The sequence below is a fragment of the Zingiber officinale genome, chromosome 4A, assembly GCF_018446385.1.
Source record: "Zingiber officinale cultivar Zhangliang chromosome 4A, Zo_v1.1, whole genome shotgun sequence".
In the NCBI taxonomy this organism is placed as follows: Eukaryota; Viridiplantae; Streptophyta; class Magnoliopsida; order Zingiberales; family Zingiberaceae; genus Zingiber; species Zingiber officinale.
The window spans coordinates 130,309,375-130,450,369 of record NC_055992.1 but is presented as its reverse complement, the minus strand read 5'-3'; the positions used below and the strand labels follow the sequence as shown (position 1 = coordinate 130,450,369).

Below are 140,995 nucleotides of genomic sequence, written 5' to 3'. Positions count from 1 at the left end.
GAAATGATATTACTTATAGTGTGTGTTATTGATTATAGAAGAAAACTGTGTCCTAGTAATTTAGGTTGAGAATGTCCCCAAGAGCAGCTCATAAGGATTGTCATGTTAAACCTTGCAGGTGGATTTAGTCCGACATGACGATAAGGTTGAGTGGTACTACTCTTGGACTAAGACATTAATTAAAGTGAGTTGTCAGTAACTCAATTAAATTAATGGATATTCGATATCTTAAACACAGGGAGACTAACACACTCATGATAAGAAGGAGCCCATAATGTAATTTGGGGTTGGTGTGGTAGTGCAATAATAACTCTCTAGTGGAATGAGTTATTATTGATGAACTTGAGTTGTGTGTTCGGGGCGAACACGGGATACTCAAGCTCGTCGGAAGGCCAAAACCAATTTCACCTCTAGGTCCCTGTCGTAGCCTCATTAATACTTCAAATCCACTCAATGAAACTCCATCTTGGTGTCCAAAAAGGGTCGGCCCAAGGCTTGGTGACCAAGCCAAGGGTCGGCTATAAATTTCTTCAAGGTGGCCGGCCTTTGCTTTGTGCAAGGGGGTCGACCACATAATTCAAAGTTAAGGGGTGTTTTTGAAAATCTTCTCTTTGTAGATATCTACAAGTTTTAAAAGATAGATTTTAAAATTATAAAACTTTTCTTATTTGAATTAGGCCACATGGTTTAAAAGAGAGTTTTAAAAGTTTTTAAAACTTTCCTTTTTTGTAACCATCCTCATGGTTTTAAAAGAAAGTTTTAAATTTAAAATTTTTCTTTTTTGTAACCATGTTAAAAAGGGATTCTATAAAAGAAAGTTTTTAAATTTTAAAACTTGATTTTAATTTTTAAAACTTTCCTTTTTTGTCATCCACATTAGGAAATTAATAGAGAGCTTGTAAAATTTTATAAGAGCTTTCCTTTTTGCTTATAAAATTTTATAAGAAATTTTTCTTCATGATAAGGGGTCGGCCACCCTTGCTTGGTGACCAAGAAAGGGGCCGACCATAAGAGGAAAATTAGAGGAATCAAGGGATGATTAAAAGGAAGATTTTAATTCATTGGAAAAATCTTTTCTTAATTGTCATGGCCAAGAATTATAAAAGAAGGGGAGGTGTTGCCTCAAGAGCTAATTAATTCTTTTCTCTCTTCTCTCTAGCTTCCTCCTTAGGGTCGGGTCCTTGCCTTTCATCATGCTAGGGCCGGCCATATTTTTTGTGGTTGCTTTGTGTGGCCGGATACAAAAAGAGAAGGAGAATAAGAGAAGAAGAAGTCACCTTATCCAATCTATTCCTCTTGCTTTGTCCTTGCTTGGCGGTCGGCCCTTGTTTTCCCTCTCTTCTCTTTATTTTCTCTTAGGTGGTGGCCGAAACTCTCATGGAGTTTCTTCCCTTTTGGTGGTGGCCCGAAGTTCATAGTAGGAGTCATCGAAGATTTCAAACCAAGTAACCGATTGTGTACTTCTATTTTTCTATTTATGTTTTATTTTATTCCACTATGTACTCCTCTTTATAAAACCAAGAAAAAATCAAGATTTTTAAACCACATGATTCACCCCCCCCCTCTTCTCACATTTAGTAATCGTACATGATCGTCCATAATAATGCAACATGCAATCTAAAATTAGTTTTACTTGCAACATCATAAGTGACCGATCTTATATTCCATAATTCATTCAACTAGATAATCAAAGGTTGTAAAAAACATCTATCTTCTCTTTGGGATTGGTTGGACTAAGAATAAGTATAAAAAGGAACATAAATGTATCTTTCATGCACATCTATAGAGGTAAATTGCACAGTGTTAATATAACTAATAAAGATGAATATTTCTGTTCCGATTGACCAAATAGCTGAAATCCATCTACGGAAAGTTTCAATCTCACATTACGTAGTTCCATTACAAATGAGAGAAATATAGTATCAAGATATTTCTATGCAGGGGAATCATAATGATGACACATAATCTCCTTCGTACTCATGTTCATGATGTCACATCATATGACAAGTTGTAGCTGCAGCTATATACAAGCGTTGAAGTCTAGCAGTTAAAAGAAAGTAATGCATCATTTTCCAAGTAATATTTTTTCTTCTTCTTCCCTGGTATGCGAGTATGATGCCTATAATAAGGGTGAGTACAGGTCTTGCATTCACTTAGATCATTGTCTTTATTCCAAAATATCATGCAGTTGTTTATACAACAATTAATTCTCTCTACAGGCAAACCTAAACCTCTAACTAATTTTTTTTACTTTAAAAACTATTAGTCATTATGTTATTAGTAGAAAGTAACTTTGACATCAATTGACATATGTTATTGTAATATCTTTTTGAAAAATGATGTTATGCTTTCATTTTAAATAACCTTACAGTAGCTGATAGTTGGGAATTACTAGATGGAATGTCTTCCCACACTTTTCTTTCACTAGCCTTAACATTTCAAATAGTTACTGATATTCAGGTGTTGATATCTCATCTATATTGGAATAATCAACTGTAGCATTCATCACATCGTGAATCATGTTGGTTGCTACTTGGAATATCGTACCAATTCCCTTGTACAAAAATTTTGTACAAGTCTTGAACCTTTCCTAACAACCTATTGTGTTCTTTAGAAATTAAATTTGGAATCGCAAACAGAACTTAACATTATTGATTCCAAATTCAACTTATCTGTTCTTAGAAGTTTAGACTTGGATCGCAAACGATGCTTAACATTATTAATCCAAATCCACCTATGTTACAAATTCGATTAAATATTTATTTCAGAGATCGGCTTCCAGGTTAAACATGGCGAGACACTAGGCCTTCTTGGGTATGGGATCATCCACCACTTCCTAGAAAAAGTCTTTCAATGAAATTCAATATTTAATCTCCTTATAGTAACCCTAGGTTTAACCACTAAGAACAATCGAATCACAAGATCGAAAAACCAAAAGAAACACAAAGTCAAATCATAAATCTAAAACCTAGAATCATTAGCCTATTGTGTTTAGTATTTCAAGATCTAAACAAAAGAATAAACTACTTATGATGCGGAAACTAATAACTAGTTATACCTTTTGTAGCTTATAGACCTCATGATTTTCTATCGTATTCCTCTTCTTATCTCGGACGTCGTGTGGGCGACGATCTACCGAGACGAGAATCTACCCAAGACTCATTCTTCTCCTTGCAAGTTTCGGCCACCAACAATCTCCTAGAGATGAAGAACTTCGGCCACCAACCAAGCTCCAAGGGATGCTAAGAAACAAAGTCCCCTTTCTCTACTTCTTCTCCAAGCTAAATCCGGCCACCAAAATCTCCTTGAGAGTTGATGCCGCCAGCCACCAAAGAAGAATAAAAGGAGAAGAGGAAGAAGATGAGGGCCGACCACCACCAAGGAAGAGAGGAGAGGAATAATAGTTGTGTTATTATGTGAGGCACCTTTACCCTCTCTTTTATATTCTTTGGTCTTGGCAAATAAGGAAAGTTTTAATTAAAACTTCCTTAATTTTCTTGCCAATGAAAGGAAATTTTAATAAAAAAAAAAATCCTTTTATTCTATTAATGGTCGGCCACCTCAAATCCTCAAACAAGGAAAGTTTTAAATACTAAATTAAAACTTCCTAATTTGTTTCCGGAAATTTTTAAAATAAAAATTTCTCTTTTAAAAATTCTCTTCATGGTTGGTTATAAAAGGAAATTTTTATAAATTAAAATCTCTCTATTAAAACATATGGATGATTACAAAAAGGAAAGTTTTCTCTAAAATTAAAATCTTCCTTTTAACTACAAATAAGGAAAGATATCAAATATTTCTCTTAATCTTTTACAAAAAGCTATAAAAGGAAAGATTTAAATTTTAAAACTCTCTTTTAAAATCATGAGGATGGTTACTAAAAAGGAAAGTTTTATCAAAAATTAAAATCTTCCTTTTAACTACAAATAAGGAAAGATATCAAACCTTTCTCTTAATCTTTTGTAGAAAGCTATAAAAGGAAAGATTTAAATTTTAAATTCTCTTTTAAAACCATAGCTTCCACATAAGGAAAAATTTTAAAATAAACTCCCTTTTATTTTTTATGTGGCCGGCCACCTAAGCTTGGGCTCCAAGTTAGGGTCGACCACAACTTGACCCATTATGCCTTGGTTTGGCCGACCCTAGCTTGGGCTCCAAGCTAGGCTTGGCCGACCACCTTAAGGTGGGTAAGAAGTTGGGTATAAGACTTTATAAATAAGAGGCTACGACAGGGACCAAGAGGAGGAATTGGTTTTGGTCTCCCGATGAACTTGAGCTTCCCGTGTTTGCCCCGAACACCCAACTCGAGTTCATCAATAATATCTCATTCCACTAAAGAGTTATTATTGCACTACCATACAATCCCATATTACTATATAGGCTCCTTCTTATCATGAGTGTGTTAATCTCCCTGTGTTTAAGATATAGAATGTCCACTAATTAAATGAGTTACTGACAACTCACTTAATTAATATCTAGCTCCAAGAGTAGTACCACTCAACCTTATCGTCATGTCGGACTAAGTCCACCTGCAGGGTTTACATGACAATCCTTATAAGCTTCTCAAGAGGGCATCATCAACCTAGATTACTAGGACACAGTTTATTCTATAATTAACAACACACATATAAATAATATCATTTCCCAACTTATCGGGTCTATTGATTTAACGAGCTAAATCACACCCTTTGATAAATTAAAGAAATAAGTATTAAGTATATGTACTTGTTATTATATCATGATTAAGAGTACACACTTTCATAATAACAGAGGCATTGTTCTTTTATATAGTCAATATAAAAAAAACTACCTCAAATGATCCTGCTCAATACACTCATAGTGTACTAGTATAATTTATTAGTCAAGATAAATTAATACTTAATTACACTACAACCACTCCTATGGTTTGTCTCATTCCATCTTGGTTGTGAGCAACTGTTTATAATTTATAAGGAACTGATAATATGATCTTCTGTGTGTGACACCACACATCATGTTATCTACAATATAAATTAATTGAACAACTACACTTAGCATAAATGTAGACATTTGACCAATGTGATTCTTATAACAAGGGTGAGTACAGGTCTTGCATGTAGGTGCAGCGGAGGTCGGTAAGAGGGGGTGAATTGCCTGACAATTTAAAGTGCACCCTCCTCGGATCTTTCAACTCAAAATAAATAGCAACAATAAAATCTAAAATAGCAGAAAAAAAGAAGACTAGAAGTTTAACTTGGTTACAACCCAGGGGGTTGTTAATCCAAGGCAGTCGAACAACTCTACTAGAAAAATCTCCTTCACTGTAGGCAGAGAAGCCTTTTTTACATACTAAGAACGCTTATAAGTGGCTAGGAATTGATCACTGAGTTGAATGATTATTTCCTAGCTCCAGGAGCCTTTATATAGCTCCTGGAAACTCTATCCCGAGTGTTGAAGGCGCCTCCAAGAGGGTTCAAGGCGTCTCCATAAGGTTTGACTGGATAAAACTCTATCCGGTTGCAAACGACACTTTGGCTGGGTCCGAAGCGCCTCAAACAACCTTGGAGGCGCCTCGGACTGGGTCTGAGGCGCCTCCAAGCTATCTGAGGCGCCTCAGACAGTGGAGGCAACTGAGGCGCCTTCAGCATTGGTCTGAGGTGCCTCTAGCTAGCTTCTTCAGCTCCTTTTGGCTTCCTTTCTCCTTCTGAAGCTCCAATTGATTGGGTGATTGTGGCCAATCGAAATAGGGCTCACCTGAATCCAATTTTTGGCCATTTCCTTGAGCAGCCTTCCTCCCCGGCTTAACGTCCCTCGAACGCCACGCACGTGTTGGTGCGGGTAGCACTAACGGTCTAACCCAGGTTTTGATGAATGACAAATAGGTTAAGTTAGTTGTGTTGTTGTCTCACACTTTGATCAAGTGTGCAGGAAAAGTCCAGCTAGGTCGACGGGCTGACCGGATAGCTGGCGAGAAGTCCAAGCGGGTCGACGGGCTGACCGGACGCTTGGCGAGAAGTCCAGCTAGGTCGACGGGCTGACCGGATAGCTGGCGAGAAGTCCAAGCGGGTCGACGGGCTGACCGGACGCTTGGCGAGAAGTCCAGACGGGTCGACGGGCTGACCGGACGTCTGGCAGGTAAGTGAGGTAAGTCACTGGAGGGGAGTGACTGTGAGGACGCGTTCCCGGGAAGGGGACATTAGGCGTCGATCCGGCTTAGATCCATTTCGGATGTCTAAGTCGAGATCGTGACTAGATTCCGGTCTCGGAAAGACGGAATCTAAGTCATACTCTCTTTATCTATCTGTTGAACTTTAACTGTGCTAACCATCTGTTTTACAGGATATATATTTGCCTCGGACTAACCTTGTTTTGCAGGAAAAAGGAGTCTTTCTGGAACAAGGTGGTCCGGGCGCCCGGAGGGGATCCGGGCGCCCGGAAGGCGAATTTTATCCAGACACCTCGTCGCTACGTGGAGCATCTTGATTTGAGCAGTTACGTCACACTCCAGGCGCCCGGAAGGGATCCAGGCGCCCGGAACAGCATATAAAAGAAGCCCCAGACAGGAGCTTCAGAATCAACTTTTTTGAGAACTCTTCTGCTGATCTTGCTGCTCGACGTTCAAGTGCGACGCCAACAACGCTCCGACAAAAGTGCTCTTCCGGTTTTTGTTTAATTTTCTTTTTGTCGGTATTGCTTTATTATTACTAGCATCTCCTGTACTTTTTCTGTAATCATATTTCGACTTGCTAGTGATTGCCCAACGAAAGTAGTCAAGGACCACGGGCCTTCGAGTAGGAGTCGTCACAGGCTCCGAACGAAGTAAAAATATTTGTGTCTACTATCTTTTTCCGCTGCGCTTAAACTCTTGTTTTTTCGAATCGATATTCACCCCCCCCCCTCTATCGAATATAACGGTCCTACAAGTGGTATCAAAGCCAAGTTCCGCTCTGATTTGGTGCAACCACCAATCAGACAGGGGTGAATTTTTTTTAATTAATTTTAAAACTGGTGTTTCAATAACTTAATATTTAACTAATCAATTTAAATTAATGCAACACGAATCTAGTTTTTTTTCTTTTTCTTCCCGCACTACTAATCCAAGACCAAGTCTTGGGATATTTTTTTTCTTGGTTATTTATCTGTGCACAGAATGTCCCAACAAGAAGGATTCAGCACAGTGCGACCTCCACTCTTCAACGGGGACGACTTCCCTTACTGGAAGAAGCGCATGGAGGTCTACCTCAAGACAGACTTCGACTAGTGGATGAGCATTACGAAACCTTACAAAATTCCAGTGGACAACGCCGGGAATCTAGTGGATCCTGAAGACTGGACAGCAGATCTCAAGAAAAAAGCATCAACAGAAAACAAAGCGATCAACACTCTACAGTGCGGACTAACAAGAGAAGAGCTAAACAGAGTCGGTCCACACAAAAACGCTAAAGAATTGTGGGACAAACTGATCGAGCTGCACGAAGGAACAAGCGACGCTAAGGTAACAAAACGAGACCTGCTTTTAAATAAAATTTTTAATATAAAAATGCAGGAAGGAGAAACAGCGAATCAACTCCACGCGAGGATCAAGGACATCCTCAACGGGCTCCATGCGATAGGCCACCAGATGGAGAACAGAGACTTGATAAGGTACGCATTAAACGCCTTTCCACGTAATAGTTTGTGGGCATCAATAGTGGATGCCTACAAAATTTCTAAGAATCTTTCTAAATTAAAATTGGATGAGCTTTTCTGTGAATTAGAATTGCACGAACAAACTAATGCTGGAGCCGAGAAAGGTGTAGCCTTATTTGCAGGTTCCTCAAAGAAAAGCAAGCCTGAACTTGAAGAAGACTCCGATCAAGATTCTGAAGACGAAGAACACCTGGTGAACTTGGTAAGAAAAATGTTCACCAGGAGAAAGAGGAGCTTCAGCAAAAAGGATCTTCAAAAGATCAGCTCTCCCTCAGAACAAAAGAACGTGACTTGCTACGGCTGCAACAAAAAGGGACATTACAAGAACGAATGTCCAAAACTAAAGTTCGACAAACCAAAACCAACCAAAAAGAAGGCACTCAAAGCAACGTGGGACGACTCCTCGGACGAATCGGAGGAAGAAGAGCGGAAACATCAGAGCCACCGCGAAGCCGAAACAGATAACGAGTCGGAAGATGAAGACGGGTCTGAACCCGAAACAAGCCACGAGTCCGTACTCGTTTCCGAAGGCCCGAATGAGGTATACTTTAATTTAAACAAAAAAATTTTTAGAATTATTTCCTGTTTAAATAGCAAATTAACTAAATTAGAAAATGAAAACAAATTACTTCTTGAGGAAAATCAAAACCTCAAGGAACAATTAAAAAATTCAAATCCAACTCAAGATCTAACACTTGAGGAGGAGAATTTATCAATTAAAAAATGAAATAAACAATTTAAAGGAGATGTTAGAAAAATTCACAACAAGATCAAAAAATTTAGACTTAATCCTAAATAATCAAAAAGCATGTTATAATAAAACCGGACTAGGATATAAGTCGAATTCAAATAAAACCTTCAAATCATTAATAACCCAATACAAGTCAACCAATCTAGCTTGGGTTCCGAAAGCGTGTCTAACCACGCAAGTAGGACTTAATCAATATTATATACCTAAAGAAAAAATACATTATATAAATAAACCAAACCAAAATCCAAAATACAAACCTAAATCAAATTCAAAATCTAAACAGTTTAAAAAACAACAAAATTATCACCAAGTTAACTATAACTATAAAAAGAATCGACACAAGCCTAAAATCAAAACTTAAATTAATGGCCAAATAATTACCCGATAGGGTAACCCAAAACTAACAAACCCGGCAGGGCAATTAGAATTAGAGACCAAGTTTAACTTGAATCATGGTATTGGTGAAATTTTTGGATGATAGTACGTTAGGGAAACTTGGGCATCGCATGTCTAGAAAGATATGGTTTCGATCTGGTGCATTTGGCCAAGTGGAACTGACCGAAGCTACCCTTAAACGAATCCTAACCAGTTAGACCAAGATTTAGTACTAAGTTCCGTGGATAGGACTATTCGGAAAACCTCGAAAGGTTGGTTACTTCTAATGATGTCCTTGTGACTCACCAAGCTTAGAAGTTTATCCGAAGAATGCCTATTTGTGGAAACCAAAGCTAAGTCTGAATCTAACACAAGTTAAAACAAAACTCTGTAATCAAACTAATTTCATCTCACAAAATCATAGGATTCCCTGATTGATAATATAGATCGGGTAAGATGAATAAGGCTTAAATTTTAATTTTAAAAGTTTTTTTTAAAACTTAAAAATTAATTTCAAAATTTTAATTTTAAACTTAAAAATTATGTTCAAAATTTTAATTATAAACTTAAAAATTATTTTCAAAATTTTAATTTTAAACTTAAAAATTATTTTCAAAATTTTAATTCTAAACTTAAAAATTAATTTCAAAATTTTAATTTTAAACTTAAAAATTATGTTCAAAATTTTAATTTTAAACTTAAAAATTATTTTCAAAATTTTAATTTTAAACTTAAAAATTACTTTCAAACTTAAAAATTATTTTCAAAATTATAAACTTAAAAATTATTTTCAAAATTTTAATTTTAAACTTGAAAAATTATTTTCAAAATTATAAACTTAACAATTATTTTCAAAATTTTAATTTTAAACTTAAAAATTATTTTCAAAATTTATTTCAAAGTTTTAATTTTAAACTTAAAAATTATTTTCAAAACTTTAATTCTAAACTTAAAAAAAAAAAACTTAAATTAATTTCAAAATTTCAATTTTAAACTTAAAAATTAATTTCAAAATTTTAATTTTAAAAACTTAAATTAATTTTAAAACTTAATTTTAATTAATTTCAAAATTTTAATTTTAAAAACTTAAATTAATTTTAAAACTTAATTTTAATTAATTTCAAAATTTTAATTTTAAAACTTAAATTAATCTCAAAATCTTAATTTTAAACTTAAATTAATGCATGCTCGAAAGACTAACTTCAAAATCCTACTTACTGTAGGAAACCAAGTGGATTTTGGACAGTGGTTGCTCCAAACATATGACTGGAGATCACACCAAGTTCACTCAACTCACATATTACTCTCGATACGATCTATTCATATTTTTTCGGGGGAGAGAGAGATCCCACGGTGACACAGTTTAGGTCAGTAGAACTTCGAGTCCAGGACTACGCTCTTTATAGGGTTGTAGTCCTTTGCATTTTACCACTGACTACTCGGGACATCGCTGTGATGCGCCCATTCCATTCGTTCTTACTTTATGCCCTGATTCATAGGTTAGACATTGACATTAGCCTACACATCTTCTCCACCATTATCTATTCAGCTGGATTTGTGACTGACAGTCGAGTCCATATACCATTTGGTCACATTCTGACAACCTATATGTCCTCGTTGCACATTGATGTCACTAGGGGAGACGTTGCCCATATGACCGAGTTCGATGTTATAGCCGCTCGAAACTTTTCCCTAGCCGGCATCCACATAGATAGAGATGACGGGACTATGTCTTGGCGGAGGGGGGCACAACACCGGCCCGATCCAGACGCACAGGTGGACGAGTTCATGCTCGCACTATTTCCAGAGGAAGCCGCACCGGCTCCACCACCACCCCCAGCTCGAGCACCACGACACGCTCCCGCACTCTAGCCGACCGTATGACCGGACTAGAGAGAGCTATGGCGAGTCTCCAGCAGGAGAACTCGACTTTCATCGGGACATGCGGCGAGAGGTTTGCCGAGGACACCCGACACACTGAGCTGATGGCACTTCTTCGATCCTTGGGATCTGGACCACCCCCTTCATCATCTCAGTAGCCTTAGTGATGACCTACTTCTGTAGCTACACTACTTGTAAAATATTTTGGATTTATCTAGTGGCGTTTCAAACTTACATTGAATATGTTCTATCTTAATAGGCTAGGATCTTTCAAAAATACTTTCAAAAATGATTTTACTAACTTATAGGCTAAAATTGTTTGTTTTCAAACTTTCCATTCTTAGACTTTCAAAAACAGTTTTGGCCTTAGACTAGTTTTGAATCCTTAGAAAGCATGTGCCCATAGGTCTAGTTCTTGAGCATCTCACCAACACCTTAGGTTTACCTTGCTTGTGTTTGATAAACATAGAAAGGGGTGAGATGCATAGGCCAACTGTCTGGACTTAAGATGCTAATTTCAGTGCATCAACATAAGTCTGGACGTTAAATACAATTCAGATATTAATCAGATTAAAGTTCATCAGTCAAGTCAAACACTGACTAGTTGTAATTAACTTAATCTGACTAACCAAGTGAAAGTTACTATCTTCTGATAGTTAGTTAGTACCTAATTGGTTAGACAGCTGGTTAAAGTTATGTCAGGTTCAGGAGGAGGAATTAATTAAAAATTTTCCTTTATATAAAATATTTTAAATTTTGTTTGAAAAATGTTTTCTTAAAAATTTCTTAAACCTACTTTTGAAAACTAACTCTTATAAAACTAAGCTGCTTTTAAGAATTAGGTTTTACATCTTATTGAAAATTGATTTTGAAAGTTAGATTTAACTTAGTTTTGAAAATTGTGGAAATTAGATTTTCCAAAACTTAAGTTTACAAACTAAGCTTCTCAAAATCTTTTTCCTTAATTTTGAAAATCAAAGTTCAATAATCAATCTTCAAAATCAACTTGCTTAAAATTGTGAAAATTTTCAAATCAACTCAAAATTGTTTGTTTTAAATCACAAACTTTTTATCCTTTTTACTTAGTCTTTGAAAACTCAACTTTTCAAGTATTTTAAACCATGGTTTTGAAACTAGTACTTTTGAACTTTAAAAGTTTGATTTTTTTTATTTTACTTTATCAAAGTTAGTTCTCCCAAACTCCTTTGAAAACTAAAAGTAAAGTTCAAAATCAATATTTGCAAACTGAAATTTGATTTACAAAACTCAGTGTTGAAAATTATGAAAGTTAGATTTTTCAAACTTAAATCATTGTCAAAACTTAAGTTTTAAATTAAATCATTTACAAATTTAGTGGTGAAAAATAAATCAATTTTGGAAAAATAGGTTTTTCAAACTTAGTTTTGGAATTTTTGGTTTTGAAAACTTATGTTTGAAAAAGCGTTTCAAAGTTGAAACTTGTTTTGAATATTTAAATCTTGAAATTTAGACCTTATACACTTATGTTTGTAAATTTAAATCTTGAAATTTTTCTAAAAGCTAAAAACTACTGCTTTATACAAGTTTTCAAAACTTTATCTTTTCTTGGATTGAAAAATTGTACTTTTGTCCTTAAATTCTGAACTATGATTGTTTAAGTGTTATTCAGTAACTCTACACTATGATTGTTTACCCTTGTTTTTTTTGATGATGAATGCCAAAGGGGGAGGAGGGTTAGGTGGTTAAGTTAGCTAAACCAATTTGAAAACACAAACTGACTTTAAAACCACACAAATGCATGTTGTTTCGTACATATGCTTTCACTAACTTAACCAGGTTGTCATTCCATCAAAAAGGGGGAGATTGTTGGTGCGGGTAGCACTAACGGTCTAACCCAGGTTTTGATGAATGACAAATAGGTTAAGTTAGTTGTGTTGTTGTCTGACACTTTGATCAAGTGTGCAGGAAAAGTCCAGCTAGGTCGACGGGCTGACCGGATAGCTGGCGAGAAGTCCAAGCGGGTCGACGGGCTGACCGGACGCTTGGCGAGAAGTCCAGACGGGGCACGATTGGGGAGAAGTCCAGCTAGGTCGACGGGCTGACCGGATAGCTGGCGAGAAGTCCAAGCGGGTCGACGGGCTGACCGGACGTCTGGCAGGTAAGTGAGGTAAGTCACTGGAGGGGAGTGACTGTGAGGACGCGTTCCCGGGAAGGGGACATTAGGCGTCGATCCGGCTTAGATCCATTTCGGATGTCTAAGTCGAGATCGTGACTAGATTCCGGTCTCGGAAAGACGGAATCTAAGTCATACTCTCTTTATCTATCTGTTGAACTTTAACTGTGCTAACCATTTGTTTTACAGGATATATATTTGCCTCGGACTAACCTTGTTTTGCAGGAAAAAGGAGTCTTTCTGGAACAAGGTGGTCCGGGCGCCCGGAGGTCCGGGCGCCCGGAAGGCGAATTTTATCCAGACACCTCGTCGCTACGTGGAGCATCTTGATTTGAGCAGTTACGTCACACTCCAGGCGCCCGGAAGGGATCCAGGCGCCCGGAACAGCATATAAAAGAAGCCCCAGACAGGAGCTTCAGAATCAACTTTGACTGAGAACTCTTCTGCTGATCTTGCTGCTCGACGTTCAAGTGCGACGCCAACAACGCTCCGACAAAAGTGCTCTTCCGGTTTTTGTTTAATTTTCTTTTTGTCGGTATTGCTTTATTATTACTAGCATCTCCTGTACTTTTTCTGTAATCATATTTCGACTTGCTAGTGATTGCCCAACGAAAGTGGTCAAGGACCACGGGCCTTCGAGTAGGAGTCGTCACAGGCTCCGAACGAAGTAAAAATATTTGTGTCTACTATCTTTTTCCGCTGCGCTTAAACTCTTGTTTTTTCGAATCGATATTCACCCCCCCCTCTATCGAATCTAATGGTCCTACAGCACGTTCTTCTTGCCCACCGGTGTACTTTTCCGCAGCTCTCTCGTCCTTCGGACGCACCGAACCCATCGGCTCCCTTCCCGTGTCGTCATTCTCGCTAGCTGCGTCTTCCGCTCGACTTCCTGTGCTCCTAAGCTCCTGCACACTCAGACATAGGAATCAAACACAAAGCAGGACCTAACCAACTTGGTTGATCATATTAAAACACTCACGGGGTCCAACAATCTCCCCCTTTTTGATGTGCATCAACCCAAGTTCAAGTTAGGGTATAAAAACAAATAGTAATTTTAAAGAAATTACTAACTAACAGTTTAAGCATAAAAATTGCAATAAAAATTTACAATACTAAAAGAATTTTGAAATTCTTAAATATTCCTAACTTATACCTATATCTCCCCCTTTGATCACAGCAAAAAATGGGGTAAACTGAATTTTTTGAAAATTTCAAGTAAGCTGATTTTTTTTAAAAAAAATTATAAGTTTAAAACAGAAAGAATTTCTAAGTAACAAAGATTTTTTTTATTTGAATTTTCCAGAAAAAATTTCTAAGTTAAAAATGAATTTTTAGAATTTTCAGAAAGAATTTCTAAGTAAAAATTCTAAGTAAAAATGAAGTTTTAGAAATTAAAAACAATTCTAAGTAACCTGAATTTTTAGAATTTTTCCATAATAATTAAAAAAATGAATTTTTTAGAGTTTTCAAGAAAAAGTTTGAAAAAACTTTCAAAGAATTATTTAATTTTTAACTTTTAATGCTTTTACCAGAAAGTTGATTAAACATTTTATTTCGATATTTCAGCTTCCAAGTCGTGACAAGACACTTGACCTTCTTAGTTATTGGAGCAACAACCATTTCCTTAGACAAAGCTTCATAAAGAAATTCATTGTTTAATTTACTCGCTGTAAGCTCTAACTTCAATAGTTCTAATTTATCAAACACTTTGGAATCCAGTATAGATTCCTTCATACTGGGTTACTCAAAAATTTAGGGGGTACATAACTTCTGGGGACTTTCCTAAGTTGTCCCTGATGTTTTCTAATATACCAATTCAATTTTTCATAAATTCTTAATTTTGATTTTGAAAATTTATTTAAGCATGCATCATTATTCTTCAATTTCTCAATTTCAACTTTTAATTGTTCATTTTCTAATTTTAGATTATCATACATTTCTAGTGGACATGCTTTTGCTAGGTTCAATTTTAATTCAGCATTTTTTTTCTATTTGAATAAGTCTTTAGAAAGAGACTTAATAAAGCGAAAAGATTGAGTCGGGGTTAGATTGCGTACCTGACTTACCTGCCTCGGTGAGGTTCCCCCTTCACTGCAGCTTTCCTCTTCTGATGTTCCTCCCCCTTCATCTATGCTCATCTCTGAGCTTGATTCTTCTTCCATTTGATGGTTAGCCATTAGCACTAATCCCGAGAATTCTTCGAGGTCTGACTCGGAGGATGACGAATCTGACCAAGTGGCCTTCAGGTTCTTGTGCTTGGAGGATTCTGGTTTCTTGTACTTTGTATTTACCTTCTCTTTCTCCTTTTTTTTTTAACTTTGGGCAGTCATCTTTGATGTGCCCTTCTTCGTTGCAATTGTAGCAACGGACTGTCCTTGTCTTTTGATGATGTTTACTCCACTGCGATCTAAATTTGTTAGATTTGAAAAACTTATTAAAACGTCTTACTATTAATGCAGCTTTGTTTTCGTCAATCGATGCATCAGAGTCAGAAGCGTTTGTTTTTGCCTTTAAGGCAATGTTCTGACTAGTCTTCTCTACTCCATTGAGCTCTGCAACTCGAGATTCGTGAAGTTCAAATGTAAAAAACAAAATTTCTAAAGTACTTACCTCAAAGTCCTTAGAGATGTAGTACGCATCTACTAAGGAGGCCCACTCTGGAGTTCTGGGGAAGGCGTTGAGCGCGTACCGGATTGAGTCTCGGTTCGTTACTTCTTCTCCAAGATTGGTTAGTTGCATGATCAGCTATTTGATCTTTGCTTGGAGTTGCGCTACCTTCTCACCTTGGTTCATCCGAAGGTTCGTTAATTGGGTCCGGAGGATGTCGCGCCTCGCTAGCTTAGCTTCCGAGGTACCTTCGTGAAGCTCCAGGAATTTTTCCCAGAGGTCTTTCGCGGAGGAGTAGCTTCCGATTCAACTTACCTCTTGTGGTGGCAGCACGCTCAGCAGGTGGAATTTTGTCTTTCCATTGGCAACAAACTCGGCCTGCTCCTTCTTGCTCCACTGATGCTCTTCTTTGTCTTTTGGAACTTCAAAACCATATTTCATAGTTAGTAAAATATCGAAGTCGGTTTTAAAGAATACCTCCATCCGGCGTTTTCACGTCGCGAAGTCTCCGTCGAACTTCGGGGGATGACTATTCGCTCCAGCCATCGTCTTGATCGTTGTGCTTCAGTCGGCGGTTAGTCCTTCTGAGGCGGTCTGACTCTGATACCAATTGTAGGTGCAGCGGAGGCCGGCAAGAGGGGGTGAATTGCCTGAAAATTTAAAGTGTACCCTCCTCGGATCTTTCAACTCAAAATAAATAGCAACAATAAAATCTAAAATAGCATAATAAAAGAAGACCATAAGTTTAACTTGGTTACAACTCAGGGGGTTGTTAATCCAAGGCAGTCGAACAACTCTACTAGAAAAATCTCCTTCACTGTAGGTGGAGAAGCCTTTTTTTACACACTAAGAACGCTTATAAGTGGCTAGGAATTGATCACTGAGTTGAATGATTATTTCCTAGCTCCAGGAGCCTTTATATAGCTCCTGGAAACTCTATCCCGAGTATTGAAGGCGCCTCCAAGAGGGTTCAAGGTGCCTCCATAAGGTTTGACTGGATAAAACTCTATCCGATTTCCTGGCAGGAGGTTGAGATATCCAATTTCCAATGGGAGAAAGTCTAGATGTGCGATTCTAATAGGAAGACCTGGTGGGTCAAATAGGACATCGAGGAGGTAACTCAACACTTGGTAAGTGAAAAGTAAGTCACTCGAGGAGAGTGACTCGGTGAGGATACGTCTCGGTTAAAGGGGCAGTAGACGTCGGTCTAATTTAGATCCATTTCAGAAATCCAATTTAAGACTCTGACTGGATCATGGTCCGGAGGACAGAGTCTAAGTCATAAATTAATTATATTATTATTGTGCTAACCTTTTTTTACAGGGTAAAAATTTCTATATTAGATTAACACATTTTTACAGGATAAAGGAAACACAAAAGACCTCGGGTGAATAGTACCTAAGGTGTTTTCGGGAGTTTGGAGGGCGCCTTGAGTACTATTCATGGAAGGCACGTTCGAGTGCTTGGAAGACGCCTTCAGTAGGATAAGGCAGAGACGTCATTGACGATAAGGAGTCGCTTTTTAAGGGATAGATAAGTTTGGCATTAAAGGCACCTTCCATCCCTTATAAAAGAGGTATTCGACCAAGGCTTCAAAATATAAACTCTACAAGCTTCTACGAATCCTTTTGACGTTCCGACTACTCTGACTACCTAAACCCGTAGGTCCTTGGGCGGATCCCACGTTAGCTCCAAGATGTTGGTCTCTAACTAGAAAGGTAAATGCTTGAGCTTGAGAAGCCTCGGGCCCAGTAGGCTCGTAAAACTCACTAGGATAAGCGGTATTATTAAACCAGACAAAACAACAAGCGGTGGAACCAAAGATAGATAAACACCTAAACTATAATACAAGTAAGCCTCTCCAGACCATACAAATGCACGGCGAGCCCATGCAAATGGTTTGGTTAAGATATGTCAAATTCCACCAAGTATACAAATGACACCTAACCACACATGTCCCCCAATTATATCTTCTAAATCGTCTACACTAAAACTTTTCACAATTCTTTGGTTTGGATTTCTGCCCTGCTACGACTCTGCCACGTTTAATTGCTGCTGATTAGTCATCCAATACTGAACTGAGCTGACTGTCTACAAAGAGTGTTGGGTAACGAAGTTTAAATTCTGTATTTAATTATTGCAAAAGGAAAGTGTAGCTTGTTACACTATTCCTATTATTCTTTTTGTACTCGATCCCTTATTTCGACAGATCTGGAAGAGATTATTAGTGAATTATCCGTCGATAGATCCGCGAGACTTGGATCTTGGAGTCGGAGTCGCTGAAGGTTCCGAACCAAGTAAAAATGAAAGTGTCTTTTTACTTGTTTTTGTGTTTAATTTTCCATAGTGATTTCTTTATTTTTTAAAATAAAAGAAAAGTTTTCAAAATCACGTGATTCAACCCCTTCTCACGATCAAATACTTGGTGTTCAGTTTGGTAAGAGTTTGTTTATGCTCATTCAATACACACAAGATCAATTAAATGAACAATCTTGAATAACTCATTAAACTCACTATTCCAAAGGCTAGTAGCCGCCCGTGATTTACCTCCTCCGTGTTGGCCCTGGGACAGGTTGGCGGGGGCACCGGGGGCGAGTGTATTTGTCTTTTTGCCACCTTGAATAACTCATTAAACTAAACAAACAAGTTTGAATATATATGTTTAACTTATTAATATTGTCCGTGAATAATATTCGTGAATAACGTTTATAAATAAAATTCATGAACAATGTTCATTAATAAAACTCTTATTAATATGATAAATAGAGTTTTAAAATATATAAATAAATTTATATTATCAAGTTTAATAATCAAACTTAATTATTAACAAAAAAAAACTTAAAATCTAAAAATTTAAATAAAAATAAGTTTAAATTCAGAGTTCTATAATATCTAAAACAATCAAACTCAAGTCAAACTTAACTAAACTCGAACTCATAAAAAAAATCAAACTAAATTTGAACAATAATTTTAAAAGCTCAATTAATTTTAAATTCAGCTCATCTCGATTTAACTCAATTACTTTATCAAATAAACTTGAATACCATAAAATTTAACTAAGATCTGACTAATTTACAACTCTATATATACACGGACACGATCTTCATCCGGAGGCAAATTTGGGTCTGCACTTAAGTTTTTGCGTGGCCCCACGTACAGGATGTGTGCAATGAGAGACAGCAGAAACCACCAATCACCTGCAGCTGTATACAGGATGCAGCAGCTCAGTGGAGGTGGCAGCTAGCTGGTTCTCTCTCTGATAGGGCAACTAAATGTTCCTAGGTTTTGGACTATTTTTACAGTGCCGATCAGTGACCTGTTGTTTTAGGGTTCTTCTCTGGCTCTCGTACTGCACACACATGCCGATCGATCGATCATCGAGCTGCAATGTGATGGTGCATGGCGATGCTTCTGATCATGAGGCTAACTACTTCTGTCAAAGTGAGACAATATATGCATGGTCCATTATTTCTGAAGAAAGGATAGATATGATTCGATCGATGGTCCACACACTATACTACTCAGAATTATATCTTTAGTGCAATTACTAAGTAATTCAATTTATTGAATTACAGGTCATAAGAGAAGAAAGTTTGGCCTTGCAACTTCAAAGTCGTTCATTGATCTAGAGTTGATTCTTTAGTTTGTTTTGAGAAATTGCATGTCCTCGATCGTGATCGTGCTTGTGCTCTTGTGCTGAGAGGGATCTTGCAAGTTTGCGGTCCATATCGATCTTTTTGATGTTGATAGAAAAACAACTATTGTCTTGATGATTCAATTATATATGTAGGGTTGCTTGCCTATGTGTGTACCTTATCTTGATAGTGAACCATGGCAAGAGCATACCCAATCAAAAGTGATATGGTGTGAGAACTATTCTTTAATAGTAGACGAGATCTAACGAAATCCTTAGTTTCTTATGCATGTTTGGAATCGATATAAACACTAGCTAGATCTCTCATGATTGCTAGCTCATAGTGATGGCATGAAGTTTCCTCCAACCTCAAGTTGTTCCTTATCCCTTAAGGGCTACCCTAATGCAAGGAGAATTATTAAGTGTGCGTTTGGCTACTAGTTCCTATATCGGTCCCCTACCTCTCTTTCAAACCCTAATCTTTCGTCATATTTAGTTTTTTTCTTTTTTTTCTTTCATCATGTAGAAAGGGACACCACTTGGAAGGACAAATTTTACAAAGCTACCAACCAAAAAATTATTAGATCTGTAATTCAAATGCTTTTAGTTCACTTGTAAGAGAAAAAGGTCCCAAATTTATAGTTTTGTACTATATGTTCCCTCTTAAATCTTGTTGAACTTGATATATATAAAAAGAACTTAGAAGTTAGGGGATTCTCAAAAAAAAAAAAAAAAAAAAGGAAGTATGATGTGACATGCATTATGCTATCTTATTTGACAATGTTTGCTCAATCCTATTTGATTTTATACAATTTTAATTCACATACTTGGAATGATTTCAAAATTATATTCCAATTTATAAGCATGTTCCTTATAAAATTAGAAGGAAAAAAAACAAATAATTGAAGTTAATATTTCCTTATAATAATTCTGATCATGCCAATGCTTTAAATTCACATGATGATCATTAACCAAGCATGTTCCTGCCTTAATTCATCATTTTTCTCTGCTTTTAATTACTTTTTCATAAATATTATGATGCAACTGATTAAATTTAATTGCTACTGAAATAGTTGGAATGGTATAAATTGTCATGAATGTCTTTCTTTTGTAGACTCAGTCTACATGTGCTTTTTTTAGGACTGGAGCCTCAAAATTCAATTTTTATATATCCCTTAAAAAATAGATATAAAACTAAAAATTTCAGACTAAATAAATTCTTAATAATTATTTTTTTTGTGGCCTTTATTGTAGGCTTTTGCATTCACTTTAATCAATGAGCAATCGATTTAATGAAGACACTGATATGTAGCTGTGCCTTGCAGGAGCCTATTGCAATCAATATTTTTCTTTCTTTCATTTATTAAGCAAAAATAATCAAAAAAATATTTTGTCTTTCTCGAACTTCATTCATCTCTGTCAATGAATACTCTCTAACCAAATTTAACAGTAACTAATTAGGATTAACTATTTGATTAAGAAGGATATATAGGCCACTATGAAATGAGTAGTACAAGAGTACAAAAGGCTTGTTCTTGTTGTTATTGTGAGCATGATTGTTAGTTCCTTTGTAGTTTTCAAGTTAATAGTTTTGGATTAAGAAAGCACAGGGTTATCACTGTTAAGCTGACCTGTTAATTACTTCGAATATAATCCAATATTCACAAAATGAATGGTTATTTTCATAGGAAGATACGAGCAACCACAAGGTTGGTAGAGACGATAAGAAATAGGATATCATATGTGATCTTTTTTGGATTTTATTAAACTTTTTGTCCCTTTATTTTTCTTTGATGAAAATTTAGGAAATTAAGAGATTTGATTTGTCTAATCAATGCATATCATTTGAGGTTTTCTAATCAATATGGGAAACTTTAAAGGCCAATTTGTTAAAAAAAATCACATGGGAAAATAATAATTTTTGTACCCTAAAAAATAATATTGTTATTAATTAAAAAGGTCACATGGGGGAGAGACATTATGAGCCTAAACACAAATAAAAAGTAGAAATAGGAACAAAAAGAGTTGAATCAAGAGGCCAATTATTATCATGCATGTTATATTTTAAGTTTGACATATTTATATATAGAAAGGGGGGAATATGACAAAGGGCATTGTGATATTTGAGGAGCAACTTGCAATAATATTTCATTGGGACTACACATTAAACCCTAATTTGTGCATGAATTGATTCGGATTGAGTCAGCGTCAACCGAATGCTAGTTTGAAACGATCGACACTAAGTCACTACCTATACTACAAAAAGAAAAGGTAAATTATATAGTTTGGAGTAGTGTTTTAATCGTATCGGTCTTTGTAGCGATAAATGATTATCATTAATGAATACCAATATGCCCATACGCTTGACTTTCCTAACGAGTCATAATTGTCGATGAGAACATTGTTTATGGTTGAACAAATCATGATTATTAATTGATCGGTGGACGGTTGATGAAGTAAACTAGGTCATCAATCCAACTACTCAGTGCAAAGTTTCGCTATTCTTAGAAAACCTTTTGATACATTTCTCCACCACAATCCTTTCGCAATGTGTTTTTCCCTTTTCTTGCAATCGACTCGAGAGCAATGGATCCAAACTCTTGATCCCTCAAATTCGATCGGATCGCATTCGGATCCAATTGAAAGTTGTCTTTGGAACATTGGAAGCCTATTCCCCATTCAAAATAAAAGGAACAGTTTGTTATGTCTAATGCAAGGTCACCATTAATAATTAAGGCCTCCCTAACTGACACGAACTAAAACGGCAACTCGTATCGTCAGCTTTCTCTCCTGGCTCTGAGCCTCTCCCTCACCTCCGTGTCGTTTCGCCCGTTACATTGCCGATACGACCAACCTCCTTCTGGCTGCCATTTCTTCTCGTTATATATAACTCCCTGCGCGGCGGAGCTACCGTTGCGGCCGTATCGCGATCCGGAATGCCGGTATGATGAGACGTAACGCCGTCGCGGAGGAAGTGGAGGAAGAAGGAGAAGAAGAGTTCTACGAGTCCTTGGACCGGATCCTGTCCTCCTCCGGCTCCTCCACCTCCGCGTCCGACGACGACCCAAGCGACGACGGCTGCTCTTCGCTGCAGTCGCTCGACGTGTGGACCGCCGAGCCCGCCCCGGTCGCCGAGCGCCGTCGCGTACTGCTACTGCGCCTCGGCCTCGCAGGCGACTCCAGCCTCTCCCGCCTGCCCCGGCCCGGCACCGAGCCGGCGCCTGATATAGATGCCTCCTTTCCCTACGCCGCCAGATCCGACGCCTCCGCGGAACCCTCGTCTGTGCATACCCCCGAGCCCCTTCTTCGATCTTCCCGGCACCGCCACCAGAGATCCGTCAATCTGTCGCTTTCGAGATCTCGATCCTCGTCCTCGGGGGTTATTGAGGTCTCCGACGGCGACGGAGGCAGCGGAAGCCGACTCCTGGAGGACTGCGGCGCCGCCGATTGCGACGACCCCAGGTGCTTGATCAAGAACCTCGACAACGGGAGGGAGTTCGTGGTGAAGGAATTCGGGGAGGATGGGATGGGGAAGGAGTTCAGAGAAGTGGGGACTGGGCGACAGCTCACGATGCGGGAATTCGAGATGTGCGTCGGCTGCTCGCCCATCGTTCAAGAACTGATGAGGCGTCAGAATGTGGAGGACGCAGAGGCCGCGCGGCGGAGCGGCATCGGCTCCAGTGGGTCTGGCAGCGGACTGCGAACGGATGGGGTTTCGATGGGAGGGACACGGTCGAAGAAGAAAGGAGGCTGGTTGAGGAGCATTAGGACTGTGGCAGGGGCTGCGATTACTGGAGGGCACCACCACCAGGACCGCCGGAGCAGTGACGACAAGGATACATCGTCAGAGAAGGGAGGGAGGAGGTCGAGCTCCGCCACAGATGATAGCCAGGATGGCACACAGGGCCTTGACATTCGGGTCAAGGTCTGGCAGTATGGAAAGTCTCACAAGGAGCTCACTGGCTTGTACATGAGCCAGGCAATTCAGGCACATAATGGTTCCATTTGGAGCATCAAGTTCAGTTTGGACGGCCGGTACTTGGCCAGTGCAGGAGAGGACTGTGTCATCCATGTGTGGGAAGTCTCTGATATCAGCACAAGGAGTGATTTGCTCAAGGCCGCGGAGGAAAATGAGAATTTCAGGCCATTTGCTATGACAATCAACAATTCTCCTTCAGATCCAAGATCAGTGTTGGCTAGTGCAGAAGCAAACCCCTCGGATAAGAAGAGAAGAGGAAAGATCCCTAATGGTCGGAAGTCTAACAGTTCAGACTCTGTTATGATGCCTGAGCATGTGTTTGCTTTGTCAGACAATCCTGTCTGTTCTTTCAGAGGGCATGTTGATGATGTTCTTGATCTCTCATGGTCAAAATCACAGGTTTGTTTCAATGATACTTAGCTAAGTTCAGTTTAAATAAATTAGAATTGGAAAACTGAGCCGTGAGGGGTAAAAGGATTATGAAAATTGTCTTTCATTGTTAAGGAAATTTCTTTGCTTTTGCTTGAGATATACCCTTACATAAAGCTCAATGGCCGGATAAGGTCCATCTAGTTGACTCACAATGGCTGCGATAATGCAGTTCTGCATAATTGTGTTTTCACTTAAAATTGCAACAAGGAATACCAGGTTGCATTTTTCATATCAGAATAATGAGAAATTTGTGAAAACCTTCCTCTGTTTAGAGACGCATATATCTTGAATGTAGCTATGGCCTAAGGATTCTAATTGGCTAATATTGGGGGGTGGGGGGTTAGAAATTTGTATTTGTTTGCTTTGAACATCAAAGTAACATGTAGCCCAGAGCAGTTATTGATAGAAAGTTAGCTCCTTCAATGAATTAAGATTTGATACTGACTGACCATTTCTGTATATTAGGACAATCAATTTATCTTTGCTAAAGGATATTAGCACACTTTTTATTTGTTTGCACTGCCCCTGATTGTTTTTTATAGTGGGCCTGGTTTGAAATGCTCATTTATCAGCTAGTTAAAATTTATAAAATTATGTTAACAGAACTGCTACAGTATATTGAAATCCACACTAGTATTATACAAGACAATTTTATCTTCTTCTTGGCAATTGTAAATATGATGATATTTTTTACCTTGTTCATAATACTTGTTGCAGTCCAGAAAAAGTGTATTTGTTCTTTTAATCATATGGAAAAACTTTTTGAACTCATTTTTTTCGTGCCATGCATTTCCAATCATTGATTTTCCCCTTTAAATTTTGCTATGTCAATATTCGTGATTTGTCGCTGATTGCTTGCCCATTTATATAGATGGAGTCGGTTTCAGAAAGTTAATATGTTTGTGGACTGATGTGTTTGCTTTGCAGTATCTTTTATCATCTTCCATGGACAAAACTGTTCGACTTTGGGACTTGCCCAGCAATTCCTGTTTAAAGATATTCACACACAGTGACTATGGTTAGTTCAGATTATCTTCTAACTTTTCTTTTCCTTGTTCTGTTATGTTTGCCTTTTATTCTATCTAATATCAACATAATTCTCCTTATATTTGCATTGATACAGTGACTTGCATCCAATTCAATCCTATTGATGATAGGTATTTCATCAGTGGATCCCTAGATGAGAAAGTTCGCATATGGAGTATTCCTGATCGACAAATTGTTGATTGGAATGATTTGCATGAGATGGTCACTGCTGCTTGCTACACCCCTGATGGACAGGTATCAAATATTGCACTCTGACATTCAATTGTCTTCCTTGTTTCCAACGAATTTCCATTGGTATTCACTGTTCTTTTAATATTCTGGATCCTAGGGTGCACTCGTCGGTTCACACAAGGGAAGTTGTCACTTGTATGACACATCAGGTATGTAGCACTTGAAATTATCATTTCCCTATGTATTCGATTCAACATTTTATTGGTCATATGACATGGATCCATTTTTATTTAGATAATAAGCTTCTTCAGAAAAGCCAGCTTGACTTACAAAACAAGAGAAAAAGGTCCAGGCACAAAAAAATTACTGGTTTCCAGGTATTCTCATCAATTGTGTTTCTTTTGTTTTGAAAATGTATTCGACCCTCTCCATCTATTTAAGTGCCACTTTAAATAGTTGTGAAGTTTTCCTGACCAGCATTGTTAACAGTTTGGTCCTGGGAGTAACTCAAAGATGCTAGTCACTTCTGCAGATTCACGAGTACGGGTAGTTGATGGCAGTGACCTAGTTCACAAGTTTAAAGGTAAAGATTTTCCCTTTTGTAAAACCTAGTATGGTTTTGATATATTGGATCAGGGAACTGGAATAAAAGCTTTTGGGCTTGCTTCGTACGAGAAATCTTTTTCTTCTAGATTTTGTAGGGCGGTGGAAACTATAATACAACAGGTTTCCCAGTTAAAATGAAAGCCTATAGGTCTCAGATTCTATATCTTTTACATTAATCTCAAGTAATGTAGTAACTAACATTGGGTTTAAGTTTTTATTCCAAATTGAAAAATCTAAAAGGAAATGCCTTTAGAAACTTGAAAATTAGACAAAAAAAAATCAAATCTAGTGTCTCATCTGCCCTAATAAATCAAGAGATGGTTATTTGAAAATGTTTTACATTCTTCACCCAGGCCTAAAAGTGTAAATATTAGCTTAAATTCATTCCTTCTTGGCAACTTACATGGTCTTACAGGGGATATACCATTGCAAGCAGCAATTTCTAAGTGAATCATCCTACAAGCCTATCACTAGGTCCACTAAAATAACAATTGCCACATCCTGACTCATATTGGGTATTAATCTATCAATCTGAGAGGCACAAACTGCCACTGCCCCAACCAACTTGAGTCTAAGTTAATGGCGGCCCTTACGCCAGCTTCAAACACAAGACTAGGTTGTGAGAGCCTGAGGTAGTTTAGTGTTGTGACATGTTGATTTATGCTCATGTTCGAGGTGAAATCTGGTTTATGGGGATGTGTTTTATAAGATCAGTCAAGGTGAACCGTTACCAATTTTCCTGCTATCCAGTCCTCTCTAATAAAAGTCCAGTCTAACTCTGATACCAATATGAATACCCTCAGCCTATTACAGAATTGGAGTACTCATTGTCACCAATGTCCCATGGCCCAATTGTTATTGTATTGGAGAATGACTTTTGCTTTGTTTTGCAGGTTTTCGCAATAGAAGCAGCCAAATCTCAGCATACTGGACTGCTGGTGGCAAGTATGCGATCTGTGCCAGTGAGGACTCTCATGTATACATATGGAGATATGATGAAGATTCTCAGGCTAACCGGACTAAAACTGCCCCGACTGTCACACAGTCTTATGAGCATTTCCATTGTCAAGGAGTGACCATGGCTATTCCTTGGCCAAACTCAGGAATGGGAGGGATGGTGAGGATTCCTTCAAACAAACAGCATTTTCTCAGTGGAGAATCTCAGGCAAATTCACCACTGAAAGGTGAAGACAATGGAACCCACCCATCACCTTCTCCTTCTCCTTCTCCTTGTTCCCAGAACATTGATGGTCTAAGCCCAACATTCTACGAGAGGGTTTCAGCCACTTGGCCCGAAGAGCTCATGGCCTCTAAACAGAGCCCTAGCGATCCATACATCAGTGGGTGCACGCCAGTGCAAAGTTCATCGACATGGGGATTGGTGATCGTCACTGCAAGTCGATGCGGTGAAATCAGAATTTTTCAGAATTTCGGCTTTCAGTATCAAGTATAATTTCTCACTGTTAAGTGATGCAATATCGCATTTGCTGAATGGCTCGCTGTCCTTGTCGCCACAGCCTCCACTTCCCAGGTTCATCCTGTAGTTTTCTATACAGTTAGATAGATATGCGGCAAGACACACACAATCTATGCATGATCAATTCACAAGAGAACCAATCCAGCATGCTTGATGGATATCAGTATTGTCAGAATGTTGTTCAAAATGTACATTAAAGCTGAAGAATCTAAACATGGTGATCAATAGTTTGAGCTTGTTTCGGTTTGGTTGTCTGCTTTCTTCCCCCCTTTTTTTTTTTTGCCATAACAATTATGTTTTGGGGACAGTGTTCTCTACCATTCCCCTTCCCCCTCATTGTTTCATTCTGCTATATGTTGATGTAACCAGAAAAATTAAATTGGAATGCTGCAAAAAAGTTACCCATAGTTTATTGGCATGTTTATAATTGATACGTTCAATTATTTTCACTGATGAACTTGAACAATTTTGTGAACTTGTTTGGATAACACTTTGGACGTTATGAAGACTCACTGATGAAATTTAGTTTGTTTGGGGTGCAGTGCGAGAGCGAAAATTCTGCCAGTAATAAAGTAAAAAATTTAAAAATTCATCGGAATGATTTCGATCGATACACGCCCCGATTAAGTTGAATTGGTCGTTGCGTCCAGATTCGTGCGGAATGAGCTCTACGGTCCGGTGCGCTTACGTGGCAAGAAGTGATAACCGGGCAGTGACTGCACCTCCGGCTAAGGAAAGCCCTCTGCAGTCGACATATTAAGTCACGCCTCGAACGCCCCCGCCGAACCCTGGTTCCAGACACCGCCCAGTCTAATTCTATCACAGTCACGACAAGAAAGGGGGGATTCGAAACCCTTCCGAGGCGATGATAGTTCGAACCTACGGCCGGCGCTCCGCCCGCTGCGGCGGCGGCGGCGGAGGTCGCTCTTCTTCCGACCCCGTCCTCCTCGACACCCCTGAATCTGAAGGTGACTACGATTCATCTGCCGGTGACCTCGTCTTCGAACTCCCGCACTTCTCCCAGGATAGCTCCTCCCAGGGCCGCCATGCCGCTCCCTTCTCCTCCCAAGATTCCTCATCCCCTTGGTCTCTCGACCCTCTTGACGTCCCAGACGACTTTCCTGGCCTCCCTCCGTCCCTTCTTTTTCCCCCACCCCGCGGATCGGAGGATCCCGTGTTGGAAAGGGCGACGGAAGCTAGGGATCCGGAGGACTTGGTCACTACGACAACGCTTATGGAGGCTCAGGAGTTCGGGGAGATGATGGAGCATATGGACGAGGTGAATTTCGCGCTGGATGGGTTGAGACCGTGGCAGCCAGTGAGGGTTCGGCGGGCGAGCTTGCTGTCGTTACTATCTGTGTGCAGCACGTTGCAGAAGAGGAGGCTTCTTCGTGTGAGGGGGTGAGTAAATGAGATACCTTTTAGTTTACTCATGATGTAGCCTCATGAACTGCGTTTCAAGAAAGTGTTTTGTTGATTCACAGTGTGAAATTATATTTTTTGGAGCTCAACAATGACGAGTATGTTTAATTAACTTGGCCTAAAATTTCTATTTAATGTTATATCTCTCGATTATGGAAGCAAAGATGATTTCTTAAAATCAACTTGAAGTTATTGGTAATCCCCTATGTATAATTATTACCATTCAAAAAGAGGAATATAATGGGAAAGGAAAGATGCTCAGAGCAGTCGACAGAATGCTTATGCTTCATTTGAAATAAAGAAAAGGGGTCATTTCCATCATCTAATCAATACTTTCTAATTAACAACTAGTGCATAGGGTCAATGTAGGTCGGCTCAAATAGTTAGGACTAACACTGCTTGATGATGATGATCTGTAATGGATACTAATTACACATATTGAAAATATTTATATTTCTAACAGGATCACTGCAAGGATTGTTGAGGCTATTTTGGATGTTAGCTTAGATGATTCTCCAAGTACAACTGCGATTGCTGCTATCTTCTTTGTGTTGGCAAGTGATGTGAGTTTCTTTTTTAACATTATCTCCCTTTGTCAAAAAAAAAGTGAACCAACATAATTGTTATTCTTCTTTAGTTATTATTAGTTTATCACCATATATTTGGTTTTGGTTTCTGGCATAGTACATAGTTCTTGGACTGTGATGTCATAGATATTTGGTGAAAAGCATTCTAGCAAGTTCTTTAGTAACTGCTAGTGAGATGTTAGACCTTTAACTTAATTTTTCTATCTTGTAAAGTTTATCATCAATCAAAAGTACAAAGTACAAATTCTATAAAGCAAGTTGTTAGGGGGAGAAGCTCAAATCAAGCATGTGATATTGTCAGTTTTTATACAATTCATACATTTATGAGATGTGTATGCATTTAGATCACTAGTCCTGACCTTAATTTTATGATAATAACACCTAGGCACTGCTGAAAATGGATTTTGTCTTTTGTATTATTTGCCATTTTGATTTTTTGTATTGGGAGTGGTGATTTAGAAAGAAATTGTTAATTCTCTAACAAAGAAATTAATTGTGTCAGAAGTTAATTCAATGAAAATTTCATTAATGCTTTATTAGTTTTTTAAAAGTTGATATTGTCTTCTAAATTGGTACTGTCGTTTTTGAGTATTTATAAATGAAGCTTATTGTGTACAAACATGTCTAAAGGTTGACTTGCATCTACTAGTGTTAAAATGGATTCCTATTGGTTATTCTCTACTATCTAATGTCTTTTTTATGATTTTACAAATGATTATCTCCTTTAACACTGTGTTGTTGGCAAGCTACTGTTGAGTGGTATTTAAAAGTTTAGCTGTCAAATGGAACAAAATATATTCTTTTGTGTTTTTGGTTTCAGGTTCAAGACAATCATTTGCTGGATACACCATCTTGCATTGCCTTTCTTCTTAAGTTATTGAATCCATCAAGTCTCAGTACCTCCAGTGACAAGGCTCCAACATTTGGATCTAAGATTCTTGGGAAACGGAAGCCTCTAACTGAAGTTAGTGCATCATATAAAGCATTGGATTCCACTGCAAAGACCATTATTTCAAAAGTTTCAGAAATTCTTTTAACTTACAAAGAGATAAAATCCGACAACAAAAATGGTGAAGGAATAGAGAGGCCAGAGTTGAGTCCCAAATGGATAGCTTTATTGACTATGGAGAAAGCATGCTTATCAACTGTATCATTTGAAGGTATGCTTGATCTCCATAATTGTAGTGTGCATCTGTATTCCTTTTCTGTTTAACTCTGGCATTTCCAGTTTACTACTATTTCACACAGTAAATCTTTCAAGTCCTTATCTCTACCATGTAACAGTATGGTTGAATTAGTTATGATTATCCAAGGCCTAGCCATTATATAATCAGGCAAGCTGGCCAGAAGAAACTTAACTTTCCACCAAGATCATTAAACTTGTTATAACTGTTTCAGACATAATTTAAGTAAATCATCCCATTGTTACGTTCCCGCAAGTACACGGCTACGTCGTCAGTAATATAAAAAATATCGAACCCACCAAGACTGTTAATTAAGCACTAGTTAACTTCACACGGTGAATTATCTAGACAATCAAAAGGTGGTTCACAAACACAAGGAAAAGAAAGAGAGAGAGAGAGAGAGAGAGAGAGAGTAAAGAGAGAGTAGAGAGGGAGAGAATGAGCGTAGTGAAGGAAGGATGATAGATTCTATGATTTCGGTTTCGTTATGATGCTAGGTAATGCCCCTATGCATTGTTCATCTAGTTAACTCCATGCTTATACTCGTGTAGGGCTTTTAACTAGAGTCTGGTACAACCCCGCGAAAGTTGAACCGGATAGTCTACCCAAATTCTAACACCATTAAGTAAAGAAGTAACTTTAGAAAGTCTAGTCAATCACTAGAGTTATCTAATGTACTTCCTAACGGTAGCACTAAAGTATCCATTCCAATTAGAATGCCCTAACAAGGATTAGTCTCTATGTTAAGATCTTTTGACTCGAGGAAGTGGGTAAGTATCGATGCCCTCTATCACTAAGGCCATAATATGTTCGGTTGTCACTAAGGATCTCTCGGTTATCCAGTCTAGTAGCAACCTTAACATAGAGACAAATCCCTCATATTTACATGAATTGACCTTACACACATTTCGTCAAACACATACAAGGCACACACATAGAACATGATATAAACACTTCATAGCATAAGAAAATGTTCACATACATCCATAATACATCATAATTATTTCCTACATCCTAGATTTGGAGATTTACTCCATCGCAAAGAGAATACAACCAAAAGACAATGAAAATAGCAAATTACAACTCAATAAATAGAAATAGAGAGAGGAGAGTGCTTATCCTTGAAGCCCGACGTCTTTGGTGGTGTTCCCTTGCTTCGGAGGTGGGCGGATCGGTGAAGATGGACGATCTTCGGTTTCCCCAAGGGGGGGAACCCTTCCCCAAGGAATGGGGACAAGCCCCAAGCCTCTAGCTCCTCTAAAAAGGGGAGAAAACCCTTTAAATAGGGCAGGGCCTATGCCACGGTCGTGTGGCATCCACACGGCCGGCTCCTTCTTGTCCTCGTTTAGGGTCACACAGCCGTGTGGATTCACACGGTCGTGTCTTGTTTGCTCTTTGGATGAGTAGCACGGTCGCATGGGATCATACGACCGTGTTCTGCTTGCTTGCTGGATGAATGACATGACTGTGTGAGATCACACGGCCGTGTCTTGCTCCTCCTCTGGTTGGGTCACACGGCCGTGTGGATTCACACGGTCGTAGCCTGCTTATGCTCTAGAAAGTCCACACGGTCGTGTGGATTCACACGGCCGTGGTCTTCTTCTCTTCTGCAGTGTGGCATGGTCGTCACACGGCTGAAGCGTGATTTGCCACGGGCAAGACCACACGGCCGTGTGGTTTCACACGGGCTGAGCTTGATCTTCTCTATGTTCACTCCAATGTGCATTTTTGTTCCATTTTTGCTTCAAATGGCGTCCTGCCAATCAAAACAAGCAAAGATCTCCAAATAGAATATAATGGAAGTACACCATTATAATGAAATAAGGTGCAATAGACATAGATTATGCTAATGAAATATAAGTAGATGTGCGTTTAAGTATACATAAAAGTGTATATAATCTACGCACATCACCCACTTTGCATTTCACCAACTTTTCTTTTATGGACTAGAAAAAATTTCATACCTGATTTCCAACTTTATGTAATTTCTCCTTTTTGATTAAAGGTTTATTACATTTTCTTCTTATACTAATTTGCTTGCATATCCATTCTTTTAGATGCAACTGATGTGGTCAAAATGCCTGGAGGAGTCTTCAAAGAAAAGTTGAGAGAGCTTGGCGGATTGAATGCAATCTTTGATGTTCTTTCTAGCTGCCACTCTACCTTGCTTGTGAGATTAGCTTATGACATTCTCTGTTTGAGCTTGACAGTAAACATATCCTAGACTGAGGAAAACATTATGACCGTACTAAATGCATATGCATGATGTTTTACTATCATTGTGTTTGTACTTAATTCTAATTGAAGTTGTATTAAAGTTGATGTAGCTGCGGTAACAATCAATTTTTAACAGAAAGGCACTACTGAGAATGACATGTTTGGAAATTAGGAGGATACGCTAATATTTATTGATGTTTTCTCTACTTGCCTTTGAAGACTTGTCTCATGGTGCTTCGTACATAGGGATTTGATCGATAGAATGTCCAGTCAAGTAGAAAATATCCAATTATGTGGAGAAATTATTGATGGAAATAATTTATCTTATTTTGGAATGTATTTGTGATTTTCCTTTCTGAAGTTCATGAATTGGATCAAAATCCGCAGTTGACTACTGTTAAATATTAAATGATATGATAGCTAGCAGCCTAGCACCTAAACTTCATAGTTTTGATATTGATGCCAATACTATCTTGTGGAATAGTTATAGGTTATATGAAGGGCGATTAATCCAATTAATCCTCTGATCGTGTCACGTATGTTGTAGACATTCATATTTACCTAAATTTATGTCCTTGTTCAACACTTGGCAATGTTATTTTGTTGCTCTTTTAGTTTCCAAAGCAAGTGAGCTGATTCTGGCATACTTGCTACTGTAGACATGCCACTCTTCGTCTTCATTTGCTGATTTAAAAGAAGAATTAGTGTGTCAAAATCTGCTACTGATCTTGAAATGTTTGAAGATCATGGAGAATGCCACATTTCTAAGTAAGCAAAACCAGGTACAATACAAGCCTTGCAATTAGCTTTGATGGAACTTCAACTATTCCTTTTAACTGTATTGATTTGGTTTTGTTAACAGAATCACTTACTTGGATTGAAAGAAAAATTGAACTCAAGTGGTTCACAACAGTCCTTTGTTGCAGTCATCATCAGCGCCATCAAATTTTTTTCAGGTTCCTCCCATATTCTAATGCTGATTCATTCCTGTTCAATTGGCAATATGTTTTGTTTTTGTTTGATTGTCTATTTCATTTGTGAAAACCTAACTGAGCTACCTCATTGATGTTTCTATTAACTTGTTTTATATTGCAATCCAGATTTATCCTTGCACCAGAGTAATTTCAGCAACTCGGAGAATGAAAAGTTAGTTTTTGATGATCAGACCTTTCAGATGAAACCAAAATTAAGAGGTATTTCTATCTTTCACATTCCTTCAACGAATGCATACTATGCTAATGTTTTATTTGTTACAAAATTTTAGCATTAGTGAAGAGATTATAGAGGGATCATGTACATCAAACTAGTCTTTGGAGTCACACTTGTTTCATTTTTATTTTGTATCCTTGGGTTCCTATTTGATTCAATAGCATTTCATTTGTTAGATTATTTTCACTTCTGTAGCTGGAAAATCTATTGCTACATTTGTAATTAAAAAAAGGGGCAGCCCTCGTGCACGAAGCTCCCGCCATACGGGGTTCCGGGTAAGGATCCATTGTACACAGTCTTACCCTACTTTTTGCAAGAGGTTGTTTCCAGGATTCGAACCCGTGACCTTTTGGTCATATGACAACAACTTTACCGTTGCGCAAGGCTACATTTGTAATAAGTGATTGGAAATTCTCATTCAAAAAAAAAGCAAAAAAAATGCATCTGCGGGGTGATATGCATTGTTTTTGTAGGTGATCCTTTTTTTAACTTGTGGATTATTTGTTCTTTGAGTACAGTAGGTTTATTTTGTGGATTATTGGTGAAATTATTTCAGTACAGTAGGTTTATTTTGTTGATAAGTTCATCTGGTAATATGGTGCTCGCATCTTCATTTATCCAGAGTTATATCAAACATATTTTTCCACCATGATACTGATTGCTTTAAAGAACTCTGCTTAAGGTTTTTATTTTTTTTTTATTGTTTTCTTTGTTTTGCTGTATTTTTTTTTACTATAACTTACTGTTACAATATTGGTCTTATCATTGTAAATATCATTTCCCAATTTTTCTGGTAGATGGCAGCGATGAACCTTCAAGTAGTCATTTTAGTGGATGTTCTCGTATCGGTAGTGATTCTGAAGTAAAGGTCATTAAGCTAGGTCTCAAACGGCAAAAGTCATCAAATTTCCATTCAGAAGTGTCTCTTTCTGGTTCAGGAAAAGCAATAGACTTCTCAGCCTCTCTTTCATGTGTTAAAATTAATAGATCAACTGGAGACAGCTATGAAAATGATATTGCTTTAAAGACAAAAATAAATTGCAGTGCTTCAAGGATGATTTCTAATAGTACTTCCAGTCAATGGATCTCAATAAAAACTAATGGTGCCTCAATGAATTCTGATAGCTCATCTAAAAGACCTCATCTGCAGAAAGATGCCAAAGTTAATTGTGAAGTGGACATGGATGATCCGTTTGCATTTGATGAAGGTGATTTAGAACCTTCAAAGTGGGAATTGTTGGCAAAGAGTAAAGGTAAAATCCAGGATCGTAGATGTGATCTAGCAACAAAGGAACCAATGAATGGATGCGAGCTCTCAGTAATTTCAACAGATGATATGTTAAGTCAATTAACAAATGAAGAAGCTCACCAAAGTAATGCAACATCAGAAATTAATGAAGATTTAAGCCTTGTGGATGACTGCCTGCTTACATCTGTCAAGGTATTTTGGTGTTTTCTATTCAACTCTGTTATAGACATGCAGAATATTTTTGATATTTTATATAGTTGGCATATTTTCTTATTCCATTTGGAATATACATAGCGCACTATGCACCTGATTCTTTGTTTTGGACAAAGTTTGGATACAGGTGATATCTGGTAGGATTTCCAAATAATGTTTATGCAGTGTGTGGTGCAAATGACTATGCTGTTGTATCTTTGGTGATTATTAAAAAATAGTAATATTTTATTTGTGTCCCCAAAAGTATAGTTTGAATAATTGCTAAGTTGATAAATAGTCTATATCTACCGCATAATAAATTTATCTTGTAAATAAGATCATGCTTTGTAATAATTATGAACCTGCAAACATGTAATCTTTATTCTTTATGCTGAAGCTTCAACATTTGATCTATATAATGCTATTTTTCTTTAAGAAGTTTACTCATAAATTCTTTATAATCATCACTTTCTTCACTCTCTCTGAACCAAATTGTGCATGACAAAAGATCATGTTGTCACTTCTTTCAAATTGAACATGATTAATATTTTCTAGTAGCATCACTCGTGTAAAATATTATTAAAAAAACTAGTGCCATGAAAACAAAATTGTTAGTTTTTGATTGATATAATAGCTCTTGTGCTCTTCCATAAGCATAGAGATGGTAGGAAGAAGGCCTCCTTTAGTTTTGCCACAATGTAGCCTAAATTTGTATAGTTGCAGCGTACCTTCTTGTCTTGCAACAACAAAAAAAGAAGAATGGAAGTAGAAAACATGTTCACTTGTTATGATGACAATATTGGCAAGCTTGGCATAGTTCTCTTGCATTTGTTTTGTAACCGACTGCATGACATAATGTTCATAGTCTTGACCAAGAGAATTTTTTAGAAAAGAAATTGCTGGAAATTATCACATTTTGAAAGAATACTTTCTATAATGAAATCTACATTGATCCATTCTTTATCCACTCAACATGCCTTAATAAAAATTGGGGGATGGCTATACCCTTTTGCCTGTCCATTTTTCCATGTGCCTCAACCCATCTGCTCAAGTAAATAACGGGTTGAATTAAAAATTTGAACAATTAGTTTGTCTTGGCATTCATACATTCATATATCCATTCAAGTGAATACAACCTTAGCTCCATGGCATCATAAAATCTATTGGATTTTTGTTAGGAACACACCAAGATTGAGTACCATGAGTGAGGATAAAATTACAATTGTCATGCAGTGAGAATGTGATCTCAGATTCTCAGGTATTCATTCTTGGTGGCAAAAGGTCATATGCTGACTCCGGGCACCTCACACGGCCAGTTCTACCGTCATTTGTAGAGAGTTACAGGTATTTATTCTTAAGAGAAAGGGACATTGATCTTCCAAGGAGGGGGACAAAGAAGAAGAAATGAAGCAGGGAACTTTTTAGATTGAAACATGACAAGTTATTGATATAAATATTTTATATTTTGTCTTTCTTAAAAACTGGTGCAACTCCTATAAACTTGGTCTTTAAGATTCCCGATATGGAGTTTGGACCGCTTCCAATAAAAATAAGCCAATTATAAAATAAATTCATTCATATGATAGATCTTGCTCCATGAAGGACTGATTCCCTGCATAGTTCTTTTAATTAAAATTAATTGCAATTATGAAGTCCAAACTGAATTGAATATAAGCAATCACTATTTTTCACTGCTGATGTTGAGCCCTGATTGATCTTTTAAGTGTTCTGAAGCACATAACATATTTATTTTGTTTTATTTATTATAGAGTTTGTTCTTTATATGTTTTTTCTTAGTCCTTTCGTTCTTGTTTTTTGATATTTGTGCTTTACTTGTAGGTTCTTATGAACTTAACAAATGAAAACCCACTCGGGTGTCAACAAATTGCTGCATGTGGTGGACTCCATACAATGGTTTCTATTATAGTTAGTCATTTTCCATCATTTGACTGTTTCTTTCAAATGAATGGTAAGCTGAAACAGAGCACCTCTACCGATCTCAGTTGTGATTGTCATCTGAAAAACAAACATCTTAATGATCATGAGTTGGAGTTGCTGGTTGCGGTGTTGGGTTTGCTTGTGAACCTTGTTGAGAAGAATAATCAAAACAGGTAATCTTGTGATATTGTTAATCCTTTCTTTGGCTAATGTGTTTTAAAATAATATGAACTTATTTATGAAATCAAGGGCACTTATATTCATGATTGGGTGTCTCTTGGCAGTAAATAAGTATGCAGGCTCATTGGTTTGATATAAAAAAATTTCCATTATTTAATCCTTCACTGTGTTCTTGCTTTGAACTGTCAGCCTTTTCACTAACATAGTTCTCTTTTGATTTATTTCCATCTTGTTCAACTACCTTTACATGCCTGGAATAGAGATTAGGGGTTCAAATTTTCTTTAGGTTTCAAATGTGTGAAGTTTTTTTTTGGTTAGGATGGCTATTTTGCTTTGGAAGCTTCTCTAATTGGATTGCACATTAAGCATGATAAAGTGTGAGAGCATCCACGCCAACTTCCATATCGAAAATGCATAATTGAGGGTAAAAAAGTTATTTTATTAAATTTGGATATTCACTTTTCAATGCCCCATATATCAGCTTCCCTATTTCTTCTCTCTCCCCTATAATGTTTAGGGAATAAAATACGTTCCCTAAATTTAGAGAAGTATTCTTCATAAATGCATAATTTAGGGAATGAATAGGGTAGCTGATGCAAAGGTTTTTTAACTACCCTATCTAAAATTTAGAGTAAAATCTTTAAATAGGGTATCTGATGTAGATGTTCTAACATCCTTTACACATTATCAGTGTTAACCAAGGATTTTTCTTTCATTCATTTTGTTGATTTTTTAAAAACCTATCTAAAATTTAGAATAAAATCTTTAAATAGGGTATTTGATGTAGATGTTCTAACATCCTTTACACATTATCAGTGTTAACCAAGGATTTTTCTTTCATTCATTTTGTTGATTTTTTTTTTGTTTGCATATAATTGAGAGGGATCAAAGATAAAGGTAAGTATGCAGGGTAGACAGGCATAGTGCTTTGACTTTATACGGGATGTGCTTTTTCTATCGCCATTTTGCAGTGCAAAGTTCTTGAATGTTTGATATTACCAGCAATTGCTTATCAATTTGCAATTTCAAGGCATTCTAGCTGTATATAACAAAAGTTGATTTTATAATGAAGTGGATAGAATCATCTACTTGTTTTGTTCTTCTTCTGCTTTTTTTATTTTATTTTTATTATTTCCTTTAATTTCTGGTACCGAGTACTCCCTTTTTGAGCATGCTAAGCTTAATTGTCCATTTCTTCAATATAACATTAAGTAGTTACTCTGCAGATTGAATTTAGCAGAAGCTCACGTTTCAGCAAAGCGTCCAGGGAAATCAGAAGAACTAGAGGCACAAAGGGATGTAATTCAATTGTTGTGTGCCATATTTTTGGCACATCAAGGAAATAAAGAAGCTAAAGATGAAACTACTTTTGTTTGTGTAGGCACTTTATGCACCCTTGTTACTGGGAAGAGTACTATTTTAGATTTGATTATCTCATCTTGTCTATTTTAACTGCATCATGCTTCCAGTAGATATAAATTTCTTTTGTTATAAAGTTGCAACACTAATTTGAATTCTTAGTTGGCTTCTATTCACAATTTATTTCAAAAACTATCAGGCTTACTGTGTGCATTAACAAATACATTGGAAATGTCATCTCCAATGTTGATAACACCAGGGGGTTGAGGGACTGTAAAGTACTCTTTTTGTAAGTCAGTTACCATATGGGAACTGTAAGTACTTTTTTGTAAGTCAGTTACCATTTGTATGGTATGCAACATGCTGCTGCTATGTGTGTGTAGATTTAAACATTTAAAGTAGGTTGTTTGATATATTACAATTGGAAAAATATTCTATTCCTGTTTTCTGTCATTGCTTGATCATGTTTGATGGCCTTTATTGGGAGAAAAAGTAACCAAACAATATTTAATATTGCTCGAATGCCATAGATTGATTATACATATACCAGTAATGAACACTTAGGCACTCACCCAGGTTCCCAGACAAGGTGAGTTTAGGCCCAAGCACCTTAAGTTTATCTTGGTTGAATGCCTATAACTGCACACACGTCAAGTAGGTTGAATGCCTATAATTGCTGAGCACTGAAATACTGTACCATAATTTTTGTTATTATATTTTTATGTTCCCTAGCCCAAATTTATTATCTTGATGTATTAACAGGATGAAGAGTCATTACTGAAAGGAGCAAAAGAGGCTGAAATGATGATAATTGAAGCTTACGCAGCATTATTGCTTGGTTTTTTGTCAGTGGAGAGGTCTGTAAATTTTTTAATGCTATGTGATTAACGATGGTAATTTGTAGTAACATTCATGGTACTTTCTGGTCATCAGTTCCAAAGTTCGCAAAGCTATTGCTGATTGCCTTCCAAACCGGAACTTGCAAGGACTAGTTCCCGTGTTAGAAAAATTTGTGGTAAGTTATTATGATGTTTTTTGCCCTTCTAACTGATAATAATTCTACCCTGGATTTTTTCCCCTTTATTCCTAATCTCTGTAAATCTCTGCCAAAAGAATCAAGTAATCACTTGTCTCTTAAAAACTTTGGAAAAAATTATGCGATTCATATTTGTGTTCATCAAGCTGGTAGTTGGACGTACTGATAGCATACTACTGTGTTCATGCATGAACATGATCTAATTAAGTCCATAGTACCTGGTTCCATTGTCCGTTGTTCAAGTCAAATATTTTTTATGCCAATAAAATTGCTAATATTGTCTTATGCTTTGTCCACTCATATATATATGAACTTTTGTATATACAACCTGTCTCATGGATATTATGTTCCCTTTTAGTCTGTTTAAGTTAATTTATACATCATGTCGATTGAAACCTATATGTGGAATTTCTTTGAGCAATTATGAGAAGATGCTACTAGAGCCAAGTAGCATCCCGTATCAACTTTGTCGTTCTTTTAATGATTTTGAAATAAATTGCTATATTGCACGTTCATATTTACAGCTTCATGATTCATGAAGGCATATATAAATGTCCCCTCGAGGCGGTGCGATGGTTAAGGCATGGGGTGTTGCCACATGAGGTCTTGGGGTCGAAACTCGGCATGATCGAGCATAACCCCATTTGCACTAATAGCTAGTAGCCACCCGTGATTTACCTCCTCCGTATTGACCTAGGGACGGGTTGGCGTGGACGCTGGGGGCGAGCGAATCACCTTTTGCCACATGAAGGCATATATAAATAAGCGTGTATATGCTACTTTTTTTGTATGGCATATCACATTTCACATTGAGTATATTGAAAGTATTGGACACGGTAATCCACTACCTTTGTTTGGTAAAATCTATTGATGTTGAATATGATTCTAGTATTTCTCAGCAGTGCACATTTGCAATGTCTAAGAATTCAATTTGAGTAATTTGACAGTAGTTAGACACATCTCCCATCATAATTATCACTTGAAATCAATGTGAATCTTGTTGGCAGGCATTTCATCTGTCTTTAAACATGATATCACGGGAAACTCACTCCGCCATCCTCAAAGTGATCGCCTCTTGTAAAGCTCCGTAAGAAAGAGATCATGTACAGTGTTCTTGGACTCCTGCTTTGTGGAAGTTATCCTGTTCTCGTACGATGAAGAGGAGGTTCGGTTCATCTGCTCTGCTCTTGACTCAGAGGACTAACAGCAATCTATACCCTATTTTTTCATCACTTTTATTTTCTCCTTTTTTTCTGCTTTTATATTATTTCATTTTCCTTGTGTGATCACACGTGTACCATGTATCCATATAATAATAAGTCCTAGGTTGCAGTGTTTTTCCTTTTTCTTTCTGTTAAAATTGGATCATATAGTTGTGCTTAATGATAGCGGTAGGTCCGGTGTAAAAATTTTTGGTTCCACCTTTGTAGTTTTAATCAGCATAATTCCGCAACATGCAAGCAAAAAGTCAGATTCGCTGCAGCAGGAGTGGATTTTGTCTGTGATCCATGAACCTCACGTTGCTACAGAGATTGTTATCATCGTCTGTACTTCCCACAAGTTTAGTGCTCCAGTAGTGTTAGAATCTCATGTGATATTCAATGAGTCAAGGTTTCTTTTTTCTTTTTTGTTTTTGTTTTTGTTTTTTTTTTCAAAAACTATTGTGTATTGAAGTATATGTGCTTACAAATTTGTGTGCTTAGGTGCATTTGATGGTAAAGGAGTACAACAAAATCCGCAAGTGATCAAGTTCTTTTAACACAGCAGTAGAGCTTTTACTCAAACACCATCCAATGTTTGTCTTTGAACTCTGTTTTACAGATGCTATTGAAATGGTTGGGTTTATAAAATCAATGAACTATTAATTTTTGTGGTTTGCTCATTGGTTCTGAGTTAAAAAGTTGTCCATTGTTGTCAACTCCTGTCCAAATTCACACCCACAAGACAAAATCACACGGAGATGCGATGACATGGAGTGGGAGTGTGATTGAAAGAGAATGAAATGAAATGATAAACGAATGATGTATTGTATATTATGTTGTCCTCAAGCTTGCCTGATCTGATGGGTTTTGTTGTTCAATCCAGGGCCTTCTTTGCCTCTTCAAGTTGAATTACTTTAGTTCATCATAGTTATCTCTATTTTATATTTGACAAATGATGAACAATTATGCTTAGGAAACAGGGAATGAAACAATCTAGTTATAATCATTCCTCTAAACTGTTAGTTCCATCTCAAACAGTTGAACTAAGCTCAAGTTCAAACCAAGCTCTTTCAAAAAATAAAGTTGAACTTAGCAATTATTTCAGTATTTTGGTTAATTTTAATTTCAATTTGACTTGGTTAAAGTTATCTTATTAAACAATTTTAAATAAAATAAAACTCGTTCGTTTTTGTCTGGTGTTTACGGTCTGGGGATCCGTCTTAATTGGGCCGAACTCTGCGATCCTAATCCAAAATTGGCAGATAGATATCAACGGCCCACCTTGGCCGGTTAAGAATTAAAGATCCACTAACTAACAATGAAATGAAGCAGCGCAACGCATCGCATCACCATTTCCTCTCTTTTGCTTTCTCCCCTTGCAAGATAAGGTTGAAGGAGAGGACGTGCGAACTTGCGGAGTCGGAGGTGGAGGAAACTCTAGATCGTGAAGTTCGAGGCGATAAGAGGTTGGTTGCTTCCCAATTCGATCATTTTCGACGCAGGGGAAGTGGGAGGAACTGCGTTTTGGGTGATTCGCGCATTTTTATGGCTTGCAGTGGACGTATTGGTGCTCCCTCATGAATCATAGTGGGATAAATGCATTTTAGGCTTGATTTCATTCCGTTTTATGGTTAGCGGTAGGCGAATTGGTGCTGGATTCTACATGCTGTGCAGGTGTTTCTTTTCCCTTCAATTGGATCCTTCAGGAGCAATGAGGCGATTTCTGGGTGATTTCCTAGCTAGTCCATCTCGATCCCCATCCCATCGAGTATACATCTTCAAAATTTACTGAACTCCGCTTATGCAGTCATGTTAGATTGAAGGCTCATTGAAGATCTAGGTTTTCTCTCGTTGTTTATGTGGTTGTGTGTGTAAATTTAATTTTAACACTTCAGGGATGCGCTACTGCTGCTGGGGTATGCTATTTATTTTCCTAGGATTGTTTTTTTTATAGACGAAATAGCATACCTAAAAGAGGGGTCTAGAGATTATGTGATTTAATTGAAAGATAAAATTTCTAATATAATAGTTTACATATATTTTTGAAAAATATTTTCTAGTTTTCTCCTCCCCTTGGTCAACTTGTTTTTTTTTTTTAAAATTTTTGGATTTTGTATTAGAATTTCCTTTTCATACTCAGTTCTTTTTCTTCTATTTTTTAATGTAGGATATAAAATATATGGTTGAACTGGGGGATGATCAGAATGGTAGCTAGTCTTCATTAGATGACATTGTTATAGAGTTATGAAACTGGAAAAAAAAAGTTGAAAACTTGAAATGATGTTTAAAGTTGGTGGGATCATTGGGAATGTTGTGGTTGCTCCGGAGAATGTGTTCTGCATGTTTGGGAAGATTTCTGTTGGTGTTCAAAAATGGTTTCTTTTATCGTTCCGCAAGTTTGGTGGTTCTTTTTGGACTCACGGAGATGGCCTTGGATGCCTGGTTTTGTTGTGGACAGGGAGGATTGTTTCAGTGGTGGTGTGGGTGGTGGTTAAGGTGGTAGTGGTGGTGGTGATTTTGTGTACCAACAAGAGCCATTGAATTTGAAGGTCTGAAGATGAGCGAAGGCAGCCGTAGCCCACCTAGAGATCGCAGAATCCGCACAGAACGTACCTCATATCGTGATGCTCCATATAAAAGGGATTTCCCTCGTGCCTCAAGGTTCTTATTGCTGAAAACCTTTCATTTTTATTGAGAGAAGCATGGTTAAAGTTTCTTTTGTTTTTTTATATAGTGTTTTCTGTACTTTTTCATATACATTTTTCAGTTTTACATCTGAACTGCCTTGTCATATGTGTTTGGTGATAGTTATAGTTCTAAAGTGATATACAAGTTGGCCATTATTATACTTTGAAACTAGTAGAGTTTCCAAGAGAACCACCTTTTTTTTTAATTCTGGAGAAATGCATGCTATACTGTATTCATATGTCATCGTATTCCGATTTAGTAGGTCAAGGGCATTCTTTTTCAACAAAATGCATGATTGAATTTCTTTGCGTCACTAATCTTTCTTATAATAGTGTCATTCAGCTTCTGTATAGCTACCCTCTCCATTCATGTGTTTAGTTCGAGATCAACACTCGGACACCAATACTCCAAGTTGACACTTGACATCCATTGATTATGTGACAAAACTATTAGAAATAGCCGTGTTGGAATTTTGGATTGACCCCTATGTTACATAGTCATACCTGGTTAGTTTTCTTTGTGGATAGATGCCTACGTTGTGCTTATATGCATATTCTGAAAACTAGTGGATTAATACTGGTACATTTGTCAATAAGTCGTTTTGAAAAAGATTTACTTGTAAATGATAAAAAAAAACTGGTTAACCTGTGGCTGTCGTTTGCTATATATTGTGTCATAAATATGTGTAAGAGAAGCTTGCAAGTGCACAGAATTTAAACTTCAGATGATTCATGTTACTAATAAAACTGGTGGAATCAAATGTATTGCCAGGAAATTGGCCCTTGCCACTTATTGTAAAGAAAAATTCCATTCAGAACCACCTGACCCTGATAGCAAGAACTACTAATATTTCTGTTAATGGTTCATATAATTTTGTAAATACTAGGTTACATCAGTGTTAGAAATGGTGGTTGAGACGACCTCCTAGGCGGGGCGGATCTCAACCACACCGCCTTGAACCGCACCGCTTTGTGTTTAGATGGAGGTAAAGCATTTCCGATTTGAACTCGGACAACACGTCTGAACACGTCCAGACCCAAATGACGAATCCTGAATTGTTACCGGGCTTAGGTGACGCGTCGCGTCTTGTTTTGCGTCCAGCGACGTGTCCGACGCTGAAACAGTTGATCGCCGAATAGAATAGGTTTTTTTTTTAACTTTGGATTTAATTGAAACTTTAGATTAATAATTTTAATCATGATTGAGATTATTTAAATAGACTTAATTAAAGTCCAATAAAATTATCTTATTAATTTAATATATATATATATATTTTAAAAAAAAATATTTATTTTTTTAAAAAATATTTATATTAACTTTTTAATTTTTAGTTAATATATTTTATAGTATTTTTTTTAAAAAAAAATTGATCCTTTATTTAATTTTTTGATCCTTTAGTTAATATATTATTTAATTATGTATAAAAATAATAAAAAAAGTTCAACTGCCTAGGCAACCGAGGTGGTAGGCGGTCACTGACCGCACCGCCCTGCGTACCACCATTTACAACACTGGGTTACATATTCTGAATCAGCTCTATTTACCTCATGAATCTGTATAAATGAGCATGCAATATATTTTGTGAAGATTGTTGTGCAGTTTTTTATTGTTATTATGTAGGCTCTGAACCACTCAGTAGGAGCAAGTCTTACTGGTGTTGATAGTTGAATCAAAGACATCAAAACATCCTTGCTATTTCTGTAGGATCCTCTTAAAATTTAAATGATAAAAACATTAAAATGGTAAGGAAAAAAGGCATAAGTCAATGAATCTCTTGCTGACAGAAACCATTATAATAAGATAACAATTTCAATTTGTGAATTTTCTGGCCTCCTATGACCAATGATTTAGGCTTGATTTAATTGATAGCTACAAATTGGCAATGCCAGGCTTTCTTAACCAATTTAGTAAAATCTAATATATCTGCAATGAATGTTGTTGAAAATGGTAATTCTCAGATCTTTTTTTGTAATTATTGCTAAAAATGTATATAATATTTTCTATTTCCCTTTTTCTTTTCCTAATTACAGGTATGATTTGTGCAAGAACTGCAAGCGGCCAGGCCACTATGCTAGAGAATGTCCAAATGCAGCTGTCTGTAATAACTGTGGCCTACCAGGGTAATATTCATCATCCCTGCAACTTTTCTAACTTGATCTTGTCTACTCACCATCTAATTGTTCTGTTGGGAGGATATAATTTCCTGATACTATATCTATTTGTTTGAGTCACCATCAAATTATCATCTAGCCATGATTGTCCCAACTATTTTGGAGTCGGCTACGAATCTGATCCTTTTTTGAGTTGTTAGAAAAGTTATGCTACTTAATATCAAAATCAATTAAATTCTCTTTTTATTACATTGACTTTTTCCTTGGTTGCCTTTTGCTTCAAATTCAACTTTTCTAAGTACACAATCTATCGGTTAGACAATGTTTCCTTAAGTACTGAATCTATCGGTCACCTTTAATCACTGGTCATATCATCTTAACCATTTCAGCTACATCTAATCATTGTTTGAGATTAATATTTTTTTACCAAATAAGTTGGTCCATATTTTCCATTTTAGCATTCATCTGTGTTTTACCCGCTGCTTGCTAATAGTTCGACACTCTCATTAGACATTGGTGGCCTTAAAATAACCAAATTGTCTCACCTATTTCTTGACCACATTTTATCATTCTATGCATAATCTGTCTCTGATATTAGTATTATTTATTTTATCATTTCTAGTACCTCTGACTCCAAGTCAATAACACAATTTGTACATTGTTGTTGGTATTCTCAAAAACATTAAAATAACATGAATTTGTCTCTCGACAGACATATTGCGTCAGAATGCACAACAAAGGCATTGTGTTGGAATTGCAAAGAACCTGGACATTTAGCAAGCAATTGTCCCAACGAGGGCATCTGCCACACATGCGGCAAGTCTGGTCACTTGGCGAGGGATTGCTCCATGCCACAGCTGCCTCCTGGTGACCTGAGGCTCTGTAATAATTGCTACAAACAGGGACACCTCGCAGCAGACTGCACGAATGAGAAAGCATGCAACAATTGCAGGAAAACAGGGCACCTTGCTCGTGATTGCCCAAACGAACCAGTCTGCAATCTCTGCAATGTCGCAGGGCATGTGGCCAGGCAATGCCCAAAGTCAGGAACACTTGGTGGCTTCGGTGGCAGCTTCAGTGGCGGTGGTAGCTTGGGTGGCAGCTTCAGTGGTGGCGGCTTGGGTGGCGGTTTCCGTGGTGGATTCCGAGATGTCATCTGTCGGACCTGCAACCAGGTTGGCCACATGAGTCGAGACTGCATGGGTCCTCTGATGATCTGCCACAACTGCGGTGGGAGGGGGCACATGGCCTACGAGTGCCCGTCAGGAAGGTTCATGGACCGTGCTTTTCGAAGGTACTGATTGATATACCAGTCAGCTTTTATGCCTAGAAGATGAGCTTTTCCATATCGCAATGTCAGTATCTTAGTCAACTTGCTCGAGACTAGTTGATCGAAGAAACTTTAATTTGCAGACTGTCGATTTCATTTCTGTGTTGACTGTACCAGAACAACGTATCCTATCATTTACATATTTGATGTGGATTTCATTTGTGTTCTGTGGCTGCAATAAACATATTGTTGGTTTGATGTTGCTTGGCGGTTAATCATGAAGCGCAGAGATTATTTTGGATCGATATGCAAGAGGCTTAGACAGTCGCATGTTGTTACATACTGTAGTTTCATTATAGGCAATGTTTATTTTGAGGGAAAGGAACCAAAATAAAAGGGGAGGAAGAAGGAAAGAAACTATTGGGAGATAATGATATAATCTACATATATCATAAGCATGATATCATTTACGCATATAAATCTCAGAAATATCAATTAAAATTGCATATTTAAGCTCTCCTAATTATGTTTCAAAGTGGCATACATTTTGAGGTTCATAAGGACGTATTTATAAAATTAAAATGATAAAAAAATGCAGAATAATTTGTTAATGAGTAATTATTATTTCTTAATTTTGACCGCTCCACACCTCACATTCCACCTACCAAATAATAGATTCAAATATCAGAAGGAAGAAGGTACTATTGGGAGATAATGATATAATCTACATATATCATAAGCATGATATCATTTACGTATATAAAATATCAGAATGTCAATTTAAATTGCATATTTAAGCTCTGCTAATTATATTTCAAAGTGGCATACCTTTTGAGGTTCATAAGGACTTATTTATAAAATTAAAATGATAAAAATGTAGAATAATTTGTTAATGAGTAATTATTATTTCTTAATTTTGACTGCTCCTGACTAAACAGTCCGGTCTCACATTTCACCCACCAAATAGATTCAAAAAATGCAACCACTCCTGATATGGACTATCAGCATATGAAATTAGACCGATTGTGCACTTTAAATCTGCAAAGTCGAGGACACCAGAGAGAAGCAAAGTTATGGCCTCACTGGAATTATGTAGATGACTGAAAAAGGATAGACATGATCTGGATCGATGGTCCACACACCATACTACTCAGAATTATATCTTTAGTAATTACTAAGTAATTCAACTTATTGACCACAGGTCATAAGAGAAGAAAGTTTGGCCTTGCAACTTCAAAGTCGTTCATTGATCTAGAGTTGATTCTTTAGTTTGTTTTGAGAAATTGCATGTCCTCGATCGTGATCGTGCTTGTGCTCTTGTGCTGAGAGGGATCTTGCAAGTTTGCGGTCCATATCGATCTTTTTGATGTTGATAGAAAAACAACTATTGTCTTGATGATTCAATTATATATGTAGGGTTGCTTGCCTATGTGTGTACCTTATCTTGATAGTGAACCATGGCAAGAGCATACCCAATCAAAAGTGATATGGTGTGAGAACTATTCTTTAATAGTAGACGAGATCTAACGAAATCCTTAGTTTCTTATGCATGTTTGGAATCGATATAAACACTAGCTAGATCTCTCATGATTGCTAGCTCATAGTGATGGCATGAAGTTTCCTCCAACCTCAAGTTGTTCCTTATCCCTTAAGGGCTACCCTAATGCAAGGAGAATTATTAAGTGTGCGTTTGGCTACTAGTTCCTATATCGGTCCCCTACCTCTCTTTCAAACCCTAATCTTTCGTCATATTTAGTTTTTTTCTTTTTTTTCTTTCATCATGTAGAAAGGGACACCACTTGGAAGGACAAATTTTACAAAGCTACCAACCAAAAAATTATTAGATCTGTAATTCAAATGCTTTTAGTTCACTTGTAAGAGAAAAAGGTCCCAAATTTATAGTTTTGTACTATATGTTCCCTCTTAAATCTTGTTGAACTTGATATATATAAAAAGAACTTAGAAGTTAGGGGATTCTCAAAAAAAAAAAAAAAAAAAAGGAAGTATGATGTGACATGCATTATGCTATCTTATTTGACAATGTTTGCTCAATCCTATTTGATTTTATACAATTTTAATTCACATACTTGGAATGATTTCAAAATTATATTCCAATTTATAAGCATGTTCCTTATAAAATTAGAAGGAAAAAAAACAAATAATTGAAGTTAATATTTCCTTATAATAATTCTGATCATGCCAATGCTTTAAATTCACATGATGATCATTAACCAAGCATGTTCCTGCCTTAATTCATCATTTTTCTCTGCTTTTAATTACTTTTTCATAAATATTATGATGCAACTGATTAAATTTAATTGCTACTGAAATAGTTGGAATGGTATAAATTGTCATGAATGTCTTTCTTTTGTAGACTCAGTCTACATGTGCTTTTTTTAGGACTGGAGCCTCAAAATTCAATTTTTATATATCCCTTAAAAAATAGATATAAAACTAAAAATTTCAGACTAAATAAATTCTTAATAATTATTTTTTTTGTGGCCTTTATTGTAGGCTTTTGCATTCACTTTAATCAATGAGCAATCGATTTAATGAAGACACTGATATGTAGCTGTGCCTTGCAGGAGCCTATTGCAATCAATATTTTTCTTTCTTTCATTTATTAAGCAAAAATAATCAAAAAAATATTTTGTCTTTCTCGAACTTCATTCATCTCTGTCAATGAATACTCTCTAACCAAATTTAACAGTAACTAATTAGGATTAACTATTTGATTAAGAAGGATATATAGGCCACTATGAAATGAGTAGTACAAGAGTACAAAAGGCTTGTTCTTGTTGTTATTGTGAGCATGATTGTTAGTTCCTTTGTAGTTTTCAAGTTAATAGTTTTGGATTAAGAAAGCACAGGGTTATCACTGTTAAGCTGACCTGTTAATTACTTCGAATATAATCCAATATTCACAAAATGAATGGTTATTTTCATAGGAAGATACGAGCAACCACAAGGTTGGTAGAGACGATAAGAAATAGGATATCATATGTGATCTTTTTTGGATTTTATTAAACTTTTTGTCCCTTTATTTTTCTTTGATGAAAATTTAGGAAATTAAGAGATTTGATTTGTCTAATCAATGCATATCATTTGAGGTTTTCTAATCAATATGGGAAACTTTAAAGGCCAATTTGTTAAAAAAAATCACATGGGAAAATAATAATTTTTGTACCCTAAAAAATAATATTGTTATTAATTAAAAAGGTCACATGGGGGAGAGACATTATGAGCCTAAACACAAATAAAAAGTAGAAATAGGAACAAAAAGAGTTGAATCAAGAGGCCAATTATTATCATGCATGTTATATTTTAAGTTTGACATATTTATATATAGAAAGGGGGGAATATGACAAAGGGCATTGTGATATTTGAGGAGCAACTTGCAATAATATTTCATTGGGACTACACATTAAACCCTAATTTGTGCATGAATTGATTCGGATTGAGTCAGCGTCAACCGAATGCTAGTTTGAAACGATCGACACTAAGTCACTACCTATACTACAAAAAGAAAAGGTAAATTATATAGTTTGGAGTAGTGTTTTAATCGTATCGGTCTTTGTAGCGATAAATGATTATCATTAATGAATACCAATATGCCCATACGCTTGACTTTCCTAACGAGTCATAATTGTCGATGAGAACATTGTTTATGGTTGAACAAATCATGATTATTAATTGATCGGTGGACGGTTGATGAAGTAAACTAGGTCATCAATCCAACTACTCAGTGCAAAGTTTCGCTATTCTTAGAAAACCTTTTGATACATTTCTCCACCACAATCCTTTCGCAATGTGTTTTTCCCTTTTCTTGCAATCGACTCGAGAGCAATGGATCCAAACTCTTGATCCCTCAAATTCGATCGGATCGCATTCGGATCCAATTGAAAGTTGTCTTTGGAACATTGGAAGCCTATTCCCCATTCAAAATAAAAGGAACAGTTTGTTATGTCTAATGCAAGGTCACCATTAATAATTAAGGCCTCCCTAACTGACACGAACTAAAACGGCAACTCGTATCGTCAGCTTTCTCTCCTGGCTCTGAGCCTCTCCCTCACCTCCGTGTCGTTTCGCCCGTTACATTGCCGATACGACCAACCTCCTTCTGGCTGCCATTTCTTCTCGTTATATATAACTCCCTGCGCGGCGGAGCTACCGTTGCGGCCGTATCGCGATCCGGAATGCCGGTATGATGAGACGTAACGCCGTCGCGGAGGAAGTGGAGGAAGAAGGAGAAGAAGAGTTCTACGAGTCCTTGGACCGGATCCTGTCCTCCTCCGGCTCCTCCACCTCCGCGTCCGACGACGACCCAAGCGACGACGGCTGCTCTTCGCTGCAGTCGCTCGACGTGTGGACCGCCGAGCCCGCCCCGGTCGCCGAGCGCCGTCGCGTACTGCTACTGCGCCTCGGCCTCGCAGGCGACTCCAGCCTCTCCCGCCTGCCCCGGCCCGGCACCGAGCCGGCGCCTGATATAGATGCCTCCTTTCCCTACGCCGCCAGATCCGACGCCTCCGCGGAACCCTCGTCTGTGCATACCCCCGAGCCCCTTCTTCGATCTTCCCGGCACCGCCACCAGAGATCCGTCAATCTGTCGCTTTCGAGATCTCGATCCTCGTCCTCGGGGGTTATTGAGGTCTCCGACGGCGACGGAGGCAGCGGAAGCCGACTCCTGGAGGACTGCGGCGCCGCCGATTGCGACGACCCCAGGTGCTTGATCAAGAACCTCGACAACGGGAGGGAGTTCGTGGTGAAGGAATTCGGGGAGGATGGGATGGGGAAGGAGTTCAGAGAAGTGGGGACTGGGCGACAGCTCACGATGCGGGAATTCGAGATGTGCGTCGGCTGCTCGCCCATCGTTCAAGAACTGATGAGGCGTCAGAATGTGGAGGACGCAGAGGCCGCGCGGCGGAGCGGCATCGGCTCCAGTGGGTCTGGCAGCGGACTGCGAACGGATGGGGTTTCGATGGGAGGGACACGGTCGAAGAAGAAAGGAGGCTGGTTGAGGAGCATTAGGACTGTGGCAGGGGCTGCGATTACTGGAGGGCACCACCACCAGGACCGCCGGAGCAGTGACGACAAGGATACATCGTCAGAGAAGGGAGGGAGGAGGTCGAGCTCCGCCACAGATGATAGCCAGGATGGCACACAGGGCCTTGACATTCGGGTCAAGGTCTGGCAGTATGGAAAGTCTCACAAGGAGCTCACTGGCTTGTACATGAGCCAGGCAATTCAGGCACATAATGGTTCCATTTGGAGCATCAAGTTCAGTTTGGACGGCCGGTACTTGGCCAGTGCAGGAGAGGACTGTGTCATCCATGTGTGGGAAGTCTCTGATATCAGCACAAGGAGTGATTTGCTCAAGGCCGCGGAGGAAAATGAGAATTTCAGGCCATTTGCTATGACAATCAACAATTCTCCTTCAGATCCAAGATCAGTGTTGGCTAGTGCAGAAGCAAACCCCTCGGATAAGAAGAGAAGAGGAAAGATCCCTAATGGTCGGAAGTCTAACAGTTCAGACTCTGTTATGATGCCTGAGCATGTGTTTGCTTTGTCAGACAATCCTGTCTGTTCTTTCAGAGGGCATGTTGATGATGTTCTTGATCTCTCATGGTCAAAATCACAGGTTTGTTTCAATGATACTTAGCTAAGTTCAGTTTAAATAAATTAGAATTGGAAAACTGAGCCGTGAGGGGTAAAAGGATTATGAAAATTGTCTTTCATTGTTAAGGAAATTTCTTTGCTTTTGCTTGAGATATACCCTTACATAAAGCTCAATGGCCGGATAAGGTCCATCTAGTTGACTCACAATGGCTGCGATAATGCAGTTCTGCATAATTGTGTTTTCACTTAAAATTGCAACAAGGAATACCAGGTTGCATTTTTCATATCAGAATAATGAGAAATTTGTGAAAACCTTCCTCTGTTTAGAGACGCATATATCTTGAATGTAGCTATGGCCTAAGGATTCTAATTGGCTAATATTGGGGGGTGGGGGGTTAGAAATTTGTATTTGTTTGCTTTGAACATCAAAGTAACATGTAGCCCAGAGCAGTTATTGATAGAAAGTTAGCTCCTTCAATGAATTAAGATTTGATACTGACTGACCATTTCTGTATATTAGGACAATCAATTTATCTTTGCTAAAGGATATTAGCACACTTTTTATTTGTTTGCACTGCCCCTGATTGTTTTTTATAGTGGGCCTGGTTTGAAATGCTCATTTATCAGCTAGTTAAAATTTATAAAATTATGTTAACAGAACTGCTACAGTATATTGAAATCCACACTAGTATTATACAAGACAATTTTATCTTCTTCTTGGCAATTGTAAATATGATGATATTTTTTACCTTGTTCATAATACTTGTTGCAGTCCAGAAAAAGTGTATTTGTTCTTTTAATCATATGGAAAAACTTTTTGAACTCATTTTTTTCGTGCCATGCATTTCCAATCATTGATTTTCCCCTTTAAATTTTGCTATGTCAATATTCGTGATTTGTCGCTGATTGCTTGCCCATTTATATAGATGGAGTCGGTTTCAGAAAGTTAATATGTTTGTGGACTGATGTGTTTGCTTTGCAGTATCTTTTATCATCTTCCATGGACAAAACTGTTCGACTTTGGGACTTGCCCAGCAATTCCTGTTTAAAGATATTCACACACAGTGACTATGGTTAGTTCAGATTATCTTCTAACTTTTCTTTTCCTTGTTCTGTTATGTTTGCCTTTTATTCTATCTAATATCAACATAATTCTCCTTATATTTGCATTGATACAGTGACTTGCATCCAATTCAATCCTATTGATGATAGGTATTTCATCAGTGGATCCCTAGATGAGAAAGTTCGCATATGGAGTATTCCTGATCGACAAATTGTTGATTGGAATGATTTGCATGAGATGGTCACTGCTGCTTGCTACACCCCTGATGGACAGGTATCAAATATTGCACTCTGACATTCAATTGTCTTCCTTGTTTCCAACGAATTTCCATTGGTATTCACTGTTCTTTTAATATTCTGGATCCTAGGGTGCACTCGTCGGTTCACACAAGGGAAGTTGTCACTTGTATGACACATCAGGTATGTAGCACTTGAAATTATCATTTCCCTATGTATTCGATTCAACATTTTATTGGTCATATGACATGGATCCATTTTTATTTAGATAATAAGCTTCTTCAGAAAAGCCAGCTTGACTTACAAAACAAGAGAAAAAGGTCCAGGCACAAAAAAATTACTGGTTTCCAGGTATTCTCATCAATTGTGTTTCTTTTGTTTTGAAAATGTATTCGACCCTCTCCATCTATTTAAGTGCCACTTTAAATAGTTGTGAAGTTTTCCTGACCAGCATTGTTAACAGTTTGGTCCTGGGAGTAACTCAAAGATGCTAGTCACTTCTGCAGATTCACGAGTACGGGTAGTTGATGGCAGTGACCTAGTTCACAAGTTTAAAGGTAAAGATTTTCCCTTTTGTAAAACCTAGTATGGTTTTGATATATTGGATCAGGGAACTGGAATAAAAGCTTTTGGGCTTGCTTCGTACGAGAAATCTTTTTCTTCTAGATTTTGTAGGGCGGTGGAAACTATAATACAACAGGTTTCCCAGTTAAAATGAAAGCCTATAGGTCTCAGATTCTATATCTTTTACATTAATCTCAAGTAATGTAGTAACTAACATTGGGTTTAAGTTTTTATTCCAAATTGAAAAATCTAAAAGGAAATGCCTTTAGAAACTTGAAAATTAGACAAAAAAAAATCAAATCTAGTGTCTCATCTGCCCTAATAAATCAAGAGATGGTTATTTGAAAATGTTTTACATTCTTCACCCAGGCCTAAAAGTGTAAATATTAGCTTAAATTCATTCCTTCTTGGCAACTTACATGGTCTTACAGGGGATATACCATTGCAAGCAGCAATTTCTAAGTGAATCATCCTACAAGCCTATCACTAGGTCCACTAAAATAACAATTGCCACATCCTGACTCATATTGGGTATTAATCTATCAATCTGAGAGGCACAAACTGCCACTGCCCCAACCAACTTGAGTCTAAGTTAATGGCGGCCCTTACGCCAGCTTCAAACACAAGACTAGGTTGTGAGAGCCTGAGGTAGTTTAGTGTTGTGACATGTTGATTTATGCTCATGTTCGAGGTGAAATCTGGTTTATGGGGATGTGTTTTATAAGATCAGTCAAGGTGAACCGTTACCAATTTTCCTGCTATCCAGTCCTCTCTAATAAAAGTCCAGTCTAACTCTGATACCAATATGAATACCCTCAGCCTATTACAGAATTGGAGTACTCATTGTCACCAATGTCCCATGGCCCAATTGTTATTGTATTGGAGAATGACTTTTGCTTTGTTTTGCAGGTTTTCGCAATAGAAGCAGCCAAATCTCAGCATACTGGACTGCTGGTGGCAAGTATGCGATCTGTGCCAGTGAGGACTCTCATGTATACATATGGAGATATGATGAAGATTCTCAGGCTAACCGGACTAAAACTGCCCCGACTGTCACACAGTCTTATGAGCATTTCCATTGTCAAGGAGTGACCATGGCTATTCCTTGGCCAAACTCAGGAATGGGAGGGATGGTGAGGATTCCTTCAAACAAACAGCATTTTCTCAGTGGAGAATCTCAGGCAAATTCACCACTGAAAGGTGAAGACAATGGAACCCACCCATCACCTTCTCCTTCTCCTTCTCCTTGTTCCCAGAACATTGATGGTCTAAGCCCAACATTCTACGAGAGGGTTTCAGCCACTTGGCCCGAAGAGCTCATGGCCTCTAAACAGAGCCCTAGCGATCCATACATCAGTGGGTGCACGCCAGTGCAAAGTTCATCGACATGGGGATTGGTGATCGTCACTGCAAGTCGATGCGGTGAAATCAGAATTTTTCAGAATTTCGGCTTTCAGTATCAAGTATAATTTCTCACTGTTAAGTGATGCAATATCGCATTTGCTGAATGGCTCGCTGTCCTTGTCGCCACAGCCTCCACTTCCCAGGTTCATCCTGTAGTTTTCTATACAGTTAGATAGATATGCGGCAAGACACACACAATCTATGCATGATCAATTCACAAGAGAACCAATCCAGCATGCTTGATGGATATCAGTATTGTCAGAATGTTGTTCAAAATGTACATTAAAGCTGAAGAATCTAAACATGGTGATCAATAGTTTGAGCTTGTTTCGGTTTGGTTGTCTGCTTTCTTCCCCTTTTTTTTTTGCCATAACAATTATGTTTTGGGGACAGTGTTCTCTACCATTCCCCTTCCCCCTCATTGTTTCATTCTGCTATATGTTGATGTAACCAGAAAAATTAAATTGGAATGCTGCAAAAAAGTTACCCATAGTTTATTGGCATGTTTATAATTGATACGTTCAATTATTTTCACTGATGAACTTGAACAATTTTGTGAACTTGTTTGGATAACACTTTGGACGTTATGAAGACTCACTGATGAAATTTAGTTTGTTTGGGGTGCAGTGCGAGAGCGAAAATTCTGCCAGTAATAAAGTAAAAAATTTAAAATTCATCGGAATGATTTCGATCGATACACGCCCCGATTAAGTTGAATTGGTCGTTGCGTCCAGATTCGTGCGGAATGAGCTCTACGGTCCGGTGCGCTTACGTGGCAAGAAGTGATAACCGGGCAGTGACTGCACCTCCGGCTAAGGAAAGCCCTCTGCAGTCGACATATTAAGTCACGCCTCGAACGCCCCCGCCGAACCCTGGTTCCAGACACCGCCCAGTCTAATTCTATCACAGTCACGACAAGAAAGGGGGGATTCGAAACCCTTCCGAGGCGATGATAGTTCGAACCTACGGCCGGCGCTCCGCCCGCTGCGGCGGCGGCGGCGGAGGTCGCTCTTCTTCCGACCCCGTCCTCCTCGACACCCCTGAATCTGAAGGTGACTACGATTCATCTGCCGGTGACCTCGTCTTCGAACTCCCGCACTTCTCCCAGGATAGCTCCTCCCAGGGCCGCCATGCCGCTCCCTTCTCCTCCCAAGATTCCTCATCCCCTTGGTCTCTCGACCCTCTTGACGTCCCAGACGACTTTCCTGGCCTCCCTCCGTCCCTTCTTTTTCCCCCACCCCGCGGATCGGAGGATCCCGTGTTGGAAAGGGCGACGGAAGCTAGGGATCCGGAGGACTTGGTCACTACGACAACGCTTATGGAGGCTCAGGAGTTCGGGGAGATGATGGAGCATATGGACGAGGTGAATTTCGCGCTGGATGGGTTGAGACCGTGGCAGCCAGTGAGGGTTCGGCGGGCGAGCTTGCTGTCGTTACTATCTGTGTGCAGCACGTTGCAGAAGAGGAGGCTTCTTCGTGTGAGGGGGTGAGTAAATGAGATACCTTTTAGTTTACTCATGATGTAGCCTCATGAACTGCGTTTCAAGAAAGTGTTTTGTTGATTCACAGTGTGAAATTATATTTTTTGGAGCTCAACAATGACGAGTATGTTTAATTAACTTGGCCTAAAATTTCTATTTAATGTTATATCTCTCGATTATGGAAGCAAAGATGATTTCTTAAAATCAACTTGAAGTTATTGGTAATCCCCTATGTATAATTATTACCATTCAAAAAGAGGAATATAATGGGAAAGGAAAGATGCTCAGAGCAGTCGACAGAATGCTTATGCTTCATTTGAAATAAAGAAAAGGGGTCATTTCCATCATCTAATCAATACTTTCTAATTAACAACTAGTGCATAGGGTCAATGTAGGTCGGCTCAAATAGTTAGGACTAACACTGCTTGATGATGATGATCTGTAATGGATACTAATTACACATATTGAAAATATTTATATTTCTAACAGGATCACTGCAAGGATTGTTGAGGCTATTTTGGATGTTAGCTTAGATGATTCTCCAAGTACAACTGCGATTGCTGCTATCTTCTTTGTGTTGGCAAGTGATGTGAGTTCCTTTTTTAACATTATCTCCCTTTGTCAAAAAAAAAGTGAACCAACATAATTGTTATTCTTCTTTAGTTATTATTAGTTTATCACCATATATTTGGTTTTGGTTTCTGGCATAGTACATAGTTCTTGGACTGTGATGTCATAGATATTTGGTGAAAAGCATTCTAGCAAGTTCTTTAGTAACTGCTAGTGAGATGTTAGACCTTTAACTTAATTTTTCTATCTTGTAAAGTTTATCATCAATCAAAAGTACAAAGTACAAATTCTATAAAGCAAGTTGTTAGGGGGAGAAGCTCAAATCAAGCATGTGATATTGTCAGTTTTTATACAATTCATACATTTATGAGATGTGTATGCATTTAGATCACTAGTCCTGACCTTAATTTTATGATAATAACACCTAGGCACTGCTGAAAATGGATTTTGTCTTTTGTATTATTTGCCATTTTGATTTTTTGTATTGGGAGTGGTGATTTAGAAAGAAATTGTTAATTCTCTAACAAAGAAATTAATTGTGTCAGAAGTTAATTCAATGAAAATTTCATTAATGCTTTATTAGTTTTTTAAAAGTTGATATTGTCTTCTAAATTGGTACTGTCGTTTTTGAGTATTTATAAATGAAGCTTATTGTGTACAAACATGTCTAAAGGTTGACTTGCATCTACTAGTGTTAAAATGGATTCCTATTGGTTATTCTCTACTATCTAATGTCTTTTTTATGATTTTACAAATGATTATCTCCTTTAACACTGTGTTGTTGGCAAGCTACTGTTGAGTGGTATTTAAAAGTTTAGCTGTCAAATGGAACAAAATATATTCTTTTGTGTTTTTGGTTTCAGGTTCAAGACAATCATTTGCTGGATACACCATCTTGCATTGCCTTTCTTCTTAAGTTATTGAATCCATCAAGTCTCAGTACCTCCAGTGACAAGGCTCCAACATTTGGATCTAAGATTCTTGGGAAACGGAAGCCTCTAACTGAAGTTAGTGCATCATATAAAGCATTGGATTCCACTGCAAAGACCATTATTTCAAAAGTTTCAGAAATTCTTTTAACTTACAAAGAGATAAAATCCGACAACAAAAATGGTGAAGGAATAGAGAGGCCAGAGTTGAGTCCCAAATGGATAGCTTTATTGACTATGGAGAAAGCATGCTTATCAACTGTATCATTTGAAGGTATGCTTGATCTCCATAATTGTAGTGTGCATCTGTATTCCTTTTCTGTTTAACTCTGGCATTTCCAGTTTACTACTATTTCACACAGTAAATCTTTCAAGTCCTTATCTCTACCATGTAACAGTATGGTTGAATTAGTTATGATTATCCAAGGCCTAGCCATTATATAATCAGGCAAGCTGGCCAGAAGAAACTTAACTTTCCACCAAGATCATTAAACTTGTTATAACTGTTTCAGACATAATTTAAGTAAATCATCCCATTGTTACGTTCCCGCAAGTACACGGCTACGTCGTCAGTAATATAAAAAATATCGAACCCACCAAGACTGTTAATTAAGCACTAGTTAACTTCACACGGTGAATTATCTAGACAATCAAAAGGTGGTTCACAAACACAAGGAAAAGAAAGAGAGAGAGAGAGAGAGAGAGAGAGAGTAAAGAGAGAGTAGAGAGGGAGAGAATGAGCGTAGTGAAGGAAGGATGATAGATTCTATGATTTCGGTTTCGTTATGATGCTAGGTAATGCCCCTATGCATTGTTCATCTAGTTAACTCCATGCTTATACTCGTGTAGGGCTTTTAACTAGAGTCTGGTACAACCCCGCGAAAGTTGAACCGGATAGTCTACCCAAATTCTAACACCATTAAGTAAAGAAGTAACTTTAGAAAGTCTAGTCAATCACTAGAGTTATCTAATGTACTTCCTAACGGTAGCACTAAAGTATCCATTCCAATTAGAATGCCCTAACAAGGATTAGTCTCTATGTTAAGATCTTTTGACTCGAGGAAGTGGGTAAGTATCGATGCCCTCTATCACTAAGGCCATAATATGTTCGGTTGTCACTAAGGATCTCTCGGTTATCCAGTCTAGTAGCAACCTTAACATAGAGACAAATCCCTCATATTTACATGAATTGACCTTACACACATTTCGTCAAACACATACAAGGCACACACATAGAACATGATATAAACACTTCATAGCATAAGAAAATGTTCACATACATCCATAATACATCATAATTATTTCCTACATCCTAGATTTGGAGATTTACTCCATCGCAAAGAGAATACAACCAAAAGACAATGAAAATAGCAAATTACAACTCAATAAATAGAAATAGAGAGAGGAGAGTGCTTATCCTTGAAGCCCGACGTCTTTGGTGGTGTTCCCTTGCTTCGGAGGTGGGCGGATCGGTGAAGATGGACGATCTTCGGTTTCCCCAAGGGGGGGAACCCTTCCCCAAGGAATGGGGACAAGCCCCAAGCCTCTAGCTCCTCTAAAAAGGGGAGAAAACCCTTTAAATAGGGCAGGGCCTATGCCACGGTCGTGTGGCATCCACACGGCCGGCTCCTTCTTGTCCTCGTTTAGGGTCACACAGCCGTGTGGATTCACACGGTCGTGTCTTGTTTGCTCTTTGGATGAGTAGCACGGTCGCATGGGATCATACGACCGTGTTCTGCTTGCTTGCTGGATGAATGACATGACTGTGTGAGATCACACGGCCGTGTCTTGCTCCTCCTCTGGTTGGGTCACACGGCCGTGTGGATTCACACGGTCGTAGCCTGCTTATGCTCTAGAAAGTCCACACGGTCGTGTGGATTCACACGGCCGTGGTCTTCTTCTCTTCTGCAGTGTGGCATGGTCGTCACACGGCTGAAGCGTGATTTGCCACGGGCAAGACCACACGGCCGTGTGGTTTCACACGGGCTGAGCTTGATCTTCTCTATGTTCACTCCAATGTGCATTTTTGTTCCATTTTTGCTTCAAATGGCGTCCTGCCAATCAAAACAAGCAAAGATCTCCAAATAGAATATAATGGAAGTACACCATTATAATGAAATAAGGTGCAATAGACATAGATTATGCTAATGAAATATAAGTAGATGTGCGTTTAAGTATACATAAAAGTGTATATAATCTACGCACATCACCCACTTTGCATTTCACCAACTTTTCTTTTATGGACTAGAAAAAATTTCATACCTGATTTCCAACTTTATGTAATTTCTCCTTTTTGATTAAAGGTTTATTACATTTTCTTCTTATACTAATTTGCTTGCATATCCATTCTTTTAGATGCAACTGATGTGGTCAAAATGCCTGGAGGAGTCTTCAAAGAAAAGTTGAGAGAGCTTGGCGGATTGAATGCAATCTTTGATGTTCTTTCTAGCTGCCACTCTACCTTGCTTGTGAGATTAGCTTATGACATTCTCTGTTTGAGCTTGACAGTAAACATATCCTAGACTGAGGAAAACATTATGACCGTACTAAATGCATATGCATGATGTTTTACTATCATTGTGTTTGTACTTAATTCTAATTGAAGTTGTATTAAAGTTGATGTAGCTGCGGTAACAATCAATTTTTAACAGAAAGGCACTACTGAGAATGACATGTTTGGAAATTAGGAGGATACGCTAATATTTATTGATGTTTTCTCTACTTGCCTTTGAAGACTTGTCTCATGGTGCTTCGTACATAGGGATTTGATCGATAGAATGTCCAGTCAAGTAGAAAATATCCAATTATGTGGAGAAATTATTGATGGAAATAATTTATCTTATTTTGGAATGTATTTGTGATTTTCCTTTCTGAAGTTCATGAATTGGATCAAAATCCGCAGTTGACTACTGTTAAATATTAAATGATATGATAGCTAGCAGCCTAGCACCTAAACTTCATAGTTTTGATATTGATGCCAATACTATCTTGTGGAATAGTTATAGGTTATATGAAGGGCGATTAATCCAATTAATCCTCTGATCGTGTCACGTATGTTGTAGACATTCATATTTACCTAAATTTATGTCCTTGTTCAACACTTGGCAATGTTATTTTGTTGCTCTTTTAGTTTCCAAAGCAAGTGAGCTGATTCTGGCATACTTGCTACTGTAGACATGCCACTCTTCGTCTTCATTTGCTGATTTAAAAGAAGAATTAGTGTGTCAAAATCTGCTACTGATCTTGAAATGTTTGAAGATCATGGAGAATGCCACATTTCTAAGTAAGCAAAACCAGGTACAATACAAGCCTTGCAATTAGCTTTGATGGAACTTCAACTATTCCTTTTAACTGTATTGATTTGGTTTTGTTAACAGAATCACTTACTTGGATTGAAAGAAAAATTGAACTCAAGTGGTTCACAACAGTCCTTTGTTGCAGTCATCATCAGCGCCATCAAATTTTTTTCAGGTTCCTCCCATATTCTAATGCTGATTCATTCCTGTTCAATTGGCAATATGTTTTGTTTTTGTTTGATTGTCTATTTCATTTGTGAAAACCTAACTGAGCTACCTCATTGATGTTTCTATTAACTTGTTTTATATTGCAATCCAGATTTATCCTTGCACCAGAGTAATTTCAGCAACTCGGAGAATGAAAAGTTAGTTTTTGATGATCAGACCTTTCAGATGAAACCAAAATTAAGAGGTATTTCTATCTTTCACATTCCTTCAACGAATGCATACTATGCTAATGTTTTATTTGTTACAAAATTTTAGCATTAGTGAAGAGATTATAGAGGGATCATGTACATCAAACTAGTCTTTGGAGTCACACTTGTTTCATTTTTATTTTGTATCCTTGGGTTCCTATTTGATTCAATAGCATTTCATTTGTTAGATTATTTTCACTTCTGTAGCTGGAAAATCTATTGCTACATTTGTAATTAAAAAAAGGGGCAGCCCTCGTGCACGAAGCTCCCGCCATACGGGGTTCCGGGTAAGGATCCATTGTACACAGTCTTACCCTACTTTTTGCAAGAGGTTGTTTCCAGGATTCGAACCCGTGACCTTTTGGTCATATGACAACAACTTTACCGTTGCGCAAGGCTACATTTGTAATAAGTGATTGGAAATTCTCATTCAAAAAACAAAAAAAATGCATCTGCGGGGTGATATGCATTGTTTTTGTAGGTGATCCTTTTTTTAACTTGTGGATTATTTGTTCTTTGAGTACAGTAGGTTTATTTTGTGGATTATTGGTGAAATTATTTCAGTACAGTAGGTTTATTTTGTTGATAAGTTCATCTGGTAATATGGTGCTCGCATCTTCATTTATCCAGAGTTATATCAAACATATTTTTCCACCATGATACTGATTGCTTTAAAGAACTCTGCTTAAGGTTTTTATTTTTTTTTTATTGTTTTCTTTGTTTTGCTGTATTTTTTTTTACTATAACTTACTGTTACAATATTGGTCTTATCATTGTAAATATCATTTCCCAATTTTTCTGGTAGATGGCAGCGATGAACCTTCAAGTAGTCATTTTAGTGGATGTTCTCGTATCGGTAGTGATTCTGAAGTAAAGGTCATTAAGCTAGGTCTCAAACGGCAAAAGTCATCAAATTTCCATTCAGAAGTGTCTCTTTCTGGTTCAGGAAAAGCAATAGACTTCTCAGCCTCTCTTTCATGTGTTAAAATTAATAGATCAACTGGAGACAGCTATGAAAATGATATTGCTTTAAAGACAAAAATAAATTGCAGTGCTTCAAGGATGATTTCTAATAGTACTTCCAGTCAATGGATCTCAATAAAAACTAATGGTGCCTCAATGAATTCTGATAGCTCATCTAAAAGACCTCATCTGCAGAAAGATGCCAAAGTTAATTGTGAAGTGGACATGGATGATCCGTTTGCATTTGATGAAGGTGATTTAGAACCTTCAAAGTGGGAATTGTTGGCAAAGAGTAAAGGTAAAATCCAGGATCGTAGATGTGATCTAGCAACAAAGGAACCAATGAATGGATGCGAGCTCTCAGTAATTTCAACAGATGATATGTTAAGTCAATTAACAAATGAAGAAGCTCACCAAAGTAATGCAACATCAGAAATTAATGAAGATTTAAGCCTTGTGGATGACTGCCTGCTTACATCTGTCAAGGTATTTTGGTGTTTTCTATTCAACTCTGTTATAGACATGCAGAATATTTTTGATATTTTATATAGTTGGCATATTTTCTTATTCCATTTGGAATATACATAGCGCACTATGCACCTGATTCTTTGTTTTGGACAAAGTTTGGATACAGGTGATATCTGGTAGGATTTCCAAATAATGTTTATGCAGTGTGTGGTGCAAATGACTATGCTGTTGTATCTTTGGTGATTATTAAAAAATAGTAATATTTTATTTGTGTCCCCAAAAGTATAGTTTGAATAATTGCTAAGTTGATAAATAGTCTATATCTACCGCATAATAAATTTATCTTGTAAATAAGATCATGCTTTGTAATAATTATGAACCTGCAAACATGTAATCTTTATTCTTTATGCTGAAGCTTCAACATTTGATCTATATAATGCTATTTTTCTTTAAGAAGTTTACTCATAAATTCTTTATAATCATCACTTTCTTCACTCTCTCTGAACCAAATTGTGCATGACAAAAGATCATGTTGTCACTTCTTTCAAATTGAACATGATTAATATTTTCTAGTAGCATCACTCGTGTAAAATATTATTAAAAAAACTAGTGCCATGAAAACAAAATTGTTAGTTTTTGATTGATATAATAGCTCTTGTGCTCTTCCATAAGCATAGAGATGGTAGGAAGAAGGCCTCCTTTAGTTTTGCCACAATGTAGCCTAAATTTGTATAGTTGCAGCGTACCTTCTTGTCTTGCAACAACAAAAAAAGAAGAATGGAAGTAGAAAACATGTTCACTTGTTATGATGACAATATTGGCAAGCTTGGCATAGTTCTCTTGCATTTGTTTTGTAACCGACTGCATGACATAATGTTCATAGTCTTGACCAAGAGAATTTTTTAGAAAAGAAATTGCTGGAAATTATCACATTTTGAAAGAATACTTTCTATAATGAAATCTACATTGATCCATTCTTTATCCACTCAACATGCCTTAATAAAAATTGGGGGATGGCTATACCCTTTTGCCTGTCCATTTTTCCATGTGCCTCAACCCATCTGCTCAAGTAAATAACGGGTTGAATTAAAAATTTGAACAATTAGTTTGTCTTGGCATTCATACATTCATATATCCATTCAAGTGAATACAACCTTAGCTCCATGGCATCATAAAATCTATTGGATTTTTGTTAGGAACACACCAAGATTGAGTACCATGAGTGAGGATAAAATTACAATTGTCATGCAGTGAGAATGTGATCTCAGATTCTCAGGTATTCATTCTTGGTGGCAAAAGGTCATATGCTGACTCCGGGCACCTCACACGGCCAGTTCTACCGTCATTTGTAGAGAGTTACAGGTATTTATTCTTAAGAGAAAGGGACATTGATCTTCCAAGGAGGGGGACAAAGAAGAAGAAATGAAGCAGGGAACTTTTTAGATTGAAACATGACAAGTTATTGATATAAATATTTTATATTTTGTCTTTCTTAAAAACTGGTGCAACTCCTATAAACTTGGTCTTTAAGATTCCCGATATGGAGTTTGGACCGCTTCCAATAAAAATAAGCCAATTATAAAATAAATTCATTCATATGATAGATCTTGCTCCATGAAGGACTGATTCCCTGCATAGTTCTTTTAATTAAAATTAATTGCAATTATGAAGTCCAAACTGAATTGAATATAAGCAATCACTATTTTTCACTGCTGATGTTGAGCCCTGATTGATCTTTTAAGTGTTCTGAAGCACATAACATATTTATTTTGTTTTATTTATTATAGAGTTTGTTCTTTATATGTTTTTTCTTAGTCCTTTCGTTCTTGTTTTTTGATATTTGTGCTTTACTTGTAGGTTCTTATGAACTTAACAAATGAAAACCCACTCGGGTGTCAACAAATTGCTGCATGTGGTGGACTCCATACAATGGTTTCTATTATAGTTAGTCATTTTCCATCATTTGACTGTTTCTTTCAAATGAATGGTAAGCTGAAACAGAGCACCTCTACCGATCTCAGTTGTGATTGTCATCTGAAAAACAAACATCTTAATGATCATGAGTTGGAGTTGCTGGTTGCGGTGTTGGGTTTGCTTGTGAACCTTGTTGAGAAGAATAATCAAAACAGGTAATCTTGTGATATTGTTAATCCTTTCTTTGGCTAATGTGTTTTAAAATAATATGAACTTATTTATGAAATCAAGGGCACTTATATTCATGATTGGGTGTCTCTTGGCAGTAAATAAGTATGCAGGCTCATTTGTTTGATATAAAAAAATTTCCATTATTTAATCCTTCACTGTGTTCTTGCTTTGAACTGTCAGCCTTTTCACTAACATAGTTCTCTTTTGATTTATTTCCATCTTGTTCAACTACCTTTACATGCCTGGAATAGAGATTAGGGGTTCAAATTTTCTTTAGGTTTCAAATGTGTGAAGTTTTTTTTTGGTTAGGATGGCTATTTTGCTTTGGAAGCTTCTCTAATTGGATTGCACATTAAGCATGATAAAGTGTGAGAGCATCCACGCCAACTTCCATATCGAAAATGCATAATTGAGGGTAAAAAAGTTATTTTATTAAATTTGGATATTCACTTTTCAATGCCCCATATATCAGCTTCCCTATTTCTTCTCTCTCCCCTATAATGTTTAGGGAATAAAATACGTTCCCTAAATTTAGAGAAGTATTCTTCATAAATGCATAATTTAGGGAATGAATAGGGTAGCTGATGCAAAGGTTTTTTAACTACCCTATCTAAAATTTAGAGTAAAATCTTTAAATAGGGTATCTGATGTAGATGTTCTAACATCCTTTACACATTATCAGTGTTAACCAAGGATTTTTCTTTCATTCATTTTGTTGATTTTTTAAAAACCTATCTAAAATTTAGAATAAAATCTTTAAATAGGGTATTTGATGTAGATGTTCTAACATCCTTTACACATTATCAGTGTTAACCAAGGATTTTTCTTTCATTCATTTTGTTGATTTTTTTTTTTGTTTGCATATAATTGAGAGGGATCAAAGATAAAGGTAAGTATGCAGGGTAGACAGGCATAGTGCTTTGACTTTATACGGGATGTGCTTTTTCTATCGCCATTTTGCAGTGCAAAGTTCTTGAATGTTTGATATTACCAGCAATTGCTTATCAATTTGCAATTTCAAGGCATTCTAGCTGTATATAACAAAAGTTGATTTTATAATGAAGTGGATAGAATCATCTACTTGTTTTGTTCTTCTTCTGCTTTTTTTATTTTATTTTTATTATTTCCTTTAATTTCTGGTACCGAGTACTCCCTTTTTGAGCATGCTAAGCTTAATTGTCCATTTCTTCAATATAACATTAAGTAGTTACTCTGCAGATTGAATTTAGCAGAAGCTCACGTTTCAGCAAAGCGTCCAGGGAAATCAGAAGAACTAGAGGCACAAAGGGATGTAATTCAATTGTTGTGTGCCATATTTTTGGCACATCAAGGAAATAAAGAAGCTAAAGATGAAACTACTTTTGTTTGTGTAGGCACTTTATGCACCCTTGTTACTGGGAAGAGTACTATTTTAGATTTGATTATCTCATCTTGTCTATTTTAACTGCATCATGCTTCCAGTAGATATAAATTTCTTTTGTTATAAAGTTGCAACACTAATTTGAATTCTTAGTTGGCTTCTATTCACAATTTATTTCAAAAACTATCAGGCTTACTGTGTGCATTAACAAATACATTGGAAATGTCATCTCCAATGTTGATAACACCAGGGGGTTGAGGGACTGTAAAGTACTCTTTTTGTAAGTCAGTTACCATATGGGAACTGTAAGTACTTTTTTGTAAGTCAGTTACCATTTGTATGGTATGCAACATGCTGCTGCTATGTGTGTGTAGATTTAAACATTTAAAGTAGGTTGTTTGATATATTACAATTGGAAAAATATTCTATTCCTGTTTTCTGTCATTGCTTGATCATGTTTGATGGCCTTTATTGGGAGAAAAAGTAACCAAACAATATTTAATATTGCTCGAATGCCATAGATTGATTATACATATACCAGTAATGAACACTTAGGCACTCACCCAGGTTCCCAGACAAGGTGAGTTTAGGCCCAAGCACCTTAAGTTTATCTTGGTTGAATGCCTATAACTGCACACACGTCAAGTAGGTTGAATGCCTATAATTGCTGAGCACTGAAATACTGTACCATAATTTTTGTTATTATATTTTTATGTTCCCTAGCCCAAATTTATTATCTTGATGTATTAACAGGATGAAGAGTCATTACTGAAAGGAGCAAAAGAGGCTGAAATGATGATAATTGAAGCTTACGCAGCATTATTGCTTGGTTTTTTGTCAGTGGAGAGGTCTGTAAATTTTTTAATGCTATGTGATTAACGATGGTAATTTGTAGTAACATTCATGGTACTTTCTGGTCATCAGTTCCAAAGTTCGCAAAGCTATTGCTGATTGCCTTCCAAACCGGAACTTGCAAGGACTAGTTCCCGTGTTAGAAAAATTTGTGGTAAGTTATTATGATGTTTTTTGCCCTTCTAACTGATAATAATTCTACCCTGGATTTTTTCCCCTTTATTCCTAATCTCTGTAAATCTCTGCCAAAAGAATCAAGTAATCACTTGTCTCTTAAAAACTTTGGAAAAAATTATGCGATTCATATTTGTGTTCATCAAGCTGGTAGTTGGACGTACTGATAGCATACTACTGTGTTCATGCATGAACATGATCTAATTAAGTCCATAGTACCTGGTTCCATTGTCCGTTGTTCAAGTCAAATATTTTTTATGCCAATAAAATTGCTAATATTGTCTTATGCTTTGTCCACTCATATATATATGAACTTTTGTATATACAACCTGTCTCATGGATATTATGTTCCCTTTTAGTCTGTTTAAGTTAATTTATACATCATGTCGATTGAAACCTATATGTGGAATTTCTTTGAGCAATTATGAGAAGATGCTACTAGAGCCAAGTAGCATCCCGTATCAACTTTGTCGTTCTTTTAATGATTTTGAAATAAATTGCTATATTGCACGTTCATATTTACAGCTTCATGATTCATGAAGGCATATATAAATGTCCCCTCGAGGCGGTGCGATGGTTAAGGCATGGGGTGTTGCCACATGAGGTCTTGGGGTCGAAACTCGGCATGATCGAGCATAACCTCCCCCATGTCTTGGCCATTTGCACTAATAGCTAGTAGCCACCCGTGATTTACCTCCTCCGTATTGACCTAGGGACGGGTTGGCGTGGACGCTGGGGGCGAGCGAATCACCTTTTGCCACATGAAGGCATATATAAATAAGCGTGTATATGCTACTTTTTTTGTATGGCATATCACATTTCACATTGAGTATATTGAAAGTATTGGACACGGTAATCCACTACCTTTGTTTGGTAAAATCTATTGATGTTGAATATGATTCTAGTATTTCTCAGCAGTGCACATTTGCAATGTCTAAGAATTCAATTTGAGTAATTTGACAGTAGTTAGACACATCTCCCATCATAATTATCACTTGAAATCAATGTGAATCTTGTTGGCAGGCATTTCATCTGTCTTTAAACATGATATCACGGGAAACTCACTCCGCCATCCTCAAAGTGATCGCCTCTTGTAAAGCTCCGTAAGAAAGAGATCATGTACAGTGTTCTTGGACTCCTGCTTTGTGGAAGTTATCCTGTTCTCGTACGATGAAGAGGAGGTTCGGTTCATCTGCTCTGCTCTTGACTCAGAGGACTAACAGCAATCTATACCCTATTTTTTCATCACTTTTATTTTCTCCTTTTTTTCTGCTTTTATATTATTTCATTTTCCTTGTGTGATCACACGTGTACCATGTATCCATATAATAATAAGTCCTAGGTTGCAGTGTTTTTCCTTTTTCTTTCTGTTAAAATTGGATCATATAGTTGTGCTTAATGATAGCGGTAGGTCCGGTGTAAAAATTTTTGGTTCCACCTTTGTAGTTTTAATCAGCATAATTCCGCAACATGCAAGCAAAAAGTCAGATTCGCTGCAGCAGGAGTGGATTTTGTCTGTGATCCATGAACCTCACGTTGCTACAGAGATTGTTATCATCGTCTGTACTTCCCACAAGTTTAGTGCTCCAGTAGTGTTAGAATCTCATGTGATATTCAATGAGTCAAGGTTTCTTTTTTCTTTTTTGTTTTTGTTTTTGTTTTTTTTTTCAAAAACTATTGTGTATTGAAGTATATGTGCTTACAAATTTGTGTGCTTAGGTGCATTTGATGGTAAAGGAGTACAACAAAATCCGCAAGTGATCAAGTTCTTTTAACACAGCAGTAGAGCTTTTACTCAAACACCATCCAATGTTTGTCTTTGAACTCTGTTTTACAGATGCTATTGAAATGGTTGGGTTTATAAAATCAATGAACTATTAATTTTTGTGGTTTGCTCATTGGTTCTGAGTTAAAAAGTTGTCCATTGTTGTCAACTCCTGTCCAAATTCACACCCACAAGACAAAATCACACGGAGATGCGATGACATGGAGTGGGAGTGTGATTGAAAGAGAATGAAATGAAATGATAAACGAATGATGTATTGTATATTATGTTGTCCTCAAGCTTGCCTGATCTGATGGGTTTTGTTGTTCAATCCAGGGCCTTCTTTGCCTCTTCAAGTTGAATTACTTTAGTTCATCATAGTTATCTCTATTTTATATTTGACAAATGATGAACAATTATGCTTAGGAAACAGGGAATGAAACAATCTAGTTATAATCATTCCTCTAAACTGTTAGTTCCATCTCAAACAGTTGAACTAAGCTCAAGTTCAAACCAAGCTCTTTCAAAAAATAAAGTTGAACTTAGCAATTATTTCAGTATTTTGGTTAATTTTAATTTCAATTTGACTTGGTTAAAGTTATCTTATTAAACAATTTTAAATAAAATAAAACTCGTTCGTTTTTGTCTGGTGTTTACGGTCTGGGGATCCGTCTTAATTGGGCCGAACTCTGCGATCCTAATCCAAAATTGGCAGATAGATATCAACGGCCCACCTTGGCCGGTTAAGAATTAAAGATCCACTAACTAACAATGAAATGAAGCAGCGCAACGCATCGCATCACCATTTCCTCTCTTTTGCTTTCTCCCCTTGCAAGATAAGGTTGAAGGAGAGGACGTGCGAACTTGCGGAGTCGGAGGTGGAGGAAACTCTAGATCGTGAAGTTCGAGGCGATAAGAGGTTGGTTGCTTCCCAATTCGATCATTTTCGACGCAGGGGAAGTGGGAGGAACTGCGTTTTGGGGGTGATTCGCGCATTTTTATGGCTTGCAGTGGACGTATTGGTGCTCCCTCTATGAATCATAGTGGGATAAATGCATTTTAGGCTTGATTTCATTCCGTTTTATGGTTAGCGGTAGGCGAATTGGTGCCGGATTCTATGATGCTGTGCAGGTGTTTCTTTTCCCTTCAATTGGATCCTTCAGGAGCAATGAGGCGATTTCTGGGTGATTTCCTAGCTAGTCCATCTCGATCCCCATCCCATCGAGTATACATCTTCAAAATTTACTGAACTCCGCTTATGCAGTCATGTTAGATTGAAGGCCTATTGAAGATCTAGGTTTTCTCTCGTTGTTTATGTGGTTGTGTGTGTAAATTTAATTTTAACACTTCAGGGATGCGCTACTGCTGCTGGGGTATGCTATTTATTTTCCTAGGATTGTTTTTTTTATAGACGAAATAGCATACCTAAAAGAGGGGTCTAGAGATTATGTGATTTAATTGAAAGATAAAATTTCTAATATAATAGTTTACATATATTTTTGAAAAATATTTTCTAGTTTTCTCCTCCCCTTGGTCAACTTGTTTTTTTTTTTAAAAAAAATTTTGGATTTTGTATTAGAATTTCCTTTTCATACTCAGTTTTTTTTCTTCTATTTTTTAATGTAGGATATAAAATATATGGTTGAACTGGGGGATGATCAGAATGGTAGCTAGTCTTCATTAGATGACATTGTTATAGAGTTATGAAACTGGAAAAAAAAAGTTGAAAACTTGAAATGATGTTTAAAGTTGGTGGGATCATTGGGAATGTTGTGGTTGCTCCGGAGAATGTGTTCTGCATGTTTGGGAAGATTTCTGTTGGTGTTCAAAAATGGTTTCTTTTATCGTTCCGCAAGTTTGGTGGTTCTTTTTGGACTCACGGAGATGGCCTTGGATGCCTGGTTTTGTTGTGGACAGGGAGGATTGTTTCAGTGGTGGTGTGGGTGGTGGTTAAGGTGGTAGTGGTGGTGGTGATTTTGTGTACCAACAAGAGCCATTGAATTTGAAGGTCTGAAGATGAGCGAAGGCAGCCGTAGCCCACCTAGAGATCGCAGAATCCGCACAGAACGTACCTCATATCGTGATGCTCCATATAAAAGGGATTTCCCTCGTGCCTCAAGGTTCTTATTGCTGAAAACCTTTCATTTTTATTGAGAGAAGCATGGTTAAAGTTTCTTTTGTTTTTTTATATAGTGTTTTCTGTACTTTTTCATATACATTTTTCAGTTTTACATCTGAACTGCCTTGTCATATGTGTTTGGTGATAGTTATAGTTCTAAAGTGATATACAAGTTGGCCATTATTATACTTTGAAACTAGTAGAGTTTCCAAGAGAACCACCTTTTTTTTTAATTCTGGAGAAATGCATGCTATACTGTATTCATATGTCATCGTATTCCGATTTAGTAGGTCAAGGGCATTCTTTTTCAACAAAATGCATGATTGAATTTCTTTGCGTCACTAATCTTTCTTATAATAGTGTCATTCAGCTTCTGCTTCTGTATAGCTACCCTCTCCATTCATGTGTTTAGTTCGAGATCAACACTCGGACACCAATACTCCAAGTTGACACTTGACATCCATTGATTATGTGACAAAACTATTAGAAATAGCCGTGTTGGAATTTTGGATTGACCCCTATGTTACATAGTCATACCTGGTTAGTTTTCTTTGTGGATAGATGCCTACGTTGTGCTTATATGCATATTCTGAAAACTAGTGGATTAATACTGGTACATTTGTCAATAAGTCGTTTTGAAAAAAAGATTTACTTGTAAATGATAAAAAAAAACTGGTTAACCTGTGGCTGTCGTTTGCTATATATTGTGTCATAAATATGTGTAAGAGAAGCTTGCAAGTGCACAGAATTTAAACTTCAGATGATTCATGTTACTAATAAAACTGGTGGAATCAAATGTATTGCCAGGAAATTGGCCCTTGCCACTTATTGTAAAGAAAAATTCCATTCAGAACCACCTGACCCTGATAGCAAGAACTACTAATATTTCTGTTAATGGTTCATATAATTTTGTAAATACTAGGTTACATCAGTGTTCGAAATGGTGGTTGAGACGGCCTCCTAGGCGGGAGGCGGATCTCAACCACACCGCCTTGAACCGCACCGCTTTGTGTTTAGATGGAGGTAAAGCATTTCCGATTTGAACTCGGACAACACGTCTGAACACGTCCAGACCCAAATGACGAATCCTGAATTGTTACCGGGCTTAGGTGACGCGTCGCGTCTTGTTTTGCGTCCAGCGACGTGTCCGACGCTGAAACAGTTGATCGCCGAATAGAATAGGTTTTTTTTTTAACTTTGGATTTAATTGAAACTTTAGATTAATAATTTTAATCATGATTGAGATTATTTAAATAGACTTAATTAAAGTCCAATAAAATTATCTTATTAATTTAATATATATATATATATTTTAAAAAAAAATATTTATTTTTTTAAAAAATATTTATATTAACTTTTTAATTTTTAGTTAATATATTTTATAGTATTTTTTTTAAAAAAAAATTGATCCTTTATTTAATTTTTTGATCCTTTAGTTAATATATTATTTAATTATGTATAAAAATAATAAAAAAAGTTCAACTGCCTAGGCAACCGAGGTGGTAGGCGGTCACTGACCGCACCGCCCTGCGTACCACCATTTACAACACTGGGTTACATATTCTGAATCAGCTCTATTTACCTCATGAATCTGTATAAATGAGCATGCAATATATTTTGTGAAGATTGTTGTGCAGTTTTTTATTGTTATTATGTAGGCTCTGAACCACTCAGTAGGAGCAAGTCTTACTGGTGTTGATAGTTGAATCAAAGACATCAAAACATCCTTGCTATTTCTGTAGGATCCTCTTAAAATTTAAATGATAAAAACATTAAAATGGTAAGGAAAAAAGGCATAAGTCAATGAATCTCTTGCTGACAGAAACCATTATAATAAGATAACAATTTCAATTTGTGAATTTTCTGGCCTCCTATGACCAATGATTTAGGCTTGATTTAATTGATAGCTACAAATTGGCAATGCCAGGCTTTCTTAACCAATTTAGTAAAATCTAATATATCTGCAATGAATGTTGTTGAAAATGGTAATTCTCAGATCTTTTTTTGTAATTATTGCTAAAAATGTATATAATATTTTCTATTTCCCTTTTTCTTTTCCTAATTACAGGTATGATTTGTGCAAGAACTGCAAGCGGCCAGGCCACTATGCTAGAGAATGTCCAAATGCAGCTGTCTGTAATAACTGTGGCCTACCAGGGTAATATTCATCATCCCTGCAACTTTTCTAACTTGATCTTGTCTACTCACCATCTAATTGTTCTGTTGGGAGGATATAATTTCCTGATACTATATCTATTTGTTTGAGTCACCATCAAATTATCATCTAGCCATGATTGTCCCAACTATTTTGGAGTCGGCTACGAATCTGATCCTTTTTTGAGTTGTTAGAAAAGTTATGCTACTTAATATCAAAATCAATTAAATTCTCTTTTTATTACATTGACTTTTTCCTTGGTTGCCTTTTGCTTCAAATTCAACTTTTCTAAGTACACAATCTATCGGTTAGACAATGTTTCCTTAAGTACTGAATCTATCGGTCACCTTTAATCACTGGTCATATCATCTTAACCATTTCAGCTACATCTAATCATTGTTTGAGATTAATATTTTTTTACCAAATAAGTTGGTCCATATTTTCCATTTTAGCATTCATCTGTGTTTTACCCGCTGCTTGCTAATAGTTCGACACTCTCATTAGACATTGGTGGCCTTAAAATAACCAAATTGTCTCACCTATTTCTTGACCACATTTTATCATTCTATGCATAATCTGTCTCTGATATTAGTATTATTTATTTTATCATTTCTAGTACCTCTGACTCCAAGTCATTAGCACAATTTGTACATTGTTGTTGGTATTCTCAAAAACATTAAAATAACATGAATTTGTCTCTCGACAGACATATTGCGTCAGAATGCACAACAAAGGCATTGTGTTGGAATTGCAAAGAACCTGGACATTTAGCAAGCAATTGTCCCAACGAGGGCATCTGCCACACATGCGGCAAGTCTGGTCACTTGGCGAGGGATTGCTCCATGCCACAGCTGCCTCCTGGTGACCTGAGGCTCTGTAATAATTGCTACAAACAGGGACACCTCGCAGCAGACTGCACGAATGAGAAAGCATGCAACAATTGCAGGAAAACAGGGCACCTTGCTCGTGATTGCCCAAACGAACCAGTCTGCAATCTCTGCAATGTCGCAGGGCATGTGGCCAGGCAATGCCCAAAGTCAGGAACACTTGGTGGCTTCGGTGGCAGCTTCAGTGGCGGTGGTAGCTTGGGTGGCAGCTTCAGTGGTGGCGGCTTGGGTGGCGGTTTCCGTGGTGGATTCCGAGATGTCATCTGTCGGACCTGCAACCAGGTTGGCCACATGAGTCGAGACTGCATGGGTCCTCTGATGATCTGCCACAACTGCGGTGGGAGGGGGCACATGGCCTACGAGTGCCCGTCAGGAAGGTTCATGGACCGTGCTTTTCGAAGGTACTGATTGATATACCAGTCAGCTTTTATGCCTAGAAGATGAGCTTTTCCATATCGCAATGTCAGTATCTTAGTCAACTTGCTCGAGACTAGTTGATCGAAGAAACTTTAATTTGCAGACTGTCGATTTCATTTCTGTGTTGACTGTACCAGAACAACGTATCCTATCATTTACATATTTGATGTGGATTTCATTTGTGTTCTGTGGCTGCAATAAACATATTGTTGGTTTGATGTTGCTTGGCGGTTAATCATGAAGCGCAGAGATTATTTTGGATCGATATGCAAGAGGCTTAGACAGTCGCATGTTGTTACATACTGTAGTTTCATTATAGGCAATGTTTATTTTGAGGGAAAGGAACCAAAATAAAAGGGGAGGAAGAAGGAAAGAAACTATTGGGAGATAATGATATAATCTACATATATCATAAGCATGATATCATTTACGCATATAAATCTCAGAAATATCAATTAAAATTGCATATTTAAGCTCTCCTAATTATGTTTCAAAGTGGCATACATTTTGAGGTTCATAAGGACGTATTTATAAAATTAAAATGATAAAAAAATGCAGAATAATTTGTTAATGAGTAATTATTATTTCTTAATTTTGACCGCTCCACACCTCACATTCCACCTACCAAATAATAGATTCAAATATCAGAAGGAAGAAGGTACTATTGGGAGATAATGATATAATCTACATATATCATAAGCATGATATCATTTACGTATATAAAATATCAGAATGTCAATTTAAATTGCATATTTAAGCTCTGCTAATTATATTTCAAAGTGGCATACCTTTTGAGGTTCATAAGGACTTATTTATAAAATTAAAATGATAAAAATGTAGAATAATTTGTTAATGAGTAATTATTATTTCTTAATTTTGACTGCTCCTGACTAAACAGTCCGGTCTCACATTTCACCCACCAAATAGATTCAAAAAATGCAACCACTCCTGATATGGACTATCAGCATATGAAATTAGACCGATTGTGCACTTTAAATCTGCAAAGTCGAGGACACCAGAGAGAAGCAAAGTTATGGCCTCACTGGAATTATGTAGATGATATAGCAACAAAAAGGTCATCCAGTTCCAAGAACATCACAAACGAAAGAGACACAGTAGGTCTTCACAAAGAACACTACCTATAAATTGGCTAGCCATTCTCCGAGTTCTTGAATCCCACTTTATATGATTAGTTGCTAAATGAAGTGAGAGCTGATGGGGTAGAAACTTGAAAGGAACAGATAGGTCAGCATCATGCAAGAGACCTGTGCCTAATCGGATTTTCCACCGTCCTTGAAGCCGTTGGTCCCAATTTTGTCGCCGTTCCTTGGCTGCTCCTTCAACTGTTCGTACATACAATCAGGCAGAAAAAACTTGGAATCAGCACTATAATCGAACTAGTTTCGAACTACTTTTGCATGAAATACAACCAGACAAATCAGTTACATCGAGGCTTTTTTATTTCAATTCTGTTTAGATATAGAACTACAATATAGGTGCTCTTTTTATTAAAAAAAAAACAAAATTCTCTTGCTGTCTTGGCTTCTCTATCCTTTATAAAAAAGTAATACTATAAAAGAAAGTTAACAAAATACTAAAGTATCAAATGCAAAGATGATAATGGTTAAACCCAAAATCAAGTAGGGGAGTACCTTTGCTAGCAGTGCCTTGTGATATCTGTATCCCTGCAAACCATAAAAAGGAAGTTGTGGCTTAAACCTCATTTACTTTTAAATTTGAGGATACTATTTCATTTGAACTGAAACCACCAAGTGAATCACCGACCTTATCTGTGCCATAAATATAGTCACAGTAGGTAAATACAGAAGCGAAATTGCTTTGGCTATGCTCTCCTACATAGTGATGGTAATCATGGTACTCTGCTCCTCCATAGAAGGGAATAAATTTGGTTGGTATCCAAGGGAAGTCATATCTGTTCATAGAGGCATTCAGCAATATCAGTCTTTGCTTGCACTATGCTAGGGAATATGATGTGCTTCGTAGAAGGTGAGATTTTTGGGTACTAATTTCTCAATTTGATGAAAATGATTTTGAAAAATCTACAAATGTTTTGTTAAGGAATACTAATAAATTTTTTGTTGAGTTCAAGACCTGATGAAAGTGGGGGGCAAAAAGGTAAGGAAAGAGGAAGAGAGATTAAATATTATAAATTGGCCAATTCTTATGATTGGCCTATTTTCACTGGCATGTGAATAAAATAATTGTCCTATAAGAGAAAAGCAAAGGAACAAATTATCCTGTGAGTAAAGAAATAAAAATAAAACATTCAAAACATGACATGAGACAGAAGTGGTTAATAACTAATACGAAATTTTGCATAAGTGTGCATGAATATTAAATAGAGGCTGATTTGCTATGTCAGTGAGCTTCGAGAAGATTTTTTAGCATGTAGAATGCGATGTTGAATCAAAGATTATGCACACCAGATTAGCATGCTCCAAAAAATGGGTTTAATTAGTAAGTCATGGCAAACATTCAGTGCACGAAAGGATGTCTCAAAATCTAAACATGAATTGGTTGGGTAGAAACGAAGTGGCAATTTAATGCATAACTATCCACAAATGATGTAAAAAATGTGAATAAAAACTTCTAATGTGCTCCGTCTGCTTCATTCTTGATTGTATATAACTGATCTGTTATCAGTTTTGTTCTACTGATCTACTTAACAAATCAACCATTAGTCTATTAAAGATACCAATTTTCTTGCAGTGTTGGTCTAAAATAAATCCATGATAGTCAGCATAATCTGCTTGTCTTTTTCTTCAGCTTATTTGAAATTTCTAAGAATCTATACACATCAATGTCATGTTCAACTGACACGAGTATGCATAATTCTTATATTTCTATCTTCACGGAGTTTTGTTTTTGCAAGCTAGAGAGTAGGTTATTTACCTAGATTTTCACAACTGCAAATGATCAAACATGTGTAAAGGTCACATTGGTCATATTCTGTCACTCATGTTCAACTGACACGAGTATGCATAATTCTTATATTTCTATCTTCACGGAGTTTTGTTTTCGCAAGCTAGAGAGTAGGTTATTTACCTAGATTTTCACAACTGCAAATGATCAAACATGTGTAAAGGTCACATTGGTCATATTCTCTGTCACTCCTTTTTTTCATTGACCACAAAATCATATGAAGAAAGCTTATGAACTGAAACTTCTCCTGTAGCATTCATTCAACACTTCCCACAACCAATGGCAGTACGCAACCATTAGCCAACTGAAAATTCAAATAATAGATTGCATTGAGAGATGGACAAAGGGTGATGCTTGAAGCTGTAACTCTTGATAGATTCATTGTCTTTTTATGGATCCCAATTAATTCTATTTATTTTCCAACTCGAAATCCAAATGGCAAACTTCCTACATGGGGAGAAATTGGACGGCAATGTGATTTAGATGGGAAAAACTGGAGTCAAATGATGGTATGAAACAAATGATAGGTCACTTCAAGTTTGGCACATGTTTGTCTATACAGAACAATAGACAAAGAGATTGATATATACATTGCAATAAACTATGAGAAAGGCAGCACACAGATATAATTAGAAATTCTTGACAATTCTGACATGCTTAAAAAAAATCAGTATGGGGAAGTATTAGCAAATAAAGGACTAGATCTAATTAAATGAGTCAAAGAAATCACCTTCTCACATGTCTCTCGTTCTACTGTGAAATCTTACAGCATAGTTACACAGATCCAATGGATCAGAGCCAGGTCGAAAATGTAGTAGACAATCTTAATTCATTACAGGAAAGATGTGTGATGAGAACCATACCCGCTGTGGGTCTCAATCGCTTCAAGCTGACGGAGGGCAATCCAAAGCCAGAAGGTGATCATGTGGCAAGGAACCATAGCGGGCCCTGCAAAGGAGGGGATCCCAAGGAGCAGCACCTCCGCCCAATGAGCATAGGGTGCTGCAAAGCCAATAGGCGCTGTGAATTCATGGTGGACACGGTGTATCTTCTCGTACCCCCATTTGCAGTGCATTAGTCGGTGAATCCAGTAGTTGCCATAGTCCTCCACCACGAAGTAAACCAAGAGTTGCAAAGCCACTTCCCACAGTGACGGAAGGGGAAGCCCAGTCCTTATCCCCACAAACTACAAATAACTCTTTTAGTAAAGATAGAACAAAAATCTTCAAGAAAGTGGGTTGAAAGAAAAACAATGATGCTTTTATCCGGCTATGTAATAAAAAAGTAGATCAACAGAAAATATTACAAATTGAATAATGCAAAAAAAAAAAAAGTGAGGTACTTGTTATTGAACTAATAAAGAGGTTTTTTCTCCCCAGAAAATAGATCAAACTGCAGTGCAACCCTAAGGAATCAAGAAGGGACCTTGATGGTGGGGTAGGAGGAGAGTTGAAGCGGGCCGACGACGAGGAGGAACACCCGCATGACGTCCTTATAGCACTGGAAGAAGGAGGTCGGCGGGAGGCGGATCTTGGGCTGGATCTTGAAAGAGGAGACGGAGGCAGGGAAGCCGAGTTCGATGAGGGCGAGTGGGAGCGGCGCGAGGGAGAAGATGACGAAGAGGAAGATGATGTTGTGGTAAAATAAGAGGTAGTCGGGCATCCGTGCGGTGTAGCGGAACCAGATGTCCTCGGCGAAGGTCAGACTCCGCCCCAGCGCCGCCTCCGCCTCCCCCAGCGTCGCGTACGGTAACATCGCCGGCAGCGCAATAAGCGATCGGAACGAGAGCGACGATACCGTCGGCAATGGGGATGTGGATCCGAATCGCCGGAAAAGGCTGACGCGTCTAGTGCTCCGCCGCTGGTGGCACCGCGATGGCCGTAGTGGAGGAGCAGAGAAAGGTAGAGAGAGAGAGAGGGAGGGGACAAATGCGATGAGTTGTGTTCTAAAAATAGGAAGGGAAACTCAGTGTGCGGTCGCGATGAGATGTGTGAGTTGATCGTGCCACCGGTTACCGTCCGGCTGAGCTGGCTCATCTTCAAACCAAACCGCGCCCGCTTGATACGCGAATTTGGCCAGGCCCTCCGGTCCGGTTTATTTTATTTTATTAATTATATAACCGCGTAAATAAATTCGGTATTATCCAAATCATATACTCAATTTTTATAAAAACCAAATCACATATTATATTACCGAAATACCCTTCCTGTATCAATCAATTTGGAAAGAAATTGATGGTTGAACTTATATCATTCAAAAATTTAATATTTTTTAATCTAAATTTAATTATGGCGCATATCTAAAATATTAACATTTTACAGTGTCCATTTAAGTCTCTGAGTTAGACTTACCCTTCAAGAACCACAAATTAATATACTAATGCAATTTAAAAATGATGGTTTGTATGGGACATTAATTAAAAAAAAAACAATTTATTTATGATTAGAAAAAGACAGTCATTGATTGAAGAAATAAATTAATAATTTTATTTATCTGTTGCTTTTTTTTCCTGCTTTTAAAATCATTTTGGGTAGAAAAGGAGGAAACCGATAAATTTTTATATAAAGAATCTATTAAAAAACTTAGGATAATGTTAATCCAGTGCGTCAGTGTTGAAAAATATTCGGAGAAAGGAAAAATATGTTATTCGGAAAAGATTGGTCTCCATTTTCCTTGATTTAATCAGTTCATTATTTTTCTTATTTATCTTACTGGAATAAATATCACATATATATTTTGTTTCACAGAACAATTGATTGGAGCAGCTAGAAGAAGACCCATCTCATCCAGTTAGGGCATCTTCAATATAAAATTTATTAGAGATTTGTAAAATTAAAAAAGTTGAATAAAAAATCTTGAACTTTTGTAGAGATAAGGTTTGAGATTTGTAATTTAAAAATAGTAGTGAAAACATAAACGTGTTCTTTTGTGTCAAATTTGATATAATAGGTATGAAGTCATGTAACTCATGCTATGAATTAGATCATAAGAAAATTCATTTAGAGTTTTAACCAGTAAAAATATTTCAATAAGCTTTCATATTAATGATGTGGCATATTGAGATCCTGAAAAAAAACTCATTTAGAACTTTAATCATTAGAGATGCCCTTAGAGATATAATATGTTGTCAATTCTATTTCCAAAAAGTATTTTAACATTCCAAGGTATTTTATTTGAAAGTGAGAAAACTTTTATGGGAAGAGGTGAGGAAAAAAAAAGGTCAATAAAGAAAGAGAAATTTTAAATCTTATTTGAAAGAAAGTGAACTAAGGAAAGGAAAGATAAGAAAGAATAAGATTTAACCTTTTTTATCCATGAAATGGTAGATTTTCTTATGCCTCAATTTGAGATGTAAAGAAGGATAAGAAAAATAAAAAAATATTATAATTTTATTCCTGTTTTAAAATATTAATTCTCTAAATATGTATGAAGACCACATTTGTTTCGAGTTCAACTCGAATTCGGAGTTTGTCGGTGGCGATTGGCGAAGCTTCTTCCTTTTTCTCCTTGTCATCTCATCACCGGCACCCTCGCTCGTTGAAAATGTTCTTCCAAATTTACTATCCATGCGGCTATGAATCACAGATCTCCTCCTCCTCTAATGGCCGGTTAAATTTGTTTTATTTTTTTGGATGGGAAAAATCAAGAACAGATTTTGGACTTCTCATTCTTAAGATTTGAGATAACTTTAATGTAACATCGCAAGGAAGATTTTGATAGACCTGGTACATTGGGGATTCTTCTATTTACCATGGAAGGTTTTTTTCTTCAACCTCAAACCCTGTAGAGATTTGCAATAACTTAGGGTTTACCTCCTCCTTTGCTTTTTTTCTATTGTGTTTTATGAAGTCGTTTCTTATTCCTCATCAAGGCTGCTGGTTGCTTTAAAGATTAAAACAACGGTCAATGTCAGTCGCATGCCTAGATGACAAAGATTACGGATTGCATGAGGTGCAGATAACGATCATTAAAAATGTCCCAACTATTTGTGGTTCATAGCACTTCAGGTAACAATCAAGCCTAGCCTATCTCCCAACCAAACTGTTTGTCGTCATCACTTCCCCTTTCTTTCCCTTTCTTCTCCTCCCTTCTCCTTCGTTAATGAACTTCCTTCATAGACTTAAGAGTCCAGATAATTCATGTGATTATTATGTCATCATCCATGCAACCACACGCACCTATACGAGATTTAATGGTAGCAAAAAATATATATAATAATTATGTTCATCATATACATCTCTTACAGACCGTCCCCAAGTGAAGAGGGATAAATCACAACTCACAAGGTCAACTTATAGTCAGCCGACCATCAAGTGGCCAAGGATGGATGGAGTTTTTTCTTTAAGGATATGCGTCCATCAAAAATTGATCTCTACCCCATTATAACAAATATGTTATTCTTTAGTTAATTAGGCACCCTCGAGTTTGGGGATGACAATTTTCCCTATGAGTTCATAGCTCCGTGGGAAAAATCCGAAATGGGAACGAGTTCAAGGGGTCTTTTTGGGTATGAGTTTGAGTTTGAGTTTGGGTTCAGAGATTTTTCAATTTTTCCTACGGATTCGGAGATTCGTGGGGAAAATCCGAAATGGGGATGAGTTCGAGAAGTCTTTTTGAGTATGAGTTTGAGTTTAGAAATTTTTCAAATCCCCACAGTTGAATGAGGACGGGTATGATAATACTATCCTCATCTCCGAACTCGTTCAGATAATAATAATAATGATAATAATAGAGTTTGATCTTTTTTGTTTATTAAACCATGAATTATTAATATTATTATATATGTATTGTTTAATTAATATTAATATTTATATGTTATTGAATTCTTGTATTAATAAAAAAAATGGAACTACCACATTAACGGTCCCCCATGCCACTACCCCACATCGATGGAAGGAGGTTCATTAGGAATATAAGTGTTAACTGCATAGCGGGACGAGCACAAGCGATGCATTCCCTATGACTCAAACCCTGTCCACTACAGACAAACTATGATACATTTACCATTTGTGCCAAGCCATGAGGGTTGGATTCTTGTATTAATACTTTTATAAAAGGAGTTTAAAATTGAAAACCTTTTTAGCCAAGTCAATGGACTTTTGAAATGGAGATGAGGACGTGGATGAAGATTTAATCCCTGTGAGATCAGGATGGGAATTCCTTGATTAAACAAAACCGGAGATGGGGACGTGGATGAGTACTTAATCCCCAAGAGTCAAGACGGAGTTTCCTTAATTAAACGGAAACAGAGATGGGGACAAAGATATAATTCGAGGGCAGGAATAGAGATAGTAAACCCACCTCCGTCTCGTCTCCGAGTTCTAAGACATTTTTAGAGAACACCCGGACAAAAGTATTTTTCTTTCAGAAAAAATAACCTTAATTTAATTGGCTATTGTGATACTAATTGGGGAAGCTGTCCTATAAGGGGATCGGTAGAACATTGTGTTTTCCTTAGTTTCTTTTTTTGTTGTTTGGAAGACAAATAAACAAACCATCGTTTCTCATTGTTCTGAGAAGGCAGAGTATAAAGCAATGACAACAATTATATATGAGTTAACTTAGTTGAGATACTTCTACAAGGAGTTACAAATTAATAATTTGAATCCTGTCACATTGCATTGTGATTAGGGGGTGTAATCGAACCGAGTCGAACCGAACTCTTGGATATGTGAACTCTTGGATATTTGAGTTTGACTCATTTATAATCGAGTCGAGTTCGATCTTTATTTAACGAATATATTCATGGCTCACGAGTTTATTCGAACTTTTATCGAGCCTAAACGAACTTAATAAATATAAATTATAAATTTAAATATTTATTAAAAATTAAATTATATATTTTTTAAAAAATTATAATATTCTTCTTAAAATTTAAAATTTTATTCTAATAAATAAATTTAATATATTTAACTATGTTTTTCACAAGTAAAGTGTAAAATCTATAAATTCAATATCAAAATTATTATTATTTTTATTTAAAAGTTGATTTATGATCTTAACGAACATGTTCACGAGCTAACGAGCCGAATATTGTGAAGCTTGAGTTTGGTTTGTTTATCTTAACGAGTCTCATTAAACGAGCTCAAACGAGCTTTTATCGAATCGAGCTTCGAATAGCTCACGAGCGGCTTGACTCATTTATACCCATATTTGTGATAACAAAGAAGCACATATCAAATTTCTACTATTTTTATGCCATCAAATGCTCAAATTATGGATATCTTTACTAGAGGTGTAAATGAATCAAGTTGCTCGTAAAAAATTTAAAACTCGATTCAATAAAAACTCGTTTAATGAGACTTGTTAATATAAATAAATCAAGCTCAAGTTTTGCAATACTCGACTCGTTAGCTCGTGAACACATTCATTAAGCTCATGAATTAATTTTTAAATAAAAATAATAATTTTAATATTAAATTTATAGATTTTACGCTCTACTTATAAAAAATATAGACAAATATATTAAATTTATTTATTAAAATAAAATTATAAATTTTAATAAAAATTTTATAATTTTTTATAAATATATAATTTAATTTTTAATGAATATTTAAATTTAAAATTATATTTATTAAACTCGTTTAGGCTCGATAAAAGTTCGAATAAGCTAGTGAGCAATGAATATATTCGTTAAATAAAACTCGAGCTCAGCTCGATTATAAATGAGTCAAACTCAAATATTCAAAAGTTCGATTCGACTGGGCTCGATTACATCCTAATCTTACTAAACCACTTGGACAATCACTCTTTCAATCTCATTTGCATTTCAAATATTCATGCTCCAACTTGAAAAGGAATATGAAATATTTAGAACCGTAAACATATTTGAATATGCTATTTGGAAAAGATTGATTCTTTTCCATTTTCCGTTATTTAACCCTTCTTTATTTTCCTTATTTATCTTGCTGATTATTATTATTATTATTAGCCAAGATTCAATTGGGTAGAATATTTTTTCAAATTTTTATTATTTCCTCATTTCTATATTATATTAAGATTGTAAAACAACTACAATGCAAATTTGAATTGAACTAAACAACTATTAGATTAGGTTTTGAATCCTTACATCTACACAGCTTGAGACTTCTCTTGCAGGAAAAACTCAGTCGGACTGCTTCCCAACCTGTAGAAATCAGAAATGTAAGGAAACATGAATGCAGTTATGCAAATTTTAGATGTTTACATGAGGGGGAAAAAAAGTATAGTAACAAACCAGCATTTCGTGATCCCCGATTATTTCATCAATCACTTCTCGGAGAAGCTTATCGGCACTATTTGGAACAAGTGCTGCAAAAACAGCTGGTTGCAACCCTGGAGAAACAGCCAAATGTGAGGATGATGAAGCATGAAGCAAATGCAAACGTTTATGGATAAGTGAAATATGCTAAAGGTTTCTCTCTTCTCTAATCTTTTTCGTAGGGGTAAATAAATTGTCGAGCCTTGGAACTCATTTCAGACTTTTGAATGAAATAATTTCGACAAGAAGCAACAAATATGGAGCAGTTTTTGAGCATTGGAATGGGTACCAGTTTCTGGAAATGCATCGATGAACATTATCATCTCCTCTCCACTTAATCCTGATAAAATGCACAATCTGGGCAAAGATTTAGCAATCTGCAGTCGAGAGAAAAAGGTTAATGAAGACAGTTACAAGTGCAATCTCCGTTATCAGGTAATCGGGAATGTTGGATCATGTATTTATGAAGAGAATATTGACATTGTGATAAGTAGTAAGCTAAAAAATCTTGATCCGTAAGGATCATGTTCAGCAAGTATAAACTTTATAGGATTCAGGGAAGTGAGTATGTTTGTTTGATTAACATTCAATTCCAAAACTTACGACATGTCCAATAGATCAAGTAGTAGATGTGTAGTAAGCAACCGTCTCAGAATAATGATAACAGTATGATGAGTAAATGGATGTATATTGCTGTCTAAAACAAGGTTCATTCTGAGAAGGCAGGGATTTTTGAACCCTGGAACAAGATATGCTAGTGACATGACGGGATGCAGGGGCAGATCTAGGATTTAATATTTGGGTGGGCTTGAACTTAATATAATAAATTATATAGTATTATTAGAAAAATATAATAAATTATATATATAATTAAATAAATTATTACATTACATTACATTATTGTATGGTTCAACAAACAACTATAAAGATCAAAGAAAAAAAGAACGAAAGTCTTGTCCACTTTTTCAATGGTCTCAACTAGCTCCGACGACAAAAAAGATAAAACAAAAACTGTTCTGGTTGAAGAGAAGAAGGACTAGAGTTGTTATTGGTCGACTGCGAAACAACAAAATGAAGGGAAGAAGGACTGTTGCTCTTGAGAAGAGGAAAAAGAAACGAGAGTTGTTAGAGAAGGAGAAGGAAAAAACACTAAACTATATATAGAAATAAAAAACAGGAGAAGGAAGGAGAAGATAAGAAGAAGAAGCCATGGGTGGAGCCTTGCATGTGAGGGTTGGGTACGTGGAAGAGAATAAAAAGAAAAAGAGCAGAGAAAATATATATTTTTTAATTTCTTAACTCATTTTATGTCTATCGAACTAGTTTAATCCAATTAAACTTGGTTCGGCAATAACTTGGCCAAATAAAATCCAAATCAATCCCAGTTTGGACCAATATACTCCTTATCTTCGCGCCTACCCGATGAATTTTGTTCGACCCAATCCGATTTTAAAGCAACATCTTCAATTCGTGTTCGATGATTTAATTTGTTTATTTATTTATTTTATTAAAAATTCAACACTTAATTCCTGAAATGAAAAGCAAGGAAGGTGCAGCCACATAAGGTTGGGCGAAAGCCGTCAAGATGCCAAGGTGGTGTCGATCAACACAGATAACAGAAGAGGAAGAAATAGTCACTGAGATGAGGTGATTCCAAACCCTAGCTATGATTGCCGCTGAGATGAGGCGACTCATTTGGTTTTCGCCAATAGAATAAAGGTTCAAAATCACAGGAGGGGGAGGAAGGGAAACATACATAAAAGCACTAACGAGATCATTTCCAAAAACCTCCATTGTGCCAACGTCTCAGCCCATGGGTCAGTGTGTGAAGGGCAACTCTAACCGTTATAAGGTGAGACGACACAAGATTTAAATCTATCATCTAGAACAAGTGAGCAAGATGTGCATAAAATTCACATACAATAGAATGAACTTATTAATTGATACTGTCATGATATTTACTAAGATCATATTTTATGTTATTTCTACTTCACAGTGGAGTCTCTTGACGCCTGGTGCAAAAATAAGTAAGAAATTGCATTGTTTAGTTGTATGCAGGGAGTGCTTGCAACGGAATATGCTAATGCCCAAGGGTAATTTTTGATTAGGTTTAGGTAATGTAGGACTACCTCAGCAAGAATTATGAAAGTCGAGGGTAAAATATTCTTAAGTTTATAACAAAATAGCTCCATCTTTTAGGTCTAAACATTTGCATACTAACAGAACATTGTCTACTTGCTCGCAACATGCATTTAGAAATGAGAACTGGATATGAAGAATCATGGTGGATCACCTTCACATCATCTAAGTGGACTTGCTCAGTGTGCATTGCATCCGATACCGTCTTCTCAATCATATCCTCTGTGCAATAAATAACCTGTCACCAACAAGAAGAAATGAATGATTGGATGAGGGCAATGAGCCACAGAAAAAGATCGCAATTCAAATCCAATCCTACAACTACACTTTCCTGTACTTTTTGGGCCAGGTAATTAGACTTCAGTACTTTCCAAAAGCTGTGAGGGGAAGGAATCCTTTAAGAAAACCCTTTCCTTTTGTCCTTTATATGGCAGGTACATTTAGTTTAATTTGTTGGGCGTATTGCAATTGGAAGAAAAAAAGGGAGGTTTGATACTACTCTTCTATTGATTCTTTATTCACGTTCACTGGTAATATTATCAAATATCAAGGAGTTGACACAACAGACAAACGTTTAGAATAAACATGTTATAAGCACAAAAAAAAAGCTATATTTGAAGTTTGTTGAAAATAACTGAACTTGAGCACTGCTGTGTGATCTGCTTGATTGAAGAAGTATTAATTATTGGCATCTCTTACTCATTGAAAATGGAAATTGTAAAGGTCGAGATTTTAATAAATAACACCTACAAACACTGAAGAAAGAAAAGTTAATGTTGCAAAGAATTACCTTTAAAAAGTCTCCATCGAGCTCTTTTAGAAACATTTGAATCTGTATCAGTACAAGATAACAGGAAATTAAGATAAATTTACCATGTAAATGATGAAACTTTGAATAGGCTCAAACGGGGAAAATAATATTAAACATAAATGAGAGCCATTTATATAAAAAGATAATTATTAATTAAACCTTACAATAAATACATCTAAAATTTAGATCCATTTCTCGCATGTACTTGAGTTTTAAAGAGAGACGGGAATAATACCTTTTCCTTTTCATCTACTTCAAATCCCACCAGCAGCAAAGCCTAAACATAAAAAAATCTACTCAAAGTATTAAGACTTTATAAAATTAAGATAACCAATGAGATAGTCAGAGCATGCATTTGAATCTTGAACATAATTCAAAATTAAGGGAGGTAACTGATATTATGTCAGCTGTCAAGTGCCAACTTTTGCAACATATTCACATCATAGAAAAAAGATTTATTTATTTTACTTGGCTAGAAATAAGTCAGTTATCAAATGCTTCATTTGATTATCCAAAACCCATAAACATCAAAAAATAACAATGGGGTGAGTGCTGTCAGTAATAAAGGTACTAGTCACTACCAACAGCCTGGATAAATAACTCCAATTTTTTTTTCAGGTGATGACAAGGACTACTTGTTCATGCTTCAGAATCCAATTAATAAGGATCAGCTATCAAAATGCTAAGTTTAAGAGTGATATATCACATTCCAGAACTATCTTTGTCTCAGCATGTTGATTATTCCCTTTTAAAAAAAAAAATGCTGATAATTGAATTAAAAGAAAAGGTCATCTAAAAACTACCATTGTCTTGTATATGTTCAGTAACTGGTGTGTCCAATCAATAATTTTCTTGTATTTGTACATGTTCACAAGGAAGATGATGAACCCACAGGAATTTTCAGAAAAAAAAGTTTATTAATTATATTTCACATAATAGAATCTAGCAGGACAGGGTAACCAATGGCAAAACCAAGTGATAAACAATGGTGACTATAAAGCTCGATGTATTTATGGATGAGTGCATCTGCTGGAAACTCACTGGGGGACCATATATGGGGTCATCAGCATTTAAGGGGACAAATTTAGAATCTTCAACCAATTCAGCTGGAATACCTGCAAGGTTAAAAAAATATTGTTACTGTACACATGCACACAAACTAAGTAAATCATGAAATGCCATTTGCTCCTCAGTGAAATGGAAAATGATAGGGAAAGAAATATTCTTTTAGAGAGAATACAGTTTACCACCTCAGAGATATTATTTAAAATACCTCATAGTTTTCTTTAAATAAACTACAACAAGCATGCCACCTCCATGGCACCATGGAAAGTTTAGTAGTTTTCAAGGAATCTTAGGTTCTCAATTGAATTGTTGTTTGAACACGCTTTACAGTCCAACTCACCTTGTCCTGGAAATGTGGTTTCTCGGTTGTACATGACCATCCACATATGGCAAGTAGTTATGTTACTTCAACATTTGCGTTCATTCTAATGTATTTGATACCTGACCTAACTTAAAAAAGGACTTTCTACACTACTTGGACTCAGCTACGATCATGTGACACATATATAGATGTAAGTGTCATACATAGTTGTTTCTAAAATTTGTTAATGCATGAGAAGGTTGTGCAATAAGCCATTGGGTTCGACTTTGGTGCTACTGCCATAAAGAAAAAAATGTCAACATGGCATGCAAAGTCAGCATCATTTGGGTTACAAGGGAGAAGAGGAGAAGTGCGCCAAAGTTGGCTATATATTACTCTAGATTCACCCAGTTCATGGTGAGCACAAAATCCAATGGAACCACTCATGTGCTAAAGCGGAGGTGACCCAGAAGGAATAACAAGAAAACTCGATAAGGTAACGGAGAGGTTAAGTATTAACGAACTAAAACTTGGATCAGAAAGTGCAACAGAAAGTTGAATTGTACTAAAGAGTAAAACATACATCCTTTAGATGAGAAAATTATTTCTTCATTTTTTTTTCTTGAATCACTATGATTCTAAGTATCCATTGACATGCTTGAACTAAAGGCTACCAAATTATCTCTCTCCCCACAACCATATTTCATAAATTAGCATAGCAGGGACCCCGTGGGTCATCCGAGATGGCATGGGGCGGAAGTTGCTGCAATAAATTAGCATAGCAGGAATCCATTGGAAGGGGGGAAATAGTTAAAAAAACACATGAAAAGATGTAATCTTGAGAAGTTAAATCACCTTCGGATGATGCTCGAGGCAGGGATCTGTGCCTTCTTAAAGAAATAGCAGAGGGTCTGTCCACAGGCGAAGAGCGCAATGGAGGAGAAGCCAGGTAAGAGGAGAAAAAGGAGCGTGCAAATGTGAAATTTTCTTGGGAAGTCGAAGGTATTCTCGAATAACATGTGAGCTTGAAGCTAGGCAATGCCAGAGCTGCCATTGCGGCCCTCCCTCCGACGTCGAAGAATCCTGCGGCGCGAGGAGGAGGGCGAAGCGGCCATCGTCCTCTTATCCTTTATTGATGGGTTGGGCTACTTGATTAAAGCCCAACGATGCATTGGAATAGTATTCACATATTTAAAAAATTTAAACAATTTCCGATCAAAACAAACAGAGTAAGTAGAGCAGACCCTGGAGAGCCGAGTCCTCAGCAGCTGCCTCCTATTTCATCCTGCTAGAATCGTTAAACAAGCGATCGTGTACTCGCGACTAGGTTTCTTCGCAGAGGAAAAAAAAGTCAGTGAAAATCCAACCTTGAGTCGAGAAAGACCATGCAACTCCAACGATCAATGGGCATCAAAAACAGAAGCCTTTAGCAGACAATGGGATTTCGATCAGAACAAGAAGAGTAGAACATCGTTGATCGATTACCTCGTGAAGGCGTTGGATTTCGACGAGAAATTATATCTAGATTCGGCCGACAAATCAAGACAACTGAATCCAAAAAAAAGAACAAAACTCATATCAGAGCCAGGTTTCGATCCTGGACCTGTGGGTTATGGGCCCACCACGCTTCCGCTGCGCCACTCTGATTTGTTGATTTGGTTGGTTTCCAAATACTTATATCACTTATTCAAGTTTAAATCCCACCGCCAGAGGTGACCAGAGAAGGTATACATACGGTATTAACTTACAGGTACGCGATACCACCTCCCACATAACATATTGAGTAAAATCAGATGATAAATTATAAATTATTCAGTTACAATACTATACTTAATCTCAAGAAACAACAATATCATAGTCATTTCTGTTCAACATATACATTAGCTTTACGAAGAAAAAAAAATTACTTTTGGCAATCAGAATCTCCTGAGTTAGCACCAGAATTTCATTGTCCATCACTTCATCACTACATGATGAGCAAATGATAAAGCGGCATGGAAACCAAGTGTTCATCTTCTCTCTAGGCATTGATCCACGGTTTTGTGTCTTACCAGCAACTCATTCCATTGTCATACTGGACTAGATCAAACATCGAGATGGAGATCGCATGTCAAATAGCTAAAAGTTTATTTGAAGCAAACCGAGGTGTCGTGTTCAAATCTGATGCTATTCTGGCATTCTTTGGAGTGTTCACTTCTTCACTTCAAACAACTTGAAGTCGGATTGCTTAAGTTCAACATACTTCCCAAGCCTAATCAAAACATCAAAGGAGATTTATACCTAATGACTGGGTAGGTGATATAAGAAGTGGGTATTTGACAGTATAAATAGCGAGAAAAAACTAGAAACAAAAGGTAGCAAGAAGCATGAAATTACCCGAGATCGGATGGAAGACTGAATCCACCTATTCGCACACGTTTTAGCGAATAAAGCTACAGAGATAAGAAAAATAGTGGATTAGCCAACAGAGTATCTTGAGCATTCTCTATAATTAGGCTTCCAGTGTGCAAGAGAGTCTAAGTTACAAACAGACCTGTAACCCTGCATTTCTTACAAGTTCTCGCACTTCATGGTTTCTCCCTTCATGTACCTAGCAGATATCTCAAAAGAAGGATCTTAATTAACATATATAGATCAGAGTAATGATAACAAAATTTAACATAAGGAGGATTAATATATTGATTTCCTTGCATTTAAATAAGGTTTCTGTAAGCTAAAGAATTGAGAAGGAACGGAAGAGAAGGACTAGAAATTTTCCTAGAAAAGAATTGGAATAACCATTTAGAATAGACAAGAAATTGAATGACTAATTATACTTTTGTGTGGTTCATGGAATGAAATAAAATGTTTCATTTGAATTTGTATGGTTGATTTATAGGAATGCAAGTAATAGGCAAGAAATAGACAAGTGATAGTTTTAACAATTATAAGAAATCTACCAGCCTGTCCAAGTCCCACCCATCTACCCAACCCTTGAGCGCCCACCCAGCCATTCAACACTCGAATAGAGTAATACATTCGTTGAAAATTAACATAGACGGAAAGTTAATCTTGGAGTAAAGTAAGTAGTTTCTCCTAATGATTATGGAATTTCAATTCAATGGGAGTATGTACCAAGCATAACAGTACTTAATTTCATTCCATTTGAATTCATTGGAAATCATACAGTTATTCCTATAGACCATTGCTTTGTATTTTTACCTATTGAAACCTAAAGGCAGAAAATACAATGGCAAATTGATAAATATGTGTTTATTGCGAAAGAAATTCACTACATCAACATGCAGCACTAGTGCAAGATTGCTTTAGAATCATTTTGTCTACAGATTTAAAGAACATTTACCACTAATCGAATTCGAGGTCTTGAAGCATCAGGCTGGGCTGACAATAGTTCCACAGAATCAGGTACACAGTGTACACCTTCAACTTGAGCACCCTCACTTATAGTTACAAGGTGCCGTCTATTGACCTTACCTTCTATTGTTGCTATATATCTGTAATAATAACCAAGATTAAAATATAGGGAGCTAAAAATGATTGACTAACACAGTATATAAATTTTCATAGATTGTTTCTAAGTTTAAAATATATATATTTTTTCAGGATAAGTTGGGCATTGTCTTAGGAGACTTGGTTTTTACTGATTGGAATGTAAAGGCATTAGGATCACATGCAATTGCATTCTTCAGTCAATAAACAATACATTTTTTCTTTCTATGGGTGAGATTGTTCCCGATGGTATATCATTGACAGCATAGAAATTTAGACCATTACAAACCATGATGAAGAACTTATTTGCACGACTACAGTTCGATCAGCCAACTAACCTAACAGTGTTTCTAGTTATACCACCAAGTATGCAAATAAAGCTACAGAGACCCAACTATTAGGAGAAGGTTACCTAGGTCACATAGAGCTAGCTCTCTTTGGTCCCTTGTCCATGTCTTTAATTGATTAAACTTGTCTATCTTAGCTATCTCACTTTATCATCATCTATTAGAGATACATCTAGTCACATTTAACATTTTTTTCCTTTTTTTTGTTATAGTGAATTGAACCCACACATCTCAATATTTTCATTTCTAGTACCTTGACTTCATGTATTAATTTTCAAACTATAAGTAATTGTACCATACAACAACAACAACAACCAAGCTTTTATCCTACTAAGTAGGGTCGGCTACACTATAATTAATTGTGCCATAATCTAATAAAATATCCTTTTAAGCTAAAAAGCATACCTGAACTATCCCACACCTTTTATACTTGGAAAACATTTTACCAAACATCAATTGTAGATATGTACTTTCTTAAAGTAAAAGACAATGTAGGTTGAACATACTCTTTGGTTAGTTCAGATGATGGATGAGAAATCTTCTGAGTAAAATCACCTGAGAATAAAAATCTGTTATACAACTTCAAATAAATAACAATAAATACAAAAGAGAGTGACACAACTATGATGCCACAACTTTTTTGTACCATCATTAGTAACAATAATCAAGCCGGTTGTTGCAACATCAAGGCGTCCAACAGTGAACAATCGTGGCTTCGGTATTCCTGGATTTGACTTAATCTGCAAAATTGGAAATGTGAAAAGTAAATGGAGGTGAAAGGAAAAGGAAGAGAACATCAAAAGGCAGCACATTGTGGTGATTTATGAGAACTTGTATAAGTAAACTAATCCTAGGCCAAATGAAGGTTGTCATAATTGAGATCCTATCTAGGAATAGTGAGGGGTTTATAAGTTTACAATCTTTTTTGGAACGTAAGATCAAAGCGCAAGCTTGTGAGTTGAGTTTTAGAGTTTAATTAAAATATTGTTTTAGAACTATATTTCACCATTATAATTTATAGTTATACAAAAAAGATATAAACATTATACAACAATCACAACAACCAAGTCTTATCTCACTAGGTGGAGTCGGCTAATATAAAAATTATACAATTGCAAAATTTTAAAAAGAGATTTTCTAGTTGGAAGTTAAAAGAATCTCATATGTAGATTTTCTCAAATGAAATGACATGAAAAAATGGGGGTACTTTCATTAAATATCAAGCTGTAAAATATCTATAATAAAGTAAATTATTCCATCCAGTTAACGTTTTTGGAATTGAGATCCAACATAAAAGCCCGTAAGAAGTATTGGATTAGATCATAAATTCACAAGAATCTAGCCTGATTCAAATTCTACCTACGATCCTGATAATTTAGGTTGATTTGCATAGTATGATCGTGAGATCTTATAATCCAAATCATAATCTTGAGTACCATGCTCCAAACCATATAAAAGAGTAATCAAACTACACATACCCATTTTTTCAAAAAATCATCGAAGAGGGATATGACTGATTTAGAATCATCTGCACTTGAGCAAATATAACTGCAGTTTTCAAGAATTAGTTAGATGTGCCTAAATACAAACTACATTAGGCAAAAGGCAAGGGAAATAGTTAAGTTACAATGGCATTAAAAAAAATCATGCAACTTTAACAAAAATTAAACTAGAAAAATACAAACCCTTTTGGCTTGTTGAGAGCAAAATACAACTTAGGAGGTAGTTTCTTGGATAAGCGGTTCCCATTAACATATATTGAATCCTTTGCAATGTCGACCCTGGTCTAAACATACAACAAAAGTTAATAAGATATAAACTTGCAGACCAGTCAGATGAAATATTTTAGAGTCTCTGTTTCTAATTTTGTACTTATATGAAGTTGACATATGAAAAAGCTCAATGGGTACTCAGAAAAAATGAATGGGGCACATCTTGGGCCTTCTTTCAAATGAAAATCAGAAGCAACATGTGAATCATCAAGGATAATGACAAAAAGTCTAATAAGCGTAAAAGAAAATTCAGGTAACTATCAGCGACTAGCAATCTCATTGTCAAGTCAAATCTGGATGAAGAGAATAAACATAAGCCACTTTAATATGGTAATCAATAGTCTCAGTACATTTGAGGATGATGTTGAGACAGAGAACTCACTAATCAAGATATAATGAAAAAGGAAGGTATGGCAGTGAGAAGCTGCAACTAAAAGAATTCTTGACCCATTCAACGAAAAAGTTGTAGGTAGATGTGTAGAACCCAAACACAAAAATAATCTTCTGAAAATGGTTCAGAAAATGAGAGCAAAGTAACAGTAAGATTGAGCAGGGCTAGTGAACTGGAACTTGTAAACTTAAAAGAAATAATAAAATTGGCGATAACTCGCCATAGGTCTTAGTGAATTTCAAGTTTATGTAGTAGTTATGTAGTGACTGAGGACTCTAGTGGATAGCAAATGTAGCTTCGACACTGATTATCTGAGATTGACCCTTTACCCAATAAGTATTGTAACCTGTTATGAAGGTTCCACTCCTTCAAGCATGGCCCTTTAGACAAAAGCGTCATCAGCATAAAATAATGTAAAAAATGACTTTGGCAGCACAAATACAGGATAACAATTAATACCTAGTGTATATATAAAAAAGGATCTTTAAAGAAGTTTGCCTCATACAAAGACACATAACAAGCTCAATTTTTAACACCTTAAAGAAGTTTGCCACATATGAAGAACCCAATGGAGTAATGATCAATTGTTGTTGTTTCTAATATATATATATATATATATATATATATATATATAGTTTTGATATGCTACCCAGCTTACGCCACATACCCCGTGTGCACCTAAATTTTTTTTCGATTTGAAATTTTTTTTGTGCTTAATACTATAACCCAAACCCCTAAACCTTAAAGGAAAATTTTGATTGGGATATCTGAGAGCTTAAAAAAAAATTAAAAAAAAAAAAATCAATTACACTAGGTGCTCACGGCGTGTGCAGCATAAGGTGGGCAACATATCAAAACTATATATATATCAAGCAGATAAAAGGCATTCAAACTATTGCAGCTTGCAAGTGTCCTTAGGCAACCTTATGCAGAATACCTGTGGAGAAGTGCAAACTGACCCATTGACAGTCACTTTCCCTTCAAAAATTATCTCTTCACAATTCCTTCTCGATGCCACTGAAAAGTTGATAATTTTAACTGGCAACTTTAGAAAATCAAGATTCACTACTAGCAAAGGCAACGACAGAAAGCCAGAAGGATAAGGACCATAAAAGGAACAGATTCAAAATCCAAATGCTTTGCCAAATTATTAAAACAGCAAAAAACTTACCACCAGAAGCAGCAAGGACCTTACTGAGCCGCTGCGACTTCTGTTTAATGTGCTGGTTGTAAAATCTTCTGGCAGCCTTCGAGTACTTGGGAGGCGATGCACTCGTAACAATAGACGTCATCGCGCCCGGAGAATTCTTCTTGTCGTTCTTTTTCTTAGCCTTCTTCTCCATCTTGGCTTCGGCCATGTCTTGGAGGAATCGGGCGGGAGGGGAGGACTGTATAGTGAACTGGCCGTCCTCGCCGCGGACAATCCACGGAATGAGCATGGGCATGGGAGCATTCGATGATCCAGTAGGGGAAGTGTCTGGCACTAGGGTTCTTGGTTCAGCCTCGTTGACGCCTGGTGAGGGACTGGCGCCGAAGGAGATGTTGAACTCGGCAGTGGGGGAGGTGGAGGAGCTAGAAGCAAGGCGGAGAAAGGAAATACGTCGGATGGCTTGGAACGGAAGCAGAGGGCCAGTGCAGAGGAGTGAGGGGCGAGGGTGGAAGACGGCGAAGGCCATGGCGGCGCCGGCCATGGGTGGATAGGGAAGGGGGAAACGGCGATATTTGCTTGTTGGCCGTTCAATTATACATATATCGCGTTTGGTAGCCCCGTAGCGGCGATATGGCCGGTTTATTAGTACATTACGCTTTCAATAACGGTATATTACTGTTTAGCACTTGTAGCACTGATTTTTTGTGACGATTTGTTTGTGCAAAAATGTAAATCAAACTCTCTATTTTCAAAATGATCAAAGGCCTCCTTCATATTTTGATTATTCTCAAGATGGTGCCTTATATTTATTTTGTTTGAGACAAAAATCTACCAAATTTTGTTTATTTTTCTTATTTTGAATTAAAAAACATTCAAATTTCAAGGAAAATTTATATAAATATTCATTTTCTTATTAGTTGTCTCTTCGTATCCCAAATAATTTTTAATCTAAATTAGCAACAATAAAAGTATCAAAAAATTATGCATTTTATTTGGGTTTTTAAAATCAAATTATCTTAAAATTTGCCACAATGGAGGCTAATCTAAAACTAAAATGACGGACTTAATCAATTTTTCATACGACAAGATTAACATTATGAGTAAAAAGTTTTTTTTGGAAAAAAAAATTCAAATGGAGGTTCCTTAAAAAAAACAAAAGGACTCTCCATTAGTGATTTTATTTTGACCAATGTTATAGTCGCTATCGAATATCTATTATAGTGTGTAAAACCTATCAAATTTCTATGATAATATATAAAAATTACTTGGTAGTTGTTACCGCATATTTAAAATAAATTTACAATTTAATTTGATTAAGTGTGAAATAGATAAATTTTTATGTTATAACAGTTATGGAGTAGCTACTATATATTATAATTATTAGTAGTCAGTAATTACTACACGTTATAGACTTATAGTTAAATTCTAAATCTTAACATCGAAATTTTGAATTTATAATTCTAAACTCTTAATACTATTATATCAAAATATAATTTACCAATTTGATCAAAATTATTTAATTTAATCAAATTTATTTTAAAATAGTTGTACAAACTATTCATTAATTGTTACAATATTACAATAGTATTGTATTAAATATTACATGTTATCAGTTACATAATAATTTTTACATGTTATAATGCTACAATAACATTGGAAATAAAAAGAATAACGTTGAAATAAAAACTCGATAACTTCCATGTATTGTAGCAACTATGGATAGCTATGACAACATAAAAGCTATTTTGGAGGGAAAATATCTAATAGAGCATTCTTTGTTTTTTTATTAAGGTCCTCATTGTTTTTTAGGCAACTTTCCCTAAAATCCCTACTTTAACTCTTAATATACACCAATTTACTTAATTACTCTCATTTTTTCGGTTATAAAAAGTTTAAAAGAATGTATAATTCATCTTAAATTCAACATATTTAAATTAGAATTTAATATATTTTCTATCAAATTGATCACTATTTTTTTTCTACTTAACAAATCTATTAGGAGTCAAATTAATCATTTGGCTTGTGCTAAACTGAGTCAGACGGAAAAGAGTTGTGTTTAATTTGATAAAAAAATATACTAAGTTCTAATTTAAATGTGTTAAATTTAGGAGAAATTATATATTTTTTTATACTTTTTGTATCTATAAAAAATGGAGGCTCTATTCCCTCACAACAAACTCAGTTGATCGATTCTCAATCGATCAGAGTTGTCCTAATTGATTGGAGCTGCCCAATCAATTGTCGATCAATTAATTTGGGCCAATGAATTGGGTAACTTGAATCGATTGAGAATTAGTTGACAATTGGTCGGCTGAGTTTGTCTCGAAAGAATAGAAGTCCTACAAAAATCTGAAAAAGAAATATAATTTCTCTTGAATTTAACATTAGCCTAAGTAAATTCATTGGTATAGCTCTTAATCAATTAGTCAAACGGAAAAAGAGTCATGCTCAATTAAATATAAAATATATTATTTTTTAAAAAATATATTAAATTTAAGTATAATTATACTTTGTTTGTTTTTAAAATTTTGTTACGAGGACAATTGATAAATAGATGTACATTAAGCGAGGTGTAGCAAATATATAAGAATAGTTTTATATGATTGCATTCTTTATGAAAGATTTTTTTTTATAAATACACTATAATTAATAACCTAAATATGTATCACACCACGAGGACATTATTATATTTTTCTTCGTGCTTTTGTCCCTCGTTGACATTTTGTTTATTTCGGCGGGCAAACTCACAATCACGCCTCCATTAATCATCGCCTTTCAGTCTTCCACGGATACAACCGCAACCTTACTTTTTGAACTTTGACTAACTCCCATCGCTATCTCGGAGCCTCGATCTCGACGTCACCCAAACGTTGACCTCAATCGGTTCCAGAGCAGCAACGCAAGTTAAAGCAGAGAATCAATGGATGTCAACGTCGCGGCTGGCTGGTCATCGAAGGCGAGCGATATAGAAACGCAGACAGCCCTCCCTTCAGATCTCCAATTCCATTAGTAGCGATCGTGGAAGCAGAGGTTATCACCTAGACAAGATTCAATGTGCAGGACTCGAAGAGACGTCGACGCAGTTGCGCCGGCAGCGAAGCAGAGACACTCGCCGACGGCTTCTGTCTCCAACGACGCAATCATCTACCCTTCTTCCTCGTCTGCGAATGGCTACGTCTACGACTCCTCCTCTGTCCTTGCCTCCACCAGCACCTCCTCCACCTCCTCCTCCTCCGCCGCCCTCCAACTCCGCCTGTCACTTTCCGCGCAAGACAGCCGCCGCTTTGTGCTCTATCCGTTCGACGAGATCCTCTTCGCCACCGGCGGGTTTCTCTCCCCACCTCTCACCCCCTCCGCCGACTCCTGGCGCTGCCTCCTCCGGGGCGCCGATGTTGTCGTCCTCCGTCGTCGGTTCCGGGGTGACCCCGCCTTCTTACCTTCGCGTATCGCCGCTCTCTCCCGAAGCCACCACGGCAGTTTCGCCGACATCCTCGGCGCCTCCCTCGACGCCGACGAGCACCTCTACCTTGTTTACGCTTTCGTTAATGGCCCTAGCCTCGCCTGCTGCCTCCGGAACCCACAAAATCCAAGTTTTACCCCTCTTTCCACCTGGCTCTCAAGGATACAAGTTGCAGCCGATCTCGCTCAGGGGTTGGAGTATATCCACCACCACTCCGAGGCGGTGGCGGCGGCGGCAGGGACACCCGGGAGGCGTCAGAGGCAGGGAACGGTTCACAACCAAGTGAAAAGCTCTAGCGTCATCGTCGTAGAACCAGGGCTGCACGCCAAGATATGCCATTTTGGCGCCGCGGAGATCGCCGGCGAGATTCCCGGTTCCGACAGCAACGAGGAGGAGGCGGACACTGAGCCATTGGCTTTGATGAGGAATTGGAGCAGAGGAAGGAAGATTGAGGGGACCAGGGGTTACATAGCGCCGGAGGTCCTCGCCGGCGGGACGATATCACGGCGGTCCGACGTGTACGCATTCGGGGTCGTGCTCCTCGAGCTTATTTCCGGGGAGGAGCCGGTGAGGTACCGCTTCTGCCGCGACACCGGCGCGATCGAGAACGCGTCAGTGGTCGAGACAGCAAGGAAGGCGATGCGGCAAGAAACAGAGGAGGTGGAAGACAGGAGGAGGGGGAGGTTAAGGCAGTGGGTGGACAGGAGGTTGGGTGACTCATTCCCGGTGGAGGCGGCGGAGGAGGTGGTGCGGGTGGCTCTGAGGTGCGTGGCGGAGGAGGAGGAGGCGAGGCCCGATATGGTTTGGGTGGCGGGAAAGCTGTCGAAGCTGCTACTGCAGGCGAAGGCGTGGGACGGGAAGGTGAAGACAACGGCCACAAGCTACTTGACGGCGGTGGTAGCCCGGTGAACGAGTCAGCGCCCGAGTCGCCCGAGTCGACCGCCCGTGTTCTTTTGCGTCGACCGACTCGCTTTCCGCTTGTAAATGTTTATTTTTTTCGCCATTTAATCAAAATAAAATATCGTCATTTTCCTCTCTAAATATTTTACAATATTTTTTTTTTTTTTGAAAATTTCAACGAACTCAATAAATTGAATTTTTCTTCTTCAATTAAAGATAGAGTTCTCAAATCGTGAAACAGCAGCTATAAATAAATAATTAATTAATTAATTAATTAACGACGAAAGAAAAATAATGGAAAAGTTATCGAGTGGCTGGGTCGATCCAGTCAATTTGCCGAAAAATGGTAGACCGTCTTATTTGAAAATCATGAAGAAACTTACCTGCGATGTGGCTTCTTAGTTATTGTGTACAGACTTCGCACTACTTTGTAATATAAAAAAAAAAAAATGTGAGTGTCGAATTAAAGAAAGGATTCTCAATATTAACCCCCCATGTACAAGTTAATCATCGAAATAATAGAAAAAAAATAAAGTAACAGTGAAAACATAAATATGAATAGTGAATAACGCATACTTCCATCGATATATGAACCCTCTTTATATATAATGGTACAGTGAACGATGTGCACGTTTCTTAGAGCGTGAGTGTGTTCTCCAAACTGTCCTATGAATATCAATGAACTAAGCGTTCGTGAACAAATTTAGGGGGCGTTTGGTTCTTTTCTAGGAATAGGAATCGGAATAAGAATTATTGTATTGTGGAATGGGAATGGGTATGAGAATGGATATCAATTTTAAAAACAATGTTTGGTTAGTTGTATATCTTCTATCAGAATAAATCAAAGTTTCCTTTTTTACCCTTAAAGGAAAATAAGAGAAAAAATTAGATGTGAGAGAAAGATGAATGTGAGAGAAAAATATGATGAAAGAGAATGATGAGAGAGAAAGTATTATGAGAGAGAAAGTGTGATAAGAAAGAATGAAGAGAGAGAAAGTGTGATGAGAGAAAATGAAAAAAGAGAGTGTGATTGGAGAGAGCATGATGAGAGAAAATATGATGTGAGAGAAAGTATGATAGGAGAGGATGAAGAAGAGAGAAAATATTGTGAGAAAAAAATGAGGAGAGAGTGCGTCATGAGAGAGAAAGTATGGTGAGAGAAAAAGAGAACAGTGAATATGATGGGAGAGATTGAGGAGAGAGAAAGTATGATGAGAGAGAAAGTGTGTTGAGGAAAAAAGGAGTAAGTGTGATAAGAGAGATTGAGGAGAGAGAGAGTATGATGAGAGAGACAGTGTGTTGAGGAAAAAAGGAGGAAGTGTGATAAGAGAGATTGAGGAGAGAGAAAGTATGATGAGAGAGAAAGTGTGATGAGAAAAAAGAGAGTGTGATGGGAGAGATTGAGGAGAGAGAAAGCATGATGAGAGAGAAAGTGTGATGAGGAAAAGAAGAAGGAAGAGAATGCGATGGAAGAGATTGAGGAGAGAGAAAGTATGATGAGAGAGAAAGTGTAATGAGAAAAAAAAAGGAAAAAGAGTGTGATAGGAGAGATTAAGGAGAGAGAATGTGTGTGATAAAATGATGAGAGAGAAACTATGATGAGAGAGAAAATATAATGAGAGAGAATAAGGAGAGATAAGTGATATGAAAGAAAAAATAAATAAATATATTTTGATATTTGATATTAATGGAGAAAATTTTAGTTTTAAGTCAAGGGTATTTTTGGAATAAGGGAATATTTTGATTGATGAAAATAGGGTAATGGCTCATTGAAGGGGGGGTACATGGGAATGAGTTATTACCCAATTTCAAGGATTCATTCCCTTATTTGTATTCCTATTCCTATAATCCAAACATTAACAATGGGAATCAATGATTCCCATTCCCATTCCCCACTCCTATTACCCTAAACCAAACGCCCCCTTAGTATTCGGTTTGATAAAAACTTGTTTATATTCGTTCAATATACACAAGATTAATTAAATAAATAAGCTTGAACATCTCGTTAAATTAAATAAACAAGTTTGAGCACATATGTGTTCAGCTCGTTAACGCTCGTGAACAATGTTCACGAACCATATTTATTAATAAAACTCTTTTCAATATACTAAATAAATAATATAATAAAATAAAATAAACAAATAAGTTTAAATTATCAAGCTCATTAATCAATCAAACAATTAAAGTTTTCAAACAATCAAACAAATTTGAATTGAGAGTTCGATAATATCTAAACAAACCAAACTTGAACCAAGCTCAATCCAAACTCGAACCAAACTCAGGCCAAACTTGAATTGAGAGTGCAATAACATCTAAACAAGCCAAGCTCAAGCCAAGTTTCAAAGAAACTCAAGCTCATAAAAAATAAATCAAGCCAAACTTGAACAATCATTTTAAAAAGTTAGTTCATTTTAAGCTCGGCTCGGCTCGACTCATTTACAGCCATACCTATGAAATGACATATCAGAAAAATATTTCTGACATCATATCTTAACAGGGTATGCAAATCCCTGGTAAGATAGCAGAAGCTTCGGTCATACGATCCGCTTATTGACTATGCCCTGTTGTCAGCAACATTATCTTTCAAAGAGATATTAAGAGATATGAGAGGGCTCTTATTGTTTGGCCGAGCGGGGGAACCGCTCCGTCAGGGATCCTCGCTAGGTCGATCTCCGTTATTTTTCTTCGTAATCCCTTAGCTTAGTTGATTGTTTCCACTCGATCAGAATAGCGGTCCGATCGTCTCAGTATTCCTCTGATTCACAATGAGTATATGATCTTACTGTAATGCTCTTGGCCAGACGGACGATCCGCTAAGACAAATCGCTTGGTAGATTGGACATTTCAGGCCCGATCAACGATTAAAGTCAATTTCTACTCGACCAACTTGGGTAAGACTATTGACCATGGTTGATCATGTTGACCATGTAGATTTTAATTTTTTACATCGACTACTATTTCTGTATTTGATCCGTACTTAGTGGACTTGGTTTATCACCACATCAATAAGTTGACAAGTCTCCAAACTACATTCAATCAATTCAAAAAATTAAACTAAAAAATTTTAATTTTTAACAAATTCGATGTAAATCTGTGAGCTATGATCCGGATAAGATTGACTTTGGTGAAGAATAAGTCAACTCATGAACCCCAATTACAATGGTCGGTCAAAGTTGACAAAATCTTTATAGAAAAATTAATAATGAATCAGCTAACAACAAATCTAGGACTATCAGTTTGATAGAAAATTAAAGCGACCATCAGTTACCGACTTTTCGATGAAGACAATTAATTTGAAACATGTCGTATTAATCGTATAATAACGCATAAATTATGGTTTCGCTTCGCATTGTTCTTCGGATTAGGTTATCTCGAACAGGCAACTGATCGAGCAGCTGTGGCTCGACGGCGACCGACTCGATGGAGATTTTTCTTTTTCATCTCCACTGCTCCTTGATTTCACTTCATTGTGTAGCTGAAATTCCTCTCTCACCAGGTACGCATTCGAATTCTCGATTCATTGAACGGCTGTCGATCGCTCATCGCCTAGCGATCCAGATTCGATGCGTGAAATTTTCTAGAAGGACGAAGATCCTCGATCTAGGCTTTTTCGGCTTATTCGGATTTCATGTGATTTCCGGATTGATGGTCTCACATTGATTCTTAGGTTGAAGATTTCGGCCTGGAATGATGCTTTTCGCTCTATATATATCATCCTTTTTGGGGGTTTTATCGCCAGCAACTAATTTTGCATTCTTACTGTCTTAGAAATTTCAGATATCTACTATCAAAAACAATGTAGACTCTATAAGAGTAGTTTTCCAGTGCAAGCTTACAGTTTATAGATTCTGATTCCGTACGTGTTTATCTTAGTTATCTTAAGATCCTCATATCACTGTTAGCTTAATCTAAGAACTGTCATTGTATTATATTTTAATAAAAGGTAACATTTTGTGTTTATTATATTTACTTTAAATATGTGCAATTTGAATAAATATAATAATGTCCCATAATGATAGGTTTTGTTTGTGAAAAACTATAAATATATATATATAACATGTCTCTTAACTATTTCTAATCAAGTATTATACAAGAGCAATATTAAAATATTGAGACTAGCATGTAAGTTAACTAATTACTTAATCTTACAAACCATAGATATAAGATACCCCTTGATTAACTAGATGTAGATCTGCTACATTAATGGTCCCCCTTGTGCCGACCCCACGGATATGGAGGGAGGTACATGCAGGTACACAGGCGTCAAGCACATGGTGGGGTAAACCCCAGGTCGTCAATTCCTGAGAATCGATCCCTGACTATTACGCCAGAGATGTCATGTGCCCACCATCTGTGCTACGTCCTGGGGGCACCCCTCGATTAACTATAACTACTAAAATGCATGACTATGCCCAAAGTCTATGTAGAGATTAAGAAATATATAGATTGATGAGAGGATAATATGATCAATGCATCGTAAATCAATCTATATATCATGGATAAAAGGACTAAGTTACACATTAAAATAGTCATAGATAGGTTAGATTGGATCTATGACATTCTCGTCACTTGGGTAGCCATAATGTATTGCTAGATATCACTCATTGCTCGTGTCTTTAAAATGTGATTTTAGAATTATTGCCAACATTACGAGAACCTATTGGGTCACACACCAAGAACACACCAATTTTGGAGTTTGTTTTATTTTAGTGTGACTAAAATAAAGTGAGTCTAAGTTTTAAGTCTGAAATTAATTTCAGATCTTAAACCAATGAGTTAATTTAATAGGATCTCAATGGATTACCAGGTTAATCTAATTGGATTAATGGTTAATCTAATATTTATTTGGATTTTTTAAACAAGCTCAAATGAATGAAACCCACGTTATTAAATAATGTCTTATTAGATAAGACTTGGCCACGTTTTACAAGAACATGTCTTATATGATAAGATTGTGATAACCCTAAAAGTTAGAGTTTGATCTTAACTTGTATATATGTATGGTAGCTAGCGAACAAAAAACATGAGACTCCAATTGTGCTCGTGAGACGGGCGGTAGTTGTGCTCATGTGGATATCAAAGAGGTGCGAATACTCTGATCGTGCTTAGATTGGCTTGACTCTCGAGATTCGCAAAGGTTCTGCGTATCTAGAGGTATCTTTCTACACCAATGATTTAATTTGAATTTGCATGGATCTCTGGTGGTGGATTTATTTTCCGCTGTGTTTTAATGTTTGATTTTTCTCCAGAACCCAACAAGAACTACTTTGGGATACTTAACATGCTATCTCTATATCATGATCTGAAGTGTGTTTCAGATTTACATTTATGTATATAGAAAACCTTCGCTCGAATGACAAGTTCCCTGAGATGATATTAAACAAGCTTCAAACCTATTTGTAGATGATCTCTAATCCATGGCAAGCACTTAATTGCTTTGCAACTATAGCATCAACAATTGCATGCCATTTCAAACTAAGTTATGAACTAAGAACAGTAGCCCTAAGGCATAGCCGAGTTGGTTATTGTAAGTTTGTATAATTGAGCAAGAGTCGAATCCCGGCAAAGACCGAAGACTTACCCTCCATGGCTAGTTTCGGTTTCCTGATTTACTCCTCCCAATGGTGTGGGGGCAGTTGTGGGGGCTGCTAGGATAATGGATTTCACCTTTTTACAGAAGTGAACAAAGAACGATAGACAATTTAATGTGGCCTAGGGTAAATAAAAAAAGACAACCATGGTTAAAGTTTTATTTGGGCAGCGATTGAAACTTGCAGAAACAATGAGACAATTTGATTAACAGCTTCCTATTTGAGGATGTAGAAGACATAACTCTAGCATGGATCATACTTGAGGCAAAACTTTGCACCTAGGATTCCCTTTTCGATAACATCATCCTTCAGGTAACACCTTTCATGTTTTGGACATATCTCCCAAACAACCTTCAAATTCTTCTGGATGTATTGTCACTATTGGTTTATGTGGATAATTCGTTCCTTTCCTCCACCTCTCCCGTCCCTTTCAATGATCCAAGTAAACAAGCCATAAGTTCTTTTTCCCTGTATTAGCAAAAGGTAGGTGTTTGCCCTTCCCTCAAAATGAAACTTTAATTTTAACACCTGTTCAGTATATCTTCATTTATAGACCTACGTAAATTGTATGCTTCAGTGTATTTCTTGCTATGAATCTACCAAAGAGGGAAGAAGTATCATGACCCGAGATCTAAGTTCAAGCTATCCTAGTTTGTCTCTCTATCTTTTCCATTGTCTTAACTCATATCTCATGACAAATCAAACCATTGAATGCACTGACCATCATTTCTAAGGTTGAAATTATTCATGATTTCCCCCACTTTGAATTAGTGGTTCGTCTTGTCAAGTTACAAAGATCAACTTGCTATGATAGAACAAACATACACAGGAAGTGCTCACTGTGCTGATTGGTCATCTTGATCGAAAGATATATTTGTCGAAGCTTCTCCTCATCTGAGGCTGACAGTTTTCCAGAAAGCCTGAAGAAAATGATCAGACAATAAAGAACAGTCCGGATGTCCAATCAATTGGAGTTTTTCAGACAATAAGTAGGAGCATGGCATGAGATAAAATTCAGCATCCAACTTCACCTCTTATTTTGTAATTTTTCTCATCTTGCACTAAATTTTAGGTTATGCATGGTAAACTAATATAAGAGAATGAGTTGGGAAAAGGAAATACCATGGTAGGTTCTTAAGTCTGAATGTTTACATAATCAAATGAGAGATATCAAATTTGAACATTAGGGCTATATTGTAGTAAAAGATTATTGCATTTATCCAAGGTGTCTTTTACAACTCGTCCCCAGCTTATATTTATATGAAAAGAGGTAAATTAAAGGATCAATTTATAGCTGACTGTCAAGTTGACTAGGGAGTGAGAGATATTTTTTTTCGAGGGCATACTCTCATTGGGAATTGATCTCTCACCTTATTACAATAAATCTGTCACCCTCTAATCAATTATTTATTCCCATACATCAAGGCTATATTACTTAGAAGGTTTCAATAGCAGTTTCAGTGAGGCAATGGAGACTCCAAATGGAAGACATCATTTTATTTTACACATACAAACCAAACTGAAATCCTTGTTTCTCTACTAAATTCGTTTCATGTGAAATGGAAGTTATACATCTTTTGTTTGGTTTTAATCCTCAGTTTGATAGCTCAGCACTGAGACAACTCATTGACTTGTGAATTAAAAAGAAAATGACAACGCTTAGCTTAAAGAATCTTCCACAAAGTTTACGATGATAAAGATTACTTTGACTTCAATTCTGTTGATATTATTGACTAAATGTGATCAATATCATGGCAGGCAACACTATAGGCCTACCTTGTGCTATAAATGCATGAACCTGCTACATTGCCACCAGTACGTGGCACCGCCAACCAACTAGCTTTCCATGGTAAAGACAAAAAAAAAAACAAAACAGGTTATCATTATCACTCTCCTTAATACGTGGAAGGATTTTTGTTTTTTTGACATACATTCTCAGTGTTTGCAACCTGGAATATTTAGAGCATTCACAATGAAAGTTTCTTCGGAGCTCTCATTATGATGTGGATCCAGCGAAGGAGCTCCCTTTTATATGGAGAGAGTGTTCCTTCCTATAATTATGAGGGAGCGGCTTCGTATTCTTCGTTATTTTTTTTAAAAAATTTTTATTAAAATTTTTTATTAAATATTTTTATTTCTGATTTAAAAATAAAAAATATTATTAAAATAATGAGTTTAAATTTTATTTCTGATTAATAATTTATGAATTTAAATTTTATTAAAATTTAATTATATATAATTGTAAAATAGAAAGGTGAGAGAAATATATATAATGAAAAGTGTAGGGTCGTTGAAGATGTTGAGAGATTTTTTTGACAATGAAAAGATGCATGAAGTTTTTTATTTTTGACGTGACATAGATGTGTCAACGAAGGAGCTCAGAGAGGTTCCATGACTGTAGATATCCTTATAATCATCCGCATCTTATCAAATATAAGAGCATTTTTATGATGGTTTAATACAAATGCATGCCAAGGTTGATTCAGACCTGGGTTTTGTTTCTTCTGTTATTATAAATACATCTACATCAGTTATTAATGTTTCTACACGAAAAGTTAACATGCCTAACATTCATTATGGATTTCTTCATCCTTCAAAGACTTGATATTTCAACTCAGAAACTGGTAAAATATAGAACAACCAATCAATTCTTCCAAAGAAAACACACGGAATGACAGGTGAAACAAGGAATTCTCACTTCAGAGAGGACTTGCTACCTCCTCAGATACAATGTATGCAAACGTGCCAATAATATATGAATGTAGCCTTTTGCCAATCATTCAAGTTCTGCATTTGTTGCATCATTTTGCCAAAATGATGGGGCGTCTAACTATCTGCCTTTTTATTGCTGATATATCATTATTTTTCATTATTTTTTTCCTAAAAAAAGATCATGTCGTAGTAATTCTTTGTGTCAGATTTGAACTGAAGTGTAGATTGCCACTGTAATAATGGTATCTGATCTCTTTCGAAAGTTGAGTTAAATGGGGTACCGGTGACGATGGCGAGAATGTTGACGAAGAGAGGAATCTGGGGCTTGGGAGGACAGGATCACTGATAGTATCCACGACTCTGTAACTAAACACCACCAACCAAGTACCTAGAAGTGTTAGAGCAAGAACTAGGGAAGAGGTCCCTGACGTAAGAGAGGCCGAACTGAAAAAGATGAAGAACCATAAATGTGCGCATAAGTAAGACTATTGTCTAGTGCGTACCTGGTCAACGGAGAGGACCTCTCCCTTTGTACTGTCTTTTGTAATCTCCGCAATCATAAGACATCAAAGAATGTCGCATGTCAAGGGGTGTCGGGTAAAAGAAGATGTACGAGGGACTTCCATTGGGTAGAGGAAAGTTTCACAGTTGGTACGTGGCAGTGTATTGCAATATTCCTTGATGAATATTTGTTACTTTCTGATAAGTTATTGTGATGCTCTGACAGTGTTGTCGTCTTAGGGGTCTGATCGAATAAGATGTCGACCAGGAGTAAGGCTCAGACGATGCCTAGGAGAAGTGAGGGGATTGAGCCTTGAAGATCCGACTGACTAAAAAGCTGGCCGACAGTAGGACTGGATGGTGCCCAAGTAAGGGAATTGAGTCTTGGAGGTCCGACCAGCTAAGAAGCCGATCGGGAGTAAGACTGGGATGGTGCCTAGGAGAAGGGGACGGAGCCCTGGGTTCAACCGGCTAAGAGGCCAGCCGGGATTAAGATCGGGATGATGCTTAGGAGAAGGGGACTGAGTTCTGGGTCAGACCGACAAGAGGCCGGCTGGGATTAGGGGAGTAGACTGCTTGAACACGTAGTCTTTAACCATGACCGTCACATCTTCCCCACTTTTGACTGTCATGTCATCTTGACTATCGTCTCCGTCCTAGTAGTGGGGTCATTCACTATTTTCCATCTCCCGCATGATTAGTGAGGCAAATGCTAGAGATCTAACAATATTGTAGCAACAGCAGGACCTGAACTTGCAGGCAATTGAGCTGGGCTCCTTGCGAGCCGAACTAGACCGAACCAAAGCTAAGTTGGCGTCTTCCTTGCAAGTCTACAAAGGTGAATCGAACAAATGTTTAAGGACGGAACAAGCTGCCTATATCTGCTTGGGCTGTAATTTGATGACTCGTTCGTATCTGGGGTGGGAGGAGCAGTCCGACACCCCTGCGAAGAAGAACGCTTAACGACTAGTCCGTTAGATGATTATTTTGTATTACGAAAGAATTGTAGGAGAGAGACCAGAAATTACTTTTTATGGGTTTTTATTAATTGGATTTTGTGTTGTGTGCTTGTTGATGGCATATTGATCTCCGTGTTGACTTTATTATCCTTAATCGTTGTATGGTTTATTCTTTTCCTCTCTCATAGATGAATGATTAACTCTCATGCTTGAGCGTTGATCGGATTATGAGGTAGAGGTCGTGGTGTTGAAGGGTGACGACATGCGTGTATTGCTAAGTGTCGCCACGATCATGTTAAGTGTAGGGCAGAGCGACTGTTGAGATAAGCGTCGGGCAGAGCGACTGTGCAGATAAACGCCGGGCAGAGCGGCTGTAGAGATAAAAGTCGGACAGGGTGGCTGTGGAGATAAGTGCCAGGCAGAGCGGTTGTAGAGATAAGAGCCGGACCGGGTGGTCGTGGAGATAAGTGCTGGGTAGAGCGACTGTAGAGATAAGAGCCGGGTTGGGTGGTTGTGGAGACAAGTGTTGGACGGATTTTTATCCTGGCTGGGAAGTTATAGGTGCAAGAGCCTTGCTCGCTTATAACTCGCACTAGGGCGAGAGTCTGAAATCCGATCGGGTGGTCGTTGGGACGTGAGAGCCCTGCTCGCTTATAACTCTTACGGGGGTGAGAGTCTGAAATTCGATCGGGTGGTCATTGAGACGCGAGAGCTTTGCTCACTTATAACTCACACAGGGATAAGAGTCTGGGATCCGATCGGATGGTCATTAGGACGCGAGAGTCTTGCTCGCTTATAACTTGCATAAAGGCGAGAGTATGAGATCCGACCAGATGATCGTTAGGATGCAAGAGCCCTGCTCGTTTATAACTCGCACGAGGCCGAGAGTCTAGAATCTGGGTGGTCATTGAGACGCGAGAGTTTTGCTCGCTTATAACTCGCATGGGGGCGAGAGTCAGGGATCCAACCAGATGGTCGTTAGGACGCAAGAGCTCTACTCGCTTATAACTCCCACGGGGACGAGAGTCTGAAATTTGACCAGGCGATCATTGAGACGTGAGAGCCTTGTTCGCTTATAATTCGCAAGGGGGAGAGAGTCTAGAATCCGACCGAGCGTTCATTGTGACATGAGAGCGCTGCTCACTTATAACTTGCACGGGGGCGAGAGTCTCAGATTTGACCAGTTGGTCGTTAGGATGCGAGAGTCTTGTTCGTTTATAACTCGCACGAGGGCGAGAGCCTTAGATTCAACCGGTTGGCCATTGGGATGCGAGAGCCCTACTCGCTTATAACTCGCACGAGGGCGAGAGACTGTAATATGACCGGATGGTCGTTGGTATGTGAGAGCTCTGCTCCCTTATAACTCGCACGGGGCGAGAGTCTAGAATTCGACCGGGCGATCGTTCGGACGCGAGAGCCTTGCTTGCTTATAAGTCGCATGAGGGCGAGAGTCTAGAATCCGACCGGACAATCGTTGGGACGCGAGAACCTTGCTCGTTTATAACTCGCACGGGGATGAGAGTTTGGGATCCCATTGGATGGTTGTTAGGATGCGAGAGCTTTGCTCGCTTGTAACTCGCACGGGGACAAGAGTCTGAGATTCGTTTATTAGGTAAAAGTCAGTACAGATAGAGACTGCTCCTTAAGTATCGTAAGGTTGGATGTAATTCACGCTCCTTAGGAGATCCAGCTTCTCATCTTTAACATTTTGGACACAAACCCCTTGAGGAGTTTCTACGGCTCACCCCCTAGGGGTATTAACTTAGTTACATCTCTGACCGTCCCTGCATGGCTGTCCGACCGAGTATAGGACCAGTTTATCTAACGTCTCAAATGCAGCATTTTCTCGGTTCTCCTCCTCCCGGATTTCCTCATTTCCTTTCTTCTATTGCTTGACGAGTAATCTAAGTCTTCTTTCCCTTGAGGCGAATTAGTTGATCGGGCCAAGATGTTAGGGTTCCTGGCCTGTTGTCTCAGAAGTTGGGGCGTGATCTCAGACAGAGGCAGGCCAAGTTCGATTGCTCGGTGAGAGTCCTAAGCCAACTGGAGACAACTTCCTATGTCATGAGAGTGAGATCGGTGGTAAGTGTAATACCGGGCCGCCCATGAGGTAAACTGGTTGACAGGAGCTCGAACTGCCCCGAATCACTGCGTCACCCCTGTTTCTTGACCTGACGGATAATTCAGCCAAAGATCCTTAGGATGGACAGGAGGTGGTGGTGGCCTCTCCGCCTGACCGGATAGAGTTGGGGTCTGTATTTCTTTCCTCCGGACGGTTTAAACTTCCTCTACATTAATATATTTGGCCGCTTTCTCTAGAAAATCGTTGAAGTCCTTTGCAATCTTCTGGATGAGGGCTCGGAAGAAATCTCCCTCTAATAGGCATTGAGAGAAGACGTTTATCAATATCTCAAAAGTAGCAGGAGGGATGTTGAGTGCCGATTGGTTGAAACGCTTAATATATGCTCTTAAGGACTTTATAACTCCTTGTTTGAGCACAAACAGATTATAATTAGTTTTCTAGTATCTTCTGCTACTGGCGAAGTGGTGTAGGAAGACATTTTTGAATTATTTGAAACAGTTAATAGATCCCATTGACTACCTGTCGAACCATCTTTACGCTGAGCTGGAGAGAGTATTGAGAAACACTCGACATTTTATTGTGTCGTTGTACTGATGCAATAGAGAAGCGTTCTAGAATTTTTAGAGATGTACCTCCGGGTCATTATTACGTCTGTACTCTCCAATAGATCGGGATTTATAACGCTTAGGAAGTTTTTTGTCTAGCACTCCCTGGGAGAAAGGGATGCTGAGTTGTTCAGGTGTCTCTTGAATGGCTAAGACTTTTCCTCTCTTTGGGTCCCTGGAGAGTGAGTTTCTGATTGAGGAGGCCTGAGAGTGCTCCATTCTGTTGCCACCTTCTACAGGGGTTCGATACAACGCCTGAGGAAATTCGCATGGCCACATCCTTTTGGACCTTCCGTTTGAAGTGGACAGCCCGCCCTTCGAAGCCACAGGTGCGCGGCGTGGATGAGAATCCGCTCGCATCTTAGCCTCCTTGAATAACTCTATTCCTCAGGGGTTATAGTGACGTTGATCTTACCGGTGTCTTCCATTTTCATGTTCCGGAACATATGAATGTAATTCCCACATATGGCACGGAATTTAATCTAATTCGGAAGCTAAGTCAGATGGGGTACCATTGATGATGGTGAGACTCTTGATGAAGAGAGAAGTTTGGGGCCTGGGAGGAGAGGATCGCTGATTGTACCCATGACCCTGCAAGCACGACCAACCAAGCACCCGAAAGTATTAGAGCAAGAACTAAGGAAGTGGTCTCTGACGCAGGCCCTTCGACGCTCAAGTCAGAAGAGAGGCCGAGCGGAAAAAATGAAGAACCGTAAATGTGTGCGTAAGTAAGACTATTGTCTAGCGTGTACCTGGCCAACGGAGAGAACTTTCCTTTTTATACTGTCTTTTGTAACATTCACAATCATAAGACATCAGAGAATGTCGCATGTCAGGGGGTGTCGGGTAAAAAAGAATGTATTAGGAACTTTCATTGGGTAGACGAAAGTTCCATGGTTGGTATGTGGCAGGGTATTGAAATATTCCTTTACAAATATATGTTACTTTTTGACAAGTTGTTGTGATTCCCTGACAGTGTTGTCCCTTTGGGAGTCCAACTAGATAAGAGGCCGACCAGGAGTAAGGCTGAGATGATGTTTAGGAGAAGTGAGGGGACTGAGCTCTGTAGGTCCGACTGGCTAAGAAGTCGGTCGGGAGTAGGACTGGGATGATGCCTACTAGAAGTGAGGGGATTGAGCCTTGGAGATCCGACCGACTAAGAAATTGACCGGGAGTAAGACTGGGATGGTACCCAAGAGAAAGAGACGGAGCCTTACGTCTGATCAACTAAAAGGCCGACCGAGATTAAGACCGAAATTGTGCTTAGGAGAAAAGGATTGAATCCTGAATTTGACCGACTAAGAGGTCGATCGGGATTAAGGGAGTAGACTGCTTGAACACATAATTTTTAATCATGACTGTCACACAACTTCTGACGGTCACATCTCCGTTCTAGCCGTGAGTCATCCGCCATTCCCCGTATCAGTATGCACATGGCGTGTTTTTTTTTTTTTTTTTTAAAAAGCTTCATTTTACATATATTAGGAAGAAGGAAGAAGGAAGAAGGAAGAAGGAAGAAGGAAGAAGGAAGAAAGAACTGCTTGTTAGTTGGAGGAAGAAATCTTGGAACAGGGTAGAGATTTGCCTCCTTAAAAAAACAGAGGATGAATTTCATGAATTCATCAGGGATTGGCAGCAACCTCTGATGTCCTCAGAAGCTCCTCCAGGTAGTCTGCTCCCAGGTCCTCAAACTCCACCACGTTGCTGCCGCCGCTGCTGCTACTGCTATTACTATTGCTGCGTGTCATTTCCTTAGCGTTCTCCTTCTTGATCATCGACTTTCGCCGAATGGAGTGGCGGCGCTTGAGCACCAACACGGGCGACACCTCCTCCTCCTTCTCCGTGCGGTCCATTCCGAGTAGCGACTCCCGGACCTGCTCCACTGGGAAATTGAGCACGGCAGTGGCGCCGCGAATTGTGAAAGCCGCCTGGTCGTAGGCCATCGCCGCAGCCTCCGCGCTGTCGAAGGTCCCCAGCCACACCCGGACGCCGTGCCGCGTTGAGTCCCTGATCTCTGCCGCGAACTTCCCCCACGGCCGCTTCCGCACGCCCCGGTAAGCCTTCTCCTTCGCTTCTCGTGCTCCCGCTTTCACCTGCTCCGACGCCTCCGCCTCTGCCTCGGCGGTCTTGTTTAGCGAAGAGTCTACTTCCTCTTCCTTGAGGCGGAGTGGTCTCTGCTCCCGTGGCTCGCCGGAGGCCCCCGCGAGCATCCCGAGCAGCAGCATCTCGTCGGACTCGTTCATGCTGAAGGGCAGAGGGACGTCCGGGTAGAAGAGGTCGAGAGTGAGGGTGGGGAATAGGGATTGGGAGGCCTCGTCAGAGGCGGCGGGGGATTCCGGCGACTGGTAGTTGTGCAAGGAGTCGGAGAAGGAATACTCCATGAAATGCCCTTCTCCTGCCCCAGCGAGCTTGGACAGTTGATTCCCAGAAAGTTAAAATTTATACTGGTGGAGGAGGCCGATTGGATGGATCCGTACAACTCTTACGGGGCCACGCGTCAAAGCCTCGCGTGAAGCTCCATTCAAAATTATAGAGGATCTAAAAATAAAAAATAATAATAACAAAATTTTGAAAAAGCTTATTTTTTAAAATTTTAAAGATATTTTGGACCGTGTCGATGAGTTAGCTTGCCCGATTATGTTCTTTGTTTGAGATATAATTTGATCAATTGATCTGCGAATAAGTTTTCAACTTTTGTAATTGCCAGTTAATTAATCATTTTTTTTTATCTTAAAGGAGCTTCCCTTGCGATTGAACTCTTTGAGAATTTAAAGAGGATTTGAAGACCACAATGACTCCTTCCTGCTTACTCACTCTTTTTCATGCTCATTTTATCTGTGAGGGCTCACAAGATGAGGCAAGTTTTCTATTTCCACTCTGTTTTTTTCTCTTAGAAAATAATGTGAGAATCACATGTTAAATGAGATTTCGAAACAATTTTTTTTTTTTTTTTATGTTAAACTATGGATGCTATGCCAAGCCATCACTTCTAAATCATATCGGCCATCAAATTAGTGTTTAATTTTTATCTCTTCTTTTCAGAGTTCTATATTCAATATTGAAAATATTAGGACAAGTAGTTTCATACTTTGAAAATGGATCAGTGGAAAGGAATTACTCAAGTGTACAACATGGATAGCTAATTCTCATTCACTACCGTCGCTTTATTGGTAAGATCCTCGCTAAGTTTTCTTCTTCTCAATGAATATATGCATGTTATGAGGAATTAAGAAACAATTAGATAGAAAAGGTGAGCAATTGGACTAGTTATTCTACTAGTTCATAATCTGATATACCTTACAAACAAGGATGTTGTTGAATGACAGATTGAAGTTATTACTCTTTCATGATCAGATATACCTTGTAAATAAGGATGCTATTGAATTTCAAAGTGGAATTAGAGATATCAAAGTATTAGGATTCTATTCTATAGAGTTTTTAGTGGATCTATATCATTTTACATGGATTGAAGAATTGAAAGGTTTTTATGGACACACAATATTAAGTTGAAATTTAAAAGAGTTGTGCAAGTGAGCAAACAAGGATCAGAGTGGATTACATAAAGAATCTCTTTCGATATCTCTTTGTTTACTGAGATGAAAACAAAGGCTTCAATGAGAATGGTGTGGACCTAGTGATTCCCTTTGGATGTCTCCTTTAACTGTTCATGAAAAGAGCAGGTGGTTCTTTGAACACAATGGTTGTTATGGTAGGCAGCATCCATGCAATGCATCTTCATCCTTCTTGCATCAGATGCAGGGAACAAGGACAAACATTTCATTTCCATTTCCTGCTATTGATGCCATCCCCTCCCTCACATTTCTGGCCCACACACCTTCTCATGGTCGCACTTATACTCCACTAGAATATGGGAAACTTCTCATCCTCCTGCATGGGTTTATAGTTCTCGGCGACCAAATTTTGAGAAATCGATACCAATTCATCCTTGAAACATGTTTTTGTGATGTATAGCATGCCCGCTTGTGTAAGAGAATGAAGAAAATAAAATGCTTAAGTTAGTAATAGTTTCTTCGTTCCATAGCCATCGAAAAATCACCTTCATCCGACTTAACAACATGCGAAACCGACTAATCAACTCACCTATTCCGTTAGGTTAACTTATAAGCCAAAACATATTCTTGATTCCTTGCATTGAAAAACATATGCTGAATTGAATGCTTCCTGACACTCATAGTCACTTTCATTCAATGTTTCAGGACTAAGATTCAAACCCACTTTTCCTTTAAAATCTTGCTTATAAAGCCTAAAAGCTAGTCCAACAGTACAGTTAGTCTCATAGCAATATCCAAGTTCACTGCATCTGCTCAATCGATCCAAAAGTTTCAATTCAACTTCAATAATATAAGACAAAATCAAGTGAACTAAACAATTGCATCGAGATCAAACAAACTGCAGAAAAAGATGATTCCAATGAGAGAATAAGGCAAGAAAAAGAACGTGTGACATATGACAGAGGAAATTGACGATGGCAACGTGAACTTAATTAGCATGCTTAGATTTTAATAATAATAATTTCTTTACATTTCATGCGGATTTAATATTTTATGAGCGGTACGGCCCAGTATCAAGAAACGGGCCGAGCCGTGCCGGCCAGGTGGCAGGAGCTTAGCACGCATGCCTCGACATTTAATTTCTTTTTTTTTAAATATCATTTAGAGTTTAATTGATATTAAAAATACTTTATTAAATTTTCATTAATTGTAATTTGACATTGCGAGATTAGTTAGAAATTATAATTATTACAAAAAGGTCGGAGATCATATCTATGCCACGTCAGCAACAATTGTTAGAATTATTTATTTTAGAGAAAAGAAGGGTGAAAGAAGTTGAAGCCTTGACCGACGGCGGAGGCCGCAGCGACGCAGCAAGATGAAGGTAATGGTCGCCGTCAAGCGGGTGGTCGACTATGCCGTCAAGATCCGTGTGAAGCCAGATAAGGTACGTTACCCTCTCTCTCTATCTCGCTCTCTCCTCATCGTCTTCCTTCCCTCATTCTAGGGTTCTAACGTTGCTCTCTTCCTGCCAGAGCGGGGTCGAGACCGGCAACGTTAAGATGTCGATGAACCCATTCTGTGAGATCGCCCTCGAGGAGGCCCTCCGCCTCCGGGAGGCAGGAGCCGCTGGGGAGGTTATCGCCGTCTCAGTCGGTCCCGCGCAGTGCGCCGACACGCTCCGTACTGCCCTCGCCATGGGAGCCGACCGTGCCGTCCACGTAGATTCTGGGACCGTGCCGGTGCTTCCGCTCTCCGTGGCTAAGATCCTGAAGGCCCTCGTTCACGTAGAGCGGCCCGGGCTCTTAATCCTCGGCAAGCAGGTGATGGAATCGGATTTATGATTTTATTTGTTTTCGTTAATTGATTGAAAGATTTCATTTTGGGGATCAGGAAAAAAAGATTCCTCTCATCTCTTAAACTTTTGCACAACTTAAGATCTTGCAAGGTGTTACAGAGTGCCGTTTGTTTTCTTTTACACTCTTTAGGTTATACGGTGAATTAAATAAATACACCGTGCGTTATTTTTATCTTACTGTAATCGACCGTGCTAATTTTCTGTCGCTGGTGAACTTAGTAACTTTGCTTTGGAATGAACACCTAATTGTTGGTATACTCAACATGATGATTTCTAGTCATTTCATTGCAATTAAGGTCGAATGCTGTCCTTAAATTTCATATTTCCCATTTTTTATGCATTCAGTATCATCTCCTTTACGTTTATATACATCTCATATTGTATGAGTAATGGATAAATAATATGATTTATCAGTTATAAAAACATAAATTTTGGTTAAATATGTTTATGATTCTAGTGTTGCACAAATTACAATTGTCTATTTATTAAGACTTAACACTATTTGAGGTTTTTGAGTTGAAAATAATTGGGACTTCCAAAGCAGAAATGTCCTTTGGAATATGAGGAAGGTTCTTGGGCTTACAAAGACACTAATGCATGAGCGTTTAGCTCATACCACTTATCAGATCGTTCAAACTTGTATATTACCTTTCTGCATATTGTCGTACATCTCAAATTTTCCAATTCTTGCTTCTTTGTTGTAGACTCACGACATTACCCGTCTTTAGAATTCATCTAGTTTTTATGTTAGCATGACTTGCTTAACCTTTGTTCCCTTATTTAACTAGATGATGCTTCCTAACATTATCATTTTTGTCAATTGTAGATTTGTGTGCTTGATGCAAGTATTCTCCTATTATTTACTTATATTGAAAGTTCAAAAGCTCAAAACAGTATTCTAAAAGCAGTGTGTTCGCCTAGGAAAAAAAAATGATTTGGTTTAGTTGATGGTCACAAAAACTTTGTTCACTGTTTAGCAATCACAAAAAATTAATCATCAACTAATAATTATATGCATATTACTAAGACATATGACATGCTTTACATTGTTATATTATTTATTCTACAGTTTATACTCGATACATTTTTTTTGCGCAGAATTATGAGATGGATTGATTGATTGATTACTATACTTTATTGGATATATGTTAGTGATTTTCATCAATATAAATGTTTTTAGTTCTCAACTATTTTGGGCTGGCTAAGCAGATTTAGCCCTGCCATTCAACTCTACCTGTTGACATTGTTGTACGCTGCACATTAGGATTAATGCCATCCTCAACTTTTTGCATCCAAGATTAGGGACGAAATTGACAATTTTTTTTATCTTTGTAATTGAGATGTTATTTTAATCGCTTTGTCAGTTCCTTGATACAAGTCTCTGAGTTCCTTGTATTCATCAGGCAATTGATGATGACTGCAACCAAACAGGACAAATGGTGGCTGGACTACTTAGATGGGCACAAGGAACCTTCGCTTCAAAGGTCAGATGCTACAATTCAATCATATTCCAATGATGATTGTATTCTATTGCTGTTCTTGCCTAGGGACTGTCTCTTTTTTATTTTTCTTACCTATAATTACTTTTACTCATTGATCTGCCATTTGGAGGTGATATATCTGGAGAATCTTTCTTAAAGTCAGAAGCTATTGCCTATTATTTCACCCACAATTTATCTTAGTAGGTCGTGCTGGATAAAGAAAGCCAAACGGCAACAGTCGAAAGAGAAGTCGATGGTGGTATCGAGACGATCTCTCTTGATTTGCCTGCAGTAATCACGTAATCTATCCCCTACTCGTTTCCTTGTTTCTCTGCTATCTATTTTAGCAGTATCTTTCATGTCACTTGAATGGCATGTATTCTACTTGGAAAACAAGCTCAATTGAGTTAAATGACTTAGTTTTTTTCTTTTTTTTGACTAAATGATAGTTTGCCTGTTCATGTAATTGCTGGTGTCTGATCTCGGATATGATATTTTCTTTGTGCAGGACGGATTTAAGGTTAAATCAACCCCGATATGCGACTCTTCCGAACATAATGAAAGCTAAATCGAAGGTCATCAAGAAAGTTACACCTGCAGAGTTGAACGTGGAGATCAAACCAGATTTGGAGATCATTCAAGTTACAGAACCGCCCAAGAGAAAAGCTGGTGCGATCGTTTCATCGGTGGATGAACTCATCGAGAAGTTGAAGAATGAAGCTCGTGTTATATGAAACATTTGTTTGTTCAACTCCAGAAACACTTATCTTCAACTTTAAAGTTCTTCAAATGTTTCAATAATAATTTCTCGCACCAGATCAATTACCAAAGAAACGGTTGCCATAAGGTCTGTTTGTCTGCAAGAAGTTTATTTGGATGGAAAGATACAAACCACTAGATTACAATGATCTAAACCACTAGATAAGATGGATACGTTTAAAAATGTGGTTTAGACTTTGACTATTGACTTCCCCATCAAGCTAATCTCTTCTTTTTATGGACAATTTCTTCCTATTTCCTTGTGAAGCTCCAATTCTGATCTAAATGTCGGCGGCGGCGGCGGCGGCGGCGGCGGAAGCAGCAGTCCCCGACTACAGCGCCGCCGAGGCAGCTCCCGATCGCCTGCAAGAGCTGCTTGCGTTCGACGCCACCAAATCGGGCGTCAAAGGCCTCGCCGACGCCGGCATCACCAAGCTCCCACGAATCTTCGTCCACTCCCCCGATGACCTCCCTTCCCCACCCTCCCTCGCCGGCCTCAAAGTCCCCGTCATCGATCTCCGCGGCGTCGCCGATGACGCCCGCCGGCGGAGGGAGGCGGTGGAGCAGATCCGCGACGCCTCGAGCTCCTGGGGTCTCTTCCAGTTGGTGAACCACGGCGTCCCGCCGCAGATCTTGGAAGGCATGATGCAGGGGAGCCGGAGGTTCCATGAGCTCCCAAAGGAAGTGAAGGCGAAGCTCTACAGCCGCGACTTGAAGCAGAACGTGAAGTACGTCTGCAACTACGATTTGTTCCTTTCTGGGGCTGCGAATTGGAGGGATACATTATCCTGTAATTTCAGCACCACGCTGAATCCTCAAGACATTCCTGATGTCTGCAGGTATCAAATCAACAACACCTACATGCCTTAACAGTTAGCTTCGTCTAAGATTATATCGACATCATTTGCAGAGACGAGATCCTGGCCTACGGCAAGCACATGCTCGACCTTGCCGAGTCGGTGTACGAGCTGCTCTCGGAGGCACTCGGACTGAGTCCATCTCACCTCAAGAGCATCAACCTTTCCAAGGGACACTTCATGAGTGCACACTACTATCCGCCGTGCCCGGAGCCGGAGCTCACTCTGGGCACTTCCAAGCACTGCGATCCATCCTTCTTGACGCTGCTCATCGAGGACGAACTCGGCGGCCTGCAAGTTCGCCACGAAGGTCACTGGGTGGATGTGTCGCCCGTTCCCGGAGCCGTAGTCGTCAATATCGGCGATCTCCTTCAGGTAATTCTTCGACCTTTCGTGTTGCTTAGAGCTTACTGAAATAGCTAGTTTCTCTTATTTTGTAGATCATTAGCAATGGTAAATTCAAAAGCGTGGAGCATCGAGTGTTGGCGAATCGACTAGGGCCTCGATTGTCAGTGGCGATGTTTTTTGTCGGAGTTCGCGAGGGCAATTACTTGTATGGTCCGATCAAAGAGATATTGTCCGAGAATGTGGCTCCAAAATATCGAGAAATTCTTCTCGAAGAGTATTTTCAGGTTTTCGCTTCTAGAGGACTTGGAACAGAGTCTATTCTCAGCCATTTCACTCTTTGAAACGAGAGTTTCGCTGGGATTATAATGTGTACGAGTGCACTGCAGTTGAAGAAGAATAAAGATCGGTAAGTTTAACTATTTGAAGATTGATGCGAACAGAGTATCATTACATATATCATCTGTGATACGGCAGAATTTGAAAGTTCCCAAGCCTAATATTTCTTGATCGTTGATGGCTCAAAATCAATAGAAGTCACAAGGTGTCGATCTAGTCCTAACAAGACCCCTCTAATGCTTAAGTGAGTTGGTGAAAGCAGAAAATAATAAAAGATGAGAAAGATGAGTGCTTGAGAGTTAGCCTACCTCGCCTTCTTTTAAAATTTTTTCGTATAACGCCGTTCTTTATGATACATAAATTCTTCTTTCGCAAACGTATTCTATTACTTTTTGTTATGCAACGATCTCACAATTTCCACTCAATTTATAATGAACATATTAACCTGTCATTATTAGGAACTGTAATTGCGCCTGAATTTTTCCCATAACTTCACTACCCTTCTACAATTATGATATGGCGATCCATTTGGCTTCAAATCGATTTCCCGATCGAGTGCAGTCTGGTTGTGAACAAGTCAAGTTGAGCTAATCTTTAAGGCATTCAAATTTGTTTGATAAGATAATTGAGCAAGTCGAGCATAAAATGAATCAAGTTTTAAAATAATTGTTCAAAGCTTGGCTTAATTTATTTTTTTTTATGAGTTTAAGCTTGGCTTGAGCTTAGTTCATTTAGATATTATTGAACTTTCAATTTAAAAAAAATTATTGAACCACCACATTAATGGCTCCCCTCACGACGACCCCACGTCGATGGAAGGAGGTTCATCAGGAGCACAGGTGTTAATTACATGGCGGGACGAACACAAGTGATGCATTCCCTGGGACTCGAACCTTGCTCACTACAGACAAACTGCCATGTATTTACTATATGTGCCAAACCCTGAGGGCATTTAGCTCTCAATGCAACTGTAGCAAGAACTTGGTTTATTTAGATGTTATCGATCTCTCAATTCAAACTTGTTTAAAACTTTTGTTTGTTTGATTGACTATTGAGCTTGATAATTTAAACTTATTGGTTTATTTTAAAAGTTTTTTGTTTGTTTATTTAGCAGGTTGAAAAAAGTTTATTAATGAATCTAGTTTACAAACATTATTCATGAAGGTTGTTCATGAACATTAACGAGTTGAACACATATATGTTCAAATATGTTTATTTAGTTTAACGAGTTGTTCAACCCCTTAAAACATCATGGATGCACAAAGGTTAGTCAGCCGAGTGGTGGCGCTATCCCGATTCATCTCTAGAACCATCGATCGGAGCTTGCCTTTCATCAAGGTGCTCCAGAAGGCAGCTCGATTTGTGTGGGATAAAAAATGTGAGCAGGCTTTCTCAAATCTGAAGACGTACCAAACACGCCTGCCTCTTCTCTCCAAACTGGTCATGGGGGAGAGACTATGGTTATACTTAGCCACCGCCAAAGGAGCAGTCAAACAGGTCCTTTGGCAAGAAGGCAACATCTAGCATCTCATCTACATCTTTGGTCATCTGCTTAAGGATGTTGAGAGCAAGTATATCACCTCAGAGAAATTAGCCTTGGCACTAATTCTGATAGCCTATCGATTGTGATCTTACTTTCTCATTTTGTTATTGTGCTTACCAATAACACTTTAGGATAGGTACCGAGTAATCCGGAGGCCTCAAAAAGATTGGTCAAGTAAACCACTCAGCTTAATGAGCACGACATTCAGTATGAACCAAGGACGACTATGAAAGCTCAAGCATTTGCCAACTTCTTGACAGAAACTCCAGACCTAGAAGTAGAAGAAACATGAAAGATCTTTGTAGATGGGCCATCTACGAAACAAGGTAGCAGAGCCGAGGTGTTATTAATCTCACCTTGTGAGGATGTGCTATAGTTAATCATCCAATTGAATTTTCACACCTCTAATAATAAAGCTGAGTATGAAGCGTTGCTTGTCGGACTCCAAGCAACCAAACAAGTAGGTGCCTCCTACGTCTTCATCCACTCAAATTCTCAGTTGGCCTCCCAGCAATTAGAAGGAACTTTCGAGATTAAAAATGAAAGGCTTTCTCGTTACACAGAGCTCTTCGAGAAACTGAAAGTAGAGTTCCTGGAGGTTACTATCCAAAAGATTTCTTGAGTTGAGAACTAGAAGGCTAATGAACTCGCCAAGATGGCCACTGGCAACTTGGACCCTGAGTGAGTCAGTTGCCTGAGTATAGTTTATCACTTATATTGATCAAACACTCGACTTAGGTAATGCCATCGACCGATGTATCCCACTTATCTCCTTTTTACAACATGGAATTATGCCCAATGTCCTGGAACAGGCTCTAACTTCTCAAAAGTCAGGCATTGCGATTTACTTTGATCGGAGATAGTTGTACAAGCGAGTCTCTCTAGACTTCTCCTCAAATATCTTAGTTCTGAGAATGCTAACTATGCCATATAGGAGATTCACCAAGACTATTAGATATGACACTTCAATAATTATAAAATAATAAGTATTAATTGAGAAATAATCATATAGAATTTTCTAAAATTTTTTAATTTTTTTTGAGATTTAAATAGAGTTGGTATGACATGTTTGAGGGGGTGGGTTTATTTTACTTTGAGGGAGTTTGTTTGGAATACCCAATTAAATTGGGAGTTGATTGAGTATATGAATCTAAGTTTAATATTAACCCTAATTTTTACACCCAACTCTTTACAAGCACATGTAGTAGCTGCAGCTTATTGGGCGATTAGTTGCTGTTACCGCAGCCACCATTGTTTTCAATTTTGCCCCATTGTCGGCGCCACCCGTCTTTCCCATCAACCGCATGCTTCCTTCTCCTCTCTCCAACCACCCTACTCCATGTTGACTCCAGCTCCTCTGCTAGACACTATTGTACATCATCGCAGCCCGCACCTCCGGTTTCATGCGTCCCAATCGTCACCTCGTGCTTCTCGTCGAATCCCTAGCGGCTGCCAAAAGTGGCAGAGCCAGAAGATTATGACACTAGGGATGATGTCGAGCTCCTGCAGGTCCACTGTCGCCATCACTCGACAAGGAATGCCTCATCATTCCTAACCTTCGCAAGTTGTCGGCCATACGCTACCAGCTACAGACAAACAAGCCATCGCCGGCCCTTTGCGGTTGTTACCCCCTTCATTATGACTAGCCCAGCTCATCGCGTCGCTTTTGCCGTGGCTAGACGTGGGTGGCCGGTCACAACCCGATGTGATTAGGTTGTGGCCACCGCAACCACTAGTTGTCGGTCACTTCTAACAGCATCCCAGCCATCGTTGACCACTGCGAGCCACCTTTGGAGAAGTGATAAGGTAATGAATCAATTTAACCTATGTTTTGTCTAATTAATTAAGTGATAATGTATTGATTTGGAGTTGAGTGAATTAAAGTTGCATGCATTAATTAATGATAGAACTAATTTAAATAGAGTCTCCATGCTTTAATTAATGAAAGGATTAATTAGATTAACGTTTGTCTCATACATGCTTTGATGGGTTTGTTGGTGCGGGAAATATCAGATGATCGAACCTATATTTTGATAATGACAAAGAGTTTAAAGTTAAGGTTGCTTGTTGTCTAATAAGTTTGAATGAGCTTGCAGGAAAGTCCTAAGTGTTCTTAGGCAAAAGTCCTAGCTACAGTTAGACAGATGGAAAACTCTAGGGGGTGGTAACCCTAGGCAGAAAGTCTTAGCGGGTCAAGCGCTTTGGGCAAAACCTTAGAGTCAGGGACTCTAGGTGAAAACTTTGGTGGTCGCGGACCAGATGGAGGTTTGGACGGGTCGTGGAGCGAATGCCCAGCAGAAAGTCCTGAAGCCTTAGGCACTGAGCAAAAGTCCAATCGGTCTGACAACATGTAACTTCTTCTGAGAGGAGTAGGTGAGGGCGTGTTCTCCGCTGAGGGAGCAGTAGGCGTCAGTTCGACCTAAGGTTTCTAGAGAAAATCCGAAGTCCGAACCGAGCAGTCCGAAGGCTACCAAGTTATTGATTTATATATTATTTTCTATTTTGTCTAACTCTGTTTTATAGGAAACTAACAATTTTGCAGGGTTGGACTTAGCCTTGATCGGCCGACTGAACATCTAGCTCGGTTGACCGAACCTCAGTACAAAAGGATCAGATTTCCAGAGATTAGACCAGGTTCGATCAAGGGATCGGTCGACCGAACCTCGGGATCGGTCGATCAAACCGAGGATAAGTAGTGACCAGATTGAGCCAGGTTGATCGGATCAGATAAGGAGGAGATCATCAGTTGATTGATCGATCGAATGGAGGGATTGATCGACTGAATGAAGGCTCATCCAGAGAGACTATATCTGGACGGAAGGCCGGGTGGATTCAGCAAGTTCGGTCAACCAAACCTGGGGATCGGTCGACCGATCAGGGTCAAGTCAAACCTGATCCCGAGATCAGAGGATCTGGATCAGGTATGAAGAGTCTATAAAAAGGGGTCTCGGCCAGCTACTTTGAACACCATCATTCACAGCGATCTTCTAAGGTGCGCGCTACGCCGAAACGACTCAACAACGCTCAGCTGCTATTCCGACAATCGACGAACCAATTCCTAATCATTTATTGTTGGTATAATCTATTTTAAGTTCAATACTTATACTTATATATTTATAAATAATTTCGGATCTATAGTGATTGTCCAATGTAAGCGATCAACGATCGCGGGCCTTAGAGTAGGAGTCATCACAGGCTCTGAACTAAGTAAAAGAAACCTGTTAGCGATTGTGTTTGTTTCTTTTCTTTATTCTGCTGCATTATTCTGAGTTTTTTGAAACGAACGAATTAGCCACAAGTGCTATTCACCCCCTCTAACACGTCATCGATCCTACAGGGTTAACAACCCGGTCATGCGCTTTCAGCTGTGTACCTGCATTTACCTCCCTTTATATCTATGGGATCGGCTCTAGGGGGGCTGCTGATGTGGCGGTTCCACTTTTTTTTATAGGTTAACAACTTCATTAATTAAACAGAGTAGTTAGATGAGTGATCAATAGGCTAAGAAATGATTGAATAAATTGATATAAGTTAACTACTTATTAATTAGTATTCCATGGAATTATTAGATGGATAGATAGATTGATTGATACGTGTGTGATAAATTCTTAGATTTGATTAGTATCTTGTACTTGTAGGATTCGACCTCAAGACAAAGCCTCTAATTTGAAGATGGCTAAGATATTCTGCATTTGAGGTGGGTAGTTCTTGCTTTGACCTCTACAGATCTTTTGACCTTAGTGCAGGATGTTGTTATCTATATTTTGTACGTAGTAGTTACCAATATCAGCTCGACTCCACTCTATATATTTCTTGAGTTGACCTTTACTTTCATGTACTTGTTTTAGTCTCTTTGATATCTATATATGCAGTCTTCTTTGTTTTCATGCATGTATTGTTTGAGTATTACTGTAGTATAGTTATAGATTTATGCTTAGGCATCTACACCATATAGTGATTCATGTAGGCCTGTAACTATATGTTAGTGATACTATAGTATAGTTGTATATGTATATGAGTATATGTATGTTAGCGAGACTATACCTGCATATACGGGATAAATATTTTACCCTAGCCAAGTGATAGGAGTATGCAACTAGGTTATTTTCTTTGGAATGACATCTAGGACTACTTGATTTGAATCCCATTGTTTTATTATATATATGATGATACTATGGAGTTAGTTGAGATATTATGACAAGATAACTAATATTCTTTTGATGAAATTGATTGACTAGTATTTTGTAGATGTGATTGTTTATTTTATACCTAAACATAAGTAATGTTATACCGTAATATAGGATATTGAATATCCTACTAGACCTTTGATTGCTATTTAAGCTCATGCTTATGCGTTCAGGAGGTCAGACTGTATAGAAGATTGTAGAGCACTATCCTTGGATGTATTGTTACTGCTTATTCTGTTATCATAGCTTTATATACTTATATACCATGTTTGCCTATGGGACAATCTGTGGTAGAATGTTCTCCTGTAGATAATGACTATTTGCATATCTTGACTGCCCATGAGACCATTCGTGGTAGAGCATTCTCCCGCAGTGAGTGGCTGAGGAGCTAGATAGATACCTCATCATGTCCATGTTGGGATATGTCCGATGTGGGTGCGTGCTAGAACATGTTTCATAAATATGCGCAATGAAAAATAAAATAATAATAATTCCTAATTATTACATCACACACACTGCACACATACAAGGATATAACATGTCAAATCTGATCACATAATTAAAATTTTATGAAAAGTAAATTTATGCTAGGCATACCTTACGGATGACCTGTAATGAAAAGGGAAACAACCGTAGCAACATTGTCGGACCTCACCTCTATTCGTATCTACGCCGAGCTCCTTAAGATAATTCCTTGAGTACAAGTCTCTCCTTTGGAAGTTACTAGCTATGAGCGAAGAAGAGGGATTAAGAGAAAGAAGAAGAGAAGAACACAAGGCAGAGTTATTCTCCCTTGTAGTGGCCACAACAACAAGAGGGAGCACCCTCTTGTTGATAGCAGGAGAGAGAGGAGAGGGAGAGGAGGATTGGATTTCCAAAATCCAATCAATCAAGTAATGAAATTTGTATCTAATTCTCTCCCAATTACATCTATATATAATCCTCTTTAATGAGTTGGATTAGAAAGCTCAAATCTAACTTATTATCCTTTAATAAAAAATTAGCCCATTAACCCCTTCGTTTGGTTCACAACTAAATCAAGTTGGATCATGACTAATTCATGATTAAATCAAATATGGTTCAACTCTACTATAACAGATGTAGCCTATCCGCGCTTCCATTATGACAAATATTTCCATATTTATCTTATGTATGATCCAACCAAACATTTATCTCTTGATCTAAGAATCCTATTCTTCAACTTATTTTACGTCTTTTAAAGACTTGTTAGTGTGTGTGACTCAATAGGTTCCCGGTTTATCTTGGCTGTCTATAATTAACTACTTAATTATATAACAATCATGAGTGACACCTAGTAGTACATCGTGATTCCCAATTAGTTAAAAAATCATAGTTGATCTTAGAACTAATTCTAAACCCTTCAACAGCTATAGTGAGTCGTGCCTTGTTCCTTTCACTCGTCTTATATCCACTTGGATTAGGACATGGTCTATGTGTCTATCCCCACTAGACTGACTACGTCACACCTAGCCTAAGTAATACTTCCTCATTCTATGGATTTAAATTACTCGTACATGTATATAAGAGTCTTGTACTCTTAACATGTGATGCCTTGGACAAAGTCTTTGAGTAATAATCCTAACAAGTGACCATAGGATATACATATCCTCGCAAGGAGCGGTGAACCCTCTGTGGGCTATCCAAATATCTTTGGGTATTTTAACTTATACCTAATCATCCTAGATCCACACCTTAATGAGGTGCTTGCTTAAGATGTCAAAGTATAAGTCTCTATGACCAAGATGACTTATATACCTCATGTTGAAGGAAACTGTTGGAATAGATTGTGCCGGTAAGAAGAGGGTGAATTGCCTGTTGAAAAATAAAATAAAGACCCTTCTCGATCTTTCACCTCAGATTAGTAGCACACTCATAAAAAAGAAATTAAACAACTAATAAATTAAAGATACTAAGGAGTTACTTAGTTACAACCTAGGTGGTTGTTAATCCAAGATAGAAGAAGACACTGAAAAAATCTCCTTCATGTAGGCGGAGAAGCCTATTACACTTGTTGAATGCTCAGAAATGTGCTAGGAAATGAATACAAAACTTGTTCCATTAGTTCTAGCTCCAGGGGTCTTTTTATAGCCCTTGGAAAATTTTATCTGAGGTTGGAAGGCACCTTCCATAGGGTAGAAGGAGCCTCCAATGTGGTAATTTTATCTGTACGAAGATAAAGTTTTATCTTCGCCAACGGTCATTAGGAAGGCGCCTTCACACTGTCCATGAAAGGCGCCTTTACACTGTTCACTGAAGGCGCTTTCATAAGGTAGTTTAGCTTCTTTTCTCCTCGAGCAAACTTCTGTTCCGACTTCTCGTCCCTCGGAAACGTCGTACGCTTCCTTCTTGTTCGCTAGCATACTCTTCCGCAGCACCTCATCCCTTGGACGCACTGAGCCCGTCGACTCTCTTCCGTGTCGTCCTTCTCGCTAGTTGCGTCTTTCGCTCGACTTCCTGTGTTTCTAATTTGTTGTGCACTTAGATACAGGGGTTAAACAACAACAGGACTTAACTTGACTTGGTTGATCACATCAAAATTACCACGAGATACTTACAATCTCCCCCTTTTTGATGTGAGCAACCTCAAGTTAAGTTAGGGTAAAAAAATAAATAATATTAAGGTAATTAATATCGTAAATAATAATGTGCAAAAAATAATGATATCCTCCCCCTAGACTTAATCTTCACTTCTCCTCCTTTGATCACATAAAAATAGGGTACTTAAAATGGTTTGAGAATAAAGTCTAAAACAAAGTCTAAGGAAAAAATACTCTTATCCAGAAAATTTTGAAAGATTAAACGTTGAAAAATCTGGACTTATTAAAAATACTTTGAAAAATATTTGTAATTGTTGAAATTTTTTTTAACAGACATATTAAAAAAAGGGTTATTAATAATGAAAAATTTTGAACTATTTTCTGAGAATGCATTATAGCAAATAACTTCGCAAAAAAAAAAATTGAATTTTCAAGAATTAAAAATTTACATTTGGATAGTTAATTCATAGAAAATTCAATAATAGAATTTTTTTTTAAAATTTCTTTTTCTAATTTATAGGAATTTTTTGATAATATTTTTATAAACTAAAATAATTTATTAGGAGGTTGAGACCGTACCTGACTTACCTTGTCGATCTCGTAATTTGAAGCTCCCTCTGAAGTGTTGCTGTCTTCTGATGTTGCTCCCCCTTCATCGATGCTCTTGATACTCATTTCGGACGAGCTTGCTTAGTTTTTATCTTCTTGGTGACTTACCACTAGCGCAAGCCTGGTGAGGGCTTCGATCTTCGGTTCGGACGACATTTTGTCCCACGTCGTCTTTAGATTTCAATGCTTTGTCTGGACTGGTCTTTTGTCCTTGTTCTTGTCCTTGCTCTTCAATTTAGGACAATTGTTTTTCACATGCCCTTCTTCATTATAGTGGTAGCATCCTATCTTTTTTTTTTCTTCTTTTATCTTGTATTTGATTAAATTTATTAGTTTTAAATAACTTTTTAAACTTTCTTACTATGAACGCCATTTCATCAAAATCAAGAGAAGATTGAGAATTTGGTTCATTCATTTTTTTACTTTTAAGGCGATATTATGCTTGGGCTCCTTCTTTAGATCTGCATATCTCGTTTCATGAACTTCAAAAGTTAAAAACAATTCTTCTAGGATACTTACTTCTAGATCCTTAGAAATATAATAAGCATCTACTAATGATGTGATAACCATGATTTTGCTACACTATTTTGATTCATAATGCATGTTTTTAATGATCTTGATCATAGATGAAACCTATATTGACATCATAATTCATGCATTGCATTTATCTTGGACTTAATTGTAAATTAGTTTATTTTCATAGTATTTGATGCTAATATTTTGATATTTTCTTTGTAGGCATCAAAAGGGTCATGGATTCGATCAGATCGGACCACATTTGGGCTCAAATGTAGGGCTAAATAAGACAATCAAGACTTGGAGTGATTTGGACCGTTCATCCACGATTGGAGCAAATCTGAGCCATCTACTGAAGATCCAGCTTATCCAACCTAATGAAGAGCAGATCTCAGCCATTGATGAAGATCCGAAGCTTTTTGATCCAGATCTGAAGTTATCCAGCCGTTAGATGAGATTAGAGCATTCTCAGCCGTTGGATTAGATTGGGAGAGGTTTAAGACTTGAGAAGCTATAGTGTGTTCGTTGAGCTCGGTTTCCTCACGACAAAGGCACCGTTCATCCTTCGTTCCCGCAGCTCCTGTTCCTCATTTCAGATCTGAGAACGAGATCTCTTCATCTCCGGCGAGCTTACATTGATCCGGCGACCAATAATCCAAGAGCAGAGCACGAATTGAGGGTGTTCCCCGTTTTTGGTCTGGATTCCAACGAGAGGATCCCAGCCAAGATTTGAGGGCGTTCCCTGATCTTGTGCTGCCATCATCCAACGGAGGTGTCAGAGGGCGTTCCCCAGCATTTTCGATTTCACTCCATCATCATTTTCACCTCGCGATTCCAAGATATCCTTTGTTTCCAGAGGCAGATCAGTGATACGGTAGAGAAGAGAGGTTTTATTCCGGGATTTGGATTGTGGAATGCTCTTTCATTAGTTTACTTTTGATTCCTTATACACTTGCTCAGATCTGAAGATCTGATAGATAGATTGCACTTAATTCCTTGTTTTGCATTTCCTATTTCAGTTTTTGTTTGAGTTTTGTTTTTCTCTGCAATTCCATTTCTGATTTTCTTATATGAAACCCTGATCTTGTTGAACTTTTGCAATCTGAGTCTTGGTTAGCACTTAACTGGGTTGCAATCTAGTTTTTTTTTTTGTTTTGAATTAGATGTTCCGATTATAACAAGGTTGCTTAGTTACGATTCAAGAATTTAGAAGAGCCTTTAGTTCTATATGCATTGGATTTGTTGTGGTTGTGATGAATCGGATGTGTAATTTGAGCTAATGATTGTTTACCTCAGTGAAATATTGTTGATCATGTATGAGATTGGTTAATTAGTAGTTGAAGAATGTGAATCAATTATGCTTAATAGTTGTTAACTTGATGAGGTGGAGTTTAATCATGTTTAGATGAGAATGAACCTTCTTTGATCTTATTTTTGATTGTAGAAGAATTCAAATGGCAATGTGAATCAAATGGAAAAGCTTAATTGACCTTGTTGATGAAATAATTTGATTTGAATCAATTCTAGAATTATCACACACACTCATTAGCTATCCTTGGAAAAATATGACTTGGGACTCGTTGCTACAACACTTGTTTTAATTTTAATAAGTTTCAATCTTTATTAATTTGGAGTGCCTAGTGACATGTGAAAAAGGCTTACGCTAAATTTTGGTGTCGTTGCCGGGGAGATAACTAGTAGTGTGTGTTTATTTTGGTTTGAGCATTGATTGATTTATTTTGTTAGCATCTTTATTGATTTGATTGCTTATTTCTTTTTGTATTTTCATGTCGGCTTATTTCTGAATTGTCAAGTTTTTTTTTAATTTTTATTTATTCATGTGTTTGAAACTTTATGCTCTTGAGGCTTCTAACATTGAGTTTAGTGTTGTGGTGTAAAGAATAGGAGATTTCAGTAGCATAGATCCATATTTTCAGAATTTTGGAGGAGGAATGGAGAATCAGTGTTTTCAGCTTGAGTATCAATTTTACCCAAATATGGATCAACAAAATAGGTATGAGTCATTTTTTAATGCTTATAATGCTAATTGGGTGGATCATTCATGTTTTAGGTATGAAAGTGCATAAGGACAATTTATTGAGACATATACAGCCTACCAGAATTCATATGGATTTCAAGAGGTTTCAACATCTTTTATGCCATATTCTTTTCAACAGAACGAACCTCAAATTGAAGAGTCAACATGGAAAATCAAGGAGATTATGCAATAAATGAGTGAGCATCAAGAGCAGCAATTCTCAAGGATACAGAATATACAGAGTCAGTTAGACCAAATTGCATTATTCATCAATCAGTTACAAACACAAAACTCCAGTGGAGAGATGGATAGTAGAGATTCTATCAGGCCGGCCCCTACTCCCATTTATTCACAAGATTTTTCTAGTATTATTTGTGATGATGATGTAGTTGTTCAAATTTCTGATTCTACTAATGTTGTTGCTTTAGATGATGTGGATTATGCAGATACAGATGTAGAAGATGATTTAAGTGTAGGGGAATGCTTATTGGAAGTATTACCTCAAGAATCACCAAGAATAGAGGATGTAAGTGTAGGGACTTGTGCTATGGAGGCAAGGACCTAAGAATCACTACACGAAGTGGAGCATTCACCAGAACCAGAGCTTGAACCATTACTTGATGAAAAGGAGGTAACAATCACCACTCCAGGTACTTTCAACTTGACAAGGTGAGTATTTCTTGTGATACATCAAAAAATTTAATAGAGGTACTATTCATTGATTTTATTAGATGTGATCCATTATTTGATACATTTTCTACCAAGACTAATATTCTCCTATTCTTTTCTCATCCCATATGTGAGTGGGAGAGATTGTCTTTTATTGATGTTGTAGGAGAATATAAGCTTCCGGAGTGGATGCTTGTACTGAACCGTCTACGACCTCCAGAAAGAATTTTGAAAGGAAAAATGATGAATAAGAAGAATTTGAGTGGAACCACAATTACTCCACTACAGGCATGGATTCTACTTCTTAATCTTCTTCAACCACCGGGAATGGGAGTTGGTTCCAATTTCATTTTCTTTTACATTTTAATTCATGCTTTGTTAATAAATTCTTTTTGCTTTATACATTCCTTTAGTTTCATACTTTACATTTGCATTTTGCTTCCATACTTTGCATTTTGTTTAGTATATAGCATATCATTTAGAATAAAAGTCTCAATGAAATTTTTTCTAGTAATATTTTTAAGATGGTAAAAATTTCTTAAATTTGATCATCAACTTTAGGTCATTAGACATGATTGGATGCTCTACTTACATGATATTGGTTAATATGGTGGTGGATTCTATTTTGATCAATTGAGTTTGATTGCATGAATATTACCTAGAGAGGTCCACTTTAAGCCTATATTCTATTATTTTCTTTGTGTGACATGCACTTACAACAATTGAAACTCTAGAACTTGCTTTGCTTCTTTTCAAAATCACAATGACATATGTATGCATGGAAAGAAAGGATATTTTTCATTCTTGTTCCCTCATGAATTCTAATTTCTTTCTCCATAATTTTCTTAAAACCTTCTCATCAAACATTCTTATTATTGATCATTTTTACTTGTCATTCTTTTATTCAGAGTTTTGGTTGAATCCTTGATGAGTTAGACTTTACAAGATGACAAAGGATTCAGTGTGGGGGGAGGTGAGTAGTATTTTTGAAGGTTTGGATACACTTGTTAATGGTCGGGATTCAAAATTCAAGCCAATGATGGAGTGTTGGAAGGATGCAATGGAGTTTGTATAAAGGAAATTTTAGGAAGGATTATAAGGATGGGTTGCTACTGTTCTAAAAAAAAAAATGCTAAAATCTTGTTATGAATGAAGTGCGCTTCAGATTGTATGCTAAATGTATTCATTTCTTGAGTTTTATCATATCAAGAGCAAGCCACAATTGCTTTGGATTTAGAGACTTGATACTATGTTGATACATTTAAAGCTCACATGTTTTGAGTTTATGAGATTCCCTGCTTCAATTGATTGGAAATTCTGAAATGGTGGAATAAATTCAACGGATGTATTGATGGAGATTAATGATGTTGAGCATTAGTTGCAGCAGAATTTAAGGGAGTTATCTCATTTCAGTTTGGTTTGAATTACGAATCTAGAATTTGAATGCAAAAGCTGCTGACTTCTGAAGTTGACTAGCTGCATTTCAGTATTGGAATCAGTCTTGTGGAATGTTTAGGAAAGATTCATATGGATTCTCTTCAAAAGGAAGATTTGGAATAAGAATAGATGGAAGGCAATTAAGAACTGCTACTTTCTTGAGACTGAATGAGGGCTCGTTTTAGAGAATTCAATTGCACATTTGAACTCAGAATTTAATGCTGGAAATTTGATTCCTGAATTCCATAGTTCATCTAAGGTCCCTGTAGCAAATCTTTTTGAAGTTTTTGGGCAGTAACTAAGAATTTCTGAAACTAGGAAATGCAGGAATGAAATTAGTCATTTCATAACTCTAAGTTGTTACAGAAGATGAATATGTGACATTGAAGTGTTAGTATGCTGATCATTTTGATCAATATGTTCAGAAAAAAACAAGGAACTGTGGCCGGAAATAATTAAAGAATGAGATTGTCTTCATCCTAGAAATTTTTGAAGCTTGAATTATCAAGAACATTACATTTACATTCTTGCTCTTGTTAACTAAACACTTGATATTTTCTTCAAGGATTTAGCAACCCCATCAACACCAGCTGCAAAAATTTCTATGAAATAAGTCGTGAGAAGCTGTTGATGTTTCAGTATTTTGATTTGGTTTATAAGTGATACAAGGTGTATGCAAACCTTCAAGATATTCAAGAAACAGAAGACATTTGTTGGTCGTAAGAAAAAGAAATTCAGAACTTGGAGAAGCTGACAGATTACATATGCACAGTAATTCAAATTCTACACTTATTTCCATTTAATTCTTTTGTGTTGTCCTGCTCTTGAGGAGCAAAGTGTGTGCCAACTTGTAACTGAATTTTCAATCTGAAGCCTCTTATGATTCATGCAAAGTGGTGAGGTTCATCTACAAGCAATGAAAAAAAAAAGTCTGAAATGAAGTGTCTATTTCTGCTGTCCGGACAATGACAATGGAAGCTTCAAAAATCAGATTTAGTCCTATCAAGAAGATTTTGAAACTCTATTAAACTTGCATCCAAATTTTGATTTCTTGAATGGTATGACTGATAAAACTGAACTGAATCTGAAGAAGGAAAGCTGATAAACAAAATAGAGAGAAAATTCTATTTATCTCAATTGAAGTTCTTATCAGTCCAAGGCTAAAGGATACCTAATTCCAGGTTTACTTCTTCATGACTTAAGCTAGAATTTCTTTTGAAACCAGATGCTGAAAATGAACCAGAATCTAGGATTTAGCTTCACTTCTGGAATTTGTTGGCATTGCTTTTGCCCTGAAATCTGAGTTCTCTTCAAGTTTCTGAAAGTTCTGAAAATTTCAGAACTCAAACTATATCAATTATTTGTTTGTTCCTCCAATTGATCAGCCGACAGCTTAAGTTCAAGTCTATGCCAAATGAACACTTCTCTATTCTGGAATTGAAATTTTCAAAGCTGAATTATAAGAGGCAGAATTCCTGTTTTGTGCCAACTTCTCTTGTTGATTTTATCTAGAACACAAATTGAATTCTAGCCTTATCAATTCAATGCCTAATGGGATCTCATTCCAGACTAGTTTTAGTTTCTTTAAATCTGAATTTTTGGAGATAACTTTCTGAATTTCTGTGAACATGATGCCTTTTCCAGATTTTTGAAGCTTGTGAAGACTTGATTCACTGTGTTTAGCTGAGATCATGTTTACTGATTATAGCTGCATTCCAAAATCCAGAGTTCAGACTAGTTAAAACTGATGTTGGAAACTTTAGATCCTTGTGCTGTTACAAATTAGATTGGAGCTTTATTGTATTAGGTTTCTAAATTGTTGAATTAAAACCAGAACAAGATCAAAATTGAATTTGATTTCTGAATTTGTAGTTGCTGGTAGAAGTTTGTGTTGAATGAGAATCTTTGTACTTGATAAACATCTTGAGTTTGGAAGATCATGGAAGTATAGTTGACATTGGTGAGCTATTTTTGAACACAAACAGAGACAAAGAAAGAAAAGAAAGGAAACCTGTAGCAGAAAAAAACAGTGACAAGAGATATATCAAGTATTTGGATAACATAATGTGTTTCATTGCTCGAGACAACCAATGTTTTAAGTGTGGGGGAGGGAACTCTTCTCCATAAGTTGATTTGAAATTATTTGAGTCTTCAAGAGATGGAATGTAAGTGGGAAAACAGTTAAAGAAAAAAAATGGCAAGACAAAGAGTATCAAATGTGAAGATAGAGTATCAAGATTTTTGGATTGTCATCAAATTGAAGGAGAGGTTAGCTTGATCTTTTGAATTGGTAACGACAAATGATATTTATCTCTTTTCACATCAAATTGGTCAACTCATCAAGTATATTCCTCCAATACTCTCATCTTCTCATTTTCTTCATTGAATTCTTTTCTTTTGCCTATTTCATCCACTTTAATTGTTCTTCTTGTTTCCATTTTAATTCTTGATGATAAATTCCTTTTGATTCATGTATGCTATGTTTTATAGTGGTGGAGAATTAGAAAATAAGCAAGATTATGGTAGTAAAATATTGTGAGTTGCATTGAGTAAGCTCCACTTATACATGTTTGAGTGTGAGAGATAGAATAGGAAAATACCTTGTGAGATTGCAACTTGCTTAATTTTTTTCAATTGGATTGAAACTATCATACTACTGATTATTGTTTGGATTGTATTCATGATTGTTTATGATTTGTAGATGACCTTAGTTAATTACCTTTTACCATCTTCTAGGTATTGCTAGGGAATTTATGTGGAGATGATTTTTAGTTTTCTTGACTTAAACGGGACGTCCAAGATTAAGTGTGAGGGATTTAATAATCATGATTTTGCTACACTATTTTGATTCATAATGCATGTTTTTAATGATCTTGATCATAGATGAAACCTATATTGACATCATAATTCATGCATTGCATTTATCTTGGGCTTAATTGCAAATTAATTTATTTTCATGGTATTTGATGCTAATATTTTGATATTTTCTTTGTAGGCATCAAAAGGGTCATGGATCCAATCAAATCGGACCACATTTGGGCTCAAATCTAGGGCTAAACAAGACGATCAAGACTTGGAGCGATTTGGACCGTTCATCCATGATTGGAGCAGATCTAAGCCATCTACTGAAGATCCAGCTTATCCAACCTAATGAAGAGCAGATCTCAGCCGTTGATGAAGATCCGAAGCTTTTTGATCCAAATCTGAAGTTATCCAGCCGTTAGATGAGATCAGAGCATTCTCAGTCGTTGGATTAGATTGGGAGAGGTTTAAGACTTGAGAAGCTACAGTGTGTTCGTTGAGCTCGGTTTCCTTGCGACAAAGGCATTGTTCATCCTTCGCTCCCGCAGCTCCCGTTCCTCATTTCAGATCTGAGAACGAGATCTCTTCATCTCCGGCGAGCTTACATTGATCCGACGACTAGCAATCCAAGAGCAGAGCGTGAATTGAGGGCGTTCCCCGTTCCTGGTCTGGATTCCAGCGAGAGCATCCCAGCCAAGATTTGAGGGCGTTCCCCGATGTTGTGCTGCTATCATCCAACGGAGGTGTCAGAGGGCGTTCCCCAGCATTTTCGATTTCACTCCATCATCGTTTTCACCTCGCGATTCCAAGATATCCTCTGTTTCCAGAGGCAGATCAGTGATACGGTAGAGAAGAGAGGTTTTGTTCCGGGATTTGGATTGTGGGATGCTCTTTCATTAGTTTACTTTTGATTCCTTATACACTTGCTCAGATCTGAAGATCTGATAGATATATTGCACTTAATTCCTTGTTTTGCATTTCCTATTTCAGTTTTTGTTTGAGTTTTATTTTTCTCTGCAATTCCATTTCTGAATTTCTTATATGAAACCCTGATCTTGTTGGACTTTTGCAATCTGAGTCTTGGTTAGCACTTAATTGGGTTGCAATCTAGTTTTTTTTTTTTAATTTTGAATTAGATGTTCCGATTATAACAAGGTTGCTTAGTTACGATTCAAGAATTTAGAAGAGCCTTTAGTTCTATGCATTGGATTTGTTGTGGTTGTGATGAATTGGATGTGTAACTTGAGCTAATGATTGTTTACCTCAGTGAAATGTTGTTGATCATGTATGAGATTGGTTAATTAGTAGCTTAAGAATGTGAATCAATTATGTTTAATAGTTGTTAACTTGATGAGGTGGAGTTTAATCATGTTTAGATGAGAATGAACCTTCTTTGATCTTATTTTTGATTGTAGAAGAATTCAAATGGCAATGTGAATCAAATGGAAAAGTTTGATGAAATAATTTGATTTGAATCAATTCTAGAATTATCACACACACACTCATTAGCTATCCTTGGAAAA

At 37.5% G+C, this 140,995-nt stretch overlaps 13 protein-coding genes and 1 long non-coding RNA gene across 21 annotated transcripts; 10 read left to right on the top strand and 4 right to left on the bottom strand.

Annotated features, from left to right (window-relative positions):
- Positions 1-21,918: 21,918 nt before the first annotated feature.
- Positions 21,919-27,187, top strand: LOC121971206 (WD repeat-containing protein 44-like). Of its 3 annotated transcripts, none has more exons than XM_042522357.1 (7): positions 21,919-23,446; positions 24,407-24,497; positions 24,603-24,760; positions 24,855-24,906; positions 24,992-25,074; positions 25,230-25,280; positions 26,197-26,334. In XM_042522357.1, exons 1-6 carry the CDS (start codon positions 22,013-22,015, stop codon positions 25,245-25,247), a joined length of 1,836 nt encoding a protein of 611 aa, XP_042378291.1. In that variant the 5' UTR covers positions 21,919-22,012; the 3' UTR covers positions 25,248-25,280; positions 26,197-26,334. The 3 variants fall into 3 exon arrangements, 2 of the variants coding, with proteins under 2 accessions (XP_042378291.1, XP_042378290.1); XR_006109087.1 differs by having other exon boundaries at positions 21,920-23,446; positions 25,175-25,280; positions 26,197-26,535; XM_042522356.1 differs by having other exon boundaries at positions 21,922-23,446; positions 25,187-25,280; positions 26,197-27,187.
- A 367-nt stretch (positions 27,188-27,554) lies between these two features.
- Positions 27,555-40,762, top strand: LOC121971205 (wings apart-like protein 2). Its single transcript, XM_042522355.1, has 13 exons — positions 27,555-28,181; positions 28,666-28,765; positions 29,610-29,949; positions 32,031-32,143; positions 32,850-32,972; positions 33,053-33,146; positions 33,291-33,383; positions 34,197-34,840; positions 36,680-36,951; positions 38,185-38,335; positions 39,080-39,174; positions 39,251-39,332; positions 40,361-40,762. Exons 1-13 carry the CDS (start codon positions 27,646-27,648, stop codon positions 40,442-40,444), a joined length of 2,727 nt encoding a protein of 908 aa, XP_042378289.1. The 5' UTR covers positions 27,555-27,645; the 3' UTR covers positions 40,445-40,762.
- Positions 40,763-41,881: 1,119 nt separating this feature from the next.
- On the top strand, positions 41,882-46,851 carry LOC121971204 (zinc finger protein GIS2-like). 2 transcript variants are annotated; one of them, XM_042522353.1, is made up of 4 exons: positions 41,882-42,021; positions 43,014-43,216; positions 45,274-45,363; positions 46,067-46,851. In XM_042522353.1, the coding sequence occupies exons 2-4, from the start codon at positions 43,113-43,115 to the stop codon at positions 46,653-46,655; spliced, it is 783 nt and encodes a 260-aa protein (XP_042378287.1). In that variant the 5' UTR covers positions 41,882-42,021; positions 43,014-43,112; the 3' UTR covers positions 46,656-46,851. The 2 variants fall into 2 exon arrangements, with proteins under 2 accessions (XP_042378287.1, XP_042378288.1); XM_042522354.1 differs by having other exon boundaries at positions 41,885-42,021; positions 42,723-43,216.
- Positions 46,852-50,732: 3,881 nt separating this feature from the next.
- On the top strand, positions 50,733-56,058 carry LOC121971203 (WD repeat-containing protein 44-like). Its single transcript, XM_042522351.1, has 7 exons — positions 50,733-52,262; positions 53,223-53,313; positions 53,419-53,576; positions 53,671-53,722; positions 53,808-53,890; positions 54,003-54,096; positions 55,013-56,058. Exons 1-7 carry the CDS (start codon positions 50,829-50,831, stop codon positions 55,570-55,572), a joined length of 2,472 nt encoding a protein of 823 aa, XP_042378285.1. The 5' UTR covers positions 50,733-50,828; the 3' UTR covers positions 55,573-56,058.
- A 306-nt stretch (positions 56,059-56,364) lies between these two features.
- On the top strand, positions 56,365-69,585 carry LOC121971202 (wings apart-like protein 2). Its single transcript, XM_042522350.1, has 13 exons — positions 56,365-56,992; positions 57,477-57,576; positions 58,421-58,760; positions 60,842-60,954; positions 61,661-61,783; positions 61,864-61,957; positions 62,102-62,194; positions 63,004-63,647; positions 65,487-65,758; positions 66,993-67,143; positions 67,888-67,982; positions 68,059-68,140; positions 69,184-69,585. The coding sequence occupies exons 1-13, from the start codon at positions 56,457-56,459 to the stop codon at positions 69,265-69,267; spliced, it is 2,727 nt and encodes a 908-aa protein (XP_042378284.1). The 5' UTR covers positions 56,365-56,456; the 3' UTR covers positions 69,268-69,585.
- A 1,119-nt stretch (positions 69,586-70,704) lies between these two features.
- LOC121971200 (zinc finger protein GIS2-like) lies at positions 70,705-75,690 on the top strand. Of its 3 annotated transcripts, none has more exons than XM_042522348.1 (4): positions 70,705-70,844; positions 71,843-72,045; positions 74,113-74,202; positions 74,906-75,690. In XM_042522348.1, exons 2-4 carry the CDS (start codon positions 71,942-71,944, stop codon positions 75,492-75,494), a joined length of 783 nt encoding a protein of 260 aa, XP_042378282.1. In that variant the 5' UTR covers positions 70,705-70,844; positions 71,843-71,941; the 3' UTR covers positions 75,495-75,690. The 3 variants fall into 3 exon arrangements, with proteins under 3 accessions (XP_042378282.1, XP_042378283.1, XP_042378281.1); XM_042522349.1 differs by having other exon boundaries at positions 70,708-70,844; positions 71,552-72,045; XM_042522347.1 differs by having other exon boundaries at positions 70,717-72,045.
- Positions 75,691-76,525: 835 nt separating this feature from the next.
- LOC121971199 (very-long-chain aldehyde decarbonylase GL1-10-like) lies at positions 76,526-80,378 on the bottom strand. The gene is made up of 5 exons (XM_042522346.1): positions 79,872-80,378; positions 79,310-79,632; positions 77,289-77,436; positions 77,156-77,188; positions 76,526-76,846 (listed from the first exon to the last, which is right to left on the bottom strand). The coding sequence occupies exons 1-5, from the start codon at positions 80,199-80,201 to the stop codon at positions 76,775-76,777; spliced, it is 906 nt and encodes a 301-aa protein (XP_042378280.1). The 5' UTR covers positions 80,202-80,378; the 3' UTR covers positions 76,526-76,774.
- Positions 80,379-85,388: 5,010 nt separating this feature from the next.
- LOC121971198 lies at positions 85,389-91,123 on the bottom strand. Its single transcript, XM_042522345.1, has 8 exons — positions 90,858-91,123; positions 89,678-89,751; positions 88,872-88,913; positions 88,616-88,657; positions 87,980-88,063; positions 85,976-86,063; positions 85,663-85,760; positions 85,389-85,572 (listed from the first exon to the last, which is right to left on the bottom strand). Exons 1-8 carry the CDS (start codon positions 91,054-91,056, stop codon positions 85,552-85,554), a joined length of 648 nt encoding a protein of 215 aa, XP_042378279.1. The 5' UTR covers positions 91,057-91,123; the 3' UTR covers positions 85,389-85,551.
- A 658-nt stretch (positions 91,124-91,781) lies between these two features.
- LOC121971197 (putative ribosomal large subunit pseudouridine synthase SVR1, chloroplastic) lies at positions 91,782-97,737 on the bottom strand. 2 transcript variants are annotated; one of them, XM_042522343.1, is made up of 10 exons: positions 97,173-97,737; positions 96,939-97,018; positions 95,524-95,624; positions 95,317-95,386; positions 94,485-94,578; positions 94,345-94,393; positions 93,346-93,496; positions 92,536-92,592; positions 92,379-92,434; positions 91,782-92,253 (listed from the first exon to the last, which is right to left on the bottom strand). In XM_042522343.1, the coding sequence occupies exons 1-10, from the start codon at positions 97,690-97,692 to the stop codon at positions 92,193-92,195; spliced, it is 1,239 nt and encodes a 412-aa protein (XP_042378277.1). In that variant the 5' UTR covers positions 97,693-97,737; the 3' UTR covers positions 91,782-92,192. The 2 variants fall into 2 exon arrangements, with proteins under 2 accessions (XP_042378277.1, XP_042378278.1); XM_042522344.1 differs by lacking the exon at positions 91,782-92,253 and having other exon boundaries at positions 92,375-92,434.
- Positions 97,738-100,203: 2,466 nt separating this feature from the next.
- LOC121972793 (lysM domain receptor-like kinase 3) lies at positions 100,204-101,520 on the top strand. The gene has a single exon (XM_042524425.1). It carries the CDS (start codon positions 100,204-100,206, stop codon positions 101,518-101,520), a length of 1,317 nt encoding a protein of 438 aa, XP_042380359.1.
- A 3,338-nt stretch (positions 101,521-104,858) lies between these two features.
- LOC121971196 lies at positions 104,859-109,068 on the top strand. Its single transcript, XR_006109086.1, has 3 exons — positions 104,859-105,007; positions 106,519-106,665; positions 108,861-109,068. It is a non-coding gene; the product is annotated as an uncharacterized LOC121971196 (long non-coding RNA).
- Positions 109,069-115,482: 6,414 nt separating this feature from the next.
- On the bottom strand, positions 115,483-116,374 carry LOC121971195 (ethylene-response factor C3-like). Its single transcript, XM_042522342.1, has one exon. The coding sequence runs from the start codon at positions 116,341-116,343 to the stop codon at positions 115,585-115,587; it is 759 nt and encodes a 252-aa protein (XP_042378276.1). The 5' UTR covers positions 116,344-116,374; the 3' UTR covers positions 115,483-115,584.
- A 2,001-nt stretch (positions 116,375-118,375) lies between these two features.
- On the top strand, positions 118,376-122,044 carry LOC121971194 (electron transfer flavoprotein subunit beta, mitochondrial-like). Of its 2 annotated transcripts, XR_006109085.1 has the most exons (6): positions 118,789-118,921; positions 119,010-119,297; positions 120,736-120,816; positions 121,018-121,112; positions 121,322-121,660; positions 121,841-122,044. XR_006109085.1 is itself a non-coding variant. In XM_042522340.1 (5 exons), exons 1-5 carry the CDS (start codon positions 118,853-118,855, stop codon positions 121,545-121,547), a joined length of 759 nt encoding a protein of 252 aa, XP_042378274.1. In that variant the 5' UTR covers positions 118,376-118,852; the 3' UTR covers positions 121,548-121,617. The 2 variants fall into 2 exon arrangements, 1 of the variants encoding a protein (XP_042378274.1); XM_042522340.1 differs by lacking the exon at positions 121,841-122,044 and having other exon boundaries at positions 118,376-118,921; positions 121,322-121,617.
- LOC121971192 (1-aminocyclopropane-1-carboxylate oxidase homolog 3-like) lies at positions 121,858-123,202 on the top strand. Its single transcript, XM_042522338.1, has 3 exons — positions 121,858-122,411; positions 122,483-122,804; positions 122,870-123,202. The coding sequence occupies exons 1-3, from the start codon at positions 121,858-121,860 to the stop codon at positions 123,116-123,118; spliced, it is 1,125 nt and encodes a 374-aa protein (XP_042378272.1). The 3' UTR covers positions 123,119-123,202.
- Positions 123,203-140,995: the final 17,793 nt, after the last annotated feature.

Excerpts from the sequence above, each read along its gene's own strand:
- LOC121971206 (XM_042522356.1), top strand. The coding sequence starts at position 22,013 with ATGATGAGACGTAACGCCGTCGCGGAGGAAGTGGAGGAAGAAGGAGAA. Across the intron at positions 23,447-24,406 it reads TCTCATGGTCAAAATCACAG|TATCTTTTATCATCTTCCAT; the intron begins GTTTGTTTCAAT and ends TTTGCTTTGCAG. Across the intron at positions 24,498-24,602 it reads ATTCACACACAGTGACTATG|TGACTTGCATCCAATTCAAT; the intron begins GTTAGTTCAGAT and ends GCATTGATACAG.
- LOC121971205 (XM_042522355.1), top strand. The coding sequence starts at position 27,646 with ATGATAGTTCGAACCTACGGCCGGCGCTCCGCCCGCTGCGGCGGCGGC. Across the intron at positions 28,182-28,665 it reads AGGCTTCTTCGTGTGAGGGG|GATCACTGCAAGGATTGTTG; the intron begins GTGAGTAAATGA and ends TATTTCTAACAG. Across the intron at positions 33,147-33,290 it reads CGCCATCAAATTTTTTTCAG|ATTTATCCTTGCACCAGAGT; the intron begins GTTCCTCCCATA and ends ATTGCAATCCAG.
- LOC121971204 (XM_042522353.1), top strand. The coding sequence starts at position 43,113 with ATGAGCGAAGGCAGCCGTAGCCCACCTAGAGATCGCAGAATCCGCACA. Across the intron at positions 43,217-45,273 it reads GATTTCCCTCGTGCCTCAAG|GTATGATTTGTGCAAGAACT; the intron begins GTTCTTATTGCT and ends TCCTAATTACAG. Across the intron at positions 45,364-46,066 it reads AATAACTGTGGCCTACCAGG|ACATATTGCGTCAGAATGCA; the intron begins GTAATATTCATC and ends GTCTCTCGACAG.
- LOC121971203 (XM_042522351.1), top strand. The coding sequence starts at position 50,829 with ATGATGAGACGTAACGCCGTCGCGGAGGAAGTGGAGGAAGAAGGAGAA. Across the intron at positions 53,723-53,807 it reads TCACTTGTATGACACATCAG|ATAATAAGCTTCTTCAGAAA; the intron begins GTATGTAGCACT and ends ATTTTTATTTAG. Across the intron at positions 54,097-55,012 it reads CCTAGTTCACAAGTTTAAAG|GTTTTCGCAATAGAAGCAGC; the intron begins GTAAAGATTTTC and ends TTTGTTTTGCAG.
- LOC121971202 (XM_042522350.1), top strand. The coding sequence starts at position 56,457 with ATGATAGTTCGAACCTACGGCCGGCGCTCCGCCCGCTGCGGCGGCGGC. Across the intron at positions 62,195-63,003 it reads GATGAAACCAAAATTAAGAG|ATGGCAGCGATGAACCTTCA; the intron begins GTATTTCTATCT and ends TTTTTCTGGTAG. Across the intron at positions 63,648-65,486 it reads GCCTGCTTACATCTGTCAAG|GTTCTTATGAACTTAACAAA; the intron begins GTATTTTGGTGT and ends CTTTACTTGTAG.
- LOC121971200 (XM_042522348.1), top strand. The coding sequence starts at position 71,942 with ATGAGCGAAGGCAGCCGTAGCCCACCTAGAGATCGCAGAATCCGCACA. Across the intron at positions 72,046-74,112 it reads GATTTCCCTCGTGCCTCAAG|GTATGATTTGTGCAAGAACT; the intron begins GTTCTTATTGCT and ends TCCTAATTACAG. Across the intron at positions 74,203-74,905 it reads AATAACTGTGGCCTACCAGG|ACATATTGCGTCAGAATGCA; the intron begins GTAATATTCATC and ends GTCTCTCGACAG.
- LOC121971199 (XM_042522346.1), bottom strand. The coding sequence starts at position 80,201 with ATGTTACCGTACGCGACGCTGGGGGAGGCGGAGGCGGCGCTGGGGCGG. Across the intron at positions 77,437-79,309 it reads GCGATTGAGACCCACAGCGG|ATATGACTTCCCTTGGATAC; the intron begins GTATGGTTCTCA and ends CTCTATGAACAG. Across the intron at positions 76,847-77,155 it reads ACAAGGCACTGCTAGCAAAG|TTGAAGGAGCAGCCAAGGAA; the intron begins GTACTCCCCTAC and ends ATGTACGAACAG.
- LOC121971198 (XM_042522345.1), bottom strand. The coding sequence starts at position 91,056 with ATGGCAGCTCTGGCATTGCCTAGCTTCAAGCTCACATGTTATTCGAGA. Across the intron at positions 89,752-90,857 it reads GCCTCGAGCATCATCCGAAG|GTATTCCAGCTGAATTGGTT; the intron begins GTGATTTAACTT and ends TTAACCTTGCAG. Across the intron at positions 88,658-88,871 it reads AAGTAGATGAAAAGGAAAAG|ATTCAAATGTTTCTAAAAGA; the intron begins GTATTATTCCCG and ends GTACTGATACAG.
- LOC121971197 (XM_042522343.1), bottom strand. The coding sequence starts at position 97,692 with ATGGCCGGCGCCGCCATGGCCTTCGCCGTCTTCCACCCTCGCCCCTCA. Across the intron at positions 95,387-95,523 it reads GCTCTCAACAAGCCAAAAGG|TTATATTTGCTCAAGTGCAG; the intron begins GTTTGTATTTTT and ends TGAAAACTGCAG. Across the intron at positions 92,435-92,535 it reads TAAGAAATGCAGGGTTACAG|CTTTATTCGCTAAAACGTGT; the intron begins GTCTGTTTGTAA and ends TTATCTCTGTAG.
- LOC121972793 (XM_042524425.1), top strand. The coding sequence starts at position 100,204 with ATGTGCAGGACTCGAAGAGACGTCGACGCAGTTGCGCCGGCAGCGAAG.
- LOC121971195 (XM_042522342.1), bottom strand. The coding sequence starts at position 116,343 with ATGGAGTATTCCTTCTCCGACTCCTTGCACAACTACCAGTCGCCGGAA.
- LOC121971194 (XM_042522340.1), top strand. The coding sequence starts at position 118,853 with ATGAAGGTAATGGTCGCCGTCAAGCGGGTGGTCGACTATGCCGTCAAG. Across the intron at positions 118,922-119,009 it reads TCCGTGTGAAGCCAGATAAG|AGCGGGGTCGAGACCGGCAA; the intron begins GTACGTTACCCT and ends TCTTCCTGCCAG. Across the intron at positions 120,817-121,017 it reads AAGGAACCTTCGCTTCAAAG|GTCGTGCTGGATAAAGAAAG; the intron begins GTCAGATGCTAC and ends TTATCTTAGTAG.
- LOC121971192 (XM_042522338.1), top strand. The coding sequence starts at position 121,858 with ATGTCGGCGGCGGCGGCGGCGGCGGCGGCGGAAGCAGCAGTCCCCGAC. Across the intron at positions 122,412-122,482 it reads GACATTCCTGATGTCTGCAG|AGACGAGATCCTGGCCTACG; the intron begins GTATCAAATCAA and ends CATCATTTGCAG. Across the intron at positions 122,805-122,869 it reads ATATCGGCGATCTCCTTCAG|ATCATTAGCAATGGTAAATT; the intron begins GTAATTCTTCGA and ends CTTATTTTGTAG.